The 141,389-nt window shown below is 45.5% G+C and overlaps 8 protein-coding genes across 17 annotated transcripts in view; 3 read left to right on the plus strand and 5 right to left on the minus strand.

Annotated features, from left to right (window-relative positions):
- Positions 1-1,726: 1,726 nt before the first annotated feature.
- LOC143508914 (uncharacterized) lies at positions 1,727-3,517 on the minus strand. The gene is made up of 3 exons (XM_076997505.1): positions 3,211-3,517; positions 2,884-3,135; positions 1,727-2,688 (listed from the first exon to the last, which is right to left on the minus strand). Exons 1-3 carry the CDS (start codon positions 3,352-3,354, stop codon positions 2,524-2,526), a joined length of 561 nt encoding a protein of 186 aa, XP_076853620.1. The 5' UTR covers positions 3,355-3,517; the 3' UTR covers positions 1,727-2,523.
- A 16,660-nt stretch (positions 3,518-20,177) lies between these two features.
- On the plus strand, positions 20,178-53,120 carry LOC143508313 (trinucleotide repeat-containing gene 6A protein-like). Of its 5 annotated transcripts, XR_013129317.1 has the most exons (24): positions 20,178-20,372; positions 22,189-22,237; positions 26,175-26,262; positions 32,758-33,060; positions 33,323-33,370; positions 36,575-39,178; positions 40,059-40,268; positions 41,562-41,731; positions 43,325-43,402; positions 43,485-43,536; positions 43,636-43,763; positions 44,450-44,572; positions 44,862-45,008; positions 45,118-45,189; positions 45,368-45,563; positions 45,911-46,048; positions 46,478-46,639; positions 46,863-47,003; positions 47,167-47,271; positions 47,378-47,587; positions 47,858-47,925; positions 48,092-48,231; positions 48,781-49,351; positions 49,712-53,120. XR_013129317.1 is itself a non-coding variant. In XM_076996742.1 (23 exons), exons 5-23 carry the CDS (start codon positions 33,325-33,327, stop codon positions 49,154-49,156), a joined length of 5,166 nt encoding a protein of 1,721 aa, XP_076852857.1. In that variant the 5' UTR covers positions 20,178-20,372; positions 22,189-22,237; positions 26,175-26,262; positions 32,758-33,060; positions 33,323-33,324; the 3' UTR covers positions 49,157-49,569. The 5 variants fall into 5 exon arrangements, 4 of the variants coding, with proteins under 4 accessions (XP_076852857.1, XP_076852861.1, XP_076852858.1 ...); XM_076996742.1 differs by lacking the exon at positions 49,712-53,120 and having other exon boundaries at positions 48,781-49,569; XM_076996743.1 differs by lacking the exons at positions 20,178-20,372; positions 49,712-53,120 and adding an exon at positions 20,898-21,035 and having other exon boundaries at positions 48,781-49,569.
- A 994-nt stretch (positions 53,121-54,114) lies between these two features.
- ndufab1b (NADH:ubiquinone oxidoreductase subunit AB1b) lies at positions 54,115-55,788 on the minus strand. The gene is made up of 5 exons (XM_076996749.1): positions 55,591-55,788; positions 55,184-55,306; positions 54,597-54,684; positions 54,387-54,496; positions 54,115-54,290 (listed from the first exon to the last, which is right to left on the minus strand). Exons 1-4 carry the CDS (start codon positions 55,759-55,761, stop codon positions 54,405-54,407), a joined length of 474 nt encoding a protein of 157 aa, XP_076852864.1. The 5' UTR covers positions 55,762-55,788; the 3' UTR covers positions 54,115-54,290; positions 54,387-54,404.
- Positions 55,789-55,847: 59 nt separating this feature from the next.
- On the plus strand, positions 55,848-58,176 carry rpusd1 (RNA pseudouridine synthase domain containing 1). The gene is made up of 5 exons (XM_076996747.1): positions 55,848-56,648; positions 56,789-56,912; positions 57,016-57,118; positions 57,207-57,308; positions 57,463-58,176. Exons 1-5 carry the CDS (start codon positions 56,467-56,469, stop codon positions 57,843-57,845), a joined length of 894 nt encoding a protein of 297 aa, XP_076852862.1. The 5' UTR covers positions 55,848-56,466; the 3' UTR covers positions 57,846-58,176.
- A 286-nt stretch (positions 58,177-58,462) lies between these two features.
- On the minus strand, positions 58,463-64,444 carry dctn5 (dynactin 5). Its single transcript, XM_076996748.1, has 6 exons — positions 64,286-64,444; positions 60,107-60,175; positions 59,877-59,995; positions 59,398-59,509; positions 59,161-59,263; positions 58,463-59,067 (listed from the first exon to the last, which is right to left on the minus strand). Exons 1-6 carry the CDS (start codon positions 64,331-64,333, stop codon positions 58,970-58,972), a joined length of 549 nt encoding a protein of 182 aa, XP_076852863.1. The 5' UTR covers positions 64,334-64,444; the 3' UTR covers positions 58,463-58,969.
- Positions 64,445-87,913: 23,469 nt separating this feature from the next.
- gng13b (guanine nucleotide binding protein (G protein), gamma 13b) lies at positions 87,914-94,633 on the minus strand. Of its 2 annotated transcripts, none has more exons than XM_076996756.1 (3): positions 94,086-94,633; positions 91,510-91,649; positions 87,914-88,884 (listed from the first exon to the last, which is right to left on the minus strand). In XM_076996756.1, the coding sequence occupies exons 2-3, from the start codon at positions 91,605-91,607 to the stop codon at positions 88,779-88,781; spliced, it is 204 nt and encodes a 67-aa protein (XP_076852871.1). In that variant the 5' UTR covers positions 91,608-91,649; positions 94,086-94,633; the 3' UTR covers positions 87,914-88,778. The 2 variants fall into 2 exon arrangements, with proteins under 2 accessions (XP_076852871.1, XP_076852872.1); XM_076996757.1 differs by lacking the exon at positions 94,086-94,633 and adding an exon at positions 91,903-92,096.
- Positions 94,634-96,378: 1,745 nt separating this feature from the next.
- traf7 (TNF receptor-associated factor 7) lies at positions 96,379-120,274 on the plus strand. 5 transcript variants are annotated; one of them, XM_076996752.1, is made up of 22 exons: positions 96,379-96,502; positions 98,493-98,631; positions 98,732-98,789; positions 99,110-99,198; positions 100,029-100,145; positions 100,325-100,417; positions 101,326-101,359; positions 101,503-101,686; positions 101,820-101,954; positions 102,077-102,294; positions 102,850-102,923; positions 103,120-103,168; positions 103,322-103,449; positions 103,588-103,670; positions 103,768-103,807; positions 103,898-104,014; positions 104,422-104,544; positions 105,145-105,264; positions 105,383-105,514; positions 105,651-105,770; positions 118,190-118,388; positions 118,518-120,274. In XM_076996752.1, the coding sequence occupies exons 2-21, from the start codon at positions 98,530-98,532 to the stop codon at positions 118,343-118,345; spliced, it is 2,172 nt and encodes a 723-aa protein (XP_076852867.1). In that variant the 5' UTR covers positions 96,379-96,502; positions 98,493-98,529; the 3' UTR covers positions 118,346-118,388; positions 118,518-120,274. The 5 variants fall into 5 exon arrangements, with proteins under 5 accessions (XP_076852867.1, XP_076852870.1, XP_076852866.1 ...); XM_076996755.1 differs by lacking the exon at positions 118,518-120,274 and having other exon boundaries at positions 116,625-118,431; XM_076996751.1 differs by lacking the exon at positions 118,518-120,274 and having other exon boundaries at positions 118,190-118,431.
- Positions 120,275-121,497: 1,223 nt separating this feature from the next.
- caskin1 (CASK interacting protein 1) overlaps positions 121,498-141,389 on the minus strand; it is a 74,663-nt gene continuing 54,771 nt past the window's right edge. The window contains 18 exon segments of the mRNA XM_076996750.1: positions 121,498-121,783; positions 122,833-123,334; positions 123,489-123,910; positions 123,912-124,222; positions 124,451-125,628; positions 125,742-125,880; positions 125,980-126,093; positions 126,952-127,062; positions 128,792-128,895; positions 129,368-129,464; positions 130,223-130,341; positions 131,093-131,197; positions 134,113-134,166; positions 135,854-136,081; positions 138,270-138,396; positions 138,835-138,929; positions 139,088-139,196; positions 139,740-139,848. Coding sequence (XP_076852865.1) covers positions 121,687-121,783; positions 122,833-123,334; positions 123,489-123,910; positions 123,912-124,222; positions 124,451-125,628; positions 125,742-125,880; positions 125,980-126,093; positions 126,952-127,062; positions 128,792-128,895; positions 129,368-129,464; positions 130,223-130,341; positions 131,093-131,197; positions 134,113-134,166; positions 135,854-136,081; positions 138,270-138,396; positions 138,835-138,929; positions 139,088-139,196; positions 139,740-139,848 — 4,021 coding nt within the window. The 3' untranslated portion in view covers positions 121,498-121,686.

Here is a 141,389-nt window from a genome sequence, read left to right on the forward strand (position 1 = left end):
ATAGATCAGAGGTTTCTAGAGATCTTCCACTCTTATTAGCAAGTGTTTCTGTCGCCATCTTCCCTGTTCTAAATGCGAGGTTTATTCTGCTCCTTCCCAGAGAGATGGGTGCTGGCCTATGCTATGGTAAACTGTGATGGGCTCTGTTATGGGGTCTGTGCTATGTAATGTTACAGTTGTGTTCTTTGTTAGTCTGGGTTGTTATGCTATGCTAGGCTGTGTTATTATGCTATGCTAGGCTGTGCTGTAATGTGATGTTATAATGAGATGTTTTTTTACTGTTGCCATGCAACACTAAAACGAACTGGTTTTTTTTTTTTACAGTGGGTTGTGCTGGGCTGTGTTTTATTGGAATATACTGGATTTTGCTGAGATGTGTTACAATGGCTTGTGCTGTGGATTGTGTTAGCAAGAGCTATCCGGTACTGTGCCACAGTGGGTTTAGCCCTGCTGTGCTGTGTTATGATGGGTTGTGCTGTGCTGTGTTACAAAGAGCCACTGTACAGAACTTTAATCAGGAAGAGTGCTCAAAACAAAACCCAAATAATTATCATCATGTGTCACAGCATGGGTCTGTACAACCACCGCGTACAGACGACAATCTCCACCACACCAAGGCCAAACAGCAGCATAGCACATGAGCAGCTTGGAGCCAAGCCAACAGGGAGGCTCTCTCCCAAAAACAGAGGCCGAACATGGGGGGCTGAGCCCGTCTGATCACTGATTCTGGCTGGAGTTTGGAATAGGCAGTTGTGAAACCACAAGTGTGACAATGTAAACACACATTGTCGTTTGGCTTAATGAGATCTACTTTGTATACAATTTTACATTTTCCATTTTATACACCTTGGAAATCCTCTCTTGGGTTCCTATGGTGTCAGTTCTATAAAGTAGATGAGCTAGTCCTGGCTCTGGCCCAGAGAGGGAGGCAGTATAAGGCGGTGCTTGCTGTGTAATCTCAGCCTGACTTCTCTTCTCACATTCAATGAAGCTCACTGTGTCTGTGCTCATATCAAGGGCCCCATCTAACGACTTGCATAATTAGCCACAGAAGAGGCGTGTTCATTGTGTGGGCTGCTTGGGCAGGGGCGTGTTGTGTTTCCTACTGTGAGCTTGGATTAGTGGCTGCTACACACTGACCAGTTTAGCTCCCTTTAACTCAGTCTTTTAAAACAGTGTAGTAGCCACAGATCCTTAGAGAAGGTACATAACCCCCCCCCCCCCCCACACACACACACACACACACACACACACACAACCATGCATACACAAACACATTACATTTACATTTACATTTACGGCATTTAGCAATCGCTCTTATCCAGAGCGACTTACAAAAGTGCTAAGTGCAGGGCTCTCAAGTCTCACGCATTGAGCGTGTGACACACGCATTTGACCGTCTTCACACGCTCACACGCCACACTTCCGATTTCACACGGCGAGAAAAAAAATCTAGTTTATTTACCTCCGATCCATATCGATCGCGATATACAAACCCCCACCCCGCTCAACAACTTACGTTCGCCACCCCCCCCCACCCGCTCAACAACTCACGTTCGCCACCCCCCCCCCTCCCCCGCTCAACAATTAATGTTCGCCACCCCCCCCCCCCCCCCCAACTCTCACACTCTGACATGAATCCAAAACTTGAGAGCCCTGGCTAAGTGTTTAGTCAGATTATGCATCTCTATCTAGTATAAACAGGTTTAAGTCCAAACTCCTCAAGCTCAAGCACTGCCATAAACAGTTGCCAGTGCTGATACCTAGAAAGAAGACAACAAAATATAAGATTAGACACAGAGCAATACCTAGCAAGACTGAAATACCTACAAGACTACATTAGCAAGTGTTCCCAGAGATAAAGTGCAATTACGATTTATACCAATGCTTCAGTAGATTAGTGCTTATAAGTGCTTTACAAAGAGATGGGTCTTCAGTCTGCATTTGAAAACCGTGAGAGAGTTCGCTGTTCGGATAGCGGGTGGAAGTTCGTTCCACCATCTGGGAGCCAGGACAGAGAAGCATCTTGTCGCGTGTCTTCCATGAATCTTGAGGGATGGCGGGTCAAGCCGAGCCGTACTTGAAGCGCGAAGGGCTTGAGGTGCGGATCGACTCTTGACCATTGCCATAAGGTATGAAGGAGCTGGTCCATTTTTGGCTTTGTAGGCAAGCATCAGAATTTTAAACTGTATGCGAGCAGCCACGGGAAGCCAGTGAAGGGAGCGCAGCAGTGGAGTGACATGAGTGAACTTGGGTAGATTGAAGACAAGCCTTGCTGCTGCATTCTGGATCAGTTGCAAGGGCCTGATGGCCTGCAGAGGAAGACCAGCCAGGAGAGAGTTGCAGTAGTCGAGCCTTGAAATGACAAGAGACTGGACAAGCACCTGGGAGGCCTCCTGAGAGAGGAAGGGTCGGATACGTCGGATGTTGTAGAGAAAGTATCTGCATGACCGAGTCAGGTTCGTAATATGGGCAGAAAATGACAACTGGTCATCCAGAGTCACCCCAAGGTTTCTTGCATCTTTAGACGGAACAATCAGAGTTCTCGAATGAGATGGCAAGATCCTGCTGAGGACCTGTAGCTCCAGGGATGAACAGCAGCTCAGTCTTGCTGGGATTGAGCTTTAGATGATGAGCTGCCATCCATGAAGAGATGTCACTCAGACATGCCGAGATACGGCTGCAAACCTGAGTATCAGATGGTGGGAAGGAAAGCATTAGTTGAGTGTCATCAGCATAGCAGTGGTACGAGAAACCATGAGAGGTAATTACATCACCAAGAGAACGGGTGTAGAGTGAAAAGAGGAGAGGACCTAGCACTGAGCCTTGAGGGACACCAGTAAGGAGCCTGCAAGGAGCAGATGTAGACCCTCTCCATGTTACCTGGTAAGAACGTCTCTCTAGATAGGACTCAAACCACTTCCATGCAGAGCCCGCAATTCCCAGGTCAGCGAGGACAGATAAGAGGATCTTGTGGTTCACTGTGTCGAAAGCTGCAGAGAGGTCCAGAAGGATCAGAACCGATGACAATTTGGATGCTCTTGCAGTCTGGAGCTTCTCAGTCATCGCTATGAGGGCCATTTCTGTTGAGTGTGCTGGTTTGAAGCCCGACTGGTTGGGGTCCTGGAGCAGGTTCTGAGTGAGAAAGAGAGACAGTTGTTTGTATACAGCACGCTCAAGAATTTTTGATAGGTAAGAAAGGAGTGATACCGGTCGGTAGTTGCAGACATCTGAGCTGTCCAGGGTGGGCTTCTTCAGAATTGGGACCACTCTGGCAGTCTTGAATGCAGCTGGGACCTGGCCTGATGACAAGGAGCTGTTCATGATGAACGTGATGTAGGGTAACAGATCCATGGAGACTGTCTGGAAGAGTGTGGATGGAATGGGATCCAGTGGGCAGGTTGTTGGGTTGCTGGATTTAAGTAGCTGTAGGACCTCATCTGTGGAAAGAGGAGAAAAACATGTTAAGGAATTAATGGCAAGAGGATGAGTATTGGTGAAGGAAGTAGAGAAAGAGGAAAATGACTGACGGATTTTGTTAACCCTCTCCTCAAAGAAGGTGACAAAATCCTCCGGGGTAAGTGAAGAGGGTGGTGGGGGAGAGGGGGGTTTGAGAAGAGAGGAAAAGATCCTAAAGAGCCTGTGTGGATCCGACGCTGATTCTTCCAGTTTTCTAACACATACAAAATCACACACAAATCTTCACACACACAAACACCAACATGTGCACACACACTCACAAAAACACGTACAAATACCCACATGTGTACACACACACATGCACATGCATACAGACACAACAGCATCTGTGACACAATATGCATACAGACACAATTTGCATGAGTGGCAGGACTGAGTGAGCATTGTGTATTGATGTCCATTTGCAGGTATCGATCTGTCTCTGTGTGAAGCCCCTGGGCCCTCGGGCGAAGCAGGCATACTGATGTTGGAGAGAAATCAGGAGAAGCTGCTGAATCACGGGTTCAGGGTAGCTGAGGTTGGCACCTGCCAATCAGGAGCCGAGGATCTGCCATCAGAGTCTGAGGTGATCCCCTATTGGCCGGAGCTGTTAGCCAATAATTAAAATACTCAGTTTTACTAAAAGAAGACTTTATTAGAAGACTACATTAGAAGACTTAATAAACAAGTTAATATCTAGTTTAGCAAATTGAATGAATGACTAATATGAATGTCTAATAGCATATTATGTCTAATATGCTAAATAGTTACAGAATCCCACACAGGTCTGTCTTATAGATTGTTACGGGAAAGACCATCAGTTATTCACCTTATATTTCTGATATTACAATGTGATCATACATAATGTGTTGCCATGGCTATATTAGCATTCTGTACTGAAGTTACAGCATCTGAATACATATATGGTTGTGTATGTATGTTTATGGGACAGTATGTTTATTTTTACATACCAGGACTGCATATATGTGGTCTGGGTAACAGGACTGTACATGTTTGGAGGCCCATGGTGCAGGAGTGCACATATTTGAAACCTGTGTGTGTTCTGAGGTCTTAGTAGCACCACAAACCCTCAAACATAAATTGGGTTTCATTGTGTGCGTTTGAGTGCATCTGTGTGTCTAGAATGAATGTGTTGTGCTCATCTATCATATACTGGGATGTTCAATCACTCATACCCCAGGTCTCAGCACGCGCGCACACACACACACACACACACACACACACACACACACACACACACACACACACACACACACACACACAGAGGGGAGAACGGTGAGGAAGTGGGTCATTAACAGAATGATCTGGTTGTGTCCATAAACAAAGCGTGGTCATTACTCTGAAGCAGGGGCGTTCATAATGAGCCTGTGCCTGCCCAACCAGACAGGAGGCAGAGAAGAATGCTTCAGGGCATCTGTTATGGCCCCCATGGGCTTTGCGGGGCGAACAGGCAGGTTGCTATGGTAATTATGTAACAATATGTTTTCATTCATTCATAATTAACTCTAATGTGGGCCTTCTGTAATTGATGTGATGGTTGAGAACAGAGTGTGTGAGCTGAGAGAATGCCTTGTAGCCTTGTTAATAAGCTCTGACACTACACACGTCACTGTACATAGGCAGGCATGTGTATTTACTCCACAGTCAGCAGTGGAGACCTCCGAGGAGCCATGATGGCCGTGAGGGTGTTAATGTAGTCAGATGTTAGCGTAGTGAGACATTGGTGTTTTCATGTTCCACATATATTCTTGATGAGAGTCTGACCTGCAAGAGGGAGGGGCTGACTGGCTGGAGGGAAGGGTTGACCTGCAAGAGGGAGGGGCTGGCCTGCAAGAGGGAGGGGCTGGACTGCAAGAGGGAGGGGATCTGGCCTGCAGGAAGGAGGGGCTGGCACAGGTCTACCACTGCTTACAAGAGCACACAGAGAAATCAGCCCAGAATGGGGCCATTTCTACCCTGGAACACACACACACATTCACACACATATTCACATACAAGCAAATGCACAAACACACACACACACACACACACAAATATGCACACATGATATCTGTCAGGTTGTCAGGTATGCATTTGGTAGTTGGGTATTTGTCAGGTGAGTATTAAATTGGCCCATAGAGGCTATGAGTAGAGAGGTAGTAGGTGAAGTGTGTGTGTATGATATGAGTAGAGAGGAAGTAGGTGAAGTATGTGTGTGTATGATATGAGTAGAGAGGCAGTAGGTGAAGTATGTGTGGGTATGATATGAGTAGAGAGGAAGTAGGTGAAGTGTGTGTGTATGATATGAGTAGAGAGGCAGTAGGTGAAGTATGTGTGTGTATGATATGAGTAGAGAGGAAGTAGGTGAAGCGTGTGTGTATGATATGAGTAGAGAGGCAGTAGGTGAAGAGTGTGTGTGTATGATATGAGTAGAGAGGCAGTAGGTGAAGTGTGTGTGTATGGTATGAGTAGAGAGGCAGTAGGTGAAGTATGTGTGTGTATGATATGAGTAGAGAGGCAGTAGGTGAAGTATGTGTGTGTATGATATGAGTAGAGAGGAAGTAGGTGAAGTGTGTGTGTATGATATGAGTAGAGAGGCAGTAGGTGAAGTATGTGTGTGTATGATATGAGTAGAGAGGCAGTAGGTGAAGTGTGTGTATGATATGAGTAGAGAGGCAGTAGGTGAAGTATGTGTGTGTATGATATGAGTAGAGAGGAAGTAGGTGAAGCGTGTGTGTATGATATGAGTAGAGAGGAAGTAGGTGAAGTGTGTGTGTATGGTATGAGTAGAGAGGCAGTAGGTGAAGTGTGTGTGTATGATATGAGTAGAGAGGCAGTAAGTGAAGTGTGTGTGTATGGTATGAGTAGAGAGGCAGTAGGTGAAGTGTGTGTGTATGATATGAGTAGAGAGGCAGTAAGTGAAGTGTGTGTGTATGGTATGAGTAGAGAGGCAGTAAGTGAAGTGTGTGTATGGTATGAGTAGAGAGGCACTAGGTGAAGTGTGTGTGTGTTTGGTATGAGTATAGAGGCAGTAGGTGAAGCATGTGTGTATGATGTGAGTAGACAGGTAGTAGGTGAAGTGTGTGTGAATGATATGAGTAGAGAGGAAGTAGGTGAAGCGTGTGTGTATGATATGAGTACAGAGGCAATAGGTGAAGTATGTGTGTGTATGGTATGAGTAGAGAGGCAGTAGGTGAAGTATGTGTGTATGGTATGAGTAGAGAGGAAGTAGGTGAAGTGTGTGTGTATGATATGAGTACAGAGGCAGTAGGTGAAGTGTGTGTGTGTATGATATGAGTAGAGAGGCAGTAGGTGAAGTGTGTGTGTATGATATGAGTAGAGAGGCAGTAGGTGAAGTATGTGTGTGTATGATATGAGTAGAGAGGAAGTAGGTGAAGCGTGTGTGTATGATATGAGTAGAGAGGCAGTAGGTGAAGATTGTGTGTGTATGATATGAGTAGAGAGGCAGTAAGTGAAGTGTGTGTATGGTATGAGTAGAGAGGCAGTAGGTGAAGTGTGTGTGTATGATATGAGTAGAGAGGGAGTAAGTGAAGTGTGTGTGTATGGTATGAGTAGAGAGGCAGTAAGTGAAGTGTGTGTGTATGGTATGAGTAGAGAGGCACTAGGTGAAGTGTGTGTGTGTTTGGTATGAGTATAGAGGCAGTAGGTGAAGCATGTGTGTATGATGTGAGTAGACAGGTAGTAGGTGAAGTGTGTGTGAATGATATGAGTAGAGAGGAAGTAGGTGAAGCGTGTGTGTATGATATGAGTACAGAGGCAGTAGGTGAAGTATGTGTGTGTATGGTATGAGTAGAGAGGCAGTAGGTGAAGTATGTGTGTGTATGGTATGAGTAGAGAGGAAGTAGGTGAAGCGTGTGTGTATGATATGAGTACAGAGGCAGTAGGTGAAGTATGTGTGTGTATGGTATGAGTAGAGAGGCAGTAGGTGAAGTATGTGTGTATGGTATGAGTAGAGAGGAAGTAGGTGAAGTGTGTGTGTATGATATGAGTAGAGAGGCAGTAGGTGAAGTATGTGTGTGTATGATATGAGTAGAGAGGCAGTAGGTGAAGTGTGTGTGTATGATATGAGTAGAGAGGCAGTAGGTGAAGTATGTGTGTGTATGATATGAGTAGAGAGGAAGTAGGTGAAGCGTGTGTGTATGATATGAGTAGAGAGGCAGTAGGTGAAGAGTGTGTGTGTATGATATGAGTAGAGAGGCAGTAAGTGAAGTGTGTGTGTATGGTATGAGTAGAGAGGCAGTAGGTGAAGTGTGTGTGTATGATATGAGTAGAGAGGGAGTAAGTGAAGTGTGTGTGTATGGTATGAGTAGAGAGGCAGTAAGTGAAGTGTGTGTGTATGGTATGAGTAGAGAGGCACTAGGTGAAGTGTGTGTGTGTTTGGTATGAGTATAGAGGCAGTAGGTGAAGCATGTGTGTATGATGTGAGTAGACAGGTAGTAGGTGAAGTGTGTGTGAATGATATGAGTAGAGAGGAAGTAGGTGAAGCGTGTGTGTATGATATGAGTACAGAGGCAGTAGGTGAAGTATGTGTGTGTATGGTATGAGTAGAGAGGCAGTAGGTGAAGTATGTGTGTGTATGGTATGAGTAGAGAGGAAGTAGGTGAAGCGTGTGTGTATGATATGAGTACAGAGGCAGTAGGTGAAGTATGTGTGTGTATGGTATGAGTAGAGAGGCAGTAGGTGAAGTATGTGTGTATGGTATGAGTAGAGAGGAAGTAGGTGAAGTGTGTGTGTATGATATGAGTAGAGAGGCAGTAGGTGAAGTATGTGTGTGTATGATATGAGTAGAGAGGAAGTAGGTGAAGCGTGTGTGTATGATATGAGTAGAGAGGCAGTAGGTGAAGAGTGTGTGTGTATGATATGAGTAGAGAGGCAGTAAGTGAAGTGTGTGTGTATGGTATGAGTAGAGAGGCAGTAGGTGAAGTGTGTGTATGATATGAGTAGAGAGGGAGTAAGTGAAGTGTGTGTGTATGGTATGAGTAGAGAGGCAGTAAGTGAAGTGTGTGTGTATGGTATGAGTAGAGAGGCACTAGGTGAAGTGTGTGTGTGTTTGGTATGAGTATAGAGGCAGTAGGTGAAGCATGTGTGTATGATGTGAGTAGACAGGTAGTAGGTGAAGTGTGTGTGAATGATATGAGTAGAGAGGAAGTAGGTGAAGCGTGTGTGTATGATATGAGTACAGAGGCAGTAGGTGAAGTATGTGTGTGTATGGTATGAGTAGAGAGGCAGTAGATGAAGTATGTGTGTGTATGGTATGAGTAGAGAGGCAGTAGGTGAAGTGTGTGTATGATATGAGTAGAGAGGCAGTAGGTGAAGTGTGTGTGTATGATATGAGTAGAGAGGCAGTAGGTGAAGTGTGTGTATGATATGAGTAGAGAGGCAGTAGGTGAAGTATGTGTGTGTATGGTATGAGTAGAGAGGCAGTAGGTGAAGTATGTGTGTGTATGGTATGAGTAGAGAGGCAGTAGGTGAAGTGTGTGTATGGTATGAGTAGAGAGGTAGTAGGTGAAGTGTGTGTGTATGATATGAGTAGAGAGGTAGTAGGTGAAGTATGTGTGTGTATGATATGAGTAGAGAGGTAGTAGGTGAAGTGTGTGTGTATGATATGAGTAGAGAGGCAGTAGGTGAAGTATGTGTGTGTATGGTATGAATACAGAGGCAGTAGGTGAAGCGTGTGTTTATGATATGAGTAGACAGGTAGTAGGTGAAGTGGGCATGTATGGTATGAGTAGGTTTGAGGGCAGTTAGCCATTTCAGCACTGTGCGCAGTCTTGTCAGGCGATTGAGGTTTTCAAACTGTGTGGAACCTCTTAATTCCCCAGCGAGAGTGTACCTTCTGTCAGGCATCATATAAACAGTCCAACTCCTCTGAATTCTGTTATGGGTGCTATTGTGGTGCAAAATGCACTTTAAAACAGATAAGAAAAAACACTTTTGAAAAATCTGTTGTCTAGCATGGAGTCACATGTGAGACATTAAATGGTCATTGTCAAATTCAGAGCCTCTGCCCGATGGCTTACGGACTTCACGTAGGCTGTGCTTGTGGAAGAATGTGGACCTTGGAGCTGTTATGGGATGGTGTCTGTGGGCAAGAAGGGCGTGAGTGTAACATCACTCCTCATGAATAAGTGAATAATGTTGCTCCCTGGCCTTCTCACAGATGCTGCCATGGAAACATGCCCGCTGCTCCTGGCGCAGACGAACAGCCAGACTCGGGGCAATCTAACGCTACTTTTTCCACGATGGGCTCAAGGCTCATTGCAGAGGGAACGACGTAGATGGACGGTGTTTTCCATTGGCCTAGATGTTGCCAAGACAACGGCCCAGCAGTAGCTAGGCTATTGCCGCCAAGCCGTGTGCCATGATGTCATGGTGTCTCAGGACATACAGAGAAGAAGCGATGTGTGAACAGGACCATAGTAGTCCTGAAACCTTTACAGCCCACTTTCCCAAAACGAAACTTCAATTAGCCCCTTGTAGCAAAACCAACTCAAAATCAACTTCAAGCGTCGTGCCTCTATGGTGTATATTTTTTTCTTTGTTGAAAGTTTTGTTTTGCATGAAACTAAATGAATACATGGAAAAGACGTGGGCGGACCTGAGAGGATGTGGTGGTGCTGTGAGTCCAGGCCCAGCTGCACAGATCAGGCCTCCTGCACACCAGCGTACCTCGTCACTGCAGGTGGAGGAGCTCATATTACCTCAGACCTTCTGATTGCTCCGCTGCAGGAGGCACCAGAAGGGTGGAGCTTGTGAAAGGCCCCCATCACCTGTTCCCTCCAATACTGCATAAGGATGAGGTAAGACTGGGAGTAGCTTGGGAAAAGAATGTAATTAAGGTTTTAACGAGGCATTTGTTTCTGTAGTACCACCAATGTATATGTGTGTGTGTGTGTGTGTGTGTGTGTGTGTGTGTGTGTGTGTGTGTGTTCTCTATGGTGCCCACTGATTAGTCCTAATGATTCTGCCATTTCGGCTCCAGGCCTCCAGTTTCTAGGAGACATTATAGGTCTACTCAGAGTGCTCAGTGGGTAAATCACTTCCAGTGTGGTAGGACGTAATCTTGTTATTTTAGTGCAGGGTAAGAATGTCATTTGACAGTGAAACTGCCTGTTTCTCTGTGCATATGACTCTCTGTGAATAAACTCTTGAATCTTGTTGTTTTTCTTTCTGGTGAGATGCTGATGCAGGGACATATTGTAGTTGTAATTGTATTGTAGAGTGAGTGGTTACCACTTTTTTCTGGGTTGAGTGTTTTTTGCTGATATGTGGGGTGAGTGTGTCATTGCTGATATGTGGGGAGAGTGTGTTATTCCTGATACCCGGGATGAGTGTGTTGTTGCCGATATGGGGTGATGTGTGGGGTGAGATGTGGGGTGAGTGTGTTATTCCTGATATGTGGGGTGAGATGTGGGGTGAGTGTGTTATTCCTAATATGTGGGGTGAGATGTGGTGTGAGTGTGTTATTCCTGATATGTGGGGTGAGATGTGGGGTGAGTGTGTTATTCCTGATATGTGGGGTGAGATGTGGGGTGAGTGTGTTATTCCTAATATGTGGGGTGAGATGTGGTGTGAGTGTGTTATTCCTAATATGTGGGGTGAGATGTGGTGTGAGTGTGTTATTCCTGATATGTGGGGTGATGTGTGGGGTGAGTGTGTTATTCCTGATATGTGGGGTGAGATGTGGTGTGAGTGTGTTATTCCTGATATGTGGGGTGAGATGTGGGGTGAGTGTGTTATTCCTGATATGTGGGGTGATGTGTGGGGTGAGTGTGTTATTCCTGATATGTGGGGTGAGATGTGGTGTGAGTGTGTTATTCCTGATATGTGGGGTGAGATGTGGGGTGAGTGTGTTATTCCTGATATGTGGGGTGAGATGTGGTGTGAGTGTGTTATTCCTAATATGTGGGGTGAGATGTGGGGTGAGTGTGTTATTCCTGATATGTGGGGTGAGATGTGGTGTGAGTGTGTTATTCCTGATATGTGGGGTGAGATGTGGGGTGAGTGTGTTATTCCTGATATGTGGGGTGAGATGTGGTGTGAGTGTGTTATTCCTGATATGTGGGGTGAGATGTGGGGTGAGTGTGTTATTCCTGATATGTGGGGTGAGATGTGGTGTGAGTGTGTTATTCCTGATATGTGGGGTGAGCTGTGGGGTGAGTGTGTTATTCCTGATATGTGGGGTGAGATGTGGGGTGAGTGTGTTATTCCTGATATGTGGGGTGATGTGTGGGGTGAGATGTGGGGTGAGTGTGTTATTCCTGATATGTGGGGTGAGATGTGGTGTGAGTGTGTTATTCCTGATATGTGGGGGGAGATGTGGGGTGAGTGTGTTATTCCTGATATGTGGGGTGAGATGTGGGGTGAGTGTGTTATTCCTGATATGTGGGGTGAGATGTGGGGTGAGTGTGTTATTCCTGATATGTGGGGTGATGTGTGGGGTGAGATGTGGGGTGAGTGTGTTATTCCTGATATGTGGGGTGAGATGTGGTGTGAGTGTGTTATTCCTGATATGTGGGGTGAGATGTGGTGTGAGTGTGTTATTCCTGATATGTGGGGTGAGATGTGGGGTGAGTGTGTTATTCCTGATATGTGGGGTGAGATGTGGGGTGAGTGTGTTATTCCTGATATGTGGGGTGATGTGTGGGGTGAGATGTGGGGTGAGTGTGTTATTCCTGATATGTGGGGTGAGTGTGTTATTCCTGATATGTGGGGTGAGATGTGGGGTGAGTGTGTTATTCCTGATATGTGGGGTGAGATGTGGGGTGAGTGTGTTATTCCTGATATGTGGGGTGAGATGTGGGGTGAGTGTGTTATTCCTGATATGTGGGGTGAGATGTGGGGTGAGTGTGTTATTCCTGATATGTGGGGTGAGATGTGGTGTGAGTGTGTTATTCCTGATATGTGGGGTGATGTGTGGGGTGAGTGTGTTATTCCTGATATGTGGGGTGAGATGTGGGGTAAGTGTGTTATTCCTGATATGTGGGGTGAGATGTGGGGTGAGTGTGTTATTCCTGATATGTGGGGTGAGTGTGTTATTCCTGATATGTGGGGTGAGATGTGGGGTGAGTGTGTTATTCCTGATATGTGGGGTGAGATGTGGGGTGAGTGTGTTATTCCTGATATGTGGGGTGAGATGTGGGGTGAGTGTGTTATTCCTGATATGTGGGGTGATGTGTGGGGTGAGTGTGTTATTCCTGATATGTGGGGTGAGATGTGGGGTAAGTGTGTTATTCCTGATATGTGGGGTGAGATGTGGGGTGAGTGTGTTATTCCTGATATGTGGGGTGAGATGTGGTGTGAGTGTGTTATTCCTGATATGTGGGGTGATGTGTGGGGTGAGTGTGTTATTCCTGATATGTGGGGTGAGATGTGGGGTAAGTGTGTTATTCCTGATATGTGGGGTGAGATGTGGGGTGAGTGTGTTATTCCTGATATGTGGGGTGATGTGTGGGGTGAGTGTGTTATTCCTGATATGTGGGGTGAGATGTGGGGTGATATGTGGGGTGAGATGTGGGGTGATATGTGGGGTGATATGTGGGGTGAGATGTGGGGTGATATGTGGGGTGAGATGTGGTGTGAGTGTGTTATTCCTGATATGTGGGGTGAGATGTGGGGTGAGTGTGTTATTCCTGATATGTGGGGTGATGTGTGGGGTGAGTGTGTTATTCCTGATATGTGGGGTGAGATGTGGTGTGAGTGTGTTATTCCTGATATGTGGGGTGAGATGTGGGGTGAGTGTGTTATTCCTGATATGTGGGGTGAGATGTGGTGTGAGTGTGTTATTCCTAATATGTGGGGTGAGATGTGGGGTGAGTGTGTTATTCCTGATATGTGGGGTGAGATGTGGTGTGAGTGTGTTATTCCTGATATGTGGGGTGAGATGTGGGGTGAGTGTGTTATTCCTGATATGTGGGGTGAGATGTGGTGTGAGTGTGTTATTCCTGATATGTGGGGTGAGATGTGGGGTGAGTGTGTTATTCCTGATATGTGGGGTGAGATGTGGTGTGAGTGTGTTATTCCTGATATGTGGGGTGAGCTGTGGGGTGAGTGTGTTATTCCTGATATGTGGGGTGAGATGTGGGGTGAGTGTGTTATTCCTGATATGTGGGGTGATGTGTGGGGTGAGATGTGGGGTGAGTGTGTTATTCCTGATATGTGGGGTGAGATGTGGTGTGAGTGTGTTATTCCTGATATGTGGGGGGAGATGTGGGGTGAGTGTGTTATTCCTGATATGTGGGGTGAGATGTGGGGTGAGTGTGTTATTCCTGATATGTGGGGTGAGATGTGGGGTGAGTGTGTTATTCCTGATATGTGGGGTGATGTGTGGGGTGAGATGTGGGGTGAGTGTGTTATTCCTGATATGTGGGGTGAGATGTGGTGTGAGTGTGTTATTCCTGATATGTGGGGTGAGATGTGGTGTGAGTGTGTTATTCCTGATATGTGGGGTGAGATGTGGGGTGAGTGTGTTATTCCTGATATGTGGGGTGAGATGTGGGGTGAGTGTGTTATTCCTGATATGTGGGGTGATGTGTGGGGTGAGATGTGGGGTGAGTGTGTTATTCCTGATATGTGGGGTGAGTGTGTTATTCCTGATATGTGGGGTGAGATGTGGGGTGAGTGTGTTATTCCTGATATGTGGGGTGAGATGTGGGGTGAGTGTGTTATTCCTGATATGTGGGGTGAGATGTGGGGTGAGTGTGTTATTCCTGATATGTGGGGTGAGATGTGGGGTGAGTGTGTTATTCCTGATATGTGGGGTGAGATGTGGTGTGAGTGTGTTATTCCTGATATGTGGGGTGATGTGTGGGGTGAGTGTGTTATTCCTGATATGTGGGGTGAGATGTGGGGTAAGTGTGTTATTCCTGATATGTGGGGTGAGATGTGGGGTGAGTGTGTTATTCCTGATATGTGGGGTGAGTGTGTTATTCCTGATATGTGGGGTGAGATGTGGGGTGAGTGTGTTATTCCTGATATGTGGGGTGAGATGTGGGGTGAGTGTGTTATTCCTGATATGTGGGGTGAGATGTGGGGTGAGTGTGTTATTCCTGATATGTGGGGTGATGTGTGGGGTGAGTGTGTTATTCCTGATATGTGGGGTGAGATGTGGGGTAAGTGTGTTATTCCTGATATGTGGGGTGAGATGTGGGGTGAGTGTGTTATTCCTGATATGTGGGGTGAGATGTGGTGTGAGTGTGTTATTCCTGATATGTGGGGTGATGTGTGGGGTGAGTGTGTTATTCCTGATATGTGGGGTGAGATGTGGGGTAAGTGTGTTATTCCTGATATGTGGGGTGAGATGTGGGGTGAGTGTGTTATTCCTGATATGTGGGGTGATGTGTGGGGTGAGTGTGTTATTCCTGATATGTGGGGTGAGATGTGGGGTGATATGTGGGGTGAGATGTGGGGTGATATGTGGGGTGAGATGTGGGGTGATATGTGGGGTGAGATGTGGGGTGAGTGTGTTATTCCTGATATGTGGGGTGAGATGTGGTGTGAGTGTGTTATTCCTGATATGTGGGGTGATGTGTGGGGTGAGTGTGTTATTCCTGATATGTGGGGTGAGATGTGGGGTAAGTGTGTTATTCCTGATATGTGGGGTGAGATGTGGGGTGAGTGTGTTATTCCTGATATGTGGGGTGATGTGTGGGGTGAGTGTGTTATTCCTGATATGTGGGGTGATATGTGGGGTGAGATGTGGGGTGAGATGTGGGGTGAGATGTGGGGTGATATGTGGGGTGAGTAGCTTATGCATGAGCAGCAACTTCCAACTGTCTTCTGAAATATGATGCAGGGTCTTCTGTTACCAAGACAACAGGCATCACATTGGCTGAAACAACTGCACTGTTGTTTTGTAGTAATGAAACACTGGCAAATTGCCAATCCAGCATCCGCACACACAGCATCATATTTACCTACACAAACACAGATACTCACACATAAACACATGCAGCACTTCTACACAATATTTTCTAATACAAAATTCAGAAATGGGCTATGTGTGTATTTACATAGAAGTGTGTTGGTGTATGAGTCATGCAGTAATGTTTTGCTATGAGTTGTGTGTGTGAGTGCGTGCGTGCGTGTGTGTGTGTGCACGCATGGGCTTCCTGCACTGTGGGATCAGACTCTGCTCACTGAGCAGAAAAAAACATGGCTGGCTTTTATGTCCTGGTCCTGCTGTTCTGACTTACCCAGTCCGGTCTGAACATCTCATATTTCTGTGGTGCTACTCCTATAATGTTGACTTCCTCCTTCTTAATACTCAATGTGAATATTGATGTTTTTTAAAAAGTAATCACTTCTGAGTTTTTAATCAGTCTCCACGGTCATCACTACAGTGAAAAGACTTGCTGGTTGTTGGTGGAATCCCAGCAATGTTAGTGACAATCCAGCCAATTACCATGTGAATAGAGCCCTGGCCCCACAGCAGGTGAAACTGCGTCTCCTAGCTAGGCCGGGGCTAACAGAGGCCTGCTGTGAGGCTCACACTCTTTTGCCACGGTGAATGCAAAGTGCTGGACTGGCTCTTGTGCAGAATGTAAAGACCTGAACTGATTCCTGCCACTTTCAGCTAGGGTGGGGGTGGCATAGGGGGAACAGAGGGGCTGTCTTACTTAGACACACATGCTCTGGTGTGTTTGAACACTATAAGATCTATGGGAGATGCATCATATTGATACAGATGCATGATCGAGCCTTTGTACATTTCTGATTGGATTCCACAACATCCTGGTCCTGTCCAGCCATATCTAGGTTCAAGTTGTCCACTGAGCTGAGTGGGAAAGGACCAAAAGTGTCTGTCCACACACACACACACACACACACACACACACACACACACACACACACACACACACACATATACACACACACACACACACACACACACACACACACACACACACACACACACACATACACACACACACACATACACACACACACATACACACACACACACACACACACACACACACACACATACACACACATACAGTACATATGTACACATGCTAAATGAAAATACCATACTACAGAAAAAGTTCACGTCGAAATTCACATAATGTGTTAATTCAGCATTAAGGTTTTGCTGTGTGTATGTATATATAACTCAAAGGCAAACCAAAGATGGTGATAGAGGACTTTGGTGGTATCTTTTCAGATGTGTCTCAGGATTTTGAGATCGTTTTCAGTATTTGGTACAGACTGAATATATGATCTGTAACGTCATGTTCATTGAATCTCTTTAGTGTACTGAAATGCAATATATGCCTGAAATCCACATCATCCTGCATAGTGCAGCTTTATTGACCTTTGACCATGACCTTGGTTATGATCGTTGTTTTTTTTTGTTCAGAACAGGGTTTTTTTCTCATGTTGGTAGCTAGGACACAGCCTCTGCCCTGAGGGTCTCCCAGTGGAAGGGGACTAGGTTACAAAAGCACAGCTGTAGGTGGGCTGCTCAAAGTTTACGCTTACCACAGTGAGCAGTGGAATGACTTCACACTTCAGCTTTATGCCGTGTGACCAGGCTGAGGGGCTCCCCCTCCCCCCTCATCCCTCCTGCAGAGAGGGAACAATGCCTGGAGACGAGGAGTCCTCCATACTGCTACTAAACCAATTCAAGTGCACCAATGAGGCAGTTTTGTATTGTGAAACTGTTTAGCGTAAGCTATGAAGGTTACTGATATGAAAGAAACTCTGTTGCATTTAAGAGTCTGGATTTGATCCAAGAAATTCTTTTAGTTTTAGTCCATGTCTTTAAAGGAGACAGTGTCTTTTCGTGTGTGCTTTCATGTGTGTTTCAGGAAGTGCTTTCTCTATGAAATGTCTCCCACTGGATCCCTGAAATTTCTCCCATCTCTCCAAAATGTCTCTTACTGGCTCTTTGAAATGTCTGCCATCTCTCTGAAATGTCTCCTATCTCTCTGAAATGTCTCTCACTGGCTCTCTGAAATGTCTTCCATCTTTCTGAAGCATCTCCCACTTCATTGGCTTTCTGAAATGTCTCCCATCTAAAACATGTCTAGCATAAGGCATGAGAGTGGACACATGACCGTGATCCACATGTCGTGCTGAAGAGGACTGGTATAAATCTGAAAAAGTGAGGTACATCTGTTCTGGCCAGATTTCAGGAGTGAGTTTTATTTTAGATAGAGTCATGGGATGAGCATGTTAGCACATGTTTCTGTTTCTATTGTTTCTGTAGTATAGTGTGCTTTTTCCTTTGCCTGGCATCTAAGTCCTATCAAGCGTTTGTGTCTGAACGTGAACAGAAGGCAATGGGAAGCCGGAACGGTCTGTGACTCAGGAGGGTCTCGGAGATGATGGAGCACAGGTGTGTGTTGCGTTGTGTAAACGACAAAGCCCGTGTCTGGGAGAGGATGATGAAACCCCGATAGATAGATGGAGATGGAGTGTGTGCGAAGGCTGCGCTGGCGGACGGTGACCCGCGCAGACGCTCAGACAGGTAATTGGTGGGATGCGGTGTGTAATTCAGCCTCAACAAATCCATTTCACAGCTGCCATCCAAGCTGAGCGCAGGAGGTGGGGGAGGCCTGCGAGACAGACTGAGATTGAATACGACGACGGGGGTCGTGTGAGAACTGGAAACAGACGAGGATGCAGACGAGAATTGCGCTCGGTAAGAGGGTGAGGAAGCTGAAGGTGTCGCAAAAATAAAGACTAAAAAAGCTCGTGTCGAAGCAAGCGGACGTGAACGTGTGAAGGGTGAAGAGTGGCCCACTCCTCTGCCAGCAATCGTGAATATTCATGTGATGTTTCTGTGCTATTAGTGACATGTAGCTAGAATTCACAGACTGGTTAATGTGCAAAATCCACTGAATTTCCTTTTGCACCAGTTTAAATTCCGTGTAAAATATCCTGATCGTTTAGAGATTCCCCTCACTCTGAGGTGAAGTCTATATAGTGCTATTGATAATGTTATTGATTGTGCATTATTAGGTGTGAGGGAAGTGAGTTTTCAGCTGGTATTTGTCATGCAAAGCCGTTCCCCTCCTCCTGCTCTGGTTGTCAGAGCACAATGGAGCAGTGCGTTTTCCCAGGCCCCGCACTCTCGCTCCGGGCCTGTCGCCCGCGCCAAACTGACCCCTGTCCTGCTCAAACGCTCGCGCTCACTCACACACAGCTGGCCCCAATCCTCTGCCAATCATCAATATTCATGCCTCATGCAAAATTCATTCTCACCTCCACTCTACTGCTCTGGAGCTAGGTCTACTGTTACAGTCTTGTATTGGAATGAACAAGCAGAAGGAGTTGCAGAAACGTCGTTAATACCTTTAATAACTGCAATAATAATTGTAAATGCACACAATGTTAAAACCAGAACTTTGATGTGATTTGAAAATGCCCAAATCAGGTAAAAAAAATTACAGTTGGTCTTACAGTTGGTGATGAAGCTTACAAAGCTTACATGTATGTATACACAAAAGTCATATTTCTTTAAATCCCAGTACTCTGTGCAAGATTTTTTTTACTTTGTCATCATATTGCAAAAATGATTGATAGTACACTGACATTATATACACAACTTCAAGAAGCTGAAAGCATGGGGGATAAATGGTTTGTGCCTGTGTAGACTGCATGTCTAATGAAGCAGAATGGCCATATTCAAAAAGACACCACAGCTGTCTGTGCACGGCTGCTCTCGGCTGTGGCACATTGCTTTGTCTACAAAGTGAAAACGTTGGCAGATTCCTGACCAGAGGTTTGGACGTAGTTGACATTATAACTGGTTTGTTTATGTTTAGGAGGGGAGCTCTTCCCTGCTGGTGCGTGGCACTTTTGCGTGGGCTGGAGAACGGCATTACAGCAGTAAATGTGGCTTAATGATAGAAAGAGACATTTAGAAATAAATGGCATTTCAAGTTAGAAGCTTCACCCCTTTTTTCCTTCCATTATTTTTAGCCCTCTCAACACAATAAGGTTTTTCCCTTAAACATTATAAGCAGCTGGCTTTACCCTTTCTGGGTGTAGATTTTGTGTGTTTATCTGCACGTTTCTTTTTTATCACAGCAGACTCATAGAGTTTTGGCAGCTTTGCTTGAACGAATCTCACAAATTTGCATTTCTTTCTGGAAACAAAGCTGTTTCAATCTGTATCTCAGATAATTTATGTTGCTCTTTTTGTGCTACATTTATTTCTTTTTATATAGCACCTTCTTCATTGCTATTGAACGAATAACAAAAGACCCCATAGGAGCTGGCTCTGAAAACGCCCTGTTCAGCTGCTGGATTATGACACCAGGGCTCAAGTCACTCCAAATAAATGTTAGAAAAACTGATCATTGATTCATTTTTATTTCAGTTTCAGAAGGTAATATTAGGTAAGTTGTCTATTATCTCCATACATTGCCAAAAAATGCGATGCAATTATATATATATATATATATATATATATATATATATATATATATATATATATATATATAGCAATCCACATAAACATATAAACCCTTTTATACAATTATCAAAATTATCAGGATCCCACTCAAATAAGGTAGGTAATAGGTCATTCGCAGGATGAATAGGATGGGCCAAAATACAAAATTATGTACGTTTGTTTATTTTTCGGGGGGTGGCTAAAACGTAACCGGGGTTGTCTGAGGACCCCTCCGTACCGGGTTCTAGTGCATTCCCCTCATTGTGGCGCCCATTTTACAGCGCAATGTTCGCCAGCGGAGGAAGTGGTCTTTGAACGCCGCTCGTCCTCTTCCTGCCCAGTGATAGGGGACGCCTGTAAGCGAGAGAAGAAAATGGCGACCGTGCAGGACAAACGTTTCCCCTCCTAGATTCCGCAGAAGCGTAAAATTCAGATAGCCTTATCATCCGCTTTCATTTCCTCTCTACTGCACTTTAAACTTCAAGAGGTAGGTTTGCGTTGCGGTTTCAAGTTTCGTTTATTGCGTCGTGCAATTTGTTGATATCTTTGTTAATACTGCACCACTGACACCGTGATCGTGGAGCATAGCACTTAGGTCGGGTGTTTGCCGATCTTTATCGCTTGTATGGTAAATAGAAAGCTGTGATGATGTGTTTTTAAGTGTGTATGTATGCACTTTAAAAGAAATAACGTTCAGGTTGCTCAATAAAATCAGTAGCTATTTGTGGAATATTTTGTAACTACCTAGTTTTGAAGTAAGCAACGAATCTGTCGACGCTTTTTTTTAGTTGGCTAGCTAACATGGCTTACCAACCTGCACGCGCAAGATAGAGGCTCGGCGTTTTAGCTCGCGCAACAATCGAACGTTTGATGTCACGCATGTTTAACGTAAACGGCTGGACACGCGAGTCCCCCTCGCGCGTCGAACCAACCCGTCCGTTCGATTACGGGGGATTATGGGTAAAAAATGTTGTCGACGTCCGTTGATAAATATGTGTATTTTCCTCAGACGCTAGCTAGCTAGCAAGAAGGCTAATTCGACCGCTAGCTGGGCTATACTGGTTTAAAGTGGATTGTTAGCATGTTATGCTAGTTTTATATCGAACTAACCTACGACGTAGTGACTTTTGAGCATGTTGTGGATTAAAATGTAAGAACAGTAGATTATGAAAGACTGATTTTGTCTTGTCAACCAGCTAATTGACTCTTGGTAGTACAGCTACCATTAGCTAACTCGTCGACTGATTAAACATTTAAGCTACCGTCATGTTACTCATTAACCTGCGGCAGTGTTTACATTGCGCTACGGCCTCGTTTTAACACAACCCCCCAGCTATACCACACGGCTCGAACGCTGTTAACTGCGTGAAAACGTTTATTCGTCAACGTGTTTCCACAGTCCGTCCGGGTAGCGACCCGGTTAGCTGGCGGGGTGAAAAAATACGAGGTCTGTGGAGGAGGTGCCGACCGCGTAACAGGCTCATCCAAACGGCCGCTAACGCGGTGTAGCTCGGGCTGCTGTAACAGCCTGAATAAACCCGTGACTCCCAAAGCTTTTTAGTATAGAAACGTAAATAATTGTTTTGTGTTTTGAAAAGTCTGTTGAAAACGTGTGGGACGTGAGTGGTGATGTGTTGCTGGTTAGCCAGCTAGCCCTCTGTAGAAGAGCGCAGACGTGCGGTGGGGGAGGTGTGTGTGTGCTCCGTGTCCGAGGTGCTGGTTTCTCCTTGTTGACGTCCTGATTCTCAAACTATCTGGGACATGTTTAACGAATTACACGTTTTATTTGCCCTTACAGTCGACGTCTACGATGGGGTTTATGGTTTTCAGCCGAGTTGTTGTTGTTTTTTTTACAGCTTTATGCATATTTTCTGCTGGTCCGAGTCTAGATGAAGACTGTGAGCAAGCCGAAGCTATTGTAGAGCCGTGTGGGTGGTGGTTTTACAGTCAGTGGTACCACAGGCTGTTGGGATTGTCGCGCTAGTTGTATTGGGCTACGGGAACATGTCCAGCTCCGCACTCACACTGGGTAGCGCTGAATATACTATTAGCACATTTGTGCTAGTTCTACGATGTGTTGTGTTTTCATCGCACACTGATCCGGGTCGCTGAGTTTGTATTTACACAGGAGTACTGCGTGGGCTTAAGGCGAGAATGCGCCCAGAAACGCATAAACTTTGTGGTGGTTCAGACTTAGTCGGCCGCCATAATTAAAACTACCTTTTAAAAATAATTTATTTTAAAAGATGACATGCAACGTTTTGTATTAGTCCTTAATGTTTGTTTGTTTTTTCCCTGTTCAGAGAATTGGATGCTATTGCCACCAAAGACACTGACGGAAAAGCGACACAGGTTAGTCTCAACATAACCCATTGGTGTGTATGAGAGGGAGCGCACTAAACGTTTCACTTTTTTCTCTATTTCTTTGGAGGTTGTTTGTTTTTGTTTTTTTGCTTTTCCCCATTCATGCCTGTGCTTGGTGACACTTCTGAGGCTGTCTGAGGACAAAGTCTGCTGGTCTAAGCACTCGCAGTCCCATTTCAATTAAAGGGCTTCAGAGTGCTGAGTAAGCTTTGCTGTTTTAAAACCTTAAACAAAAGGGGGTTGTATTGTATGGCTCTCTTTATACATTGAATTTAACAGCATTAAAAATCAGACTGCTGTAAATGTCAGATTTTTAAAAAGGCATTTGCTGCTCTTACCTGTTACCCTGTTACTGTGTGTGTTTAATTATACTGTGGTTCCACAGGCTGTTTCTTGCATGCCCTTTAATTGGCCATAATCTCTGTGCGGAACAGTTTCCTAAAAGTGAAAACATTTGCTTCAAGAAGTGCATCATGATACAACGTCTCATCGGAGGTGGCATGTAGTCTTTGTTTTGTTTACCAGAGTACCTGCTGATCTCAAACACCACACACAGCATTGGTTTTTACATCTACATCTACATCATTTGGCAGACGCCCTTATCCAGAGCGACTTACATTTTTTATTTTTTATTTTTTTTACTACAAGTGAGCAATTGAGGGTTAGGGCCTTGCTCAGGGGCACCTCAGTCATGGCCTGCAGGTCTGGGAATCGAACCTGCAACCCTCCGGTCACAAGACCAGTTCCCTAACCGCCAGGCCATGACTGCTGTTTTTACATATTACATATTATACAATCCCTAAAGCATAATTTGCATGTTAACTGGCTGTAGCATTGCTCAGCATCTTAATTTCTTGCTTTAATGTGCCTGATCTAAAGTAGTAGGCCTAAAAATCTCGGTGAGCTTAATCAGGGAAATGCTTTATGATGTATATCTGGTCTTATTTCCTTCTATGCCCTTTGTTAGCTAGTTATCTTTAGTCAGACGTGAAAGCTAATTACAGTCTCTAAGATCACACTTAGGCCCCCCAACCACAGTAGGTGTGCTTCACTTTGAGTCTGTCCTTCCACTGGCTTCATGTGGTGTTTAACTTTGAATACTGGAGTAGAATAGAAAGCACCTGCCTTTGAGCCCACGTGAAAGGGAAATGGCAACACACCAAGAATCTTTGTAGTAATAAACCTGTGCTTGCCAGTAACATTAATTAGCTACTAAATGGCTTTTAAATAAGGGATGTTCACACTATGTAGCCCAAGGCAGGTAATATAACCCATATTCTGTGCTGGGATCAGGTCTTGTGTTTATTAGCTAACTGTTAAACCATATCAAAGTAACCCATTATCTGACTTAAATTTTTTTAATATAATTAATCTGGTGTAGCTTCTATAGTTATGAACAATCTCATCTGTAATTGTTTTGCAAAGAAGGTTGTTGTAGCATATATATTTTTATTTGGAAAATATGCCTTGTGCATCCTTTTATTAAAAATATACCTATTGTGCTGGAGTCTATGAATGGCGTTCCAATCTGAGTTCAGGACACGTGGAGTGCTAGCCTACCCAAAGCATCCTACATCTCGCATTCAGTTAGAGTGCTGCAGAGTTCAGTACCGTTATATTTTCAGTCTGCAGTTCTTTGCTGTCCTTAGCCCGAATCTAAGATGGATGAAGTAGATCCACATGTCATGCAACCAATTGTTACACCCCGTTGAGTTTTCCTTCCTTCACGGGGCTTCATGTCGGCTTTCATCAGCAAAAAAAACAAAACTCCTCACATTCACTGCCTTGCCAAAATAATCCAGCTGGTTTATGAGCAGTGTCCTGAAGCTCTGGACTCTAAAGAAACATGGCCTTTCACTGAAGGTAGAGGTACAAGGAAATGGCTGAACATAATATGAAAGAATTATTACTGTTATTGCTCATATTGCCTAAAAAACATCCTTGAAAACCTTTGAATTCTACACTTGGTTATCATATACTTTTAACATGGTGCTTAATCATGGGTAGTCAAGGAAGACGTCTACATAGATATGAACATTGTCGCTCCAAAGCTGTTACCGCCCCCTCCCGTTTACACACACCACAGACTCCAGTGTGTCCCAGAGGAAGGCTGCGTGGTGCGAGCAGTGGAACGCAGTGCCGCAGTTGTTTCATGAGGAGTGTGTAGCTCTCGCGCACAGTCTGGCATCCTCGTACCCGACCTGCTGCTGGTCACACCGAGGAAGGATCTGAAAATCATGTTACTCTTTAAACACCAAAGTTATGTAGTTCCGAACTGTGGTTTGGCTGCTGGCTGGGTCACGTGTGTTGGATGGGGTGCTATGCGTGTGGGTACTCTGTTTCCATAGCCACCTCTCCGCTGCTCTGTGGTTTCTGCATCAGCTCCACTCCACCGCTCTGTGGTTCGAGCATCTGCCTCCCTCTGCACCGCTCTGTGTGCAGCGTCTGAACCTCCATTATTAAAACCCTTGTATGGTTTAGGTGCAGCTAAAGGGTTTCTTTTAAACAACTGTAGCCTAAAGAAAAAAACCGAATGTGCAGTATGCAAGCATTTCAGTACGGCATAATGAAAAGTCGATGCTGATTTATATTGATCAGGCTTAGTGAGAGATCTAGCTAAATATTTCCAATAAATACAAAAATTCACCCGAGCCTTTATTATAAAGAACATGTAAACGTCGGCTGTAGCGGCTTCTTGCGTTATTTCTGGTACGGCTGTAACCCTCTGTGGATGAAATCCAAGTAAAAGAGGGCACAAATGACCTCAATAAAGACAAATATATGTGGACACTTTAGACACAATCTCAAGAAAAGTTGCCTTTTGTGTGACGGCCCCCAGCTTGGGAAGGCAAGCACTAATGTGTTCTTCCCCTGGTCTATAAGTCAGCTCGACGCATTTGCTCTAACTGGGACTGGATGTCTGTGATGGACCAGCTTTGCTTTCATATGCACACAGATGTAAACAAAGCCTCAAGACCCTGGCACATTCACTGGGCTTGTGAGAGCGCTTGTGTGTCTTTAAACATTTCAAACTAGGCAGAGAACTGGGGTTACGGGGGTAGAACGTTTAAATCGAAGAGTTTGTGCACACCCCCCCCATTGTATACCAATCCCTTATAGCCAGTCTTTTCATCACTTTAAAATTGAATGGCAAATTGAATTGAATCGACAATTTTGTTTAATCATTTCTCAGTCAAAATGCTCAGGTAGATATTAAATTCAGTGTTCACATCCTCTGTGTGCCAGTAGAGACAAATTTGTATAGTCATATGAAAAGGCTTAGCAGCCTTTTCTGTCAAAATGCAAATGTATGCAGAGCATCAGTGGCAGCTGATTATTGGTCAGTTTTAGTTTAGAGGTCAGCACCTGTCATTTTCTCATCGATATTTCTGAGGTGTTTATGTCTCCTCAGCGCTGAAGTTTCCAGTCGGGAGTCTACAGTATTCACTAACTAACCTTTACTTAACGTCTTAAACGGTTCCAACTCTGGCTTTAGTTTAAGCAGTTGAAGAGCTGCCAGCACAACTGTGTTCACTCCCGGTGAGACATTCCCTATCTGATCTGTGTTGGAGGTGACCTCATAAATTTTGTCCCACGGCTGTCACATCTTTAAAGATCAAAAAGTATAGTCTTCATATCTTGCTGTCCTGCGCGGAGACACCGATGGTAGTCCCAGATGATGAAGGGTAGAAAGTGGCTGTTTAAGTGCTGCACGGGCTGTCCACACTAACCTCATTTCCCAGTGTAATCCTTTAAGGAGATTAGCTCAAGATTTCTCTCCCTTCACACCTCTGTTATTGTTTTATTTTACGGCGCTAAAAACAAACTCGCTGCTAATGAAACTGGCCTTTTTTTTTTTTTTTTTTGACTTGGAAGCCATTTTGTGAAGCCTGTGTCTTAACTACATTTTTTTTAATATTTCCAGGGAAATCGCAAGAGGCTAATGGGTATTTGATGGCAGGAGAAACCGTCTACAGCTGAAGGACGATAAGGAAGAGGAGGCTGGAGTAAAGGTGTGTGTGTGTGTGTGTGTGTGTGTGTGTGTCCTCTCCCATGCTGTACACAGACATGCACTGTTGTTGTGTGAAGCACAAGTGTTGAGGGACGCAAGGGTTAAAAGGCCATTACTGTCCCATCACCTTGGACACCAGTCACACGCGAGCAAATGTTGGACTCGATATGTCCTATTTGGAGTGGTGTGGATGGGTTGTAGTAATAATGGTGTTTGCATGTAGCATTTCTGTTTTCTAGACTTATACCTTACTTACTCGTGCTGGACTTGATCCACCTGTCCATCTTTGACCCTCTTTTTTTTTTAAACATATTAATATAGTTTGTCATTGGATTTGAAGGTTATCAGATTTAAAGTCATTCATATCAGTCTATGGCTTGTATGTTATTTATGTTGATATGTAGGTTAAACGCTGTCAGTTCTATTGTCATAGGAGTGATCTTGGATCAGTAGTGACATGGAGACTTAAGGGTAAAGTTTCCAGTGACCGTGACTGCCCCATGTGCCACATGCCCCTCCTGTTTGACCTCGGCTGACATTTAACTTCTCTTGAGTCTCGTACGAGACTGATCTGATGTGTATTACCGAGTACAGAGTTGTCTTTTTCTGCTTTCTGTTCTGTGTGTGCAGTTGTCCACATGTTGAGTAAGTTGCTCTGAGGTTGGGCTCAATATGAGCCTCTTCTGGAAAATGTTTGTTTTGGCATGTTTGGTCCTTCTGGGCTACTCCTTTCCTTTTGAAGAACAAAGAGAAATTCGAACCATTCGTCCTTTACAGCGCTGCCTTTTGTTTTAGGATGACCTCATCATCTGGAAATGAGAAGGATTCTGTAAATGATTAGTTGAGTCTGTGAAATTGTCTGCTAAACATCAGCTTGTTGACCGAATCGCTTGGCTGTTGCTAAGCGATTGGTGATGTCGATACAGGAGCTCGAGGGACAGGGGAGACTCTGAGCTCAGAGCTGGAACGGAAAAAATGTCAGACTCCTACATCTAACAAAAACTACATTTGTCTTGGCCTGCTGTGGGCATTAATATCTGCAGTCTACAGAACATATGGGACTGCTTTAAGAATGTGAACATGCCAAGACCTGCTTACGTTGAGTGGAGCTCCAGACAAATTGAGGCCCCTGTTGTTGAGTTCTTCAGAAGTCTTTCTCTACAGCTTTATTAACACTTGGCCATTGCCTGCATATCTCCACTTGGACAGAGAATCACTGTGGTAAAGAAATACAGTTTCACACAGACAGGCTGGTTAGAATTTCCCTAGCACGGCCCTATGCCATCTGTGTCAATTTAGGTTAATGTTAAAAAATTGGTATGCAAGAAAATCCTCCATTTTGTGTTTTTTGTGCACGTCTCCCGCGTCCTGTTGTGGCGTTTGCTGCTGTTTGTCCTGTATTGTGTAGCCATGCAGTTGTACTGCAGTCCTGTGGTTTCTTGCGAGTGCGTGTTCCGACATGACTGCTTGACTTCTTTGAGTTCGCCATTCCCCAGTGTGTCTGAACAAGACATTTAGGAGCCGCAGACATCTCATGCATAGCTGTAATATTTGTGCCTTTTGTTTACTCTAACGGATGACGCTAAGCTGTATCCAGTGTTTGCGAGCAGCAGGCTCCGCCTTTTTCCTCCGAAGGCCCCTCCTCCGCCTTAAAGCTGTTGGTGCTCTCTGGGGCGCCTGCTGGAAGCAGTAGCTACTGCTCATGTCGTAAAATGACACCGTGCTCCTCCGTTTTTTTCCTGCGAATTGAGCAGAGCGGGGGACGACAGGGCTGGAAGTGCTCAGAAGGATACAGTACTGGAAAAGGGGGAGTCGTAGGGCAAAGGGACTCGCGCCCGTCCTGCTTTACTTGAAGGTAGACGTGTTTTACTTGGCTAGACTCTGGTTACAGCAACGATAGTGCTGTTTAGCATGGCTTCCGTGCCTCCAGCTTTTCCACCTTAAGAGTTGATGCCTTTGTGAGGGCTTCTTAAACGTCTCCGTCGAATGTTGCTGGTCGCCCGTGAAGAAGCAAAGGGTGCCATTTAAACGAGTGTTTATAAATAGCACTGTGTACTAAGGACTCCCCAGACAGTGGACGTGTTGTTGAAAGGTCAGGATCAGGCAGAGGAATTTGCATGCTTGCTTACCTCGCCCCTCCCCCTTCGCCGGTTTAATATTAAGCTGCAACTTGTGAGGTCATTCTGTATGGGGAAATCCCTGTATCCATGACAAAAACAGCTATGATGCTGGATTTAAAAAAATATTTATTTTGTCACATCAGATGGACCTGAACACGTGACTCCTTGTTTCCAAGCCCGTTGCGACCTTTAGAACATGTATATAACCCTCTGATAATGTTTCCTTAAAAAACAAACAAACAAGGACGTGCATACATACGTCCATCTGAACTATCTCCTTTGGCTCGGTGGGTTTAAGCCATGGGTTGATGTTTTCTCTGCGCGTGAGGCTTGGAATAGCTTGGAAAAATGTTGAGCTATTTGTTTCGTCATTACATGCACTAGAACAGCATTACCACATGACTGCAGTTACATGTCATGTAGTAGCACTGCTGTATGCACCTGCTGTAAGACTTTAAATTTGTTTTCTGTGCCTGTAACTCTAGGCAAAGTCTTATCCAATATCCTTCAGTTAGTTTTTGTAATTCATTGAGTATATGGATAATGTATACAAAATTCTATATTGCTGAAATTAGAATGTTTACATAAGTGTGTGTGTGTGTGTGTGTGTGTGTGTGTGTTTGTCTCTAGTGTACTTGGGTATTTAGTTATTCATGGACAAAAGATAAGCTTTTGCAGCCTCATATGCTCTGCTTAGTGACGGATGTGATCTCTACCAGAATCAAATCAAATCCATCTGCAAGCTGAGGGAGCTAGCTGTCAGTTAGTGTGGTTTTAGTGTGCGTCGCCTCTGTCTGGTCCTCAGACTTACTGAAGAGGTCTTGGAAGACAATCTCATTACCAGAAACTGCAGAACAGATTCTGTTTAAAACACATGGATGTACATTAGCAAAACTAGCTTTCAGAATGCTATCATGGAGTGTGAATGATCAATAAAGTTCCACTTTGAGGCAAAGACAAACTAGGACAAACTATTTGATTTTAACACGGCCCATGACATTTGGATCAAGCTCTTCCCAACTTCGTGGTGAGCCATTACAACCCACTAGGAAAAGTGAAATTTCGGCCAAACGACCAGTTGCTCAATTTTCTTAAAGTGCTGACTACAGCCAGGAAAGCACATCTCGAATAGAGCATATAACCCTTACCTTTAGCTTATTTTTTCTTCAAGTTCTGGCCTCTTTTTGATGAAGTTCTACTGGGAAAGGCGTGATTTCAATTACCTGCAGTAAAACTCGGTTGTATGCATGTTTTTCCTTTTTACCAAGACTTTGAGATACATGCGTGCACCTCAGGAACAGCCGTGTGAACCACTAAAGGTGGCCAGTGATGCTACATTTTGGTAAAAAAATGTACTGCAGCTGAGCCAACAGGCTGCTCACTGAATACTGTCAACAGAGCATCTGACTTTGTTTGCATACATACATGGACATGGCCACAATCGTTATATTCTGTTCTTCTGATGTGGAATATCTAATGCTCAAGGGCAGACTGTTTCACATGCCCAGAGAATGTACATTTGTTGTCATGGCAGTATATTTGTCGCCACAGGCTAATGGTAATCTTATGCTTAGACATGCAGATGATGCCAGTAGTAAACATCAGAATACACACCCTGATTGAACGTTAGTCCTTGCTGCTGACTTCAACCAAAGCAACCTTACATTTTCCCCAAATTCTTCCAATGTCCACGCACAACCGGCGGCATAATACATCTAGGATAAATGTCTGTATTAACGTAAAGGACCTGAGCTCAAAGGGCCATACCCCACCTTGAACGGTCAGCTGGGTCTCGTCCCAGCACACAAAGCCATTGCTCAGCTGACCATGACGTGAAGTTTAGCCTGAGGACTTGCAGGACTGTGCTGAACATACAGAATGGAATACCTTTGCCCTTGAAACGGGCCAAGAGGTATACACTTCAGACATTACTACATGGACAGTGTCACTGTTGGCAAAAGGATGTGTAGGCAAATGAGAAACCATGGACAACGGTGAAGTCAAATGGCTGCTCGAGGCAAGAGACAACCTTTTGAATCAGGAGACACCACAATGTCCAGTGTCACCAGAGCAAACTTTAACATGGGTATCTGGTGTGCAGAACTACAAAAACTACAAACGGCATAGAAAAGGACTTTCCAACAGTAACTCCCAACTCACTAGGTGTGAAGTGTGCCCAGTGATATTAGCAGTGCCCAGGTCCACCAGACCTGTGCTGACCATCTAGCAGAGGTGTTCGCACAGTTTCAGCATCTCTGTTCTTATGCACAGTCTGCATGCCTCAAATTCACCAATATGGCCATTCACAAAAAATGTACAACCGACAACTTGGCCCAATGACACTAGGCCTGTCACTCTTGGCCTTGTCATTTAAAATGCTTTTGAATGATGGGTACTCTCCCACATCAAAGAGACCCTCCCAATTGATGTAGTCCAACACCACTTTGTCTACTGAGCAAACCGATTGACTGAGAATATTTGTGGCTATCCATATAGCTTCATCCCTCCTGGAAGGACACATCTGTGCTCTTCATTGACTGCAGCTCAGCATTTAATACCATCATATTGAACAAGCAGATAGACATAATGTACACACCAGGGCTAACTCCCTCCATATACTACTGCACACTGACCATCCTCATTATCCACACGTTGACTGGTGTATGCACACACCCTCACCCTGAGCCCCAGCGCCCCCCAGGCCTTTATACTGGGCCCTTTATATGCTCCTCACACGTGACCACCAGCCCATTCACAGTTCTAACACTCTTCGTGAGTTTGTGGGTGATATGACGGTCAGTGGGATTATAGCAGACAACAACAAAGCTGCATGCATGGGGGACGTTCGGGACCTGATGGTCATAATATATTACACACCCTGGACACTGTGTTGAAGCTCCTCCCATCGGGGGAGGATTATAATCTAGTTATTGTTATTAGTGAGCCTTAAATGCACCATTTGAGTTTAATGCAATTGCAGTTTGTTGTGATTGCACAATAATTTGTGAAAACTTGGTTATGTTTCTCTTCATTTTACATTTTAAAATATTAATTCAATACACATTTTGTGCGTTTTGCTCAATGTCCGGCCTGGACTGTCAAATGCACATGATTTCCAGCTTAGGGTGATGAGGACTACGACGTGAGAGAATTTTGAATCGTCTTTAGAAGATTTCACACTCCGATATATGCTCCTTAATGTACATTATTAATATACAAATGAAGGTATCAGTCCAGACAGTCGAGGTGATTAGTCCACTTGCAAGGGAAAATACCATGAAAAAAGTCAAATATTTAGTAATAGCAAGAGCTCCGAAATATTGACAGGAATGTTAATCTGTGATGCTCGTTAAACTTGTGTGCACAATGCCCAGCTGCTAACAAAATTCTCATGCCCTTTCAGAAAACCTAGCACCTCCCCATCACTCAGCAGTGGGAAAACTGGTTTTAAGGTCATAACCACACGGAGTTCTTCAGAAGTCTTTCTCTAAAGTTTTATTAACACTTGGCCATTGCATGCATATCTCTAAATGAGATAAAAGTACCTTAAATAACCAAGCTTGTTGCCATCTTCAAATTATGTACCCCATTAAAATTCATTTGAGGAGGCTTTATGAACATGTTGATTTGGTCTTTCTTCAGGCTGCGATGGCTGACTGTTTTGATTATACTTGTTAAATATTTCATCCCATCCGGCAGCAACAAAAACTGCAGACTGAATTTTTGCAGACTGAATCCAGATGGTTTCAGAATTTGTGACACAGGTTTTGATATTTTTGTTCCAGGATACTAAATATCGTACGCATGCATAGTGAGGAAAAATACTGCCAAGGAACTTTCAGCACCTCTGTGTTAGCTGGCTGTTGCTGGGCTTTGAATAGAGATGTTAATATATAGAAGTATATTTGTATTTCTGTTAGTGTAATAAGATACTTATTTATGAATAAGTAATGTTTTTATGTAATATTTAATTGCTGTCACTTAGCTAAACCATGTCCTGATGGATCAAATATAAACACGTATCCAAATTCAGCATACACAGTACTATGAGGTATTTTAGGTAGTTCCTTTTTCATTTTAAAATGTTTTGTTAATTTTTTGTTTTTGTTTTGTTAAAATTTAACTCTACTTTTACTTCTAATTATTAAACTAACAATACGTCTGAGGGTTGGTTTTTTTGCTACTCTATGCACCATTGTAAACCATGTTTATAAGTCCGTGGCAGTAAAAGCAATTGACATCTCGCAGGGGTTTGTTTGTTTGTTTGATTGATTGATAAAGAACCAGACTGTCCCCTCCTCTGCTCATAATGAGGCCTTCAGGTCCACAGGCTTTATGTCTAATGCCATGTCTCTTTGTGTCTTTTCCCACTGCAGTGCCAGAACATATTGAGTCCAGTTTCTGCCAGCCTCAGTCTGCCAATCAGAACAGCAGCACATCCATTGTTCCCTTCGCCATCAGCAATGCCAACAGGGCCTGTGCCAGTGGCCAGCCCCAAGCCCTGCCTCGCCACCCTCCTCACTAGTGCCCGCCGCACCTCCCCCAGCTGCTGAAACGTGGCCACTGTTTCACGCTCCTCGCTGTCATACTGGGAACTCAAGTGCAGCTTACAGCCAGCCAGCCAGGGAAGCTAATAGCTGAGGGGCTTGTCCTGATCTGCACCAAAGCCAACCTCTCAGGTACGTCTCCTCGTCCTCCTCCATACGGCCGCCGAACTCCTGCCTCGCCGTTCCACCCGTCAGCCGGTTATCAGCCTTACCATAACACAATGCATTGGATGAATGAGCCTTGTCCAACAGGGTCGAATGTTTCTGATAATTGGTTGCCTGTTGTGGAAACTGAACCGTTTGCCGTTGAAGGTAGAGGGGACGTCTCGCTGATGCTTGTAGCACTTTCTGATGCTTCGTGTCGGTCTCATGATTTTGCTCTTTTGTTTCATAGGCATGGCTCCCATTCGGGACTCGGTCAGCCACTCCCCTAACCAAACAGGTGACCCTTTTTTGTTGTGGTGGTAGATTTTCATTTTATTAGTCACTCACAGTCTGCTTTGTGCTGGTAGTGTTCTGTTTGTGTTGGTGGCACTCTGTGTTGTCATGGCAGTCCTTTTTGTGCATTTATCATCAATTGATCGACATATCGATCATGCCCCAAGAATACCATTCGGACTCCAGTACTGTGAAATGTTTCTAATTCTTGAAGTGTCTCCTTGACTCACATATTCCATCATTGTATAACTGTGCTTGTATAACAGTGTGATTTATGTCTGTGCTGTTGGAGAAAATGAAGCCTTGTGCTCAGTTTGCTTACAGCAGTCAGAAGCCACTGTTGCGTTCATTAGTGTCAGATTTGTCATTATAGTTATAATGCTGCTGAATGGGACAATATAGACCAAAGTGGCAGTGTTGCAAACTACTTTTATGTTTGTAATGAAAGCAGACACAACACTGATCTGGAATGCCTAGCACTGGTCCTAATGCTCATAGAGTAATAAATACTCGCTAGTAGGTAGTGCTGGGCAGTATGACCAAAATTCTATATCACGGTATTTTTCGAAATTATATCTGTTTCACGGTATTTGACAGTTTTTTCCCCCCATGCATGGTGTTAACTGCATTGATTATGAAAATAATTACTGCAGTAGAGTGGTTAAGAATACCATATTCCACTGTTAGAAAAATGTCTCCACCTAAGTATTACATGTAATACAGATTTGCATGGCCCCACATGATCAGTTTTCAAATGGTAGCACTAAAGTAGTGAAGGAATCATATAGCATGACAGTTGCGTTAAAAATGCAAAACCTTTTATTTAAAACATTCTTCCGACAGCATCAAAACTGTAGGTTTATACAACTTATGTGAACCAGCTACACGTAATATTAAAAATTACACACCAGTTTGTTAATAACAATTAAGAGGTATTTGGACATAAAGTAGACAGGGCTGTTTGTCAATGGTTGTATTATACTGAAAAGTCCCAAATATCTTACATTTGATTAAATAACATAATATTTAAACAAATAAATAATAACAGTGGTCGAATACTGGGGAGACGGTACCGTCTCTTTTAATGTGATAAAAAGCGAATTATTTCAAATAATTTTGACCATATGTGTATTTGTATAAATATGTAACTTAATTAAGCTGAAAGTGCTGGAAATATTGAAAATGGACTTTGAAAGTATCATACAAGTGCTTGAATTCCACCTTGTAAAGGTGTATGAACCCTGCAAACATAACTTGGCGCAAAACACAGAGCTGCAGAGCGGAACGCACGAAGCTGCAAAAATCGAGAGGTGCACGAGCTCGCAACGCGGAGCCACCGCGATTGCGTCATTTTTTACTGCGCGGACCCTCGCGCCAGTCACGACGCGTCAATTATAAGCAGCTTTATGGGTGGTGCAGCAGATTTATCTTGTTACCACCAGTCGCGACAATTTTTGCTCGACAGCATTTGCAGTAAGTGACTGGTCCACGTCCGACCTTTAAAACCCGATGTACTTCCTGGCAACAGACACGGCTCCGTTCTTTGGCAAAAGTTCCTTTTGGGGCATCAGCTTTTACTTTAATGTTTGGAATAATTTGTGGTTCAGAACGTCCCTCGTTTTCAGCAAGCTAGATTTGCGCTCTATTGCATGTGTGCTTAGCGTCGTAGCAATAAAAAGCTTTCATTGAGATACAATTAACGACTGTGCTGCATTCCGGACATGTGAAGGCTATTTAAACCGGTGTGGCCGGTTTATGAAAAATTCGTATGATAACAAAAATAAACGCCGGTTTTCGGTGCGAACCGGTATACCGCCCAGCACTACTAGTAGGTTTAGTATTACAGTCTTTGCAGTGTAAGCATTTCAAAGGCCTATTTTAGAAGAGTAAGACATGATATTCTGCCCTGGTGTACTTTCTTTTTTGTTTGTTTGTTTTTAGGCATCTCCTGTTAGTGAAGCAGTACTAAGTACATCAAATTGATTTTATTCCTTAGTTTGTATGGCCCCTTGAGCTTTGTTGCATATAGTTTTCTGTATGCTGTGGCTTGACTGCAGCTTGCTTTGTCATACCTCACTACATCATCTTTGTGGCAGCCTACTGTTGAAGAGCCCATGATAAATGAGTGCTACCATCCTTCCATCTGCCTGTCTGCTGTCTAGCCAAGACGCAGATCACATCAGAACATGTCAGCAGCTGTTAAGATCACCTCTTCACTGCTCTGCCCCACTACATATGCATATGTGAACCTGTAGGCATAAGCCTGCTTGAAGCATACCTCTTGAGGTTAATGACTCACTGCTGTGCTGCCTCTGATTAATATTTAAACCTGAGCATTATCTGTGTATTCTCAAACAGTTTGTCACCTTCCAGTGTAACTTCCATTCTGTCGCCATCAAGAAACTTTCTGATTAAGGCCTCAGTCGAGCTGTCTGGCTTTCTGTATTTGTTGCTAACACAGCTTGGGAGAGAGACCTCAGACTTGGCAAGAGTACAGCTCTTGAGGGAGTTTGGCAGCCATCTTTGAGCATTGGAAGGCAAGCACAAACCAGCAGAAATGATTGAGAATAACTTGGAGCGAGGAAATAAGTGGAAGGCCGGAGATTTACTTATTTATTTACTTTAACCAAGAATAGTGGTGTGAGGGGACACCGCTGGGTTCAGAGAGGGTCTGATCTACGCACACGCCCTCGAGCTCGCCGTGTCCTTTCTCACTGATCCACTGGCATGCTGCAGGGACATGCTGCTGCTGCTACAAAATGGAGGCAGCTGTGACTGTGTTTCAGCCAGACGCGGACTAGACGCGCTCGCTGGGACGCACACCACGGCCTCCTGTGGCACCAGTGACTGTTAATCCACAAAACCAGCTTAACTATTAGACTTTTTCTTGGGTCATTTGAAACGGGACTCTGTCAAACCTTTCCTCATGGGTCATGCTATTCATATTTTGTGTCTCCTTTTCTTTTTACAAGAATATCTAAATATTTTGAAATATTTGGAAAAAATATGCATATGGACTATAGTACAAATTCCTCTTTTTTTGTAATTACATTTTTATTCAGATGCAATTCAGCATTATTTGCAATATTAGAACATTTTTAATTATTTATTATTATTAAATAAAGGGAGGGGGGATAAGAGGTAAAAATGCTGAGCTATCTAGTTTGTTTTTGCAAGTAGATTATACTTGGTGTCATTGTGTTTGCAGGTTTGGATCACGCTGGTCTGGACCCTCAGTATGAGAGTTCACCCTGGAGCTCTGGCTCTCCTTGCACTGACTCGAACAGCAACTGGGGCAAAGTCATCGTAGACGGCTGTGATAAGGGATCCTGGCCCTCCATCTCTGGTAGCGACCCAGAGTTAGCCTCAGAATGTATGGACGCTGACTCTGCCTCCAGCTCTGGGTCTGAGAAAAACCTCACCATGATGGCGTCTGGGATCGCCGGTGGTGACAGCAGTGGCAGTAGACAAGGCAACGGTCAAGGTTCTCATTTTATGGTTGCGAATGGCAGCAATAATGTGGCTAATGGGAGTGTTAAGGGTCCTTGGGGTGTATCCAATGGCTCGATGCTAAGCACATGTCAGATCTCCGGGGATAACCCTGGCGGCAAGCCGGCAGAAGGTAGTCATGGAAAAATAAATGCATGGGGTAACCAAGGTCCCTCAATCAATGGAGGAATAAATTCAAGCACTTTGAACCCAAATGCCAACCATGGTGCCTGGCCCGTTCTACAGAACAGTGGGCCCAACCCCCATGGGTCTGTGGGCAGTGGGAATGGGGGCACCAACACTCAAAGAAGCACCGTAGGTCAAACACCCAGCATGCCGAGTGTTAACCCTAAGATGTCCTGGGGAAGCCAGCAGGAAAATGTTGCAGAGTCCGAAGCGAATGGTACAAACAAGGTTCTAAGTGGGCAGCCTCAAAACCTTAACACTGAATTTAATGGACCAAATAACACTACTAACACGATGACCTCTAGTTTACCAAACTCTACAGGTTCAGTGCAGATGAACGAACCGCCCCCAGGGCACCGAGCCTGGTCTGTGGGCACAGGGAGCTCCCCTCAGCTCCTGACTTCTCCAGTCTCCAACGGCACTTCCGTTTCTCAGCATGGCAACAGCGAGGGAATGAACGGCGGCGGGTCTTATGGTACCGTGTGGGCCGCGGTGCCCGGCACAAATTACTCTGGAGACAAATGTCCTGTCCCGAAAGGCCAAGCTGTGGCCGACACTGTGAATGCAACTCTAATGCAGTCTGGAGCCGTCGGCTCCTCTGTCAGCACTGCTTCTTTCAAGAATAATAATAATAATAATGGGATGGGCAGTCGTGGAGGAGGCTGGGACTCTGGTCCTGCTCCCCCTCAGAGTATGACCTGGGGAGCGGGGAGCGGTGTGGGCCCGGCTGGGGCCCCTCGTCCCTGGGGTAGTGCCTCCTCTTCATCCTCATCCTCCTCATCGTCTTCAAACACTGGCACTAAGGTCCCAAACGGGGAGTGGAGCGCATTGCCCAGTAACAGTCAGCATTCCAACGACGCAACGAACGGGAGCAGGAAGGGAACAAACGGCTGGAAGTCTTTGGAGGACGATGCTCTCGGGATCGGGAGCGCTGGCCAGTCGTCCCAGGGCAGCACGTGGAACAAATCAACGGGCAGCGAAGGGAGCGGGGAGAGTTCAGCTGGTCGTAGCGACAGAGACGGGCAGCGCGGTGGCACCCGCAAGAGGGGCAGCCAGCAGGGTCTGATACAAGCAGCTCTCTCCAGAACAGATATGGACCCACGGGTGCTCTCCAACACTGGATGGGGTCAGGTCCCTGTCCGCCAGAACACTGCCTGGGACATGTCGACCTCCGAGAAGAAAGCAGGAAATGGGTCACAAAGTTGGGGTAATCCTGCTCCCCAGAAGTCCAATTCAGGTGGCTGGAGTGATGGACCCAGCACCAATAGTAGTGATTCTTCTGTGTCTGGATGGAGTGACCAGAAGCCTTCCTCCGGGTGGGGGGATGGCAAGGCCCAATCAGGGCCGAATGGGTGGGAGGATAATTCTGTCGGAATGAACAAGGGCAATCCCTCGTGGGGCAATGTCAAAGATGACAAGTCCTCCACGTGGAATAATGCGCAGAAGACCAAGCAGGGATGGGGCGGCTCCTCTACTACAGAGGGGTGGGGGGGCGAAGGCCCAAGGGGAAACCACTGGGGTGAACCGCAGAAGGCCAGCTCGGGCGGGTGGGACAACGACAGTGACCGCTCCGGCTCAGGCTGGAATGAGCCATGCCGTGGGAACACGGGCAACAACATGGGCAATACCTGGGGAGGCAGGGCAGAGGCCAGCACACCTGAACAAGGGGGCCCATCCTCAGGGTGGGGAGAGTCTGCGAAGGCCAACAATCAGAATCAAGGCTGGGGTGAGCCAGTTAAACTAAGCCACTCCAACCAAGCCTGGGCCGACACCATGAAACCCAGCAACCCTTCAGAGTGGGACAAGTCCCAGGACAACAACATGGGTACCTTCAGAGCGGGAAATGGCTCGGGGAGCACAAACAAGCCCTCTGGGTGGCTGGGAGGACCGATGCCTGCCACTCTTAAAGAGGTGGAACCTACCGGCTGGGAAGAGCCCTCCCCGGAGTCCATCAGGCGCAGGATGGATATCGATGACGGAACGGCTGCGTGGGGAGACCCCAGCAAATACAACTACAGTAACGTAAACATGTGGAACAGAAACACCTCGTCAGAGCAGGACGGGCCGTGTCGCCCTCAACAAGCTCCCCCCCCAGCCCCGAGCTCCATAGGGCAGAAGGAGAAAAGCTGCAGCTCAGGTGGGTGGCCTCTCTCATTTTCTCTCTGCCGCCTTTTAGTGCACTCTCAGTGACTCACGGGCTGTATTTATTTACAGCAGTGTAGTCATGCCTTTGGAATTTCTCTGCTCTCCTCCCTTTTGCATGATCTTTGTTGCACTGCTGTATTTGCTTGGACCAAACATAGGTTCTTGTCTGCTTTGAAATGATGGCACACATCAAATTGGTAAAGACCTGCCGAAAAGTGTGTGTATCCGCGTGTGGGAGAAAACGGGTAGCTTTGTAGGCGTGCACTGAAATGCAACCATCTGCCGTGCGGCGCTGGATCAGAGAGGTTGATGAGGTGTTACTGCTACTTTCAGATTTGGCTGTGGATGAGCTGTGCTTGGGGGAAAACAGGATAGAGTTACATCGTAACTGAAGGTGCAGTCATATGCTAGCAACTTGAGCAGCAGAAAACACATGAACGGAGCTATTTCTGTAGGTGGAATTCAGGGCATCTGTTGGACAGTGAAAGTGCAAAAAAAAAAATCCCAGTGGTCAGATGTAAGATGATCGATCGGAGAACTTCAAAGTAAACAAAACTTACATAAGCATGTTTATATGGCCCAGTTAAGGTTTTAATGTTATACCCATGTACGTTCTGCTCTGAGATCATTTAAAAATGCAGGTTGTTTACAGGCACTTTTATCTTTTCAATGCATCGTGCATTTTGGTTAATTTGTAACTTTTTTTTTTACACTTTTAAAAGTGCTTTTACCCATGGTCTATTTAGAAAGCCTTCTCTGACAATTTATTGCAATACAGATAGCTTATCTTAAGTGAAACCGCATGTCATTGGACTCCAACTGCCCGTGCGCTTGCAGTCTTTTCCCGACCCGTCTGCGTTGTGTGTTTGCAGGGTGGAGGGAGCCATATGGCGGGCAACAGAAAATGGAGAGCTCGACGTGGGGCGAGCCTGCTGCTCCACCGGTCACGGTGGATAATGGCACCTCGGCTTGGGGGAAGCCCGTGGACACGGGCCCCAGCTGGGAGGAGGCACGCAGGGAGAGCAATGCTTGCGGCGGCTGGGCTGCCACAAACATGGGCCCGCCGTCCCAACACAAGACTGGTGAGTGACCCTCCCCTGGCAGGCTGCACGAGAGAGAGGCGGCATTCGTTTTTTGGATTCTTATCTAATACACTCTTATCTATGAGTCAGTCCCTCTTTCTTGTGGCTGCTGTTGTGGTGTGTTCAACCGCATGCAACTGCTCACGTAATAAACCGTGTCTAAAAATAGCATGTCCTGTAATAAACTAAAAAAATTATACAAAATGTGAACAAAATTTAGTTGCTCACTATTTAAACATTTAAATGTACATAGTGTGTACTTTAGGTGCTAACATGTTTCCAGTTTTTGTTTGGTTTTTTTTAAGCCATTAGAAGTATGACTTGTAATCTGAACAGTGTTACTGATATTTGACTGTTTGATTGATATTTGACGGTCAGTCAGTGTGTATGAATCAAACTGGTACCCTTGCGTCTTGCAGCCATTTCAAAGTACTTCCTAACTACACTGAACTCGTTTTGCAGACTGGAAATGTGAGACTGTGAAATGGCGGCACCAAGTGTTTAGAAATGGTGCCTGGACGGGATCCAAATGAAGTGATATTGTGGGGAATGCTGTGTGCAGATCCAGTGTTCTCCCCTGCTTCAGACACGGGGCTTAATTCTCTTGTGGTGTTGGCATCCCTGCTTAGAGTAGAGAGTGTAGCTTATATGGGTGAGCTGATGGAGGGACTCTCAAGACAGTGGTTTGCTTTAGGAGGTTTCAGAACAACCAGTCACCTTGATATTGAGAAGCCAGATCACCTTCATAGGTGTTACTACTAAACAGCTGAGTCCTCTCTTGGCTGCCTGTTTTCAAATTGCAATGGCACATTCACCGTGTCATTTGTGTATTAATGGTGGTAAATACCAAAATCTAAACACACACTCGTATTACAGTCTGTGTAGTCATAGAACGTTTAGAGCATCTGGTCAGGAAGCTTGAAACAATAACACTGTTGGATGATGACACGTTTTGCAGCCTTCTGTGTTGTAGATGAACAAATGGCATTGTACCGTCTTGCTTCACACACTTGACAAGCATTTGAATTATCAGTCAAGTCACTAGAAGCTGTTTATGTGGATAATTTATATACTTAAAATTTTGGTGATCAGCAAGTCAGAAGATCTTAATCTGTCTAGTATTCTTGTGTACTCACAATATTGACGCGCTCGGATCTTATGTCCGTTTGAAATGAATCGTTACAGAAGAACAGATTTTTAAAAAGAGCAGGTGTTGGGACGGTTAGGCTTGCTGCACCTTTGCATAGAGTGGTCATGGAGTGGTCAGCCCTCTTCCCCTTTCCCGTCCTGTAGGAGCCAAGCCTATGCAAGACTGGGGAGGAGAAGACATGTCCGTGCCTGGGGCCTCCAACTGGGGGGGGGAGGAGGAGGAGGAGGTGGAGATTGGCATGTGGAACAATAACACGTCACAGGAGATGAACCAGTCCAGCAACTGGTCCTACATGAAGAAGATGCCTCCTAAGGTAAGCGGGCTTGCCCTTATCTTGTAAGTGACCGACTAGATCAAGCAGCAGAGACTGGATCCACCCTACATGCCCAAAAGCGTGTTGACACTCCTGATAGTTAAGGAGTTTCAGGCCTCGTCCCTACCAACCTGCATACATATTTTAAATTTTTTTTTATTTTGCTCCACTCACTGTTTCAGGTTCTTTATCTGAAAAGACCGCTATGAGGAGCTGCATGAAATGAAATTAAAATCCACTTCAGATGCATTTTCCAGTCTTCTCAGGATGTTGTGAATTAGGCCATTGCTAAAATGTATAAAAACAATCAGATGATCTCAACCACACAACAGTTCTTTCTCCATTCACACTGGCAGTAGAATGGGTCTTACAGAAGACCTCCGACCTGAAACACAACACTAGCAGGACAGATATTCCACAAATGGACAGATATGCCTCAGTCTATTGCTCTTACTGAGACATGGAAGCATATAGTTGAAACTCCAGGTTGTGAAGCAGCAGACAAGCAAACACCCGAATGTCCCGAGACATTTTGGACCGTTTCATTGGGGGTAATGGTACATGTATGTAACGGTCCATTGAACACTATGGTTTGGAGGTCACGTTTCAGTACAGGTTTGGTACATCATGGAGTCCACCAGTCCAAACCCAACTGCCCAAGTCTTGGTCCCTTCATTTATCTTGAACAGACAGTGGTGCAAATGAGGTTTTCCTCTGGTGTCTCATAGTCTTCTCTGACCTAGTGGGCACAGCCTGTAGTGTGTTGAGCAGTAAAATGCAACACTGGTCATACATTATCGCATAGATCATATTTTTATGTATGGCTGAAGCCAAGAAGTTAGTCAGCTACCAAAAAAAGAAAAAGCTCCTCTTAATGTTATGAAAATTAAATAGAATAATGATATTTGTTATGTTCCACTTGGACTATATTTCAACATTTAAAGCCCAGTGTATAAAAACTACACCAAACACACACATGTAAAGGATTGACACATGGGGGGTGCACTCACAGGGAACCATGATCTTTGCCCCATAGCAGACCTGAACGAAGCAGATGGCTCTTTTAGCTCCTGTGTCATGTACATTAGCTGCAGTGTGAATGACCTAGATGGCAGTGAGCTGGAGCCTAGCTTAGCGCGGCATGTTGCTCACTGACTAACAGCGTATGGCCTCGGGTTTAAGGTCGAACAACTAAATTATACTTCCAGTTTTGAGCAACGACTGTTTGGGGAGACGTGGTAAGTTTTCGGGTGGATCTCGGGGGGTTCGGGTGGAACCCCCCCTGAACATGAATGGAAACATCAGTTGAGAGCCTGGTCTCCTTGTGACTGAATGGTCACGCGTTTCCAAAAACTTAAAGGGAGCCTTCCCAGAAGAGTGGAGGTTGGTTAGTCACAGGGGGACTATATGGTGGGGGGCCTACATATTAATGTCAGTGGTTTTGCAATGGGGTGTCCAACAAGCTCATATAAATGTCATGATCCACATGCTTTTGTCTTTGTAGTATGTTTTACAAAAGAGTTAAGGACCATTTTGGTGCATTTTGTTCATTTTTTTTAAAGTAATTTTATTTTTCATTTTTCTCCCCCTCAGCTTAATAAAGCTCCCAGCAAGCCAGATGACGTCTGGATGAGCCAGTTTGTGAAGCAGTTCAACAGTATGAATTTCCCTGTAAGCACATGGTCTTAACATGGTCTCTGATTGGCCTCTGCTCAGCCAGAAGCTGCATATTAAACTCATGGTTGTTTTGCAGAGGGACACTTCTGAAGACTCCCTGAAAAGCAATAAGATGGACATGTCTGGAGGTACGATGAGTTTATTAGCGCCTTTTCGTGTCTAGCTGATTATTTCCCTCTGACCACCAGGTGGCGCTGTTCTTTGCTAAGGTGCGCGTCTCTCCACAGGAATGCCGGTCGACAAGCGCATGGATGTGGACAAACACCTGAGCATTGGAGAGTATGGAAAGGCCTCTGCTTCACGCCATCAGATTCACAAGGACCCCCCCATGGACCGCACACCCTACATGGACAAGGTGAGGGCTCGGCTCAGGGGGGCCCCAGTACGCCACACTCCTGCTTTCTCTTCCCTGCTACTTTATTTTGCTACTCCATTTCGCCCCCTGCTGGCGTGGTGAGGCTTCTACACCGTAATGTGCATTCTTTTGATCTCTGAACCAGCTGCTGTTTTAATCCACAGCATACTGCTGTGCTTGCCTGTTTGGACATACACGGCATTCAGCTTTGCCTTCTAAATGTCCCCCATGTTCAAAAGCTAGAACTCTGCTCTTAACAGATTAGTAGAGCGTCTGTCTTTTTCTGTTTTGATCCTTGGCTGGTTTTCAGTAGCTTGCGCTAACTGGGCCTTTCTCTCCTGTGTGGTGCTGGCTGGGTGTCCTCGGGTGACCTTGCCTTTCCCTTTGCTGTTCCCGTTTCCTGCGCTGTCCGCTTGGCCCGCTTCAGTTCTCGCTGCCCGCGTCCGCGTTCGATAGCTCCGTAGCAGAGGAGCCGCAAAACGCCCTCGGCGGCCCTCTGCCAATCACGAGCGTTCCCTCTCCCCCCGGCCCGGGCCTCGGCCCCGCCCCCGCAGCCAACACTGCTGCCGTCGGGCTGGTGAGTGGCCGCACGATGGCCTCCTTCACGCCGGGGTGCTCCTGGGTAGGCTGCTCCGTCCCCGCGGCCCGCCTCGTGGCCCACGTCTCTGCGTGTTTGTGTGTTACAGAACGTGGGCGTGTACGGTGGTGGTGCACAAGGCCGGAGCGCCCAGCAGCCTCCAGCGCCCTCTCTGAACCCGCCTCTGCCCAACCTCCGCAGCCAAGTGCCTCCCCCGCTGCTCCCCTCTCAGGTACGGGGGACCCCGCCCATGTTTCCTCTCACAGATAGCGCCTCCCCTGCTCGTACGTGGCCTTTTGTTATCATCATCTCGCATCAATCGGGTCGAACATTTCTATCCTGGATTTCCATGGGATCTTGACGTGTTAAGCTTATTTAACAGTTATTAGATTTCATTTTCTTCTCTTTAAAAGATTGAAATAAGATTAGTGCCTGTTAATGACCTGGTCGTACCATGTCCAGTAATCGCTCAGAGACGTTTGAGGCCACGATGATGAATGTGCTGCTGGTATTTCCTGCAGGTCCCCTCATCGCTGTTGAAGTATCCTCCCAGTAGTGGCGGTCTCAACCCCCTGTTTGGCCCTCAGCAGGTGGCCATGCTCAACCAGCTCTCCCAGCTCAACCAGCTTAACCAGCTCAACCAGCTCAATCAGCTCAGCCAGCTGCAGGTATGTCAGGAAACCCGACCCGGACACGTGGCCCTGTACTACAGCACTGCTCTGTGGGCGTGTAGACCACCGTGAGGTTAATTCGATACTCTTTTCCCATGGTCCCCAGCGCCTCCTCCTGCAGCAGAAAGCCCAGAATCAGAGAGGCGTTCCCGGTGCTGGCCGTCAGAGCCAGGAGCAGGTAAGACTCTCGCTCTGTGTGCTGATGTGGTCGCGTACCTCCTGGCTTCATGCAGGCAGTGTCCTCTCCCCGTGTGATGTTCACTCTGTGTGTGCTGATGTGGTCGCGTGCCTCCTGGCTTCATGCAGGCAGTGTCCTCTCCCCGTGTGATGTTCACTCTGTGTGTGCTGATGTGCAGCCTCGAGGCTCGTCTCCCATGATCCAGCCTCCTCGACATCTGGACCCCTCCGTCCTGAAGCAGCAGACGTCACCTCAGCCACCGCTGCTGCACCAGCCTGCCCTGAAGTCCTACATGGACAGCTTCATGTCCACCGGTTCATCTGATCTGCAGAAAGAACAAAACACCCTCAACTCTTTCACTAATTTCCCTTTAGGTGGGTTCGTTACCTTGCCGAGGTCAGGCAAACTGGTGTCTGACAAAGTAGCTGATGTATGACACACACACACACACACACACTCTGTAGGCAGCCGCCACACTATTCTGTTCACCACTCTACACAACCAGCTGATGGCACGGACCTCCTCCAGCACTGGCTGGTAACAGGCGTCTCGTACAGCGTCCCTCTCGTCACCAGAGAGGGAAGAAATGTACACGTGTTCTGTCCTCACTGTAAATCGCTGGTCTTCTGTATCAAAAGCCACGGATATGTTATTGCAATTTTGTTCTTTTGGGTTTTTATTAATTCATAGATTTTTACCATTTTAATCTCTCCCTCTGTAGGCTTGAATCCAAACTTGAATGTAAACGGCCTTGACATTGGTGGTGTTGGATTGAAGGAGCCGCAGTCCCGTCTGAAGAAGTGGACCGCCATGGACCTTTCCGTTAACTCGCCACTCGATCAAAACCCCAGCAAACCTGGTGGGTGGGGAAGCCGTGCTGGGACCTGCCATCACAGAGCTAGTGTGCTATAGAGCATGTCAGACTTGCCGTGTTTAAAATCTCAGTGGTACATTGATTATGGAAAATATGATGCCAGCTACCCACAGTTCACAGCGAGTTGTGGTTTAGAGATGACTAATGCGTTATGTAGTGTAGACCAGTGCATCGCAAATCTGTCCAAGTTCTAGAGATGACATGATTATATATACAAATGTGAATCGGCAAGGTCTAGAGAACATAGACTGTCATTACAGAGATTCGATTTTTCAACTTCTAGGGGTGCTTTTTAAGGCAGCACCTCGGTTTGTTTCAGTGTAATGTAGTGTTTACAAGCACAAATATTAGTCTCTGATGTGCACTTGTGGTTAGCTAATGTGTGTGGTGATGTGGTGGTGTTCAAATGTGCAGGTGCTATATCCTCTTCCCTGAGGCTTGAAGATCCCCCCTTTGGACCATATGACTTCCTGAACCCCAGCAACAGCCCGCTCAGCCCCCCAGGCTCAGTGGGTGATGGCTGGCCCACCCGTGCCAAATCACCTCATGGACCCACCAACGTCAACTGGCCACCAGGTTTGTGTGCTCACCTTCCTCAGCATGTGAAGCTCTGATTTGTCTCGTGGTTGTAATTGAAATCTGCGTTTAGCTCTCCTGCGTTTGTAATGGCACATAATTATGATGCAATTTATATATGATTTAAGTAAAACGTCATCAAGAATTTCCACATTCTGGTGATCTGATCTGGGATTTGGCTGACGTCTGTGCGTGGGGGGGGGGGGGGTGCGTGTGTGTACAGAGTTCCGTCCTGGTGAGCCGTGGAAAGGCTATCCAAACATCGACCCTGAAACTGACCCATTCGTCACTCCTGGCAGTGTGATTAATAATCTCTCCATCAATACAGTCCGGGATGTTGATCACCTCAGGGAAAGGAGCAATGGTGAGCGCTTAGGCTGAGGGTTCATTTTATGGATTTGTGTGTTTGCTTTTGCTTGTAGCTTTGGTATGTTTCATTCCCAGTGCGTGTGTGGAGCTGTGCTGAGTCAGTAGCAGCAAGTGTGTGACTGTTTGTGTGTGTGTGACTGTGTGTGTGTTTTGTGCAGGGCAATCCTCATCACTAAACACCACGCTGCCTTCAAATAGTGCCTGGACATCCGTACGTGCCTCCAACCACAGCAGCTCCCTCAGTACAGCACAAAGCACTTCAGGTCTGAACCTTCCACACACACACCTGTTACACACGCGCTCGGGTATCGCTGCTCGCCCTGCTGCTCGCCCCGCCCTGACCCAACGCTGCCCTGTCTGTTCCTACAGCCAGAAACAGTGACTCTAAATGGACTCCTGGAGCGGTCTCCAACACGTCTTTGGCTCACGAACTCTGGAAGGTCCCGCTCCCTTCTAAAGGAGTGTCTGCTCCATCCCGCCCCCCTCCGGGCCTCACGGGCCAGAAGCAGGTGTCGGCGTGGGACAGTGGCTCTGTGAGGCTGGCGGGCTGGGGCGCCTCGGAGTCCAGACTCACACCTGGTCAGTGCTGCACACGCGTAGTAAACAATAGTAAGAACATCGTTAAAAGTACACTTGACGTCCATAATGGATGTCCTGTCCATTTTTATTTATGTGGTGTGAATTTTACAGATCCTGAGCAAGCGTTTGAGTTTGTCACTGCAGTGACGTTTGAAATGTGTTAAATGCAGTCTTTGGCCACTAGAGAGCGCTGTGTGCCCCTGCCCTTGTGTGGAGGTCAAGTAACCTGCCCCGTGCCAGAACTCTAACGCTGGGCTCCATCTCTTTCAGGCTCCAGCTGGGGCGAGAGCAGCTCAGGGAGAACCAACTGGCTTGTTCTGAAAAATCTCACTCCTCAGGTAAGGACGGGCCACAGCTGTATGTTTTAGGGGAGGGTGTGATCTGTGAAGTGGGGACGGTGCTGTGGGTGTGGCGTGTCCGGCGTTCTGAGGAGGACGTTGTGTAGCGAGTGTGTTGTTCTGAGGAGGACGTTGTGTAGTGAGTGTGTTGTCCTGCGTGACGCAGATCGACGGCTCCACCCTGAGAACCCTGTGCATGCAGCACGGTCCACTGATCACATTCCACCTGAACCTACCCCACGGGAACGCTGTCGTCTGCTACAGCTCCAGAGAGGAGGCGGCAAAGGCCCAGAAGTCACTGCACATGTAAGTCCCCGTGCGACACGGTCGTGCACGCTACTCTCCTGAGCTCTGCTGTAGGCTGGGGGAGAGGACCTGAAAGACACCCGTGCTGCTGAAGGTGTTTTTGTAGCTTATCTCAAGCCCTGACCCATGAGCTGCTTGGGGTGTGAAGATGTAATGGAAACCTGAAGTGGATTATTGTGGCTTGGCTTGAGATTTGTTTTGAAGCAGTGTGTTCTGGTCCTGAAGAAATGTGAGCTTTTGTTGAGACAGTGCTCCCTTCTCTTCTTGGGAGTGTGCTATAACTGCATTTATTTATTTATGTTTTTATTTTACCTGCTACTATACTAAAGCCTTAAACTTGGTTCTTTACTCAAGGACCTCATGTTCGAGAGCATTAAAGTTGACAGTGGCCGACACTTGATGGTGCCTGAGATGTGCTGACATGTGTCTTGAGCTGTGCTTGCATACGAGTGTTTTGGTGTGTGTGGGAGAGCATGTCGTGTGTGAGCGGAGGCGAGCGTGTCTGGGCCTGCCGTGATGCTCAAGTCCTCCTCTCCTTCTCTTCCCCAGGTGTGTTTTAGGGAACACTACTATTCTTGCTGATTTTGCTAGCGAAGAGGAAATCAACCGTTTCTTTGCACAAGGCCAGTCCATGACTGCCTCTCCTAGCTGGCAGTCGCTGGCGTCTTCTCAGAACCGGATCGACTCCATCGACGCTCCCCACGCCTTCCACAGCCGCGCCGACCCCGGCCACTGGACGCCTGGCGGCCTGAGCGGAGTGGCGGGCGGAGACCTGCATGGCTCCTCTCTCTGGGGGGCGCCAAACTACTCCAGCAGCCTGTGGGGCAACCCCAGCAGTTCAGATGGGGGGAGGATCAGCAGCCCCTCCCCCATCAGCTCCTTCCTCCCTGTGGCTCACCTGACAGGAAGTGGAGACTCCATGTAGTACATCCATCACCTTCAGACTTAAGAAATAATAAAAAGAAACAAAAAAAGAAAGGGGGGTGGGGGGTATAGAAAAATCTGTGACCTCAGCGTGGAAATGTTAATCATAATCATATGACTATATATTATATATGGAAAAAAAAAATCTAATGGCACTAGTTGGACTTTCTTCACGTACAAAAAAAATAATAATAAGGTGAGGTCACCCTGTGGAAATAAGTTACATTTTTTTTTTCTGCACATATGTCCACTTTGTTTTGCCCAAAACATATCAGTTTGAATACTTGAATCATGCAGGCCAATACTATAATGTGAAAGGATGTATTTAAATTTCCAGGTAGTGCTCTTCAAACCGGGAAAAAAAAAAAAGAAAAACCACCTCAGTCGAGCTTGTTTATTCATCGTTTATTTGAATTCCAGTTTTTTGTCTTTCTTTGGGGTGGGGGTGGGGGGTAAGGGCTGATGTTTGCATTTGTTTGCTGACAATGTTGGAATTTGAGCTTTTTTTTTTTTTTTTTTTTAGCCTTTGCACTGAATGTGTTTTTTTTTCTCTCAGTATAATCTGCAATATGGCGGGAGCTGGCAGCCCCAGTCTGGATGTTTACTCAAGGACGTGCTTCGAGTGTATGCTCTACTATGCCTTCACGTACGCCTCTACCTTATTGTGGTATTGTGGAGATCAAGATCAAGATTATAGATGCTGACCTAGGATTATCTGATATTACAGAAATAAGTATTGCACCAATTTTGTGTTTTAAAACTAAAGAATTGAGCGTTCTGCAGTGTGAGACTGTAGCCACAGCTGTGACGTGTGCACCTGTGCTGAGAGCCGGGGGGGGGGGCGGGCAGCACTTTCAGGAAGGCTTTCCATGTTGTGTTGGGGGTGCCTGTGGGGCCTCTTGTTTACAGACTTTGAGGGGGAAAGCAATGGTCATTCTTCCTTCATTTTAAATGAAAACAAAAAAAACCAAAAAAAGAACAAAAACATAAATACTCTTTAAAAAAAAAAAAATAATAATTAAAAAAAAACAACAACAAAAAAAAAACAACCTCTTGTGGATGAAGACGAAGTGGTCTATCTCTGGGAATACTGATCAGTGTTTGGCCATGTCATTGGTTATTTTATCTATTCCTCTTGTCTGCTAAATAACCAGCATGGTTCTCAGGAAATATAGCCAGTTTTCCCCCCAATAGAAACTCCTTGTTGTAGGAAAATCCAACTTTTAGCACTGAGACTCCCTATAGCTCTGTTCGATTATCTCTGCCAAATAACTGCTTTAAGCTGGAGACATTCTACACACTGCTTTCAGTTATGCTGTCTTTTAATGAGTGGCTTTGGTTTGCTGAATCATATCATCCTCTTTCCATTGAGGGGCTCAGTGGTTTGCTCTTTGTGACTGTCGATGTAACTGTTCAAAAGGAAAAGTAGAACTCTGTAACTATGCATACTGTAGCCTCCTGGTCGGCTTACGGAATTGCTTTTTCTTTGTCCGAAATGTTTTACATGTTTTCAATAATTGCAAATACCTTATTTGAATTTTACATTGCCAGAGATGGTGTTAAACAAATCTTGTTTGGTTATTTTAACAGTGCAAAAGTCGTCCACATTTCATTGCCTTGATTCAAATTGTGTCCGAAGATGCAACAAGTCAAGTGGCTTTTAACTGTTTACAAATAGAATATGATTGTAATGTGTACAGTTTGGTTGTTAATCTGAAGTTCATTACAGGATTTGTTTTGGCTGCTCATGTCGTCATTTGTTTTTTGGTTGGTTTGTTTGTTTTTCTTATTACTTTTTTTTTCTTCCCCCTTTTCGTCTGTCTTTTCTCAGAGCTGGTTTGTCATTGAAAATGGCTTAGCCTCTGTACCTAGGCCCACCACTGGCCACAGCAGAGGTGAATGTAATCTATTGCTGGTAGTTTAATTACACACGTATAAATAATGTACCTAGACTTACAAGCTATTTACATTGTTTAGTTGAGATGCACAATTTAAGAGAAGCTTCAGAGAGACAGAGTGATGTCAGCATTAGGCTCAATCATGGACCTTCACTTGTTTAAGCTTTTTCTTCATTTTTAAGAAGTAAAACTTGCTCTGTGTTTAACTTATATATATTTAACAACTCAGAATGGTCGTGCAAACCCATGAGTATTAGCCTGCCTTTATGGTTGTGTGCCAGTATTGAACCATTTTAATTAACCGCTTTACCAAATAAACTTAAATCAGATTTCTGTACTTAGTTCCAGATGGTTTTTATCAGTTAGTTTGACACCCGTTTGTTAGTTTGACCGAGCGGAAGCGAGCAGGTCTTCTTTCAGAAAGGCAGAAACACCCTCAATGGACAAGACTGGGATTTGCACAGGATGTGTACATTCAACTGATCCAATTGATGAGGTCATCCTGGGGTTGTTTCCACGGTGCTGCTGCAATGAACCAGATGGTTTTAACTGAGGGCATGGATTTATGTCTTTGATTGTCCATTGGGGTGGGTTTGTGTGTGAGTGAATGATGTGTTGGTCCAGATCCTCGTGTGTGTGTGTGTGTGTGTGTGAGAGAGAGAGAGCAGGGCAGTAGTGAACATGAGGAATGCAGGTCCTTAGCTTTTAACCATGTATCTGGTGTGTTCTTCCTCCTCAGTTTGGGTGAGTGCGCTGGATTCCCTATACTTCATGGCTTCGTGTACTTGAGTGAATTTGAAAGCATAGGGAAAAGCCATTGCCACTGTAGTTTATTTCCACTTTTATTTCTTTTATGTTTTATTTTGACTTGGTTTGTTTGGGGTTTTTTTGTCCTCTTAGTTATTTTATGTATGTATAGCTGTTTGGTGGGGGACAGAACTTTGTAATAATTCATTGTCATGCCAAATTAGGAGGGGGAGGAAAGGGATTTGTTTTGTAAAAGCTGGACAATGTATATGCTTAATGTCACTCAAATGGATGAGCAATGTACAATCCCCATTTTTATGGTCAGGTAAAAGTGGAGGGGAGTGAAGTTGGCCTGACATTCTACTTTTGTACTGAGAAATGTTTGTTCTTTTCTGATTTATCCTGTGAGCAAATAGACCCATGTCTTTTAAATGGTTCCTACTGTTGAATAATGTGCTAAGGCAATTGACTTAAACTGTGAGTATTGCTGTCATGTCATTATATACCCTAAAAAGCTTTAGAAAAACCAGCACAAAGAGTCAGAAGAATGAGAGTTTAAATCTTCCACCATGGGGAAATTCTAAGAAAGTCTATGCAGTGAAGGGTGACGCTTCCATGTCTGTTTGCTTAATAGAATCCTAACCACGCTAGTGATGGGATTTAAATTTACGATTCCTGAAACACGTGCCATGACTGAAGTCGATATATATATCTACATATTCTATTTTTCTTCCTCTTCTCCAAGAGCGGGCCAGTTGTAGCAGATGGAGCATTACACAGTGACCTTTCACAACACTCCTCAGACACTGGGCTGTGGAAGGCAAATTCTCAAGTGTACCATTTTCTAGAGAGCTGTCAGTTTGTGGGACATTATGTCCTATATGCACACTGCTTTGGTAGACTGTTTGAACAATGGTTGGAAATCAATGTCAATAACGCAACTTAAATGAGCAGGAAGATCTTTTCAGTGTCTTCCTGGGGTCATCTTAGAATTTTAACTTGGGGAACTGCACTTTTTGAAGGACAATCCTTATTTGTAATGGTAATAATAATTGACAATATTTAGTCTAATAATAGAAGGTAGATACTGGTGTAGTGATGAATGTTTCCTCTAATGCTGTTTTATTTTCCTCTTTGTTGCTTGGTTTTCAATGATCGTACCCTTAAGTACATACGGAATAAGACGTAGAATAGATTTTAGGTCTTTTGTTGGCTGTATTGTAGACTGATAACTGTTTGTAACGTTCTGATCTTAATATCGGAAAACAAAGCTGTATAACTTGGGTACAACCCACAATAAAAGTCTAACAGTGATACAAATTCGTGTTTAGGTCCTTGAAATTTGCTAAGGTTTCTAAGAAATTGGAGGTTAGTGTTGTCTTTAAGAAACCGAATCATGCCAGTTTGATTCAGGTTGTTTGGCCACCCAAATTGGACAGTGAGTGAGTGAGGAGCTGCTCACCACCTGCTGTGTGTTTTACCCAGAAAGGAGGCAGCAGAAGCAATAGTTGATTCTAAATGTGCTGCTCACATTTGAAGTCTCTTGGCCAAAAACAGCCTGTGATGCATTAAGATACAAGGGATGCACAGTGATGACAGATGAGGGAATTGGAGGTGTGGAGTGCAATGATCATATGATAAATGGATTCAAAAAGATTTAATAAATGGAATGACTCCATAAGCAAACCAACAATGCCCTTCAGGCTGGTGGTCGGGTAAGCACAGATCTAGATGTAAGGGTTGACCAGAGCAAAGGGGGAAAAAACACTAATGGACGCTCATACTTCAGAGATTTTAAAGCCTGGACGGCCAAGATGGCACAAGCCACTCATCGCTGTGCAGCTGCGTACGTACCAATCATGTAATTATGGCACATGCCTTTGTGGTGCTTCTGAGTAACATTTAATTCACATCAAACGTGCTATGAAACGCATTTAATTGACATTAGATGTAAATGTCTGGGTGTAGTGTATTCCCGTTTTTTTTTGCAATTTGCCCCAGATCACAATTTATCGATTTAAAAATAGTTTTTCCATTCAACTTTAGTATAGTTGGCTTGTAATTTGCACAACCTCTTCCTAGAGTGTTTCTAGATTTCGAATATCCTTGTAAAGATGGGTTTATATACATTTTAGCCACTAGAGGGCATGGATGTTAATATCTCAATAACGGATCTCCAACAAGTTGCTTCGTTTCCACTGATGATCGGCATAACTATATCCAATACATCATAGCCATAAATCTAAAGGTAATATATTTGACAACAGTGTTCACCTTCAGTGGAACTGTTTAGACAAAGGCCAGTACTTTACTGTACAGTACAAGTCTGTTTATTTTCAAACTCAAACAAATTTGTAGCGATGTTTTTATTAAATACAACATTACACAATACAAGGCGATAGACACCTACAGCAAGGACCAGGCGTTGAGTGTGTGGGGAGGGACCGTCCTGGACCATCCGCTCTTCTCCATGAAACGTCACTTTGGACTCTGACGGCAAAAGGAAGGTACAGAACCAACCACTGAACTAGGACCACACAAACCCATGAATATGGAGACTGCAGCCATGTTGGGAAGTGATCTTACTCGGACAGCGAGTCCTGGTCACTCATACACGTCCTTCTTGTCTGCAATGTACTGTACCACCTCAGCGGGAGTCATCAGCTTCTCTGCCTCTGCGTCTGGAATCTCAAAACCTGTGGAAGAGATGAAGTTAAACACAAGCCAAAAGGCAAAGAAAAAAAAATGACTTTCACACCTGTGGCTGACTGCATCATCTCAGATTTTAATACTGACCAAATTCATCTTCCATGGCCATAATAATCTCCACCTGGTCCAAGCTGTCCAGCCCCAAATCTTTCATAAAGTGAGACGATGTCTGAAGCTGTGGAGTAAAGAAGCTGTAGTTAGACCTCGTCCTGCCATGAGCGCTGTACAGACGCCACAAAACCAACACAACATGTAACAACAAACATCAGCCTGAAAAGCTGCTTGCTCCCAGTTACATCTGGGATGCTTGGCATGTAACCAGCTCTCTGTCTGTAACGATCCCTTCACATGTAGCGGTCTACAGTCTAAACAGTCATCGCAATTCTCTGACCAAGGCGAGCAGATCGCACATGCTCCCTAGGGGTGTTTTAGTGGTACAGAAGGTAAAGGGATCACAGTGCCTCTCCATCACATTAGCATGCTCTGCTCTCTGTCCTTGTGCAGCAGTATTTCAGTGCAACACAGCTGACTCCCAACCACTGAAATGAGTGTACAAGAAAACACATCTCGTCCAAACATGGAACAGCGGTGCCAATGCACACTGTGAAAAATGACATTTTCTCGTCTTTTGACGCCACTCTTCACCATGATATTCGCAGTGCATGGGTGCTTACCGCCTCCGGACTGATCTTGTCGTACAGCTTCAGGACGTACATCACACGGTCTTCGATGCTCTGCAGAGTAAGTGGTGGTAGATCTCCATAGCGCCGACAGTGCCCGAGCGACGGGCTGGAGATCTAGACGCAAGCAAAAAAGCGCGTTTGCGAGCTGTCTGGAGCGGAACCGAGGGGACTATTTCACTACTGCTCGGCTCTTCGGTCAGGAGGCTAGCTAGATTTAAACAATCTTACATCAGATGTTACATCAAAACAGAACATTTTGAACCCGATAGTCCCATAAAACGAAACATTTCCCCGAACCTGTGTTGTTAAATCAACCGCGGAGCAAAGACACTGGTAGGTCACGGCGCCACTAGGCCGCGGCTGGCGGGGCGGACAGCGGTCATTAAACACATGCTCACCCGTACGAGGTTCGTCCACCTTGTGGGTCGCTCGCACGAGACGAAAGAGAGGGACCGTTTATTCGAAACGAGGGGCGCGCAGGTGGATCTGGCGGCCGCGGTACCGTGACACAACCTTGCGGAGGAAGCGGCGAGAGCGCGGACGCGCTGTGCGAGCGCACGGGACGCCATGTCTGTGGGACTGTTTTTCCCAGAAACCACCGCGAAAATAACTCCGGGTGCTGGGGACGACGCAGACTTTACTGCGCATGCGGGCCGTACTCTCTCGGTGACAGTTTAACTTCTCGAGTGTTTTCGGTTCGTGTTCCTATAAATTAGTAGCCAAAACAGTTAAAGCATTTAGTGATCATTTTAAATAATTGAATAACAATAATTTTTAAAAACAAGAATACGTGCTCGTATTTTGAAAATTAGTCTCACTTCAGCCGGAAGTAGCTTATGTGGTGAGAGTTCAGAAGTGAGCTTTCGGGGTTATGATGTTGAAAACTGCTTAATAACGTAAACCTATAATTTTATTAGATTGTCTTCAGCATCTTCGATCAGTAACACCTCCGATGTTGGAGACGGCCGCTATATTTCGTAACGTAATTAAAAAGAAACAAACAAAGACGAATGTTTACAGTTTACAGTTGTTTTGTTGTTGCGTTGCGGATACGGAGGCTCAGCCCAGCTACTACACCCCGAATGAAGATGCTCTTTAGTACCCTGTGCGTGGTTTTAAAGACCAGCTAACAGCCAACATTGGAAAACACAGAATGTAATGTGTAGACGAGAGTGTGTTATTCCCTTAAACTTCAAGCATTAAGAAGTAATAGCAAATTAATAAGCACATTAATAATAGTCTGCTGGGAATAGCTCGACGTGCAGGTCGAGACCATGGAGCAGGCCAGTGTGGAGAACCTGTGTGTCCTCTACCACAGTGCGGACTACATAGTGGTCAACAAACACTGGGACATCCGCATAGACAGCAAGATGTGGTACGAGACGCAGACAGTGCAGCTGCAGCTGAAACATCACTTCCCTGAGCTGGCAGACCCAGGAACCTACTATGGCTTCAGGTATTTGCAGCTGCAACCTTTCAAACTAGATGCATCTCCTTTGCAAAATGTTTCCTAGGAATGAATAAACTTGTGCTCGTATATAATTAAACTTCTCGTACATTTATATTTTGTTTGGCTGCATTGTTTGTTTGTATAAGATTCTGCCACCAGTTGGATTTCTCTACCAGCGGCGCCCTGTGTGTAGCGCTGAATAAAGCGGCTGCTGGGAGAGCCTACCGCTGCTTCCGGGACAGACTGGTGTCTAAGGCCTACCTCGCCCTGGTACTGACACACAACTCACTGTTCAAGCCTGCCTTTATTTCTTATCATGTTTTGGTGGGGGGGGCACGACATATTTCTCATATGCACTCTGCTTCATCTCGAGGTACGAGGCACCGTGGCAGAAGAGAAAATGACGCTTGACTTTGCCATAGGAAAGAATAAGACTGAGGGCCACACTCACATGATGTGTATTGAAGGAACAGAAGGTTCGTCTCCCTTTCGGATTCTTCATTTGTCGCTTGGAAATTTTACCAACACAATGGCATTGTACATGTTCTTCTCTTTTTGTGACAGGATGTGACAACCCCAAGCCCAGCCAAACGGTGTTAACTGTGCTGGAATACGGATCATACGATGGTGATCCAGTCACTAAAGTGCTTCTTGAGCCTCGGACAGGCAAGATTCTCAAAACACAGCAGGATATGTATTAAAAAAAACATTAGTCTGTATTCAAGAATGTCTTATTACACTTTATTCAAGCTTTCATATTAACACCTTTGTCCCTTTGGTGGGAGCATCAGTGCATTTAAATCTTGTTTTCTTGTGGCAGGCCGAACCCATCAGTTGCGTGTGCACTGCAGCTCGGTGGGACACCCCATTGTGGGAGACTACACCTACAGCCTGCGTACAGACAGTGGGCCGTATCGCATGATGTTACATTCCTACCTCCTCCGTATACCCCTGGAGGAAGAACTCATCCAGGTCACTGCGCCCGACCCCTTTCTGCCTGGCTTGGATTCCAAGTGGACCCCACAGCAATGTGTCCAAACTTTAGAGTGCTTAGTAGCGGATATTTTAACAAGGACGCCCACAGAGGAAACGGGGGGCATGGAAAGGAGGGGTGGTCCAGAGGAGAGTAAGACCTCCCCAGAGGAGAGAGAGAAGCAGAGGGAACAGTGTGAGCAGTGGCTCTGGGAGTGGCCTCTGGACTGAGTAGCAGAAACCTGTTTCTACCACAGCTACACTGACTCAACACACCTGGACTGAAGCTCTTATTCTGCTGGTGCAGCCTGGCCAGGGAGGGGCATTTGCCCTATTGTGTCGACGTCTCCTGCGGGTCAGGTGCAGGGGGGGTTATGGCCAGCTGCATCACTCAAAGCTGCGCAGCTCAGACTACATTGTTGTTTTGCACACAGACAGCATATGGATGGCAATTATGTGCCTCTATCTGTGTAGCATACACTCCTCTCACATCCCTTTACTATAAAAGGTGTAGGTACTATTCCTTGGTCTGCTCCCAGGGCCTAAAACGCTCACCCATCAACCATTTTTGCCACAAACTATAATTTTTGTTAACAACAAGCAAGTATATAATTCATTGACCGATTTCAGACTTATTTGACTTTATTGAAACCTCTGATATCACTAATGGGTTTTTGGTACGTCTTCCCGATGGTTGGATAATTTATCTATGCAACTGCCAGTGTTTAGGTTAAATCTGGCCTGATTTTCTGAATTTCATAAAGCAAGAGCAGCTAGACATACTTTCCCCATTTCATCAATCATGTATATGTTTAAAAACAGACACATACACAGTAGGCAATTCTGTAAAAAAAAAATGTATTAGCAACAGTTACAATCTGTGACTATGTATTTGAACAGAGAAACCATTTAGTGTTGCAGAAACAGCTAAATATTACAATAAATAGAGGCCTTCAGAAACAACAGAGCTACTCTCAGGAAGCTGTTGGCATTTTTTTGTGTCTTGTGACATATTTAGCCTGGTGACAGTGGCTGTGGGAAGCGGTGACGCGGCCACACAGGAATCTGCCCAGCAACCGCACGAAGCCAATGCAGGAGAAACACCACACAGGACACAAGACAACATGCCTGTGCATCCGCACTCAAAACGCACCGCACGGAGAATGCTTAAAATGACTAAGAAAAGCTGTGTTGATAGCCTGGGCTACGTGTTACGAACATGCACTCGTATGAGGAAGGACTGCAGTAGGGACGTCCTTCATACTGCGGGGGAGTATGAGGCGTACGGCAGTCTATAGTAACAGGTGAACAGCCCCAGCATCCAGTCTGATCTGAGGAGCAGTGCATCTGTAGTCTCAGATCTGACTCAGGGGGAGGAATTTCTGGTAGTAACTCTTGGTCACGTCAATCATCAGCTCTTGTGTGCACTCTGGGAGCTCTCCTGAAAACAATCCTAAACAGACAAACACAGAATCAACAATGAATTCATGTGTTTTGCATAAATCTGTAGCAAGTCTGTAAAAGAATAATATGTAAAAGGGATCACCTGGACATCCAGAGAATACTGTAAAGGGTGGAACAACCGTCTCAGGGGGCAGGACGGTGTTATCTAGAATCTTACAGCAATCCTTCAGAACACACCGCCGACCCTAAAACACACACACCCTGTGATATAAACACTCATTTTTCTGATATAATGAAACAATATGGGTACATCTTTAAGTCCAGCGTCTGAATTTATGATCTGAAAAGATAAGACAAAGTTTTTGGAGTGATTACATACGATGACGCAGTTTTTCCCAATGTGAACATATGATCCTATCTGTGCTGCATTGACCACACAGTCCTCCTCTATGAACACGTGATCTCCAATGTGCAAAGGGAAAAAAGCCACACTGTAGGGAAAGAAGACAACATCCAACCAGAAGTGAACAATTTAATACATTTGCTATGAAAATTAACACCTGATACAGAGCCGGAGTGGCTAATCGGGAGATTCGGGAGGATTCCCGATGGGCCGGCTCATGTCAATCTCTAGTTTGGGCCGATTGGGAGGAAAAAATAATTTTGGTCCGGATTTGGGTATGAAACTCCCGGGCTGAAAAAGTGTCCCACTCCGGCCCTGACCTGAAACATGTATTAGATTCTGAAATTGGCCAAACTGAACAGTTCATCCAGCCATTAGTGTGATACATTAATTAGCAGGACGAGATATTCAGATAGCGTTACAGATTTATGTATAATAACATAACAGGCACTCACCCTTTGCTGAACTTTTTAAACGGTGGACGAATTACACTTCGACTTTTGATGACACAGTGTCTGCCCACTCGGACGTTGGCGAGATCTCCTCTAATAATGCAGTCATTCATCACTATGGTCTGGAGGAGATATTAAAATAAGGTTACATGTACAGCACCACTACGGCCAGAGACATGATGACAACCTAATACTACTGGATTTCACACAGAACAACAGTGGTCATGTCTTACTTTCCCATTGAGTACAATGTTCTGACTCCCACAGAGAACCGACTGTCTGCTGACTTTGTTGCCTGATGCCTGTGGGATAAATGAGAGTCATATATTTCTCCTCACACAGTTTCGGTATGTAACTATATAAATATGATGAACCGTCGACCAGCTCCACGTCTACATACTGGCGTCCATGGTAACTAAACCTAGGCCTGTGGATGCTAGCTAAGAAGCTAATGGCTAACACATAAACAACAGTATTTTACTACCGTTAAAGACACTAACACTGCGTGCCCAGGTGGCTACATGCAGCTGCAGTTGTGCTAACTGGTCAAATGCACGACTAATTTAATTTAATCTCCTCCTTAATCCGGGACCGTGTTAAACCCGAGTCTTCTATGTTTTCATCCTGTTGTTACTGATAACGCTTCACTCGAGTAGTCTCTACTTTCTCGTTTGCTGTTTGTTTTCTTTGTACTTCGTCCTGCTGAGTGTTTACAGTGGTTGCTATGCAAATGCTAAGCGCTATTGTTTATGCTTGCTGTTTCGCCGCTTAACTCTTTAACCCGAGTCTTCTATGTTTTTATCCTGTTGTTACTGATCACGCTTCACTCGACGGATACGATGCTTTTCTACACCCCTTACGAACTTCTGCAGCTCAATCGTAGGATTGTCCGCCTCCCTACGTCCATTGCTACTACTTGTGCTGCCCTGGGTATAGTTCGCCGTAAACGTTACATTCACCGTGGCACCTCTTCCTCTAAACCTAAGGTCCATTATTCATCTGTACCTAGACCTGGATGCATTCCCACTATCTGGACTTCTAATCGGCTCTCATCTCGTCATTCCCAGTTAACTCAGTCCAAATCTGGTGCTCGGCCCTCAGAACATCATCCATCTGTTACTCCACGCTCCATTGACCTCTCTGTGGTGCGGCGTCGGTGTAACCCTGTTAGATCGTCGTATCTGCGGGTGGTGTGTCCCAACACCAACACCATCTCGGTGGGCTTGCACCGACCTTGCCCGTGGGCCAGGCTTGTTGTTGACCGCGGTGGGCAGCGCGTGCTCCGGCAGCTTGCTCGCGCCCAAACATCATCTTCCGTCAAAGGGGATTTAGCGGTTTCACTTGAAATATGTCTGATCAACGCGCGCTCTGTGGCGAATAAGGCTCACATTTTAAATGACCTTTTCCTAAGCAAAAACCTTGACTTTTTATTTCTGACTGAAACTTGGCAGCGAAATCTGGAGTTTATCCACTTAAATGAGCTGTGCCCAGCAGACTGCTCTTTTATTGGGACTCCACGTCAGTCTGGTCGTGGTGGTGGGCTTGCTGTGGTTTGGAAAAACCGGTATTTCTCCCAGCTAGTGAGCTCTGACCACGTCTCCACTTTTGAACTGCAACTGATGAAAGTTGGTAAGATCAATCCGTTTTACTGCATTTTAGTCTACCGTCCTCCTGGTCCAGCAGGTCAGTTCTTATGTGAATTTACTGATTTTCTGACATCTATTATAAAGATGGACAAAGTTTTATTGCTGGGTGATTTTAACTTACATATTGATAATAACCTGGATAGTGCTGCTATGGAATTTCTTAATATTGTTGAATCCTTCAATTTTAAACAGTTTATTACTGGTGCCACTCATACAGGTGGGCATACTTTAGACCTTGTGTTTTCTTTGGGTTTACACGTTGATCACGTGTGTTGTGAAGATTTTTTGATTAGTGATCACAAATGTATTTTCTTTAATCTCTCTGGAAATACTGACCCTCTCTGTACAAAAAGAACGACGCTCACTCGTTCCATCAGTCAAGAATCAGTAAACCAGTTTTCGGCTAACTTCTGCTGTGATTTAAATCCAAACTGTAGCAACGTCGAGTCTTTAATGCAGTCTTTTAATGAAGAGTGTTCCCTGTTACTGGACAAGGTGGCTCCTCTAAAGACTAGGTCTAGGCCTATCATTAACAAAACTCCATGGATGACTGATGAAGTTCGTTCTTTAAGACAGAAGTGTCGTAGATCTGAGAGACTTTGGAAAGCTACGGGTTTGGAAGTACATCGTCTGTACCTAAAGGAGCTTCGCATCTCTTTTAATGATCTAGTAAAGGATGCTAGGTCCTCCTTTTTTGTGAATCAAATTTTACTCTCCAAAAGAAACCCAAAGATTTTATTTAATACCATAAACAATATTGTAGCTCCTCCTCCTGTAGCGCTGCCATGTCTTTCAGTCAATGACTGTAATAGGTTTCATGTGTTTTTTGTGGAGAAGGTCATGGACATTAGGTCCAGCATTAAGCCAGTGGCAGGTGTTTCCTCTTCTAGCCGCCCACCTTCTCTTACTGTTTTGGATTCCTTTCAGCCTATCAGCTTAGATGATCTGCTGGATGTAATTGTGAGGCTAAAGCCATCAAGTAGCTCCGTGGATGTGATACCCTCTTCATTATTGTTGAAGGTCTTACCTACCGTTGGCCCTGCTATATTGGCCATTGTAAATTCCTCACTGTTAACAGGTTGCTTTCCATCTTATTTTAAACACGCCACTGTTCAGCCTCTTTTAAAGAAATCAAATTTAGACCCGGCTGTGCTTAAGAACTATAGGCCTATATCTAAGCTTCCTTTCTTATCCAAAATTTTAGAGAAGGTGGTGGCAAACCAACTGATTACAGTTTTAGAAAATCACAATTGCTACGACTCTTTACAATCTGGGTTTCGGAAGAGGCATTCTACAGAGACTGCTCTCCTGAGGGTCTCAAATGATCTTTTAATGTCTGCTGATGTTGGTGACTGCTCTGTGTTGGTGCTGCTGGATCTCAGTTCTGCGTTTGATACCATTGATCATGAAATACTGATAAATAGGTTACGTGACTGGGTGGGCATATCTGGAACAGCACTTGATTGGTTTATTTCTTATCTCACTGGGAGAAGTTTCTCAGTTACGATGGGAGATTACACGTCTGAGGCAACCCCATTAACCTGTGGGGTTCCACAGGGTTCAGTTTTAGGGCCTTTGTTGTTTTCTTTGTATATGTTACCTTTGGGGCAGATTTTAAATAGTTTTAATATTTCCTATCATTTATTTGCTGATGATATTCAGCTTTATTTCTCTTTTAAACCAAGTGAGGTTCATAGTTTGTCTAGGCTATTAGATTGTCTTCAATCAATCAGAGAATGGACCTCAAATAACTTCCTACAGCTAAATGACAACAAGACTGAGGTATTGATCATTGCTCCTGATAGGCTTAGTCAAACGATTAAGCAAAATCTTGGGCTTCTTTCCTCTGCTGTCCACACTAGCCTCCGAAATCTGGGAGTTATCTTCGATCAGTCTTTAGCATTTGATTCTCATGTTAAACAGCTGTCAAGATCCTGTTTCTTCCACTTGAGAAATATCAGTAAACTGAGATCTATGGTTTCAACAGCAGATCTAGAGATGCTGATCCATGCGTTTATTTCATCTCGCATAGACTACTGTAATGCCTTGTTTTCATCTCTCAGTGTATCAGCTCGTGGACGTTTACAGATAATTCAAAACGCTGCAGCGAGGTTACTGACCAAGTCAAGCAGACGGTCTCACATAACACCCATTTTAAAATCCTTACACTGGCTTCCTGTAGAATTCAGGATCCAGTTCAAGATTTTAACTTTAACATACAGAGCACTACACAACACAGCTCCTGTGTATGTCGCTGACCTGCTCCACCCCTACACTTCATCACGATTACTCAGGTCAAACAACCTGAGTTTACTGTCTGTGCCACGCTCATGTCTAAAGACTCGTGGAGACCGAGCATTTAAGGTGGTTGCTCCAAAACTGTGGAACACACTTCCTCCACATTTAAGATCAGCTGACACTGTAGATACTTTTAAAAAACAGCTAAAGACTTTCCTTTTTACGCAGGCGTTTAGTTAGTGGTGGAGGTTGCAGCCGTTGACCTTGTACACTGTATTTTATTTCTGTTTTATAGTGTGTGTTTTTGTGTCTTTGATTTATTTTATTTTATTTTCCGTTGTAAAGCACTTTGTGGCTTGTGCCTGTGAAAAGTGCTATATAAATGTATTTTACTTACTTACTTACAAACGGTCAGTCTCTGACACCATTAGTTAGCATAAGCGGCTAGCGAGTTAGCTAACGGCCAAACGCAATATAACACAGTATGATCTTTGGTAATCTGCAGCAGGCGACCGCGAACTCACGTACCGTCTCGATGTATTCAGCCTTGTTGTATAAAATTTCACACAGTTCCATTTTCGGTCAAATATGATGCGAATTAAGTTGGTGTTGCTAGCCCAGATTAAGAAGATTTGCTGCCCCGTTTCCGCGTCTGGTGGAAGCGCAGGCAGCGCAGGCAGCGCACAGAGCGTGTCGATAGATCACGTGTTACTGACCTTGTATTCTTCAAATTGATCTTCCTATAATAAATATTAACATGGAATACATGTAGATTTATACTTTGTATACATGTAGATGTAACTTTCTCATTTATAATTTCTGTTACTTAATATTATAAACGTTTCATAAATCAATGTCTAAATAACAAGAGTTTGTTCTGTTTTAGATGATTGGATTATTAGAAGATATATAAAATCAAATATTGTTATTATTATTGTTTACAGAATGAAGAATTTTAGCATAAAATATGTATGACACGTATCGATCGCGGAAACAATGATTTAAAGTCCTTGTCATCTTTGAATATATTAATGCCAACACTAGATGGCGCCATGACATTTCTGCACGCTTTACCTTTTCAAGGTAAAAGTACAATTTTACCACGGCACAGTAATATCAGAGCCACATATAGCTATATGGCTCTGAGTAATATCTACAATCTTAACATTCTCGCTGGAGAAAATGTTAGCAAAAAGAAGAGTAATAAGTGTATATAAATGCATAACATTTACATACAATAGCGTTAAGAAAAACAAAGATAAAAAAATAAATAAGCAGAAAACGTGACATTATTTAGTGATTGGCGTGTGTGGCGTGTTGTGAGGTGATTTTCAGTAATAGATGCTGTTTATCCAAAAATAATTTCGAACTGTTTTAGATGGTTTTGGAAGAATGCAGTAGGTTATTTATGTAAGGACCAGGTTTTAAGTGCTTCATGTTGCAATGTATTTCTTTTACTAGATTTTAGACACAACCAAACAGATAATGTAAAAATGTCATGCAGAGTTTGTTTTGCTATGTTTCTGTTTTTCTGATTGTTTTCTCATGTTGCTTGATTATTTAAAAATGCTTCATCTCAAGTCACAGTTCAGCATTTTCATTCAGCGTGCAAACCTCATTTTTGTTTTAATGAGGTTTGCTTTGACTGCTTTGGTGTAGGCCCTACATTTGTTTTGTTTTACTTCCTGGTCACTGGTTCTCAGTTGTTAGTAATCTGTTATGGTAAGTTTAATTATCTCTGCTGAATTGAATCTATTTGTGACTTCAGTGATTTCTCTTAATTAGATCTGTTTCTGAGTTTAGTGATCACTGCTGAATTGGACCTGTGAGTGTAGGGATGTCTGTTGAATTGAATCTGTTCTTGAGTTTAGTGATCTCTTCTGAATAGAATCTGTTCATGTGTTGAGAGATCTTTGCTGAATTGTACTTGTTCATGAGTTTAAGTATCTCTGTTTACCGTGATTCAGTTTGTACGTTTAGTGATTGTTGAATTGACAACATTGGTTTATTCTGACACACTGCTCATAGTTCAGGATTGGTTTGGGTTTAGTTTGCATGAGTCCTCTGAGTTTTGTTAACTGCTGAATTCTTGTCTTGGCAGATAATAGTGACTGTGGTCTGATAGTGAATGTACTGATGGTGAAGGTGTCTTTGTCAGTAATGGCATTGCCAGTGCTTTCTAGTCTAGACGTAGCTCCTTTCTGTGTGAAGGTTAGAGAAGAACCTGCTGATCTAGTAGAAGGATGTAGTGGGAGGCGTGTAAGCTGCACAGATAGAGCTCACTGTCATGCTTAATAATACCCTTTAAAAATTTTAACCAAATGCGGGTGAGTCTGTGTATCTTTCTGTGTCTGTTCTGGCTTCTTTCAGGCTCTGCTGGGCCTGTGGGTTCTGTAATATGATGGCCTGCCACTGTAGCAGAATGGGCAGGAAGTTGACCTGGTGTTCTGGTCCCTGGCTAGGCAGGTGTCCTGCACCCCCACCATCACCTGTGTGCTCTCACAGAACACTGGCACTCTGTGATTTATGTCAGACTGCTGTGATACATTAGTGCCACTCACGTGGAAGTGGCCCTCATTTGTAAGATCACGGTGTCATAGATTAACTGATGGTTGATCTGTTCTTGCACTGAAGGAATATCTATTGATTTTTTTTCTTAGCGTCCTTTCAAGAGCGGGATTCGTTGCATTAAATATTAAACATTTTCCAGCGTTTCATTGTTAGTGGAAGTGGTTGAAGAAGGCAGGATGCATTCAGATGTCATTTAGCTCCGTTGTGTGGTGATCACTAATGCTCTTCTGTCCAAAGCATTCTCAGTCCTCGCAGTCCTCTCTGTTCTGACTGTCAGCTCTGACACCTGCTGACAGGGTACTGGAAACCCACTGGATTTTTTCTAGCTTGCCCAGTACAACCTGTCCATCAGATTCTTCACTAGGGTGAGGATATTAAGACACCGTGTCCTTTGGCTGGTGGGACAAACTTTTGTCTAGAAAACAGCAAACTGATTTCATGATGAAAGTCCTGACAAATGGTTTACTTATTCTGACCTCCATCTTATGGCCCAAAGGGTTAATTTGGGCGGTAGAATGAGGGTGAACTGATATTGTGTGTGTGTGTGGGGGGGGTTGGTTTCTTTACTTCAGCCATGCTGCTGCTTTAAAGCATCTCACCTTCAACCCGAGACCTCTACTGAGAGTCAAATCAGCACTCATCTCCCCTTGTTCTTGTTCCTCCTTCTCTCATTCCTCCACCTCCTGTTCCTCCTCCTCTCATTTCTCTTTCTCTTGTTCCTCCTCATCACGTTCCACCTCCTCCTGTTCCTCCTCCTCTCGTTCCTCCTCCTCTCATTACTCCTCCTCTCATACCTCCTCCTTTCATTCCTCCTCCTCTTGTTCCTCCTCTTCTGCGCCTCCACAGGATACAATGCTGCATGCTGCTTCATCCCAGCTGCTTATTAAAGTGGATTAGCATAAACATATTAGGAGTAACGTCAGCTTTGCAACTTGCAGTGTCACAGTGCATGCCTGTTCTGATCCGTAGTGTCAGAGTAAAGGCCTGTTTTGATCCGTAGTGTCAGAGTAAAGGCCTGTTTTGGTCTATAGTGTCAGAGTAAAGGCCTGTTTTGATCCGTAGTGTCAGAGTAAAGGCCTGATTTGGTCTATAGTGTCAGAGTAAAGGCCTGTTCTGATCCATAGTGTCAGAGTAAAGGCCTGTTTTGGTCTATAGTGTCAGAGTAAAGGCCTGTTTTGGTCTATAGTGTCAGAGTAAAGGCCTGTTTTGGTCTATAGTGTCAGAGTAAAGGCCTGTTCTGATCCATAGTGTCAGAGTAAAGGCCTGTTTTGGTCTATAGTGTCAGAGTAAAGGCCTGTTTTGGTCTATAGTGTCAGAGTAAAGGCCTGTTCTGATCCGTAGTGTCAGAGTAAAGGCCTGTTTTGATCCATAGTGTCAGAGTAAAGGCCTGTTTTGATCCGTAGTGTCAGAGTAAAGGCCTGATTTGGTCTATAGTGTCACAGTGCATGCCTGTTCTGATCCGTAGTGTCAGAGTAAAGGCCTGTTTTGATCTGTAGTGTCAGAGTAAAGGCCTGTTTTGATCCGTAGTGTCAGAGTAAAGGCCTGATTTGGTCTATAGTGTCAGAGTAAAGGCCTGTTCTGATCCATAGTGTCAGAGTAAAGGCCTGTTTTGGTCTATAGTGTCAGAGTAAAGGCCTGTTTTGGTCTATAGTGTCAGAGTAAAGGCCTGTTTTGGTCTATAGTGTCAGAGTAAAGGCCTGTTCTGATCCGTAGTGTCAGAGTAAAGGCCTGTTTTGATCCATAGTGTCAGAGTAAAGGCCGGTTCTGATCCATAGTGTCAGAGTAAAGGCCTGTTTTGGTCTATAGTGTCAGAGTAAAGGCCTGTTCTGGTCTATAGTGTCAGAGTAAAGGCCTGTTCTGATCCATAGTGTCAGAGTAAAGGCCTGTTCTGATCCGTAGTGTCAGAGTGCACGTCCGTTACAATTCATAATGTCAGAGTGCATATCTGTTATAATTTATATTGTCAGAGTGCATGTGTGATATGATTCATAGTGTCAGAGTGCACGTCTGTTATAATTAGTGTCAGAGTGCACGTCTGTTATGAGCCATAGTATCAGAGAGCATCGTCTGTTCATCCAGATTGAATTCCACTCCCACGACTGTGTTAAGGTGTCACGTCGGGAGAACAGGACGTGTTTGCAAATCCCTATAGATGTGTGATGAGCTAAATGCAGTTCCTGGCTGCCACGCCTGTGTCTCCTGCACCCGTGCTGAGTGTGAGGGACCGAGTAATTAGGTTTCTGTCACTGAAGTGTTCTTAGTGTTCCCCTGACCTCTGCTTCACCTGCACGACCCCTGACCTCTGTTCACCTGCACGGCACATCCTGCTACCCACTAACCCATATACACAAGCCTCCAGGCATTATCATAACTCGTTATATATATATATATATATATATATATATATATATATATATATATATATATATATATATATATATATATATATATGAAGAGTTTGCCCATTTGTAAATGTTAGCAAAAGTTTTTTGTGTGTGACATAAGGGAGGGAGAGAGATTGTGTGTGTGCGTGCGTGTGTGTGTGTGTGTGTGTGTGCGTGTGCAAGTGTAAATCCCATGGCAGGCTGCTGCTTGCTTGCCTCCGCACTGCTGGGGTGGGATTAGTGGTGTAGAATGGCACCTCTTTCCACCCCCTGCTTGCCTTGCGTCGTGCAGGTCTACAGCGCCACTCTCTGGATCTGCCCACACACTTAACGCTGAGGCTGTGAGGAGGTCCAGCTCGTGTGCAGGGCTACATGTGTGGGGTGGGTGGGGTGCGGTGGTTATCATGACGCTCAGCTGAAGCTCAGGGAAGAGCTGCACATCTTGAGGACCTTATATAACACGCCCAGCCCCCATTTGTTTGGGGGTTGGACGTGTGAGCCGAGCACCGGCCTGTCAGAACGATCCATTCTCCCCCGACCGTGTCTGAGAAGTCTGAGGGTGTCTGCCGCTCACACCGAGCCTGCTCGAGATGCCGGAGGCCGAGGCAGCTCCCCTCTCTGCTCCTCCACGTCTCTGAGAGCGAACGCAACCCTCTCTGAAGATCCCACAGAGAGCCGAGTCATTCCATTTCTTCCCGTTAGCGGTTGGCAGCTGGTACGCTGCACGTTTTCATTAATCCTTTGCCCTGTGCATCCCTCACCACGTCAGTTCATCTCCCCCACCCGTAGGTGAGACGGGTGGACGTGCTGGAGGTGGCAGGCACCTCCACAGGCTTGTGAGTGCGGAGAGACAGTAGGTCCTCCTCAGCGTCCTCCAGCAGTGTGGGTCCTGTCCTCTCTCTCACTCCCCAAGCAGAGCTGGCCTGGTTTTGGGGCCTCTAGGGGAGGGGCCTTCCTCTCCCCATCTGAGTCCCACACACAGCACGCTGCCTTATTTGGCCCTGACGCTGCATCGACTTGCTACCGAACCCCCCTGAGATTGCAGCTCTTTTACATAAATTCACAGTTTAAACAACAGGGGCCTTACACTCGTCTGAAAATAACTGCCCTTCTATCATGTGAGTAGGAGTGAGTCTCCTGGTCTACTGTAACACAATACCTCACTCGAGAAGCTCTGCATTGATTTTGGGAGATTTTATGTAAGTTATGAAAGTGCTTCCATTACACAAAAGTGATACAGAATATGTGACCGTACTGACTCCGTACAGGCGAAGATACTGGAATCTATAACCTCTCTATTTCCCATCTTCTAAACTCAGCTCTCAGGCACCTCTTCCAGTACTGGTTACGATATCAGGAACACCGTGGTGCTCCATAGACTTCAGGAAATGTGCAGCATTTGCAGTTCCAACGGGAGCAGGACAGGGTTGACCAGCCAATCAGGAGTGACTCTGGGACGGGCAGAGGTCTGAACACTTGTGTCTTTGGCACCCATAAGGCAGGTCTGCCCCCTGGAGGAAACTCCCCTGCCGGGTTAGGATGACGTGTCCTGCAGTCCGGACCGTTCCCGGTACCTGCCTCCTCCCGCAAGCCTCTGGGCCACGGGGTCAGGTCAGGGAGGAAGGACGCTGAGATGCCCAGACGGCCACACAAGAAGAAGAGAATGTCCTGACCAGAGTCAGCTGCTGGGCTGGAACAACCCTCTCATTGATGATTTGATTGCACCTGGAGGAGGGAGAACCCCCTGGAGTTTCTTGGTGGGCTGGGCTTGCTGGGACACTGCTGACCAATGCCTGCTGACCGCCCCCTGTGCACACTCCATCCCTGTAGACCTGCCATCCTCCACCCATGCCACAGCACCCCCCCCCCCACCCCCTCTCTCTTACACAGGGCTTATTTGGGTCTTGAACTGCAGGATAAATTTGAGTTAGCAGTTTCCATAGAGATCATTGAGGAAGATCCTGCTGAAGCCAAGAAGGAAAAAAAAGGAAGTGTGAGCATCTTCCCAGCCTGCGTGGGCGTTGTGACGGCACAGAGCAGCCTCCTGGCCCGGCACCAGCGGGACAGAGAGCAGATCCCCTAGCAAACTGTTCTGCAGCGGGACTCAGTAGGTCCATGTTAGTGAAACAGTACTGACCAAAGTGGCCTGTCAGTCAGTAGCTGGAATCATTCAGGACAAACGATTAGGTGTGCTGGGTATAGAAGCAGGGGACGCATAACGCTCAGCAAAACTTGGAAAAAGCTTCAAAACATCATGGACAAGACAGTGTTGTTAAGGCATATATTTGTGTGAACATCTGTGATTGGTGTCATGTTAGGATATTTCTTACTTATATCATTTCTTATATCATTACTATTTGGATCTTGTGTATTTTCACACTGGTTAAAAATGGATTAGACTTATATTTTTAAAACTAAATTTCTTTAGTCAACGCATATAACAGAATTTTTGCTCACAACCATAGCGTGTCTCTTTGAATGCTTCAAACAGACAGCGATGATATTCATCAGCCTATAATCCGTATGTGTATAATGTAAAATACGTCTAAATATATTTAAGCTGAATGAGTTCTGTAATGACATCATGCACTTATTCATGAGAAATATCCAACCTGTTTAATCTCCTGACGGTTGAGCACTTCTGTTAGGAGATGAACAAACAGCTCATGTGTACATGTGTCACCGTGTGTTATATTTAGTGTTAAATCTAAATGTGGCTGACGGCAGTGTGATCTAAATGCCATACTGGAAAAGAACAACACCGCACACACTTTCCTGGAATCCTGCAGTTACCACTCTGATGTAACACTGTGTCACACAGCTCAACAGTGTGTGTGTGTGTGTGTGTGTGTGTGTGTGTGTGTGTGTGTGTGTGTGTGTGTGTGTGTGTGTGTGTGCATGCTATTATTATTCCACTATATCTAAAACGGAACCCACAGACGGTTGGGGGAGGCGGGGCGGCTTTTAATTTCAGATTTCCCACTGAAAGGATTTTCTATTAATACAAAGACATTAAGATATTAATGTACTACGGTGTAATTACTGATGATAGCGTTTATATTTTATTACTAAAATTTCTTTTTTACCTTTTATACGTAATTATATTTGGGTCAGCTTCATTTTATAATTATATTAATTATGTTTTAATTATATTCATATTCTTATTCCTTCACCCCGATAAAAAAGTGTGCGTCTGCAGGAGGGAGTGAGTTGCGTGTCCTTGCACAGAGCTTCCCACACGATTAGGAATCTTCTGCTCTGAAGGACTTTGAGGAGCTGCGGAGGCCGGCTCAAGCAGATGGGCCTGCGCTGGTCCGGCTGTGCCAGACAGCAGAGGCTCCTCGGTGGAGGGAGTCCAGGCGCAGGAAGGAGGTCTGGCCTTTAGGGCACCTTACAGCAGGCGGCCTGGTGAGTACCCAGCAGCTTCAGGGCATCTCCGCCTGTCCCTTCATTTTTGGAGTGGCAAACTAAGCTGCTTGAATCAACAGGCTAAGAGAGTGCAACACCGCCATATTATAGGTTAATCCCTCCTGCTGTCTCAGACTGCAATGTTAGATTTGTCACGTGGAGTCTATTGGTGTGGCCTTTCATGACAGTTTGTGTGTGTGTGTGTGTGTGTGTGTGTGTGTGTGTGTGTGTGTGTGTGTGTGTGTGTGTGTGTGTGTGTGTGTGTGATCACTTCACCAAATGCACATGTGTGTGTGTGATCACTTGATCAAATGCGCATGCGTGTGTGTGTGTGTGTGTGTGTGTGTGTGTGTGTGTGTGTGTGTGTGTGTGTGTGTGTATGTGTGTGTGTGTGTGTGTGTGAGAGAGAGAGAGGGAGAGAGAGAGAGAGAGCTCTTGGTCAGGCAGGTGTTTGTGCATGTGTTTGTGCTTGCATGTTACTGTAGTGCTGCACTAACACAACAGCAAATAGCAAATTCCCTCCAAGGTTAAGGCTCTGGTGGTGGTTCAGGCACACTGTGGTGTATTTACAGTCAATGATAGTGAAGCTGTAGTTTACTTACAGTCTGTAATAGGTAGGCTGTAGTGTATTTACCGTCAGTGTTTGTGAGTCTGTAGTGTATTTACAGTCAGTGATGGTGAGACTGTAGTGAATTTACAGTCAGTGATGGTGAGACTGTAGTGTATAGTGTGCTTACAATTAGTGATGGTGAGATTGTAGTGTATTTACAGTCAAGTTGTGGCATGTAGGGGTGCAGTGTGCTCAAGCGCCCCCAAGTGGATCGTAGAGGATTTGCATGTTCACAACTATAAAGTTCCCCACAACACCCCCACTTGAAAATGTTCCTACATCTGTAACTTACAGCTTGCTGTACGTGAGGCTGTAGGGTATTTATGAACCAAGGGTGAGGATGTAGTGTTTACAGTGTCTGTAATGTGGTTATAGTTAGTGATGATAAGGCTGTCGAATATTTACAGGGTCATAGAATAAGGTTGTAGAATATATATTTTCGGCATATACATCATGCTGATGTTGTAGTGTGTTTACAGTATCTGATGCTGATGTTGTAGTGTGTTTACAGTATCTGATGCTGATGTTGTAGTGTGTTTACAGTGTCTGATGCTGATGTTGTAGTGTGTATACAGTGTCTGATGGTGAGGCTGTAGTGTGTTTACAGTGTCTGATGGTGAGGATGTAGTGTTTTTAAAGTGTCTGATGGTGAGGCTGTAGTGTGTATACAGTGTCTGATGGTGAGGCTGTAGTGTGTTTACAGTATCTGATGGTGAGGCTGTAGTGTGTATACAGTGTCTGATGGTGAGACTGTAGTGTGTTTACAGTATCTGATGGTGAGGCTGTAGTATGTATACAGTGTCTGATGGTGAGGCTGTAGTGTGTATACAGTGTCTGATGGTGAGGCTGTAGTGTGTATACAGTGTCTGATGGTGAGGATGTAGTGTTTTTAAAGTGTCTGATGGTGAGGCTGTAGTGTGTTTACAGTGTCTGATGGTGAGGCTGTAGTGTGTATACAGTGTCTGATGGTGGGGATGTAGTGTTTTTAAAGTGTCTGATGGTGAGGCTGTAGTGTGTTTACAGTGTCTGATGGTGAGGCTGTAGTGTGTATACAGTGTCTGATGGTGAGGCTGTAGTGTGTTTACAGTGTCTGATGGTGAGGCTGTAGTGTGTATACAGTGTCTGATGGTGAGGATGTAGTGTTTTTAAAGTGTCTGATGGTGAGGCTGTAGTGTGTTTACAGTGTCTGATGGTGAGGCTGTAGTGTGTATACAGTGTCTGACGGTGAGGCTGTAGTGTGTATACAGTGTCTGATGGTGAGGCTGTAGTGTGTTTACAGTGTCTGATGGTGAGGATGTAGTGTTTTTAAAGTGTCTGATGGTGAGGCTGTAGTGTGTATACAGTGTCTGATGGTGAGGCTGTAGTGTGTTTACAGTATCTGATGGTGAGGCTGTAGTGTGTATACAGTGTCTGATGGTGAGACTGTAGTGTGTTTACAGTATCTGATGGTGAGGCTGTAGTATGTATACAGTGTCTGATGGTGAGGCTGTAGTGTGTATACAGTGTCTGATGGTGAGGCTGTAGTGTGTATACAGTGTCTGATGGTGAGGATGTAGTGTTTTTAAAGTGTCTGATGGTGAGGCTGTAGTGTGTTTACAGTGTCTGATGGTGAGGCTGTAGTGTGTATACAGTGTCTGATGGTGGGGATGTAGTGTTTTTAAAGTGTCTGATGGTGAGGCTGTAGTGTGTTTACAGTGTCTGATGGTGAGGCTGTAGTGTGTATACAGTGTCTGATGGTGAGGCTGTAGTGTGTATACAGTGTCTGATGGTGAGGATGTAGTGTTTTTAAAGTGTCTGATGGTGAGGCTGTAGTGTGTTTACAGTGTCTGATGGTGAGGCTGTAGTGTGTATACAGTGTCTGACGGTGAGGCTGTAGTGTGTATACAGTGTCTGATGGTGAGGCTGTAGTGTGTTTACAGTGTCTGATGGTGAGGCTGTAGTGTGTATACAGTGTCTGATGGTGGGGATGTAGTGTTTTTAAAGTGTCTGATGGTGAGGCTGTAGTGTGTTTACAGTGTCTGATGATGAGGCTGTAGTGTGTATACAGTGTCTGATGGTGAGGCTGTAGTGTGTATACAGTGTCTGATGGTGAGGCTGTAGTGTGTTTACAGTGTCTGATGGTGAGGCTGTAGTGTGTATACAGTGTCTGATGGTGAGGATGTAGTGTTTTTAAAGTGTCTGATGGTGAGGCTGTAGTGTGTTTACAGTGTGTGATGGTGAGGCTGTAGTGCACATGTGTCAAAGTCAAGGCCCGCGGGCCAGATCCGGCCCGCAAATTGATTATCTATGGCCCCCTGGATGATATTTAATTACTATTAGAACCGTCCCGCAGGCCACAGCCGCCCGATGGTGTTTTGCACGCACAAACACTACATTCCCCACAATGCAACGGTAGCCCGCGAAGTCACTGCAGTGCAAACAAGCGGCGAGGGTCTGCGCGGCGAAAATGACGTTTTCGCAGTGGCTCCGCCCGTGCGCGAGGGCGTCGCACGCTGTCGATTCGCAAGGTCGTGCACCTCTCCAATTTTGTAACTGCGCGCACCAGTTAAACTTAATTGAGTTAAATATTTATACATATATTATATAGTCGAAATGATTTGAAATAATTCGCTTTTTTATTCACATTATTTAATGGTTGTTTATTTTAAAAACGCCCAATCTTAACGTCTTCACGTTCTCTCATGTTTCGTCCTGGAATTACAAGAGGCTCGTATTTGTTAACGTAATACAAGAGAACTGTTCAGTCAGACAGATATTTGTTGTGAAACGAAGTTGTTTATTACTTTATTCATTTAATGTACAGGACATGTTTTCTTTGAAGGAAGTTTGTTTTTATCTGTTTGCTTGTTGAAAAATGTTTTCACTTGAAATTACTGACAGATCCATAAGAAAAATTTGCTTTATTAATTTAAGCATTAAATAATATACATTGTGTTAGGTCTTGGTTCAATAGGCATGTGCAATCATTTCAATATGTTTTAATAAACATTGAACCAGTCCGGCCCTCGGCTTGTAGCAAATTTGGTTTTTTGGCCCTCGGTGTATTTGACTTTGACATCCCTGCTGTAGTGTGTATACAGTGTTTGATGGTGAGGCTGTAGTGTGTTTACAGTGTCTGATGGTGAGGCTGTAGTGTGTTTACAGTGTTTGATGGTGAGGCTGTAGTGTGTTTACAGTATATGATGGTGAGGCTGTAGTGTGTATACAGTGTCTGATGGTGAGGCTGTAGTGTGTATACAGTGTCTGATAGTGAGGCTGTAGTGTGTTTACAGTGTCTGATGGTGAGGCTGTAGTGTGTTTACAGTGTCTGATGGTGAGGCTGTAGTGTGTATACAGTGTCTGATGGTGAGGCTGTAGTGTGTTTACAGTGTCTGATGGTGAGGCTGTAGTGTGTATACAGTGTTTGATGGTGAGGCTGTAGTGTGTTTACAGTGTCTGATGGTGAGGCTGTAGTGTGTTTTCAGTGTTTGATGGTGAGGCTGTAGTGTGTATACAGTGGCTGATGTGTCTGTTTTTTGTGTTTGCCTGCTGCCTCCATTTAAATAGGCACGATGTCTGTGGTGCTAGGACAAGTGAACCCTATTTGTTAAATGACAGCTAAATCTCCTCTGGTGATTTTGGTAGCAGAAGGAGTCTGCTGCTGTTGGGCAGAAGATGTCCTAAATGTGTGTTCATGTGGGCTAATGCTTTAAGACATAGACATTAAAGATTTACCAGGCGGGCGATGTTTTATTGAGAAGCCTTCTCTGGGCAGGAGAGTGAAGAACAGGCCATAGTGCCTCGGAGCAAACGCAGACCCATTTGTCTCGTGTAGAAACAAAAGTTTCTGACTTATTTACAGCGGCAAAACAGTGTAGCCCACAGATATGTGGGCATCTCTGTAGAAAACATGATTTCACATCCCTTTTTAAGTCAGTAGCCTGTTTTCCCTCAAAACCTCTGATGGGCGGTTGTTCGTGGTTTAAAATTAACCAAGCACAGATCAAAGTATTTACAGCGTGGCGTTTTAGCAGAAAGTGCAGCGCGCGCGCGGTGACTCATGCGCGAGCGGGTTTGTAGGAGTGGTATTCTGAAGCTCGAGGCCACCGGCACGGCAGGCGGCCAGTTCCGCCGTGGCGCTCCGACACCAGCCCGGGCGGAGCGCGTGGGGACGGCGGGAGCCGCTCTCGTCCGCCCAACGCTGAGAAAGTGTCAGGACGTGCAGCTCGTGTGTAAACAGCGGCCCGCACCCCCACGCCGGGGCGCGCAGAGACCCGGCTATTTCTGCACTGCCTCGCAATGAATTGTTAATGCCCATGAATTGGCTGACTGTGCCTCGCCGTGCTTGTGCTGGGTAATGAGGCCTAAGGGATGGAGAGAGATGGGAGCAGAAAAGTGGCGTCATCTACGGAGGGAGGGGGGGGGGGGGGTAGAAAGAGGTGGTGAGTGAGAGGAGGAGAGTGAGAGAGAAATGGAAATGTAAGCATTTTGTACAGTTGTATTTTGTACAGTCATGCCAATAAAGCCATTTTGACTTGAAAAGGAGGGAGTAATACATAGAGAGAAAGAGAGATAGACACAGAGAGAGAGAGAGAGAGAGAGATAGACACACAGAGAGAGAGAGAGAGAGAGAGAGAGAGAGATAGACACAGAGAGAGAGAGAGAGAAAGAGAGATAGACAGAGAGAGAGAAAGAGAGATAGACACACAGAGAGAGAGAGAGAGACACAGAGAGAGAGAGAGAGATAGACACAGAGAGAGAGAGAGATAGACAGAGAGAGAGAGAGAGAGATAGACAGAGAGAGAGAGAGAGTGGTACTGCTGACATTCTGAGGTCCATGTGAAGCGTGCAGACCCAGGAAGACGAGGTGTTTGGGCCCGGGGAGCGAGGGGCTGGGCAGCTGCTCCTGCACACTGATGCAGTCACAGACACTGCAGACAGCGCAGCTCCCCAAAGCTGCCATGAGCGATGAATATTTCATACCCGCCAAGTTCTGCTGGGGCCTCCCTGTTAGCAAGCATGCGTCTTCTCCTGCTGCCATTAATAATCCATCACAGTTCATGTGCTCAGTTTTAAACACATCTTGGTTGAAAGGAAAATCGTTGACAAGATCGTAGTGCATTTTGGCACTTCATATCTCTCTCTCTGTCTCTCTCTCTCATTCTCTCTCTCTCTCTCTCTCTCTCTCTCTCTCTCTCTCTCTCTCTCTCTCTCTCTCTCAATTCAATTCAATTCAATTCAATATAGCTTTATTAGCATGACTGTATAGGGTACAGTGTTGCCAAAGCATTACAGCAATGTTAACAATGACAATAACTGACAAAGAACAAATAACAATAATAAAATAAGATAAAATATGATAACATTTAGGGAAAGTTATCATTTCAATTATTTACATTCACATTCTGAAGCTGAAGGGGGGGGGGGGGTTGTTTCCCACTGTCTCTCAGGCTGTGACATGTACTTACATATTTAGCAGCGAGGGGGGCGCTGTGTCCCCCTCCTAGAAAGATTTTTAATTATTTAATTCTCTCTCTCTCTCTCTCTCTCTCTCTCTCTCTCTCTCTCTCTCTCTTTCTCCTACTGAGTTCACTGTAAATGTTCAAATAAAACACAAAGGATTTAGGATCAGTGCTGATGTGCAAATGTTAAAAAATGCCTCATGAAAATCACTTGAGGATTTAAAGAACGGCATCAACCTGTTGTTTGCCCGTCTGTAGTATTGATGTCCTTACACATACTCACATATTCCTCACACACACATTGCCCTCACACACACACACTCACACCCTCATATATTCAAACTCATACCACCTTCTTACACACCCTCACAACAACCTCACACATTCACACCACCTTCATACACAGTCACACAATCCTCACACATATGTCAGCGCACACACACACACATGCTGTCCTCACACAAACACAAGCATGCATGCACACACACCGTCTTAAAACACACTTCTTAGTGCCCTTTCACACACCCTATGTACACACATACACACACACACACACACACACACACACACACACACACACACATATGTACATGCAACCTCCTTACTTCCATGTTAAACAGCACACACACCCTGCACTCACACACACCCTGCGCTCACACACACCCTGCGCTCACACACACCCTGCCCTCACACACACCCTGCCCTCACACACACCCAGCTCACACACACCCTGTGCTCACACACATCCTGCCCTCACACACACCCTGCCCTCACACACACTCTGCGCTCACACACACCCTGCCCTCACACACACACTGTGCTCAGACACACCCAGTGCTCACACACACCCAGCGCTCACACAAACCCTGCCCTCACACGCACCCTTCCCTCACACACACCCTACCCTCACACACACCCTACCCTCACAGACACCCAGCGCTCACACACACCCAGCGCTCACACACACCCAGCGCTCACACACACGCAGCGCTCACACACACCCTGCGCTCACAAACCCTGCCCTCACACACACCCTGCCCTCACACACACCCTGCCCTCACACACACCCTTCCCTCACACACACCCTGCCCTCACACACACTCTGTGCTCAGACACACCCAGCGCTCACACACACCCTGCCCTCACACACACCCAACTGCCACTACTTATATCCAGTATGATGGCCTTGTTCATTTCAAACACACCAAATTGAGCTCATCTGGCAGAGGGCCCTACGTCTGTCGTGTGTGTGTGTTCCTAGATGGGAGAAAACACCCAGAGTACTCTACTGAACAGACACTTGTCTCCTCCTGTGAGACTTCATGGCATGTTTAGACTTTTCTTGCATAAATTCCACTCTTGATGATGTACTCAAGGTGTGAAATGTGCTGTACTCTCTCTCTAACACATACACACACACACACACACTAACACACAGTCACATATACACACAAACAAGCATATACTAACACACACACATATGCATGCTTTCTCATAACATGCTCTGCTAACAAAGCACTAGAGATTAGAGATCTGACAGCATGGGGCTTTAATCTTCTAAAGAGGGACCTCTGGGCCACAGCACACACACACACGCACATGCGCGTGCACACATACACACACACACACACACACACACACACACACACACACACACACACAAAGCTACCTGTCAGAGTAAGGGTGGAGGGCAGCCGTGATTACTCTCAACCTGTGTACATGTGAGAGTCTGGGTGGTGCTATACGGTGCTGGGTGGTGCTATACGGTGCTGGGTGGTGCTCGTTGGTGGGCTACACACTTAATCGCTCTCTGTGCGATTCGCTGTCATTGCTGGAGAGGTAGTAGGAGCTCCCCCTGATGTAGCTCCTCCATGATGAGGAGTGAGTCTCCCTGTGGAGGCCTCTACACAGCAGGCTGTGCTAACTCGGCAGCCCTGCTGTAGTTAAGCCAGCGCACTAATAACCCCACGGAGGAATACGGCCAGACCCACGAGGACCTGCTTGTTTCTGTTTACCTCAGAAAATTCCGGTTTACACGCAAACTGACAGAGGAACAAGGAGAGCTCATTTCTACTTGCTGCTTCCTGATAGTATGTACTTGATAGTATGTACTTCACAAGGGTCATGCTAAATAGTATGGCCTAAGTGCGTTTTATTAAGCTCCTTAGATATTTTGAATCTTAGCCACAGTTATGTGAAAATCTTACCAGTGGGACACTATGCAGGGAATTCATACTGAACCTGGGACTCTCTGCCTCGTTTTGCTGGTCCGGTCCGGTCCACAGCGCTGAGATCATGCTCAAACTCACCCCATCGGTGGTTCTCTGTTTTTGCTAAAAACTAGGTCAAAGGTCAAGGTCCCAACTCGACTCTCAATCAAATTGCACTCAGCCAGCTCCAATTAGGCCAGAGTGCAGCGGTGCGAGGGTTTGGGAGGGAGGCGGAGGCGGGCGGCTCCGACCCGCCGGCCCTGTCCTGGTTTGAGAGAATGAAGCGTGGCCTGGCCTGGCCTCCCTCTCCTGGAGCATCAGCAGGTGAGCTGGGACCGCTCCTCTGTGGCCACACACTCTGACAGAACTAGATCAGCAGAGTGTGTGTGGATGGCGTGTGAAGAGTGTTGTGCGAACGTTGTGTGTATGGAGAGTGTGTACAAAGTATATGGACGGTGTGTGAAGAGTGCATCAAAAGTGTGTGATGTGAGTGTGTAGTGAGTCTATGGAGTGTCTGGCAAGTGTATGGAGAGTTTATGTAGTGTGTGTGTGTGTGTGTGTGTGTGTGTGTGTGTGTGTGTGGATTAGTGTAGAAAGTGTAGTCAGTTAGTGAGTGATACGTTATATAGGCAGGCAGATCTAATATTTATAAATCCAGACTTGGTAAAATGGCACAAGCATGTAATCACAATACTTCCATGAGGAATCAAATACATACGCAGCAGTGATACGAAACAGTCAAAAACATGCACCACCTTTAATATGCACTACCTTTTATCCTTTCATGAATATTTTATTCATATTACCAAGCCAAATAAAAAAATATGTAAACCAAAAAAAGATTTGTCATGTGCCCTTGAGCATCAATTACAGCTTGACAACGACATCTCTTACTGTTCACAAGTCATGCTGTCCCTCTCTTCCTGAAGGGCCCTCAGGTCACTGAGGTTCTGGGGTACAGAGTTACGAGCCTCTACCTGACGACTCAGCTGATCTCATAGGTTTTTCCTATGTTCTCTGCCATTTCCTAATGATGTGACCTCGATGAGCTGGGGCACTGTCATCCATGAAGATGAAATTAGGCCTTTCTTGTTCATGCAGAGGCACAATGGATTAATGATGTTATACAAGTAGTGTGGGCTTATCACTGTACCATTCACAAAGTGTACGGCAGTTCTGAATTGACGAGACACACCTGTCCATACTGTAACACCCCCCCCACCACCACCACCCCGAAAGTTGTGATACAGTGGCTGATACATAGCGCTCTTCTTGACGTCTCCGATGTCTCCAATATTGACTTTCATCAGTGAACATCACTGAAGTCCAATGGTTCCTCGTTCAGAATAAATGCTCCCTGGCCCATGCAAGATGATGACACTTGTGCCTGGTGGTGTGGTCAGGTGACCTTGCACATCTAGCACACAGACCACTCTGATGTAAACGGTTTCAAATGGTCTGAAATGACACTTGGGCACAATGACACATTCATCATTCATCTGTAGGGCATATTTCACAATGAAAGACAATGACGTCCACTTCTGTGCCTTTCTGTGACTCTTCCAGTCTCTCTGTATCTCTGCTGCAACCTGCTGATAACACTCTGACACTCTAAGCTCAGTGAAACGTCCGTATGAGAACATCCTGGTTGAAGCCTGGCAATGGTGCGGTACCGATGATCAATTGTTAGGTGTCCTCTTGGTCTCACGATGGCAAAATGTGAACAATGATGATGAGGACTGTTTAAATACCAGTTCTAATTGAACCAGGAAATCTATCGGTTGATTCTTGGATCAAACACCTGTTGTGATTTTTGTCATGTTAGAGAACAGTAAGCTATGCAAAAGGTACTGAAGCACTGAACAATTGGACATGTGCACAAGTTCAAAAGGTCAAATTTGTGACGCGGGAGGCGGCAGACGGACGAGACACAGAATCCTTCTTTAAATCCAACGTCACGTTTATTATTACGTATATAGCGCTTTGTTTAGCGCACAGAAAACATGCACACACAACGTGCAGACTCAAACATTAGACAACGACGAGCACAAGACACTGCGCGAACGCACATTAAATAGACAGACCACATCAACCCCACGTGATGACGAGACGAGCCACAGGTGAGACGGATAATGACAAGACGCACCCACACACATGGAGGTACACAGACGCAGACGAATAGACGCAGACAACATTAACACACGCCCCAAAGGAAGGGTTCGGGGACCGTAGCGTGACAGACGCCCCCACCAAGGGCACTACCCGTCCCGGGGTGCCAACAGGACTGAGTGCCCCGAACCCACATCGATGGGCGGATCTGAAGCGCCCAGTCCTGCGTCTGGGAGATGACCGCCCTCGGCGGAGAGTCCGCCACGCACAGTCTAGAACACCCTCCCTGGGAAGACGGGGGAAAACACGTTAGACACATTTAACGGGACATTCACAAACACACACACAGGTACACTTACACATAGTGGAACGAAAGGGAAAAACGGGTTAGGCACACAAATGGGAAGACTTACGATCACTGGCATACACAAACATGAAACAGGCGCCAGACTACGCGCCAGGAGTAGAGCGACAAGGGGAGAAAGATCGGGAGCTGCCGGTGCTGCAGCGGACGGTCCTCCTCCGGTCCTTGCTGCGGACCCTCTGCTGGGTGCAGCGCGACCGGCGGACTTGCCGGGTGCTGCGCGACCGGCGGACGTGCCGGGTGCTGCGCGACCGGCGGACGTGCCGGGTGCTGCGCGACCGGTGGACGTGCCGAGTGCTGCGCGACCGGTGGACGTGCCGGGTGCTGCGTGACCGGCGAACGTGCCGGGTGCTGTGCGACCGGCGAACGTGCCGGGTGCTGCGCGACCGGTAGACGCCCCGAGCGGACCGCCTGGGAGATCCCCTGCGGTCTCCATCTCCTCCTCCTCTTCTCCTTGGTCCCACTCCATGGACTGCTCCGGGCTGCCACCCCAGGAGCAGTCCATCCTCTCTCCTCCGTAACGATCGGAGGATGGGACCGTCTCTGGTGTCCACCTCCCCTTTACAGTCCCAGCTGAACACTCAGAGGGAGGCGGACTGCCTTCCTCCTCCGACTCGAACTCCTCCACCTCCTCATCGTAGCCCACGGCGGGGGAGGAGCGTTCTGACGGAGGGTAAACATCGTCTTCCTCCTCCTCTTCCTCACCGTTGCCCACGGCAGGTGCGTTGCACTCGAACGGAGGGTAATCGTCGTCCTCCTCCTCCTCTTCCTCGCCGTAGCCCACGGCAGGAGCGGAGCACTCGGACGGTGGGTAGTCCTCCTCGTTCCCCTCTCCCCCACCATAATCCACTGTGGGGGCGTAGCAAACGGAGGGAGGGTAATCCTCCTCCTCGCCGTAGTCCACGGTGGAGGCGGAACAAACCGAGGGAGCCTGATCGTCCTCTTCCTCCTCGCCCTCCGATTCCTCCCCCTCGAACTCGCTCTCAGGGGTCTTCTCTGTGGAGCAGAGTTCGAGGGAGCCGACCCTCAGGGGCGAGAGGTCTCTGGTGGGAGAGGGGTGTCGCTCCCTCCACATCCGCACCGCGGTCTGGTGGAAATACTCCGCCAGTTCCCCAGTGCTGGCCTCCCGAGCCCGGAGCAGCATGATGCTGCATAAAGGGTCCTGCTCCATAAGGTCGGGAGTTACGGTGGTCGCACGGTGTTGGGCAGGAGTATGTCGCCGCTTGCTGGGGCGCTGGCCCCTCTTTGGCCGGGTGGCGTAGCCTGGCATATTTGTGGTGTCTCAGACGGCTCGTCGTTCTGTGACGCGGGAGGCGGCAGACGGACGAGACACAGAATCCTTCTTTAAATCCAACGTCACGTTTATTATTACGTATATAGCGCTTTGTTTAGCGCACAGAAAACATGCACACACAACGTGCAGACTCAAACATTAGACAACGACGAGCACAAGACACTGCGCGAACGCACATTAAATAGACAGACCACATCAACCCCACGTGATGACGAGACGAGCCACAGGTGAGACGGATAATGACAAGACGCACCCACACACATGGAGGTACACAGACGCAGACGAATAGACGCAGACAACATTAACACACGCCCCAAAGGAAGGGTTCGGGGACCGTAGCGTGACAAAATTAAGTTCCTGAAATTATTATATATATATATATATATATATATATATATATATATATATATATATATATATATATATATATATATATATAATTCTATTCCCCAAAATAGAATAGAATTCCAAAATAAATGGCACTACTCAGCATATTTACTTTAAGAATATTAATTTTAATAGTGTGGCGACTTTGTTATTTCAGCAGCAGTAAAGACCCATGTTGTGCAGGGCTCTGTTGTTCACCGCCTCTCCTGACCTGACACAGATGCTCTGCTCTCGGCTGCTCTGGCCTGACCACCATGTGCATCGGAGCTGCGGGACCTGCCGATCAGCTGGTGTGGGGCAGGGGAGGGGTGTGGGGGCATTTAGTTAATGGAGTTCTCAGGGAGGGAAGCGTTTGAGGCGGCTCGTGAACTTAATCCAGATCTGAGCATTAAAGCAGTTTAATGGGAGAGATTTTGGAGCAAACGGAAGCACACAGATGGAAGTGTGTGTGGAACGTGCTGGGGCTGGCCATCTGGACAGGTGCAGTGTGATATTCACACAGTGGAAGCCCTGTCGGAAATATCCAAAACGGTTACCTCAAGCCACGCTCTCACTGAACAGTGTCAGCTGTGGAAATACTGTGGGACTTTTGACTTTACATGGAAGATGTGACATGCACAGGGGATTGTGAGGATTATGGGACGGCACAAAGACTGAAGGCCTGAGAAAGCGGGGGTCATGCACTGACTCCACCGGCCTGACCTCCTCCCTTGTGACGACCTTCCAGTGTGGCTGGGGACAGAGAACACTGAGGGTTGAGAGTCGTTTGTGTGCGCTGGGACTCTTCCTGTCACTCTGAGTCTTTTTTGGGAGTCTCCACAGAGAACAACATGCTCAGAGCTGCAAGTGTCGTTTCAAGTCAGAACCTTTCAGTCTTCATCCATAAAGAGCAAATTAACCCTTCTAAATTTAGATCACTCTTATCTAGCCATAGCACCCAGATCCACAGTCTGCATGAACCAGCTGCAGGCTTCCAGGCACGTCACCACTGCCCGTGTATGTGCTTTATGGCTGATGGGGCACAATTTGTCTATAGTTTAATGATGTGTCCTGTATTATTATTATTATTATTATTATTAGTAGTAGTAGTAGTAGTAGTAGTAGTAGTAGTAGTAGTACAAGAGAACCCCTCAATCCAGAGAACCCTATTGATAACAGCTTTGTTGGTCTGCAGAATTCCCTTGATTCAGAGAACCATCTTGGTCCAGACATATGTAAACAACTCTAGGCAGTGAAACCTTGTACATTTTTATAAATGCAGTCTTGGCCAAGTGTGTGAATGAGTGAGTGAACTCAGAGAAAGTAGAATGTTGTCTAAAAGGTTCCAAACAGCACAGAGATCAGTCATGGATATGTAGCTGGGAATTTCTATGGCGATGGGGGACCAGATTACCAATCCTAATTTAAGAGAGTGAATGGAATGGCATCAGAGTCCTGGATTATCATTATCGACTCCATTAGTCTCATGGATCACTGGAGTCTTACTGTCATCCTGTCCTGGGGGGCTGGCGTGGAGATATGATGAGTTGGGATGGGGGAGAAGGGACTAAGGCAGGGAGAGGAGGGGCCAGAGCGGGGAGAGGAGGGGCCAGAGTGGGGAGAGGAGGGGCCAGAGCGGGGGACGGGGGCTGGGGTGGGATCTAGGAATATGCAGTGAAAGACGAGCAGAGGAAGATGAGCCTGTTTTAGTGGTAGTGATTTGGTGATGGGGCTGTCTCTTCACAGCTTCACCACTACTGTATTATTCAGAAGAGAATGAAGCTGCTCGTTCTCTGGAGAGGAAGGAGGGGCATGAAGATGAAAGGATGACAGTGTGTGTCTCACAGTTCGAGTTATACAGATCCAGGATGAAGATGTCTGACTGACACACACCCCCAGCAGCCTTTTGTCTCATACACCCTCAATGCTGCCATCAGTCTGATATACACCCCCCAATTGCTCTCTGTCTGATGCACAACCCCTGCATTTCAGGATTGGCAGTTGTCTGGAGGTATAATATGCACTTTAGTGTCTTTTTCACTCTAGCCAGGACTTTGGTTTGATGGTCTTCTTAACACTTGTTTTGTCAATAGAACATGTTTTTATAGAGATGACAGAGCACTTCTGTAAGTCACTATCGACCAGCACTTCTGCCAAAAGGTGTAAACATGAACATAAATGTTGCTGTCTGCACTAGTGAGACAAAACAGAGCACAGGACATGACAACTTTACGCAAACTATCTTGCCATAATTCCATCTTTACACACATAAGTATGCTGCCTTTACACATCATATAAGTGTGATGTCTTTAGACATCATATAAGTGTGCTGCAATTACACATCATATAAGTGTGCTGTCTTTACACATCATATAAGTGTGCTGTCTTTAGACATCATATAAGTGTGCTGTCTTTACACATCATATACGTGTGCTGTCTTTACACATCATATAAGTGTGCTGTCTTTAGACATCATATAAGTGTGCTGTCTTTAGACATCATATAAGTGTGCTGTCTTTACACATCATATAAGTGTGCTGTCTTTACACATCATATAAGTGTGCTGTCTTTAGACATCATATAAGTGTGCTGTCTTTACACATCATATACGTGTGCTGTCTTTACACATCATATAAGTGTGCTGTCTTTACACATCATATAAGTGTGCTGTCTTTACACATCATATACGTGTGCTGTCTTTACACATCATATAAGTGTGCTGCCTTTACACATCATATAAGTGTGGTGTCTTTACACATCATATAAGTGTGCTGTCTTTACACATCATATACGTGTGCTGCCTTTAGACATCATATAAGTGTGCTGCCTTTACACATCATATAAGTGTGCTGTCTTTACACATCATATAAGTGTACCAGTAAGTGGTGTGTAGGAAATCTCCCCCATTACACACACATAAATAATAAACAACAAGTGCAAACAAATGACATCCAGGCTGTCTAAAAATCTTCTACTTTATTCAAGATAAATGTTTTTGTAAAACATTTAATAAAAAAATGCCATTACTTATTGCTTAGTTAATAATCTATTAGTTATGCATAATTCTTCAAAGCACTCTCAAATGGAATATACTGCAAGATAGTTAAAGATTTCTAATAGTGTGTGTGTATATATATATATATATATATATATATATATATATATATATATATATATATATATATATATATATCACAAAGTCAGATGTAATAAATTCCCCAAAGCCTTGCCTTGCTGGAACACAGCAGCTATGGCCGTGAGCCTGGGTGTGTGTGGTCTCTCCACTTGGGGATCTCTGGCCAGCCCCACACAGTGTCACCTCATGGCTCTCGGACCCCTGACAAAATCTCTTACATTCTTTTTAAGGAAACTGTGTACAAGGCAGTATTTGATGTTAAACTGATGCATGTTTTTTTGTTTTTTTGTTTGTTTGTTTTTTCTGTTTTGCTCATCTAGATCAGGAAAGGTGCAGACAAAGAGCAGAGCCCATCAGAGCTTCAGAAGTAATCACTGCCAAAAGGACCAGCACTCGCTAAATAACCATGAATAAATAAATAAATGAATAAATTATCATAAATTAGCCAATAAATTAAACAGACTAATCTGTACAAGAATGTTATTGTGCGATCTTTAAATAGTGCGGCGACCGGCCACGTGGATGAGTGGTCTGCTCAGAGCAGTGGAGGCAGGCTTCTCCACTGGCTTCTCTAGTTCCTGAATGAATCGTCTCCCGGATATTCTACCATGTCTTCTTTTCTGTACTGCTGCCAGGGGTCCTTCTGACCCTCTCTGGCGGTGAGACGTTCACACTATAAGCTTGAATTCATCATCAAATAAGGGCAAGCCGCAGCAACAACACCGAAATATGAGATTAAAGAAATTCCACTAGCTGCATATTAAGATATATTGACATTTATAGTTATAATAACAGTAATGCATGGCAAGGCTTTAAATCTTGCAAGTGACTGTAGGATGCTAATGAGTCAGTGAGAGAGAGAAAGGGAAAGAGAGAGAGAAAGAAAGAAGGAATGTGTGTGTGTGTGTGTGTGTGTGTGTGTGTGTGTGTGTGTGTGTGTGTGAGTGTGTGTGTGTGTGTGTGTGAGTGTGTGTGTGTGTGTGTGTGTGTGTGTGTGTGCATGGATAATGGGCTGTCGTACATTCATTGTGAAAGCGAAATAGGGGGCAGGACTTCAGGTGTGTTCAGTTCGGGGAGTGGAGTCGCAGAGACACCCGCTGCCCCCAGGGGGAGCCACCTCCTGCCCTCTTAAAGAATGACACACTTGCCCTTCTCCACCCATGGGTTGTTCTTCATCAGCTCTGGGTTCAGGAAGGGATCCTGGGGCACACACTCATCAATCCATTTTACCAGGCTGAAAAAGAAGATGATGGTACTTGAACTTCTAGTGCTGCTAACATATGAACAACTCACTGATACAATTCAGCATTTACAAACATGAGTTTTTCCGAACAATAAATCCTCTTTTTATTCTGAAGCAATTTTTTTAATGTTTAAACAGTTATGATATCATCCCAAATCAAGCAGCCCAGCTGGTGTGAAACCCTGCTAAGCTAATGTTCACTCTGCTGTTCCAAACAGTAAGGCAGCGTGCCGACTCTCTGGCAATGGGGGATGTTGTTTGAAACTCATACTGACTCATCAGGTCTGTAATTTCTAAGCAAAGAAACTGGATGGATCTATTCAGATTAAAATAGACATAACAGAGGAGGAGTTCCTAGGATAATGACAGTTTAGCTGTAGTGAATCACAAAGTTTTGAAGTAAAGTCCGCTTTTTAGTGTAGAATTTAAAAATGTCACCATTTATTGTGCTTATTAAAGAAACTCCTAGAAAATGTTTGCCCAGCTGTGGCCTGGCATGGGTGTTACTGTATTGCCATACAAAAAGATGATACAAAATAATGGAGGTGTTTGTAGGCATTTTGTACTCCACATTTCCAGCTCCTAACACACCCAACACACAGGTAATCAGCACTGAATATCAGCCACATTCGTGTGGGAGTTGGGAGAGAGCAAGAGTGTGCACCAGCTGGGAGTCCCCAGGGGCCTGGCTGGGAAACACTGCCTTAAGGCTCATTAAGAAAATGTGTCGTTTATTTAAAAAAAGAAGTATTTTTGTTACCGACAGTTCACATGTTTGAGAATTGCAGTTCTCAAATACACATGACTGGTTATGGGGGCAACTAAAGCCAAACAACCTCCAAACTCAAATTCAAACTATATATATATATACACATACATACATACATACATATACACACACACACACACACACATATATACATATGTTCCGTCCTCAACCTCCCCAGCCAATCAGCAGTGGAGTCCGAGCTTGCTTCCGTTTGAGTGTTACCCAGGGGATTACATTTCTGGTGTGTGTGCAGACAAACCGCTACTTCCTCAGATCAAAGGGAATGTCCATGTTTTATGTCTCTCGCCAGAACACACACTCTCTTGTGTGAATTAACTGGAAAGAGAGAGTTGCTGCAGGAGAGGGTTCTAGTCTGAGAGTGAAAAACAGATTTTTGCTGAGTGTAACCAGCTTAAAAGTGCAACAATCTGTATGAGGCGACTCGGCACTGGGTCAGTACTGACTGCTCTTCACATGGGCAAGAACACACAGCCAATTCCCACAGCCAATTCCCACATCCAGACGGCTTTTATTGAGCTATTTATTGTAAACTATTTTAAGCTCAGACATTCTGTACTAGTTGTTTTATTGTTTTGTTTGAGGGGGGGGGGGGGGGGGGCGGTGTTCATTTTCTTGTTATTTTCCCTTTGCTGTTTATGGCTGTTCATCTCATGAAATCCCCGATCCCTCTGACCAGTGGTGTAGTCCACACATGGTGCCTCCACACGCCTCATAGTGTACTCACTGGATTCCCTCCAAGAAGGCCCAGAATCTGTACTCCATACACAACATAACTGCTTATTCTGCATTTTGTTGCAGCAGCAGATTAAAGGTCGTCGACAGCATTGAAAAGATGAGCAGTTTGAATGACATCATACCTGCAATGCTGAGGTCACATAAATGACAAATAAGGGTGGAAATTCTATCTGATTATGGTCCATGGACGCAACATCCATCCAATCAGTCATGGAGAGATGAAAAGGCGATCTGTGCTCAGCAGGGTAATGTGACTGGAAGGCTGAACTGGGGAACTAAGCCGTGAGCAGCAGCTACTCTTGTTGCCGTTGATGTGCAAACTCAGCACAAATTAGCAGCCTACACGTCTTCATCACCGCAAGAGCACTGGAACCTCCGGTATAACACGACGTCTCTGCCGTGGTGGGTACTGAAACGCCAGTATGACCCAGCCTGGTGAAATTCAGTTTTTACAGTGAGAAATGACCATGGAGAATATATTCAGGAGCAGAGATATAGGACTGTGGAAGGGAGATGTTCCTGTAATGTGTCACAGTAGGAGGTGAATGTGACAGAGGAGCTGTGGAATGGGGAATAAATCACCCAACTGATATTCTGCTACCGGTGCGCACGAGACGGACAGTCATGTGACCGAAGCTACTCCTGACCCGCTATGTACACGTGGGACAATATTCTGGACAGTCACGTGACTGAATCTGCTCACACGCCAATCTGGGAAACTGCACCAGGTGCAGTGCGTTGTATCTGTGGCTTCTGGAATAAAAAGAGGGCTTTTATCCTGCCACCCCACCCCCATATCCCCCAGCAATGCTTCCAGTAGAGCTATGAGCACAAAGTGAGCCACACTCAGCCAACCAGAGAGGCTTTTAGCATAAAGACAAAATGCATGATCGATTGCCCATGGTTTCCAGTGGAGCCTGGCGCACATGATCCAGACGTTGCAATACAGATGCAGAGAGTGTGAATAGCCGCCACCTTATGAATGTCTTTTAAGGCCAAAAATCTACAGCAGTCACCTGTAATGAGGAACGGGAGGAGAGATCAGTGTGGTGTGTGGGGTGGCGTGTGGCACGTAAGGGAGGCACACTTACTCTGTCACTGTTTTAGAGGACTTCTCTCTCTTAAAGGCCAGCTGATACTTCAGACTCTCCACTTCCTTCTTCATCTGGGGCAGGTCCATCTCGTCCATGGCTGCTACGCTGAGTGAACTAGATCACACGAAACCTGGAAGCTGGAACAATAAAAAAAAGCAAAGCGTTTGCATTCCTCAAAAAAATCTTGCCCATGCTGTGAGCCGGTGGAATGAGCGTCTACTTTCGGCCCTGCGCTGTACTATATAGCCAGTGGTCTGGATTCTGGGTCTGTGATATTCTGCCATTCGCAGTGGCACAGAGCCAGCCAGGGAAACACACACAGTGGCTCGTGATAGAGGAGACGGTCCATTATTAGAGTGTGTGCGTTTGACCCTAAACAAACCCGCACACCTCTGCATGCAAGTGTTCCCCTGCTTTTGTGCTGTTCTCCAGGCTCACAGGAAAAGCTTTAAAAGCGCTCCACTAGTTGCCAGGTTGACGTCTCCGTCTGCCTGGGATCTGATTTCACTCTCGGAAGCTGCCCAGCCAGCCTGCAGAGCTGCCGTCACTAGACTTGGGTTTGTTCCTTCCTTTACTTACCTAAAAAGAACCAAAAAAAAAAAAAAACCCAAAAAAGCAATGGCCCGATGTGTATGTCAATAAATTGAAGATGAAGATTCAAAGATTAATAATACTTAAAATAAATTGCATGCAATAAAATAATGATTATGCAAAATTAATTAATATTTCAAAAGATTCAATATTTCAAAATAAATAATTTGCTTTGTGTGCATATATATATATATATATATATATATATATATATATATATATATATATATATATATATATATACACATACATTGCCTCATACATATATAAGTGAGGACCTATAGTATAAATATAATAGTACTTTAATTAAACTGACTCACCCAATTGATCGATAAATATGCTGAATTGATTTATTATACAATAAGCACTTGCTTAAATTAACCAGAACTGGGTTGACAAGCCTAAGGTTAAATTTTAGTGGCTATTCTGTTTTGGTCTGGAAACCTCAGTATTGCACCCAGCACTAAGTGGACTCCCAGTGTACACTCAGGTCTGAGTTCACACTCGGCACTAAGTGTACTCCCAGTGTACACTCAGGTCTGAGTTCACACTCGGCACTAAGTGGACTCCCAGTGTACACTCAGGTCTGAGTTCACACTCGGCACTAAGTGTACTCCCAGTGTACACTCAGGTCTGAGTTCACACTCGGCACTAAGTGTACTCCCAGTGTACACTCAGGTCTGAGTTCACACTCGGCACTAAGTGTACTCCCAGTGTACACTCAGGTCTGAGTTCACACTCTGCACTAAGTGTACTCCCAGTGTACACTCAGGTCTGAGTTCACATTCGGCACTAAGTGTACTCCCAGTGTACACTCAGGTCTGAGTTCACACTCGGCACTAAGTGTACTCCCAGTGTACACTCAGGTCTGAGTTCACACTCGGCACTAAGTGTACTCCCAGTGTACACTCAGGTCTGAGTTCACACTCAGCACTAAGTGTACTCCCAGTGTACACTCAGGTCTGAGTTCACACTCGGCACTAAGTGTACTCCCAGTGTACACTCAGGTCTGAGTTCACACTCGGCAGTAAGATTGAGTCCCAATCAGTCACTTCTGACTTTATTCACTGATACATCATTCATGTCTATGACTGCACACAGATTTATGTTAAGTATGTTTTGTTGGTTAGACGTTTATAATGGGATTAGGGTGTAGTTTAATGGATGATGACTAGAAAAAAATAGTTTTTTGATGACTAGAAAAAACTTCCCTGACCAAGTCTTACATGTAGGTCGTCCGTTGATGTAGGTCGCTACCAGTGCAGTCAGAAACAGGGATCACACCCTTCTTTTCAACTTCTGAGTACTAAATCAGAACAATCTGAGTATGGAAACGGAACATTTTGTGCCAAATCACTATGTAATACAAACGCCCGGACTATATGGGGAAGACCGCACTGCATAAACATACGACTGCAATAAGCACAATCATTTCATCTGCTAACATCACATTGCAAGATGAAATATGACGTGAAATATGTGATGAAAGTATGGGGAAGAGTCGTGGCCCTGTCATGGAGCCTATTCGGTTTTGGCATCACACTGGAACCGCTACATAATAAACCGATTCGGTTTTTTTTTTTTTCGTTAGCGGCCACATTTAAACTACCCAGACAGGAAAATAACCTGTGTTAAACCGCCCGTGTACATGGAGATGTCAGATGTCACTGAATACTGCAGTTCTGGTACCAAGCTAAAGCACTGATGTGAGTCAGTCACACCAGAAAAGGGTCGGGCGAGGTAAGCGAAGGAAGAGAAATCGAAGTTTTACGTAATGGTATCATATCATTTCGAGGCACAGTGGTGGTGAAGGTGCGATTAAAACAATTAAATAATAAGAAAAAAATAGCCTAACATTCTAATCACCATTTTGCGGTAAAGTCGCGAGTTGTATGTAAATAATAGCCCGCGTATAAAAAACATTACATTACAATTAGGCCTATTTCTTACATTTTACGTCTTACCCCGATGATGTATCCTACCTTTGGCTGTGAACTGTGGTTGTTCAATCGTCCCTTAGTTTGACAAAGGACGCGTAAACACACGCGCGATCTGCAAATCCAAGTATGCACAAAATACAGTAGATCCTTAGCAGACACCAAAAGAACTAAACAATCATAAGCAGGACAGTCTAGGAGCGCTAGTCCTCCTCGCTGGTGTGTAGGCAAGTGCGAGCAAACGGATGCAGTGGCGGCGAAATGATGCTAGAAGTTGAGATTATGGCAGTGTGCCTGCAGCCTTGTGAAACGCGAGGACGTTGCTCAGATGCTGCTGGTCCAATGTTAGAGCGAATTAGAGAGCAAGCGATCAGGGTGGATGCGCGCCGCACTTGACAGGGCTGTTGTAATGGTTTCCACGAAGGAGGCAATAGCTGGGGTTCAAACGATCGAGTCCCCTGTTGTTCTCTTCAGGGTTTCGCTATGTTTAGATTCTCCATTAGCTCGCGGGTCCACGTCCTTGCTCAAGAAGGCTTCACTATTTTTCTTCCCTAATATGGCGAAATTCTTTTCTAACAGCACACTGTGTAATTTCGAGAGGTTAAAGTTTGCCACTGCAGCAGAAGGACCGGGCAACTTAGATTATTATCAAAGTTAGTGGCTCTGCTGTACAAACTTGTAGCATTCGAATGAAATGCAAAAATGTGAAATATTTAATATGTGAGATAACCTGGATTCAAATCAGGAGAAACTGTAAGAGCAATGTAACTCTCTGTCAGTAGCGTGAAATGTAGGGTGTGTATATATAGGGTTTGGTTTGGTTGGATAGGCAATGTTTTCTTTAGTGTGTAATATTGCACAGAATATTGCATGTGTACATAGACCACAGTGAAGAAGAATCTTGATGGTCATCAGCTTTAGTGCATGTCAAACTCATTTGCTCTTGGGGTCGAGCACTCGATGGGCCTCCCAGCGGTCCAGTGGCTTCCACATCATGGAGAGTAGCAGTAATGGATGCCTTTGTGTCGCTTTCCCGTCAGAAGCTCCAGGTGCTTGATATACAGCAACATCTCACATGTCCTGAACCGATGGGTGTCCACGGGAAGCTCAGAGTAAATGCTTCAGGTGCTTAACTCAAATGGTAAAGGCGGAGGCCTCCTGGCTTCACTAATGGAGCCTGCCTCTAAACGGATGCCCAACGCAGTTCCCCCCATTCATGATACTGCAGCACTCACATTCCCCTTAAGTACACTCACCGCTCTCTCGCAGGCTAATGGAATGAAGGCACATCAGACTCCACATTGTACTGAAAACAGAGTGATCCTGTCAAGAGCTCAGCTCCATCCAGCCACAAACTATGGAATAACTATGACACGGTGGATAAGTTATATATGAAACCTGCTTTACAGAGTATGGTGTTAAATAATTTAAGGACATACATAATATGCTTACAGACTGGAGTTTAGCAAATGTATTTCCTAATCATCTGTCTTACAGCTTTGTGGAGTTGCTTGGCTGTGTGTTGCATGCCAGGTCATATCCTGGACACTTGAACTAACAATGGTGCTGTTTGCAGGTCAGTGACCAGCAAGGAACAGTTATCACTGGGACTCTAATCGCAGACCAGTGTTCTGCTGTCCCGCAGCCCCTACCACAAGGCCATCCAGCAGTTTCTTATAGAGTGGATTTATTATTCATGTTCATTCTGTCAGGTTACTCATATATGAAGACAAATGGGGATTAACAAGACAATAGGCTACAGAAATTCACTGAGTAGTTGTCATGAGTAGGCTATAATGCATTTATAACGACACGTGCCAAATTTCAGATTAAAAGATTATTTAAATTCAAATTAACCACAGGAATTCATCACGTGATCTCAATAGTACAATTAAGAATCATATAGCCCATTACATTTGCATAAAAAAGACTGGGAAAAAATACTGATATGAAAATATGATTTGATCAAACAGCACCCTCCTCCGTCGGAACAATATTCTACTGTGTGGGAAGACATATGTATTGGTCTTCGCACTGCTTAATGTGTATTTGCGAATAATTACCATCGAATTTATTAACAGCTAAAATTTGTTGTTCGTTCATAATAATATCGCATAAACAACGCATGTTCATTTCACATTTCAGCTGAAATCGTGCCATTATACACATACCCAGACACGACGGCAAGACGTGAGAAAATCTTGCCAGCAGTATATAAAAAACTCGGAAATATCCGGCAGATTTTTACTTTAAGAGCACAAACCCAGAATACCCAATGGTGAATATGAAGAAATAGCCATGCAACATAGACCATGGGAATTTGTAGTCTGTTATTCGCCTTTTAACGTGAATATCTTTGTAATATTAAGACATTGTTTACTACAACTCCCAGAAGTCTGTCTGCTGGTTGAGGGTGTGCGCGTTACAGGAAGATGAAACGTTTCACTGCAGTTAGCCTACAGGTAAGAATCTTTCATAGTTTTGCGAAATAATGTGTGAGTATCGAGTTTAAGTGTTGGAATTGGCGCATTCATGCTACAAGTAGTTTTTTGTTTTTGTTTTTTTTTTGCTTTGCGAAAGGCACATATCTAAGTTGTCAGGCTAGCCAAATGTATTTGTAAAAGCTACTTTCTCGCGTTAGCTAAGCTAGCTGGAATCTCTGTGTACATGTTGTTAGCTTAGCTTAGCTTAGCTTAGACTAGCTTAGCCTAGCCTTCCACGGCAGGAATGTGGACTACGAGGTACGGCATGGTGACCGCCTGAAGACGTTTTTTAAACGACTTTATCGCGTCGCTGTCGGTTTAACGGATGACGGAGGACCGCAAAACTCGCTTATTCACACTGATATGCCACTGGGCTCGGGTGACTTTAACATGTAAGTTGACTAAAGCTAGCTGGTTTGCTGGGCTGTCGTATCTGGGGTTAGCCAACTGGCTGGCTGACGGTATGTCGCATTTCCTCAGTTTTCTTGTTATTTTTTTTTAGGTATTGCCGTTTTATATCGGTGTGAAATAATGTGGGCTGAACCGTACGTGAGTAGGTAGCCAGTATTTCGTTGTCTTTTAGTTTAGGTGTCTGACTAGATAGCTGGAGTTCCTTAGCTGGGTTGGCTAACTATCATTAATTTTCCTTGAAAATAATTTGTCTTCACAATTTAAGAGTCTTCATATTTGTACATTTATATATATATATATATATATATATATATATATATATATATATATATATATATATATTCTGTAGTGAACATATGCAATGAAAATGAAGAACTAGAGCACTAGAAACTAGGATAGCTGAGCTGACCAGCTGTCAAGATTTTCGGGCGGGCCTTCTGACTCCCTAATCGTTGCCCTAAACTCTTTACACTAGAACATTGTAGTGAGACCACTGACGTGTTGCCCTAAACTCTTTACACTAGAACATTGTAGTGAGACCACTGACGTGTTGCCCTAAACTCTTCACACTAGAACATGGTAGTGAGACCACTGACGTGTTGCCATAAACTCTTCACACTAGTACATGGTAGTGAGACAACTGAAGTGTCTGGAATAGGCTGAGAGCTTTCAGTGTGTAACATGGCACTAGTAATGTAGTGTGGAAAATTCTGTGCATTTTAAGTTTTTTTTTGGGGGGGGGGGGGGGGGGGGCGAAAAAACCACACAAAGCAAAAGAAAATTGCTTAAATATTCCATTTTGCAATTTTATTTGTATTTGTAACTAAAGCGTTAAATACAAATATCCAGGTATTAGGCTATTCCTGTTTATAGAGCAGAGGAATTAGGAGTTCTAGCGCTATGCAGGTGTTGTATTACATCATGAACTGTAATTAAATAAAATTGTGTTTTAGACACAACAGTGTTGTAACACACTGAGGTACTTTTTGGCTGTGTTTATATATCCTGTATTGTACAGTAGTACTTAATTTTACTGTATGTCAGTAACTCTAGCACCCCTTGGGAAGGAAGGGCAGAATCTAAGGCAGAAGTCCACTAGTTCTATCTTTAACTCTGAAGTCAGTGAATCAGGCCCTAAAGTATGTTGAAACCATTAACATATCTACTTAAGCCTTACATGGAGTGCGTCCTCTTAATTGGATATTTTCTAGAGGTTTTGGTTGCATTTGGTGGCTTGACTTCTTGGCAATTAATTTTTTTGTTGCAAAGTCATTTGTGTGAGTGTGATTGCTGCTAATGTAATCACCCCTTCGGGTTTAATGTTGGTGATGTCAGCATTTGACGTTTGGCAGTGAAGTGTTGTTTTTTTTTGTGTTGAAACGTCTGTCTGGGTCCTGCAATCATAGCACACGGGATTTTTCAGAGTTGGATTTTATGTTCTCACTCCTCCACGTCTGTGAGACATTCAGAACAACTTTTTCAGTTGTCGATTGTGCTGTAGGGCTTGTGTGGCCTTTGACCCTCGTTGACGTGGTGTGTAATGCTGTTCCCCTCGCAGGCTGCCAAGCCCCTTCACTCGGTTGCTTTGATGGATTATGATCTCTAGTAAAGCAGCAAAGCGTCACATCCGTTCCTCAGGAGGAAGTTCCACCCCTGCCAACGCCGCCAGGATCAGCTCACCTGACCTCAGCAACGGGGTGAGACCGCAGAACGCACTCTCCCAATCTCCGTCCTTAGGAGACTCCTCATTCATTCACCAGTTTGTACGTGTAACTGGTGGTGTGTTGCTTCACACAGGCCAGAATGGACGGCACTTTTGGTCCCACGTTTCCATCAGTTGTACCAGTTAGCAAAGGTGAGGAGTCCAAACGCCACTCAGTTAAAACAGAATGATGGTTCCCTTAGAAACCAGTTCTGCAGCCCTAAGTCAACCTAGTCAAGATGGATTTTAATAAATTAATCTGCATATTCATTTGAAAGCCATGAACAGGATGTACACTGCAGTTCAGATAACTAACATGTAAACATTGAACCATATAGACAAAAGTTCCTTGTAGTCTCTAGAATGATGTGATAATATGGACACTGATTAGCCTCTTGGCTCTTGGGCTGCTTGCTGTGTAATCAAACTGATTAATTGCTGTATTGAATGAAATTTGAAACTTGAAATTTCAGCAGAGACTTCCAGTAACTACAAACAGCACCGTAGGACACCGTCGTCTTCCAGCACTCTGACCTACTCACCACGCGACGATGATGACATGGTAACCACAACTCCTCCCACTGCATGCTGCTTCATTGTGTGGCCATCGTCCAAAACGCGGGCAGGACGTTTCCAGTACTGCTGTTCCATATGGCAGTGTGTTCCCCACACGCCGTCCAGCTGATGAAGGGCTTTGCTCCCTTTCTCTTTCTCCCTTTACTGCCGAACTCCGTCTCTTTCTAAGAGAATAGCGAGGTGGCCTCTCCTGTCATGCCAGATGCACTAGCCAGCCTAGCACGGTACGGTGGAACACGGCAGTCCGTATCTACAGAACATGACTTCAGTTTAGCCAGAACTGCTGCACCAATGAACAGAACAAACTGGATTCATTCCAGAACATTGCAGCACGAGGCAAGACTCGTATCGCCAGACCCACGTCCTGTCTGTCTTTCTCACCCCAGTGGCACCTCTGGAATCAAATTCTGTGTGTAGGGAGCGCAGAATTGGAGGACAAGTCGCTCTTCTGTGTAGAGTGACAATATATTAGTTTGCCAGAATGTTATCGAAATATGCCCATGGCCTCGATAATTTAGGGACAAACTATGATTCATGAAAATGGGACCTAATCCAGTAATAGCAGCTTATTTAATAATGTATACCTGCCTACTGAATATCGTGATTTTTTGGAGAGCGATGACAAACAACAGTGTTTACTGCTGTTTATGCTGGTAAAGTGCCACTGCTGACAGGGCTAAATACCTAGCTGAGTGCTACTGCACAGATCGGAGGATGCATTGTTCAGCAGTGGGATTCAGTAAAGATTGTGTGTGTGTGTGTGTGTGTGTGTGTGTGTGTGTGTGTGTGTGTGTGTGTGTGTGTGTGTGTATGTAGCCCCCCATCAGTACACCACGGCGGTCCGACTCGGCCATCTCTGTACGCTCTCTCCACTCTGAGTCCAACATGTCCCTGCGTTCAACCTTCTCCTTGCACGAGGAGGAAGAAGACACAGTATGTACCATCAGCACTGCAACCACCACCTTCATCATCACTTCCATGTCACACACACACACACACACACACACACACACACACACACACACACACACACACACACACACACCTCTGCCAGTGACAGCCCTGCTGGGTATAAGTAGAGGAGTCATCTTATGTCTGTGTCTGTGTGGCAGGGGCCACAGGTGTTTGCGGAGCAGCCCTCAGTGAAGCTGTGTTGCCAGCTGTGCTGCAGTGTGTTCAAGGACCCTGTCATCACCACCTGTGGGGTGAGTCCCCTCCTCCTCTCTCTCCTCCCCTCCCCTCTCTCCTCCCCCCTCCCCTCTCTCCCCCCCTCCCCTCTCTCCCCCCCCTCCCCTCTCTCCTCCCCTCCCCTCTCTCCTCCCCTCCCCTCCCCTCTCTCCTCCCCTCCCCTCTCTCCTCCCCTCCCCTCTCTCCCCTCCTCCCCTCTCTCCTCTCCTCCCCTCCCCTCTCTCCTCCCCTCCCCTCTCTCCTCCCCTCCCCTCTCTCCTCCCCTCCCCTCCCCTCTCTCCCCTCCTCCCCTCTCTCCTCCCCTCCCCTCTCTCCTCCCCTCTCTCCTCCCCTCCCCTCCCCTCTCTCCCCTCCTCCCCTCTCTCCTCTCCTCCCCTCCCCTCTCTCCTCCCCTCCCCTCTCTCCCCTCCTCCCCTCTCTCCTCCCCTCCCCTCTCTCCTCCCCTCTCTCCTCCCCTCCCCTCCCCTCTCTCCCCTCCTCCCCTCTCTCCTCCCCTCCCCTCTCTCCCCTCCTCCCCTCCCCCTCTCTCCTCCCCTCCCCCTCTCTCCTCCCCTCCCCCTCTCTCCCCTCCTCCCCTCTCTCCTCCCCTCCCCTCTCTCCTCCCCTCTCTCCTCCCCTCCCCTCCCCTCTCTCCCCTCCTCCCCTCTCTCCTCCCCTCCCCTCTCTCCTCTCCCCTGTCTTCATCCGGACTCTTACACACTGGGTTCGCTGGGTGCTGATTTGCTGTCAGTCTGGGATTTGAGCACTGTCTTTCATTTGTCTGTCGCAACACAACTGTAAACACATTATGTTTAAATTGTATCTATATAACTAGATTTGTTTGTTTAATTTACAGCTATAGAAACTCGGTAGTTATTAAAAATGTATTTGTTTACATTGAAGTCTAAGAGAATGTTGTAATGGTTGTGTGTTTCTCACTCTCCAGCACACGTTCTGTAGGCGATGTGCCTTAACCTCGGGTAAGTGTACAGAACCCCCATGTACCCGCAGTTCCCCCAGTATAGTACCTCACACACAGACTACAGGCCACCTAGAGGCCTCTCTTCATCCTGCTTGTGCAGTTTCAGTCAGCCTTCTCCTGTCTGTCTGTCTGTCTGTCCAGAGAAATGCCCTGTGGACAACAACACGCTGACTGTGGTGGTGAATAACATTGCTGTGGCGGAACAGATTGGGGAGCTCTTCATCCACTGTAAATATGGCTGCCGTCCCACAGCCACCAGCAAGCCATGCACCTTTGAGGTTGACCCGCTGGGTTGTCCTTTCACTGTCAAGCTCAGCACACGCAAGTGAGACCACACACCAACATCCCCAAGACACCCCCCCCCCCCCCAATCTCCCCACAGCACAGCACCAGCACATGTGAGCTTTGACCCCACCCCAGGGTACAAGAGGGTAGCTGTGTATGCATGTGTGTTTCAGGGACCATGAGGTGAGCTGTGACTACAGACCGGTTCGCTGCCCCAACAACCCCAACTGCCCCCCTCTGCTCACGATGAACCTGGAGGCCCATTTGAAGGAGTGTGAACACATCAAATGCCCCCATTCCAAATACGGGTGTGTGTGTGTGTGTGTCGGGGACGGAGAGAATCACAAACGCTCAATATTTATAAAGATTTGATAATTTGGTAAAACTTGCACAATGTTAACAGTTGAGCTATTTTTAAATTGTTTACCAGATGCACCTTCATTGGGAACCAAGATACCTATGAGACCCACCTGGACGTGTGTAAGTTCGAGGGGCTGAAGGAGTTCCTGCAGCAGACAGACGATCGCTTCCACGAGATGCAGGTGACGCTGGCCCAGAAGGACCAGGACATCTCCTTCCTTCGCTCCATGCTGGGCAAATTGTCTGAGAAGCTGGACCAGCTGGAGAAAAATCTTGAGCTAAAGTTTGGTGAGCCTGACTGATAACTTTACATACTAGGTTTTGTACATAGAATGCTTCACAACACAAGGGAATAAAAACACAAAAAAGGAAAAGCACAAAGTATGCTATAGAATATTCTAGAAATCAGATATTATGATGATAATGAGGTGTAAACCAACATGTGTCTAAGATGAGTCATGATCATCACTATTTTGCCCAACATTTGATTACATGATTATTTTCTGAAAATTTTCAGTCCATCAATAACAAAAATAATTTATTGCATTTTATAGTTTTAAATGAACAGAATCTTAAATTTTATGCCTGTTTTTCTTCAAATGTATCTGTTTTTTATATTTGGGCTCAAAATAAGACATTCATCTTTTATACTAAATATGAACAAATTTACACCATGAATAAATATTGTAAAATGTTTTTAGCAAAATTGGTAGTGTTGCTACACAGTGGAGACTCAAGCCTGAGTGAGAATGTGCGTGCGTGCGTGTGTGCACGTTCTGCGGCATACACACCGTCCCCGTGTGTGGCCCGTCTTTAAGCTGTAGCTGCTCTGCTGTTGTCCAGATGTCCTGGACGAGAATCAGAGCAAGCTGAGTGAGGACCTGATGGAGTTCCGCAGAGATGCCTCCATGCTCAACGTAAGCTGCCATGTGGCCTTCGCTTTAGCACTGCACTGCTGGAACGCTAGGCTTTGCCGTTTGTGTTTATTTACCATCACGCATCACATTCAGGAATCACTCAGAGTTCTGTAGGAATCAGACTAAAGAATTATGACTATGGTGACTCTGTGGTGGGTTCTTCTGTGGTTCCTAATGGTTCTCTGTCTGTGTTCAGGATGAGCTCTCCCACATCAACGCCAGGCTCAACATGGGTATCCTGGGATGTGAGTGTCTCTGGCCTGCCGCTCTGGGGATGCTCTGTTAGCTGTGTGTGTGTGTGTGTGAGGGAGAGAGAGCGCGAGCGAGTGAATGTGTGAACTTACCGTGATTTTTATGCATTTACTGTATGTACTTATCGTGGTGTTTGTGTATTACAGCCTATGATCCCCAGCAGATCTTTAAGTGTAAGGGAACATTCGTTGGCCATCAGGGTCCAGTTTGGTGTCTGTGTGTTTACTCCACTGGTGACCTGCTCTTCAGTGGCTCCTCCGACAAAACCATCAAGGTACTCTTTGCACACCCCACCACCCCACCCGCACTACCCCACCGCACGCACTACCCCACCGCACAACCCACTGCACTACCCCACAATTTTGCATTGTTGTGAATTCACACACTGTCATTTCTTTGCTGTGTGTTTAAGGTGTGGGACACCTGTACCACATATAAGTGCCAGAAGACACTGGAGGGTCACGATGGCATTGTGCTGGCACTGTGTATTCAGGGGTGAGCGCACACACACACACACACACACACACACACACAGGGACTCTACGACACTGATTGGAACTTGGGTCTCATGTCATCTGTGTCTCTCCTGCAGGAACAAGCTGTACAGCGGCTCAGCTGACTGCACCATAATTGTAAGCGAATTAAGCTAATAATACCTGAGAATGTACAGGACATACTAGGTTTTCACTGATGGCTAACTGCTTGTGTGTGTGTGTTTCCAGGTCTGGGACATCCAGACATTGCAGAAAGTGAACACAATCCGTGCACACGACAACCCCGTATGCACACTCGTCTCTTCCCACAACATGCTTTTCAGCGGCTCCCTCAAAGCCATTAAGGTGAGTGTCTGCCTCAGAGCCTCAGCGCTGCCCCCTGTCTGCTGGAGGGAGCCGTGGCATCCTGTAGAGACCTGGGAAGGGGCTGAAGGTAGCACGGTGCTACCAAACTGGGTTCTTTTGTTCTGGGTTCTGCTTGTCTGGGCTGGGCTATAGAGAGTCAGCCTGAATTAGTCTCGCTGGATATTGTGGGAGAGATTCATGTTCACTCTCAGCACTGCTGTACTGCTCCTAAGATAACAGTGTTGTCATTACCATGGTGATGGGGGTGGGATCTAGCAGAGGCAGGAAAGGCTTGGTGATCTCACCACCACAGGACTTCCCCAAGGGTTTCTGCCTAGATTGAGACTTCATGGAACATTTGTCTCTCCCTGTGTGTGTGTGTGTGTGTGTGTGCGTGCGCGCACTAGGTGTGGGACATTGTTGGCACAGAACTGAAACTGAAGAAAGAGCTGACTGGTTTGAATCACTGGGTCCGAGCTCTGGTTGCGTCCCAGAACCATTTATACAGCGGATCCTACCAGACCATCAAGGTGAGGTCATATTGACATTAACATGCGAATGGAGTCTTCAATTGTTACATGTCCCAGGAGAGTGGACAATACACCCGCCACTGTCATGCCAGAGGCACTCGGAGACACACAGCGGGGGGACTCCCGCTGCAGATACACCACAGCCTGAGGGAGGGTGACGGGGAGAGTGTGTGTGTGTGTGTGTGTGTGTGTGTGTGTGTGTGTGTGTGTGTGTGTGTGTGTGAAGGAGAGAGAGCAGGGTTACATGTTGAGATGGGGGGGGGATTTAAGTGGAGCTCTCTGCTCCTGCCTGTGACCACTTCACAGTTACCATAGTGATGGCTGGTGACGTCGAGCTGTGAATATGTTCAGTTTTTCCACAGCTGATAGGACCAGGTGTGGCAACCACGCTGAGTGCAAAATGGAGCATCTCATCTGTAAAGCTTCTCTTTCCATAAACAAAAGGCTCTATACAGAATTATGTTGTTTGTATCCTTGACTTAAACATCGCTGTAAATACTGACCTTGGGTGTGGTTCATCACATATTTATAACTCAAGCAAGCGTCCGTTGTGTCTGGTGTATGAGGGACGAGATTGGGATGTCTGTGCTTGTTTTTCAGATCTGGGACATCCGCTCCCTAGAGTGTGTCCATGTCCTCCAAACCTCCGGTGGTAGTGTCTACTCCATCGCCGTCACCAACCATCACATCGTGTGCGGCACCTACGAGAACCTCATCCACGTGAGAGCCCCGCCCACCCAGCTGTAGCTCATTTGTCTTCCTCCTACTGTGCCTGTCGTTTGGAGTTAACTCTGTCTGGTAGTTGATCTGACCTTTGACCTACTTCCTACCTCCCCAGGTCTGGGATATTGAGTCAAAAGAGCAAGTTCGCACACTGACCGGTCACGTGGGTACAGTCTATGCCCTAGCGGTCATCTCCACCCCTGACCAGACCAAAGTGTTCAGTGCCTCCTATGACCGCTCACTCAGGGTAAGGGCTGGGAGCGTGGTGGGTGGGGTTTTAGTAATTGACTTGGCGTGTTGATGTCATCAGTGACATATATCTGTGTGCTGTTCTGATTGGTCCTGACTGACTGTTTTCTGTTTGTTTGTTTTAACCTGTGCAGGTGTGGAGTATGGACAATATGATCTGTACCCAGACTCTGCTACGTCACCAGGGCAGTGTCACAGCGCTGGCCGTCTCCAGGGGGCGCCTCTTCTCTGGGGCTGTGGACAGCACTGTGAAGGTTAGACAACTTCCACCACTCCATCTTTCTAACCTTGAATGCACTTTGAGTTTTCCTTCTTCCAGAACAGTTCTGGGCCTAAATGCTAAATATTGCTCGGGTTTTCAAGTAGTTCAGCACTATAGTGATGAGCAGACCCCCTCCAAATGTTGATCAGTGTGGTGTAAATGTGCTTGTATGAATTGTGGCTAACTGCCCAGTGATTATGCATCACCTCTGAGATGGCATGGAGTACAACTCCCCACAACTCACAATAACGCCTCACTACTCCCCACAACTCACAGTAAACTCACAATAACACCTCACTACTCCCCACAACTCACAGTAAACTCACAATAACACCTCACTACTCCCCACAACTCACAGTAACAACTCACAATAACACCTCACTACTCCCCACAACTCACAGTAACAACTCACAATAACGCCTCACTACTCCCCACAACTCACAGTAACAACTCACAATAACGCCTCACTACTCCCCACAACTCACAATAATAATGCCTCCCTACTCCCCACAAATCACAGTAACAACTCACAATAACGCCTCACGACTCCCCACAAATCACAGTAACAACTCACAATAACGCCTCACGACTCCCCACAACTCACAGTAACAACTCAAAATAACGCCTCACGACTCCCCACAACTCACAGTAAAAACGTACAACAATAACGCCTCACAACTCCCCATAACTCACAGTAACAACTCACAATAACGCCTCACTACTCACAGTAAAAACTCACAATCAAATCAAAGTTTATTTGTATAGCGCTTTTCATAACACATGTTGTCACAAAGCGCTTTATAGGATTTACAAGGTTAACAATACTATGGGTCCAGAACCCTAATGAGCAAGCCAAAGGCGACAGTGGCAAGGAAAAACTCCCTAGATGGTGGGTAATAGGAAGAAACCTTGGGAGAACCAAGACTCAAAAGGGAACCCATCCTCCATTGGGCGGCCTGTTAACACACAAATTACACAAAATACAGACAAATACACAAGTCACACACAAATCACACAATCAGACTAAGTAGAGTAAAAATGAAAGTTCTGGGTTTTGATATTGTCACTGTAAATGTCTGTTGATGAACGCCAGGCTTTCATTCCATGTCGGAGCAGCGATGCTGGTATTGTAGGCTCCGACTGCAATGTTACTCTCCAGGTGAACCTCGGAGAAAAGATACGAGATGTAGTAACTATGTAACAGATTAATCAAAGGCCAAACTAAACAGATGAGTCTTTAATCGAGTTTTAAACATTGAGACTGTGTCTGAGTCCCGAATAGAGGCAGGAAGATTATTCCACAATTGTGGAGCTTTAAAAGAAAAGGCTCTTCCACCTGCTGTGATCTTTTTGATCCTAGGAACAGTTAATAACCCTGCGTCCTGCGAGCGAAGTGTACGCGCTGGGTTATATTGTTCAATAAGTTCACTAAGATAGTCTGGAGCTAAGCCATGCAGCGTTTTATATGTTAATAAAAGTATTTTATAGTCAATACGGAATCTAATTGGCAGCCAGTGTAATGACGATAGTACGGGACTAATGTGATCAAACTTTTTAGTTTTTGTTAAAACTCGTGCTGCTGCGTTCTGAACCAGCTGGAGTTTGTTTATCGATTTACCAGAGCATCCAGCTAGGAGACTGTTGCAATAATCTAAACGAGAGGATATGAATGCATGGATTAGTTTTTCTGCATCACTAATATTTAATATGTTTCTAATTTTGGCAATGTTGCGCAAGTGAAAGAACGCTACCCTAGTTATATTATTAATATGTGTATCGAACAATAACGCCTCCCAACTCCCCACAACTCACAATAACGCCTCACTACTCCCCACAACTCACAGTAAAAACTTACAATAATAACGCCTCACAACTCCCCATAACTCACAGTAACAACTCACAATAACGCCTCACAACTCCCCTTAACTCACCGTAACAACTCACAATAACGCCTCACTACTCCCCCACAACTCACAGTAAAAACTCACAATAACGCCTCACAACTCCCCATAACTCACAGTAACAACCAGGGCCAGAGTGGACCCCTTTTTCAGCCCGGGAGTTTCATGCCCAAATCCGGCCCAAAATAATTTTTCCCTCCTAATCGGCCCAAACTAGAGATTGATATGAGCCGGCCCATCGGGGATCCTCCCGAATCTCCCGATTAGCCACTCCTGCTCTGGTAACAACTCACAATAACGTCTCACTACTCCCCACAACTCACAGTAACAACTCATAATAACGCCTCACTACTCTCCACAACTCACAATAACTCCTCACTACTCCCCACAACTCACAGTAACGCCTCACTACTCGCGACAATTCACATTACAAACTCACAATAATAACGCCTTTACAACTCCTCACAACTCGCAGTAAAAACTCACATTAACGCCTCACAACTCCCCACAACTCACAGTAAAAACTTACAATAATAACGCCTCAACTCCCCACAACAACTCACAGTAACAACACAGTAACAATTCACAAATATAGCCGCAAGCGGCGATTGGCGGGTTCACACAAAAAAAGGCAAAAAAGCCCAAAGGGTCTTTTAGACCAACAAATTGGCCTCTTGGCCTCAATAGGCAAAAAGAAGCCCAATAGGTCCTTTAGACCCAAAAGTGAATAGAAGCTGTTTGAGTGGAAAAAATGCATAAGTAAATCAATGTGACAAAACATTCAATTCAACTGAGGCACTAAAGGCCCAAAAGGATCAAAATAATGTGTATTGGCAAAATGATTCAGATCACAGAACTAAATCACATGCTGAGATCAGCTTTGTGTGTGTTTGTGTGGTGTTTCATGTGAGCAATAGTTTTCAGTCAGTTCTGGTGTTTGGCCACTAGATGGAGCCCAAGTACTACCATACTGATATCTCATTAATCTCAGAAATGAAATAGGATATTTTGGTGAAATAAAAGGTTCATTTCTGGTCAGGCAGTGCACTTTTTGTTATGAGATGCAATTGCAATGTTATAGACCTCATTGATCTGAATCATACAAGCCCCATTACTTGTCTGTATTCTCCATAACAGCATTGCTGCATGAGTTTTTATGATTTCTTAGGTTTTTGGGTGCTGTAGCGCCCCCGACAGGCCAATTTGAAGCAAACTTGGCCTACCTCACAAGGACCTCAGTCTATAAAAGCCTTTCAAATTGGGAGTTGATCACTTACATGGTTTATGAGTTATAGCAATAAAGGTCATTTATGGCATGGCCAGAAGGATATAATGGAAAAATTGACCAATCAGACAAATAAAAATGCAACATTTTTTCCATATTTAGTTAACTACAGTGTCTACAGATTATGCCTATGCCATTTTTGCCATCATTGGATCAAATTCCTAGGACTAGTTCTTAAAGAGCTATTTTCAAACAATTGATGAATGTGACAAAAGTATGCGTTTTTTAATAGGACTTGTAATTGCAAAGTTGTCAGGTCTACTGCAAGGTATAAAAAGAAACAAGTTAAATGTTCCTAAGTGAAAATTTGGAGGAGTTATGCATGATTTTCACAAATAGCGCCACCTAGTGGCCAAATGTTTCAACACTGCACAGTATGACACATAGTCCTGGGATATGCACAGTGATGAGGTTTCATGTTGATTGGCCAATGGTAAGTCTGTCAAATGGCCAATTAATTCAAATAAAAATTAATTGGCTCATGGCGGCCATGTTTTTTGAGTGATGAGGTCATCATTGTGTGCCTTGATACCACTTGGGCCCCTGATGATGCCTGTAAAGTTTGGGCTTGATGTGACTAATGGTTTCTGAGAAACAAATTTCCCCATGTTATAGCGCCCCCTATTGGACAATCGTGGCCAGCTTTGACCTGTGGCCTCTGAGTCATGTGCCCTAACAACTGATAAATTTTCATAAAGATAGGTCAAAGCATTGCTGAGATATAGCTGCTGAAGTCAATTTGGCCACGCCTCAGAGCTATTGATTGACATGTGACAACCAGACTGTATACCAATGTCACAGTTTTGTTGATATTCCTTGATAATGAGATTCTTGTGAATATTTTGACACCAAGATTGTGGTGATCAGATGAAAAACCAGGGACTAGTATAAAAAAGTAGGTTTTGCATATTATGCAAATTAGCAAAAAATCTAAGTAGGCGGAGCTTAATGGTTCTTGAGGCTTTTTTGTTTGTCTGGAGCCAAGGAATGCACCTGAAGTGGAATTTTGTTTCTACGACCTACGGGGTGGGAGATATGGACCAAAACGCAAAATGCTGCGCTATAGCGCCACCATCAGGCCAATGTGGGTCTCTGTACTTTAGCACGGTCCCGCAAACAGACTACACCAGTCTGCCAAGTTTGGTCTCCCTGGGCCTTACGGTTTAGGCTGCAGTATGCGTTTTATGCGGAGAAAAATAATAATAAATATAGCCGCAAGCGGCGATTGGCGGGTTCACACAAAAAAAGGCAAAAAAGCCCAAAGGGTCTTTTAGACCAACAAATTGGCCTCTTGGCCTCAATAGGCAAAAAGAAGCCCAATAGGTCCTTTAGACCCAAAAGTGAATAGAAGCTGTTTGAGTGGAAAAAATGCATAAGTAAATCAATGTGACAAAACATTCAATTCAACTGAGGCACTAAAGGCCCAAAAGGATCAAAATAATGTGTACTGGGAAATTGAGTCAGATCAAAAAGCTAAACCACATGTTGAGATCAGCTTTGGGTGTGTTTGTGTGGTATTTCATGTGAGCAATAGTTTTCAGTCAGTTCTGGAATATGGCCACTAGATGGAGGCCAAGTACTACCATACTGATATCTCATTAATCTCAGTAATGAAATAGGACATTTTGGTGAAATAAAAGGTTAATTTCTGGTCAGGCAGTGCATTTTTTGTTATGAGATGTAATTGCAAAGTTATAGACCTCATTGATCTGAATCATACAAGCCCCATTACTTGTCTGTATTCTGCATAACAAGATTGCTGCGTGAGTTTTTATGATTTCTCAGGTTTTTGGGTACTGTAGCGCCTCCGACAGGCCAATTTGAACCAAACTTGGCCTACCTCACAAGGACCTCAGTCTATAAAAGCCTTTCAAATTGGGAGTTGATCACTTACATGGTTTATGAGTTATAGCAATAAAGGTCATTTATGGCATGGCCAGAAGGATATAATGGAAAAATTGACCAATCAGACAAATAAAAATGCAACATTTTTTCCTTATTTAGTTAACTACAGTGTCTACAGATTATGCCTATGCCATTTTTGCCATCATTGGATCAAATTCCTAGGACTAGTTCTTAAAGAGCTATTTTCAAACAATTGATGAATGTGACAAAAGTATGCATTTTTTAATAGGACTTGTAATTGCAAAGTTGTCAGGTCTACTGCAAGGTATAAAATGAAACAAGTTGCATGTTCCTAAGTGAAAATTTGGAGGAGTTATGTATGATTTTCACAAATAGCGCCACCTAGTGGCCAAATGTTTCAACACTGCACAGTATGACACATAGTCCTGGGATATGTACAGTGATGAGGTTTCATGTTGATTGGCCAATGGTAAGTCTGTCAAATGGCCAATTAATTCAAATAAAAATTAATTGGCTCATGGCGGCCATGTTTTTTGAGTGATGAGGTCATCATTGTGTGCCTTGATACCACTTGGGCCCCTGATGATGCCTGTAAAGTTTGGGCTTGATGTGACTAATGGTTTCTGAGAAACAAATTTCCCCATGTTATAGCGCCCCCTATTGGACAATCGTGGCCAGCTTTGACCTGTGACCTCTGAGTCATGTGCCCTAACAACTGATAAATTTTCATAAAGATAGGTCAAAGCATTGCTGAGATATAGCTGCTGAAGTCAATTTGGCCACGCCTCAGAGCTATTGATTGACATGTGACAACCAGACTGTATACCAATGTCACAGTTTTGTTGATGTTCCTTGATAATGAGATTCTTGTGAATATTTTGACACCAAGATTGTGGTGATCAGATGAAAAACCAGGGACTAGTATGAAAAAGTAGGTTTTGCATATTATGCAAATTAGCAAAAAATCTAAGTAGGCGGAGCTTAATGGTTCTTGAGGCTTTTTTGTTTGTCTGGAGCCAAGGAATGCACCTGAAGTGGAATTTTGTTTCTACGACCTACGGGGTGGGAGATATGGACCAAAACGCAAAATGCTGCGCTATAGCGCCACCATCAGGCCAATGTGGGTCTCTGTACTTTAGCACGGTCCCGCAAAAAGACTACACCAGTCTGCCAAGTTTGGTCTTCCTGGGCCTTACGGTTTAGGCTGCAGTATGCGTTTTATCCGGAGAAAAATAATAATAATAATAAGAAGAAAAAAAAAAAAAAAGAAGAAAAATTCGAGCAATTACAATAGGTTTCCCACACTACGTGTGTGAACCCTAAATATAGCCGCAAGCGGCGATTGGCGGGTTCACACAAAAAAAGGCAAAAAAGCCCAAAGGGTCTTTTAGACCAACAAATTGGCCTCTTGGCCTCAATAGGCAAAAAGAAGCCCAATAGGTCCTTTAGACCCAAAAGTGAATAGAAGCTGTTTGAGTGGAAAAAATGCATAAGTAAATCAATGTGACAAAACATTCAATTCAACTGAGGCACTAAAGGCCCAAAAGGATCAAAATAATGTGTATTGGCAAAATGATTCAGATCACAGAACTAAATCACATGCTGAGATCAGCATTGTGTGCGTTTGTGTGGTGTTTCATGTGAGCAATTGTTTTCAGTCAGTTTCGGTGTTTGGCCACTAGATGGAGCCCAAGTACTATCATACTGATATCTCATTAATCTCAGTAATGCAATGACATTTTGGTGAATTAAAAGGTTCATTTCTGGTCAGGCAGTGCACTTTTTGTTATGAGATGTAATTGCAATGTTATAGACCTCATTGATCTGAATCATACAAGCCCCATTACTTGTCTGTATTCTGCATAACAAGATTGCTGCGTGAGTTTTTATGATTTCTCAGGTTTTTGGGTACTGTAGCGCCTCCGACAGGCCAATTTGAACCAAACTTGGCCTACCTCACAAGGACTTCAGTGTATAAAAGCCTTTCAAAGTGGGAGTTGATCACTTACATGGTTTATGAGTTATAGCAATAAAGGTCATTTATGGCATGGCCAGAAGGATATAATGGAAAAATTGACCAATCAGACAAATAAAAATGCAACATTTTTTCCATATTTAGTTAACTACAGTGTCTACAGATTATGCCTATGCCATTTTTGCCATCATTGGATCAAATTCCTAGGAATAGTTCTTAAAGAGCTATTTTCAAACAATTGATGAATGTGACAAAAGTATGCATTTTTTAATAGGACTTGTAATTGCAAAGTTGTCAGGTCTACTGCAAGGTATAAAAAGAAACAAGTTGCATGTTCCTAAGTGAAAATTTGGAGGAGTTATGCATGATTTTCACAAATAGCGCCACCTAGTGGCCAAATGTTTCAACACTGCACAGTATGACACATAGTCCTGGGATATGCACAGTGATGAGGTTTCATGTTGATTGGCCAATGGTAAGTCTGTCAAATGGCCAATTAATTCAAATAAAAATTAATTGGCTCATGGCGGCCATGTTTTTTGAGTGATGAGGTCATCATTGTGTGCCTTGATACCACTTGGGCCCCTGATGATGCCTGTAAAGTTTGGGCTTGATGTGACTAATGGTTTCTGAGAAACAAATTTCCCCATGTTATAGCGCCCCCTATTGGACAATCGTGGCCAGCTTTGACCTGTGACCTCTGATTCATGTGCCCTAACAACTGATAAATTTTCGTAAAGATAGGTCAAAGCATTGCTGAGATATAGCTGCTGAAGTCAATTTGGCCACGCCTCAGAGCTATTGATTGACATGTGACAACCAGACTGTATACCAATGTCACAGTTTTGTTGATGTTCCTTGATAATGAGATTCTTGTGAATATTTTGACACCAAGATTGTGGTGATCAGATGAAAAACCAGGGACTAGTATGAAAAAGTAGGTTTTGCATATTATGCAAATTAGCAAAAATCTAAGTAGGCGGAGCTTAATGGTTCTTGAGGCTTTTTTGTTTGTCTGGAGCCAAGGAATGCACCTGAAGTGGAATTTTGTTTCTACGACCTACGGGGTGGGAGATATGAACCCAAACGCAAAATGCTGCGCTATAGCGCCACCATGAGGCCAATTTGGGTGTCTGTACTTAAGCACGGTCCCGCAAACAGACTACACCAGTCTGCCAAGTTTGGTCTCCCTGGGCCTTACGGTTTAGGCTGCAGTATGCGTTTTATGCGGAGAAAAATAATAATAATAATAATAATAATAAGAAAGAAGAAAAAACCTAACAATAACAATAGGTTTCCCACACTACGTGTGTGAACCCTAAATATAGCCGCAAGCGGCGATTGGCGGGTTCACACAAAAAAAGGCAAAAAAGCCCAAAGGGTCTTTTAGACAAACAAATTGGCCTCTTGGCCTCAATAGGCAAAAAGAAGCCCAATAGGTCCTTTAGACCCAAAAGTGAATAGAAGCTGTTTGAGTGGAAAAAATGCATAAGTAAATCAATGTGACAAAACATTCAATTCAACTGAGGCACTAAAGGCCCAAAAGGATCAAAATAATGTGTATTGGCAAAATGATTCAGATCACAGAACTAAATCACATAATGAGATCAGCATTGTGTGCGTTTGTGTGGTGTTTCATGTGAGCAATTGTTTTCAGTCAGTTTCGGTGTTTGGCCACTAGATGGAGCCCAAGTACTATCATACTGATATCTCATTAACCTCAGTAATGCAATGACATTTTGGTGAATTAAAAGGTTCATTTCTGGTCAGGCAGTGCACTTTTTGTTATGAGATGTAATGGCAATGTTATAGACCTCATTGATCTGAATCATACAAGCCCCATTACTTGTCTGTATTCTGCATAACAAGATTGCTGCGTGAGTTTTTATGATTTCTCAGGTTTTTGGGTACTGTAGCGCCTCCGACAGGCCAATTTGAACCAAACTTGGCCTACCTCACAAGGACTTCAGTGTATAAAAGCCTTTCAAAGTGGGAGTTGATCACTTACATGGTTTATGAGTTATAGCAATAAAGGTCATTTATGGCATGGCCAGAAGGATATAATGGAAAAATTGACCAATCAGACAAATAAAAATGCAACATTTTTTCCATATTTAGTTAACTACAGTGTCTACAGATTATGCCTATGCCATTTTTGCCATCATTGGATCAAATTCCTAGGAATAGTTCTTAAAGAGCTATTTTCAAACAATTGATGAATGTGACAAAAGTATGCATTTTTTAATAGGACTTGTAATTGCAAAGTTGTCAGGTCTACTGCAAGGTATAAAAAGAAACAAGTTGCATGTTCCTAAGTGAAAATTTGGAGGAGTTATGCATGATTTTCACAAATAGCGCCACCTAGTGGCCAAATGTTTCAACACTGCACAGTATGACACATAGTCCTGGGATATGCACAGTGATGAGGTTTCATGTTGATTGGCCAATGGTAAGTCTGTCAAATGGCCAATTAATTCAAATAAAAATTAATTGGCTCATGGCGGCCATGTTTTTTGAGTGATGAGGTCATCATTGTGTGCCTTGATACCACTTGGGCCCCTGATGACGCCTGTAAAGTTTGGGCTTGATGTGACTAATGGTTTCTGAGAAACAAATTTCCCCATGTTATAGCGCCCCCTATTGGACAATCGTGGCCAGCTTTGACCTGTGACCTCTGAGTCATGTGCCCTAACAACTGATAAATTTTCATAAAGATAGGTCAAAGCATTGCTGAGATATAGCTGCTGAAGTCAATTTGGCCACGCCTCAGAGCTATTGATTGACATGTGACAACCAGACTGTATACCAATGTCAAAGTTTTGTTGATGTTCCTTGATAATGAGATTCTTGTGAATATTTTGACACCAAGATTGTGGTGATCAGATGAAAAACCAGGGACTAGTATGAAAAAGTAGGTTTTGCATATTATGCAAATTAGCAAAAATCTAAGTAGGCGGAGCATAATGGTTCTTGAGGCTTTTTTGTTTGTCTGGAGCCAAGGAATGCACCTGAAGTGGAATTTTGTTTCTACGACCTACGGGGTGGGAGATATGAACCCAAACGCAAAATGCTGCGCTATAGCGCCACCATGAGGCCAATTTGGGTGTCTGTACTTAAGCACGGTCCCGCAAACAGACTACACCAGTCTGCCAAGTTTGGTCTCCCTGGGCCTTACGGTTTAGGCTGCAGTATGCGTTTTATGCGGAGAAAAATAATAATAATAATAAGAAAGAAGAAAAAACCTAACAATAACAATAGGTTTCCCACACTACGTGTGTGAACCCTAATAACACCTCACTACTCCCCACAAATCACAGTAAAAGCTCACAATAATGCCTCACTACTCCCCCACAACTCAATAAAAACTCACAATAACGCCGCACTATTCCCCCACAACTCACAGTAACAACTCACAATAACACTTCACAACTCGTAGTAACAACTCACAATAATGCCTCACAACTCCTCACAACTTGAATTTCCTTTAGGATCAGTTAAGTGTTCTGTTCTCATCTTATCTTATAATTACTCAAACAGCTTACAACTCCACACAACTCGCAGCTCCCCACAATTCACAATAATTCAATTCAAATACATTAACATCACACAACCCCTCAAAACACCTTACAACTTAAACTCCTCATAAGTAACTCTTCATAACTTCCCTGAAGGTCTTCATAACTCCCCACACTGACACTATGCCTTGAAGACTTAAACATTTGTATACAATGGTGAACTGGCCATATTAAAGCAGCTCTTTTCCAGTATGAGGGATCTTGTGTTGGGTAGTGATCTGACTGCACTCTCTGCTCTCCTCAGGTGTGGACCTGCTAAATGCGTGACTGGCGAACAGTGACAGAGACACTCCAGCTCGCAGGCACTTTGGAACAGAGACAGTGGATCACTAATTACTAACCTTTTTCACTCTATAGTGTAGGACTGTTGTGATTCCATCACTTTAGATGGCACTTGGACCAGGGAGCCTCCTCCCTCCTTCCTTCTCTCCTTCTCTTCTTTTCCTGTGACGTGGACACACTCCAGTGCATGAGAGTTTCCGTATCCCGGCTCCGTGCGGGATAGCTTGGACAGCGAGCCTCTGTCTGCATGCCGATTGTGGACACGGATGTACGAGGATTTTTGCACATGACCCGAGACTCTGCTTTCACTCCGCATTTACAGCTGCCATATTGTGGCCGGCCTACAGTCAGCATTTACGGTTTTGTAAATAGGGTCTTTTCTGGGTTGTAATGGGCACGTCCCCAACTAATCATGGACAGGTGCAGACCTCAGCGTGCAGCAGCAGAGGGCGCTGTTGCAATACTGGTTTTACAGAGTCCCGGGTGTGCAGGTCTGCTTTGGACATTATTGCATCCTGCAAATCGGGTTTACAGTGTCTAAGTGGAGCGGTTACTGTGTGTGTGTACTGTGCTCTACTGTTGGGCACACAGACACACTCCAGCGCTTACCTACCGTAGGTGTATTTGTTCTGTACACTTTTCTGTGGTTGCCATGGAAGCCAAAATCTAGGGGTGGCAGAATGTTAAAACCCCCCTCCTAGTTCATGTGCGAGCCTGCTGACCAGATTAACTCACAGTTAGTACTCTGTGTAAGACACTACAGATGAGATGAAGGCACTTGTGGACTCACTGTAGTCAGAGCAGAGGTGCTGTAAGCCAGAGAAGAGGAAAGGACCATGTGGGGTTACTGCAGGACCGTCATTTTGCCCTCACGGAGCTGCCCTAGCAGGGCTGACTGCGCTCCAAAATATATAGACCAGTATTTATGATTTTCTTACGCAAGTGTTCTTTTATGACTGTAGATTCCATTGCCGCCTTTTAAACAAAGTCACTAAAAGTTCCAAATCAATTTTAATGTACTCATTATATCCATGTTTCTGATATTTTCTAATTTTGCACCTGCTTAAGCTGAAGCGTCCCTGTATCTGAGGCTCAGCTGCTTTTTCGGGTGTCGTCGGGGACACGACCATTTGTAGGAAATACATACGCCTGATTTTGCCATTAAACTAATGTATGTTTGTCTACAAAGAAACCTGGGCTGCGTTTAAAGTACATTTTACTGCCGGTGGTACAGCAAGCATTAGCTGTGTTTCAGACGCCCCCTAGTGCCTTGCCTCAGATTTACATGCGACATTCTTTTATACGAAACCTTATTTCATTGGCTTGTTACAGTACATTTTATAGTTATTTTATGAAATGCTAACTTTGTTTAAACCTGCTGTGTCAGACGTCTTCATCTCCAGACTTTGAATCCAAAAACCTTTCCTGAATTTTGTAACCATTAGTATATAAATGGTAATAGAACATGGGCATAAAATAACTGCCCTCGGTGTCTGACTCCTACAGACTGTCCACTTTCCCTTTCAGGTGTGCCCACAGTGTGCCCAGTCAGTGATCTCAGGCTTGTTCAGGATGAGCTGTGTCTTGCCGCGGTGGCCAGTTAAGAGTAGCCAGATAGACATCCTTCACCTGCCACAGGCCAGAGGAGTCGCACCCTCTCACAGGATTCATGCAAATATATAAGAGGGGGGAAAAATGTTTCATTGTAAAATCTTACATTTTGCTGGTGAGCATAAAGTCCACACCCAGTAAATATTTTAATAACTTGTGTACTGTGTTAACTGCTGTTTGTGGGTCTGTCTTTTGGCCAACCTGATTCCGGGGAGATTATGCTTGAAGCCGTCTCTCTGCTCAGGTAGACAGGTGATGAACACCTGCCTCGCACAAGATTCACTGCCACCCAGGATACTCACTGTGAAGAGCTCCACTACCTTTTGCGTATCTGGTCTGAGTTTACAAAGAGCCGGATCAGAACAAGAATGTGTACTGGCTGTGGGTCCTGTTGGCCCGGACTGAACTGCTCTGGATGACTACGGCTTCCTGTCACGGCCTGTTCGTACCCTGTGATGATGCCTCTGTTCCTCTCTGCTGTGTCCAGCCATGCCAGCAGCACGGAAGTAGTGACAAAAAGCTCTGAAGGTTTGTATAGAACATTTATTTAGAGCAGGTGGTTGTTGGTGCAGTCACTGCAAGCCCACCACAGTCCCCAATGTCAGTCACAGCAGGTCTTACACAGGCCAAGAACATCAACACGATATACAGCCCGCACACACACACACACACACACACACACACACACACACACACACGCGCTCACACACAGCTATGCAGGAAATCTCGCCTTTGTTTTTTTGTTTTTCTTTCCATGTCATTGCAAATAGGATGAAAAACAAATTTAATATTTAACCAAATAATTTTGCACACATGGAAAAAAAATACTTTTTTTTCATAACCCGGGTTTCCTTTGTTTTCTGGAAAATAGACACACCCCCCAAATCCCCTAATCATCAGGGTGGAGATGACGGTAAGCGTTTGAAAATGTTACTGAGGAGCCATTTTAGTAAAGGCCATGAAGTTTTACACTGACAAGTTCAGCTCTATACAAAGCAGGAGGATGGAGGGAAGTGTTTGACACTAGAGATGCGAGGCCAGTCCTCTTAGTCTGCACCAGAGTGACCTTCTGACAGCATCTGCTCCTCCAGCCCACCAGGGGGCGCGTTCAAGCCGAGAACAGTGTGGTGTAAGGTGTGTGAGGAAGGACAGGCGATGCCCTGTGCTCTGCATGCTGTCCATACAAACCAGCTGAAAACAAAGGACGAAAACGAATGCAAGGCATTTACATTGTTAAAAAAACGTAATATGCATAATATACAACTTACATCAAACTACATGACAGTTAAAAAGGTGTCAAATAAAACTTGCATTAAAAGTAGGGCAGAAAATAAAACCCTTAATGTTTTTTATTTAAACTCATATTTAAAAATATACAGTTCCACTTAAAAGCCCCCTTTATGATCCACATACATCATTAAATAACCTTTCTGGAAACATCTATTATAATCTATGTTTATAACTTAAATATTACAAAGATACTCTTGCGACAGCTTTTTCAGATATGCGGTCATTATCCCCCCCCCCCACGTGTCTTCCCTGGGCTTTCACTTGGATACTGTAGCGTTTGTTAGAATTTGAGGCTGCAGATTGTCATGGCAACATGAGAGATAATGTAGTGTAATAACAACGTCAACGCTGTTGCGAGGCCCAGCGGGGGGGAGTGGGATGCATCCGCTGCCGCTCAGTGCTAATGACTATGAAAGCCTGCCTCAGAGCGCCCCCTGCTGGCCCATCGAGTGTACACTCATTCTGCCTCATACCTCCAGGTGCCCAAAATAGGATGGAGTGGTCTAATGTTTTACCTGTGAACCCTCTCACACCTGTAACCAGCTCAGCCCTCTTTGATGCTAAATTGCTCACAGGCAGGCAGACGTTTTGGTCCAAAAATAAAACTCGTGCGTTAAGAGAAACCAGTGAGAAGTGCACACAGCCCACCCTGTGGAGAACATCCTACAGCCACCACAGAACATTCAGCCCTTACAGGAGAGGGAAAGGAAACGGTGAAAAGACGCAGCAGTTCCTGGCCGAAGAACAATACCATCACGGTAGGCGCAGATACCCCAGCAGAACCAGTGCGCCTTCATCTCCACTCTGCCCTGAAGGGCTCCATTCACTGCTGCCAAGAACACGCAACACACTTTTGGTTTGATTCAGCTCTTAATCTTGCGTCACTTCGTTACACGTCTGAGCATCCTTTTCAACTCTGAAGTCCTGTATTTAGAGTTCAGCTCATCTGAGGAAGGACAAACCCACATGCACTGCCAGCTAGACAACTCCTCTATTTCAGTTTTAACTCTGACACAGCACTGACCAAAACTCACTCACTGAACCTTTAACACAACACAGCTGTTCCGAGGCCTGCTGAGGGTGTTTGTCTGGGTTGAAGTTACTGCTGCCTTCTTGTATTCGGACCCAAATCTCAATCACCCTCTCCCTGCAAGAACTGGTACCCTCACGACCCAAGTCACCCGGAGCTTGTGTGCACGTGTGTGTTATTGCCATTGAGGTCACCTGTCGTGTTAAGGCACACGGAACAGGAAGGGAGGGGGGGGGGGGGGTACAGGGAGCTGGGGGTGAGATGGCGTAAGTATGAACCAGGCAGAATGATGCGGCAGTGAATTAAAAGGTCATAGAGAAGTCTAGGGAGACCAAGGCAAGCAGACAGAGCAGGTACTCCAACCACTACAGCCACCACAGCCACGACACAGCCCTCTACACAGCATAGCAACTACACATCTCACCGCTAGCTTAGGGACTTTCTTAAACTCTGTTTTGGTCATAGAAAAATCAGTATATCTGTCATCGAAGTCCATAGAGTTCTGAACATAACACTGTATTGTACCATTTACCATCAAATAAAAACAAAAAATATTTATATATATTTGTATATATTTATATATATATTACTGTACTAATGCATGACTCTCACTGAGTTTTTTTTTATAGTTACAAACTTTCCTCATGCTTATAATATACACATACCATACTATTATTTCATATACAGTAATTATTGGCATTGTGTTCATTACTGACAATAGCTTGGGATGTCCAAGGACTCCCAAGAACAGAACAGAAACAGACAGTTGAGTTCCATGTGATGAAACACACCCTCTCAGATCTCCTCACACCCCTACAGCCCGGGATGGTGTCTGGTTTTTTTTTTTTTTTTTTGGCCTGTCCTGAGGTACTTCTCCTGGGGGGGGGGGGGGGGGGGGGGGGGGGGGGGTTGTGCAAACCAACTTTGTGGAGGGGGAGAGAGACAAAGAGAGGAGGACAGGAGGAGGGATGACAGGGCAGGCAGTAAGTGGGGGAGGGCATGGAGGGGTTTTGGGGGGGCCTTCGGAGGGTCGGTTGGTCGTTGTGCCCTTTGTGTGCTCTCCTGGTGCTCTGAGGTGGATCTACAGAGCTCTTCACTCCAGCATAGCATCCAGCTGATCGGCCAGGTCGTCGAACATGCTGCCTATGTCATCCAGGATACTCACTGTGCTCTTATTCTCCGTGATTGAGCTGCTGAAACACACACACACACACACACACACACAGGTTTACTACTCCCACAGTCCTGCTGCCATATTCAGTAAAATGAGTGCTTGTAAGCTGTTAATTATGGGGCTTTGTCTTGTGGATCTCCTACAGTGAGTTCAGGCTTTATTATGGCTGAACAATATTGATATTGCAATACATTCCAAATTTTTTTTAACATCCTAATTGTTGAAACTACAGCTGCAAATATTGCCATTTTGTATGGAGTCCAAATTTCGGTACAGCTTGTACAAACATAATAGTCCAAAAAAGGACATTTTGTCTTACAGCAACATTAAAGTTCTTGGTGTCCATGCTGTGGTCACCCAATTCTTTCACTTTCAACTTATGTTCTCTGTATCACTATACCGACTTTTCCAGATGGTTTCTTCTTTTTATTAACAATGCTTATTCATCAAAGCTGCATGTGTATATGTGTGCACATCTTGCTCACCCTAAATGACTTGCGGACTCGCCCAAGTCAGATTCATATAGATTCATGATGACTGAATGAGCCATGATCTGAGCAGACTTGATGCCAGCATAGACTCTTTTACATATCATTTGCAAAGGGCATACCCTGAAACACCATCATTTAAATAATATTTGCATTATTATTATTTTGTGTTTTAATGAGATTAGTGACGATATAGACAAGAACAGTGATTATCTAAACTATGATCCAAGGAGTTCCCAGGTTTTTATCACTCAAATTTACACACTCTCCGACCAGATAGGAGTTTGTTATAAATACAAATTTCACCACCATTCTTTCTTCACTGATTTTCAACTTTGTATAATAGTTTTGATGATTAAGGGCCATTGATGCAATACTTGAGTTGTATGGCTAGAATGGCTAGAGTTTCTTTATAAATATGTAAACCATATTAATGGGAACCTTACTAATAATAGTTGGCTAAACTGAACAAAGGTATTATCAGTTAGCAATGAATCTGGCAGTGATTCAGTTAGTGAATCAGTGATTCAGTTAGTGAATCAGTTGGCTTGTGTTTTCACAGGGCCGGTTCACTCACTCTCTGTGCCTGTCCTCTTTGATCTTCTCCTCCACGGCCTGCAAGGCGGCAGCCAAAGATGCACTTGTCTCCTCGATCTTCTGATGTACTGCGTCCACGTTCACCACCCCCGGGCCCAACCCGGTCCCAGCCCCACTGTCCAGAGACACCCCGCTGATGGAGGAGCGGGGTGGTTTTACAGGCGGAGGCACTGGAGTCTGGGGCGTGTGTGGGGTTTGGGGTGTTCCTGGGGTCTGGGGCGTGTGTGGGGTTTGGGGTGTCCCTGGGGTCTGGGGTGTGGTGGTGGTCTGGGGGCTCTGGGCCGGAGGAGTAGGGGGTTTGACCGCGTTTGTAGCCGGGGGGGTGCTGGTCACCTTGGTGATGGGCTGCTTGGCAGGTGAGGGTAAGGGCGTCTGGTTGGGTGTGGCGTTCATGGACTGCAGGATGTTCTTAGACGGTTTGGGGGCGGTGGGTGGGGGAGCAGGTTTAGGAGAAACGGGCGGAGGCATCTTCTTCCCTTCAACTGCGTGAGACGGGAAGAGAGAGAGGGAGAGAGATGGGAAGAGACACCGACTGAGCAAACTCTGATCCAACAAGAAGAAAGAGGCGCTGAGCTTTTAGCGGATACTCACATAATTGTGTAAAGACTGGGCATGAGAAAGGGCCACACTGTGTACCTGGGCTGCCTGGCCCCGGCCCTGGGAAGGGGGCTTTCTTTGTGATGGCAGCCGGAGGTCCTTGCTTCTTCACATTCTGGGCCAGGACAGGTTTGGGAGATACTGGGGGTTTGGCAGGCTTTCGTGGCGTGTCAGTGAGTGGGCCCCCCAGGTCCGAACTGTCCCTGCGGGGGGCGTTCTCGGCATGCTCCTGGGGCCTGGGCTGCTCTGACACAGTGATGTCGGAGGTCGGGCGTCTCTTGATGGTGCCGGTGCCGTTCTGATAGGGCACGGCCGGCACCTCCTCCGGCTCCTTCTCCCTGCTCTTGGGTCTGCGCTTCACCGTGTTCGACTCGGTCAGGTGGAACTGGGCTTCGTCCGCGTGCTGTTTTGAGCTCCACGCCCTTCTCTTCAGACTGCTCGCATCGTCCGTGTGAGAGCTCTCCTCTTGGGGCGGGGGGGAGGGCGCTGTCTGCCCCTTCCTCACCCTCTCCCCTGCCCTGTCTGGGTCTTTGTTTGATAGTGAGGTTCCCGTCCTCGGCGAAGGGGAGGTTCTCGGCGGAGCCGCTGGCGGATGCGGGCTGCGGTTGGCGGGCCGGGCCCGGCTGTGCCGGCTGCAGCAGCTCGGATGCTGGTGGTCCTCTCCTGGCAGCCGCCACCAGATCGGTGACTGGGCCACTGATGGTCCTGCGACGGTTCACCACCTCTCCATCCAGCCCAATGGCACTGTGCTGTTTCCCACCTGCTGAGCCCACCTGAGGAGAAGAAACACACCTAGAATCTGTCCAAATTCAACACTCATCAAACACCACTCATCAAACACACCCGTATACACTAGCAAAAACATGGCCGTGTGCTTATGAGTATTAAAAAGATAATGGACATCAATGACTTCTTGCCATTTTTATACCTTTGAACTCCTGTTTTAGCCTCACCTTGACCTCACCACATGGAGTGGGTGGGGGTTCTCCTGCCTCTCTTACCTGCAGGTGGTGGCCTGTGGATTTCTGCAGAGCCAGCCCCTTGGCTCCGCCCCCGATGGAGCTCATCTCCAGCATGGCGGCGATGCTCCTCACGGTGCCCACGCTGCCCGTGTCCACTGAGCCTCCCACGTCGCTGGCGCGTCTCTGGGGCTGGTAGCTGACGTCCAGAAGGGGCCCAGAGCTCCCAGCGTCCCGGGGCGGCTCGCTCAAGCTGGTGCTGGAGCTTGAGATTGCCGAGCTGGAGCGCTTGGGTGGAGGCGGTGGGGGCCCTTTCTTCTTCTGCCTGAGAGCGAAGGACTGGCTGCGGTTGACGTTCTTATCCGCCTGGCCCCGCATGGAACTACTCCTGCCCACGCGGTGCTGCACGGTGGCGTACTTCCCGCCCGAGTCCGGAACGTTCAGCTCATCGCGCTCCTGCTCGCCGTCCGACACGGCGTAGCGGTTCAGGCTGTGCGCCCGTTTCTTCGGCCCTCCCTGCTCGCCGTCGCCGTCTGGTGGCAGGCAAAGAAGCGGCACAGAGACGGACGGCGCCGACCGCGGTGGCTCTGTGCTCTCAGGAGCGGCCGGCGGGGGCTGCGCTCTCTGTGTAGGGGACTGGGGCAGGGAACGAGGGGACAGGGGCCTCTCCGCCTGCTGGAGCAGCTGAGCGCCGGGTTTAGGCTTCGCCTGAGGGGACGCCACCGGCTGGGAGGACAGGGGCTTGGTCTTGGGGGTCTGGGGTGGAGTGTAAGGTGGCCCCGCACCTTGTGGGTAGGTCTGCCGGGGTTTGGGCTGGACCGAGGAGACGCTCCCTCTCTGGCCCGCCTGGCTGCTCTGACGCATGGGACGTGCCTCCTTCCTCGGCGGGCCAGTGGGCTCCTCGCCGTCGCGGCTTTTGTTGACGCTGTTCTCGTGCGGGTTGCGTGTGCGCTGCTGTGGCACGGGACCCCCGTTGGCGCGGGCGTCAGGCCCGTCCTGCGTGACCGTCGGGCGGGTCAGTGTGGACTGCGGCTCCCCGCTCGGCTCGCTGTCCTGGAAGGTGGACACCTTGGGAGACTCTGTGCCGTCTGGGGGCGGACTCTCTGTGGTCCCCGCCTCCTGATTGGCCACAGGCTTCTTGCGTGTGGTGTTTCGATTATCAGAGCCTTTCTGGATATCTGCCAGCTTCTTAACAGCCAACATGAGTTTCTTCTGGTGGCCTGGGCAGATTTAAACACAACACGGAAATTAGGATCAAGGACAGAAAGCAGTGGTGTATGTGTTGTGAGAGACTCAGTGGAAGAACAGGCATGCAGAACATCCTTTCTGGTACCGAGCTTGATGATGCCAATCTCTTGCAGGTCCTCCCACGTGATGTCAGTGATGAACTCGATGTTTTCATAGCCATTTTGGACCAGAACTTGGTAGTACTGACTTAACCCAATCATGGACAACCACTCACCAAGATTAGCCTGTGAAAAGAAAAAAAAAAAACATGCGCACATACCATAAGACTTGTTGGTTGTGTGTTTGCTTGCGTGTTGTGAGTTGTGTGTTTTTGCGGTACTAACAGGTTTGTGGTCAGGTATCCACTCTGGGTGGCCAGGTGTACCAGCCAGTTTGTTAATCTCCGTGGTCATCTTCTTACGGTGGCCTGGTTTGGTCACCCCAATTGCCGTCAGGTCCTGAAAAAGGTGAACAATCGCAACCTTCCATCACACCAGTCCCAATACACACAGTTACACAGTTCACAATAACTAATGAAAACATACTGCACATAAGACAGTTATTATAGGTTGTGAATGTATTTTGAAGGGATGGAAGCCAATGTGAAAACCCACAAATCAATGGGAAAATCAACAGAACAAGACAGTGAATGGGGAAAGAAGCCTTTTCAGAGGACCCCTAAACACCCCCAGCCAGGACACGCCCACATGTATAACACACGGGTTATACATAGTACAACACTCAATCTGGTGACAGTACAGTCTTTATACTCTTGGTAATTCTGTTATCTCTACAGTGCTTCAGGGATAAGTAGTGTAGTGTAATTAAACTACCACAATCTATGGTGTTATTTATATAAAAAGAACATTGATTTCACAAGGAAAACAGTTTTAAAAAATCTTACTTTGCTCTAATCAAAACCTTTTCTATAAACACATTTATCCCACAGCTGAAACAAGTACATACCTTCAACAAACTGAGAATGACAACACTGGCCATTACAACATTGCTGAAGAACCCGTTTCATTTACACACATTCTGACTGAGAACAACCAAAGAGGACACCATATGGCTTGAGCCATCCAACCACCAGGACTCTACCAGCACCAACTGGGAGGATATTCACTTCACCCACGCACACTCTGGGCAGTGTGGCCAATCACACTCCCGACTTCCATGGTTCCTGTGTGAGGCCTGATATCAGCAGCTCTGCTGGCTGTGTCAGGGCTGGAATGGGTGTACTCTGGGAGTGGAGGGGGTGGACGTCTGCTTTTCAGGGCGTGGTCAGGAGTACTGGGGAGAGGGGCAGCTCTTACCTCTGGGGTCATTCGGCTAATGGTGGCAATGTCAAAGCCAGCGTTGATGAAGTTTGGTGTGTAGACTTGCAGCTGAAACTCACTCAGCCATTCGCTAACGGCCTCTGAGCTCTAGAAGAGAAGATATGAGGCGAGCTGTCATTGTCTCAGTCTCGTTAGTGGTAGTGCAGGGGAGGAGCCAGCCAACGAGATACCTCATCAGAGCCACAAACGCACTGCTCCCTGCAAATACACACTGCTCCATGAGACTGACCCGCAAACGCACTGTTCCCTGCAAACACACACTGCTCCATGAGACCAACCTGCAAACATGCACTGCTTCTTAAAACCGACCCATGAACACACAAGCCAGCCATACAAATACACACTTTTCACTACTACAGACCCACAAAGACACTTTTGACAGACCTATAAACACACACAGTTCCATAAGACAGAACCACAAACATATAATTTTCACTAAAACAGACCCAAAAACATTCAGCCCTATTTTGACGCAATTTTGTTGTAGCTGACGAATTTTCAGCATCTGGCCCAATTATGAGCATCTCATGGAGATAATGTTGGTTGATTATGAATGTCCCATGGTGATAATCTTACACTGTAATTAGTTTTTTCTTGCCTAGTCCTTGACATTGACATATGACATGTAAATGTTTTGATTTCTGTAATAGGGAAAGTGAAACCACCTTATTTGAGTAATATCTTTCTATCTTCATTTATTAGAGTATACAGTTCCCAAAACCCAATTATATTTTCCTCCATGAGACCTATTTACATACAGCAAAGGTGGAATAAAACATTTAATTTAACATAAAAAAATAAGACATTCCCACATACTCATCACTAAGACTCACAAAAATAAGACAGACAAACCGACACGCACTCTTCCCTGAGACAGACCTACAAACACCATCAGAGTTCACCAAACAGACTGAACCAGAATGAACTGGTAGACTCTAGCTAGGACTGGTGACTTCTGCAGAGGAATTGTAACGTCCTTGACTGTCACCAAGACGCACACCCTTATGTCCCCTCCCTCACTATCACATGCCATCAGGAGGAAAAATGGTGGAACCAGTCACTGGTGTGACATCACTGACATGCTCACAGCGCCCAGCCCGGGGGAGTGGACAGTAGCTGAGGCATCCGAAGTTGGCTGAGCTGAAGAACAGATGGTCACAAGAGTTGAACGTCATGTGGGTCGATCAGTGATCGCCAGGGTTTCTCTCAAATGAACCGCCCAGCTAGTTTCTGCCATGCTACACGCCAGTGGAGACCATTTGATATACGGCTATATCGGCTGGAATGGTGCACCTCTCAGAAATCATATTTTAACTTCCTGCAACTCAAATACGCCCTACATAACCCATATCAGCCATATAACTCAATCCAACATAATCCATAACAAAGCCATACAAGCCTTGGTATCTGGGTTCCATCTGAAAAGAAACTAAACAGAAATCCCAGCAAATTAGACCAAAAATATGGAATGGACTCCTAAACGCAGTAAAAAAAAAGAGATGAAGAACAAGAGTGAATGTTTCCATGGGGATGGAGGAGCAGAGAAGACCAGGCAGGTAGATCAGGGGAGAAGAGAAGGGGAGGGGCCAGGAGGGAAGGGGCGGAGCCAAGTGGTAGGCCACTTACCGTGTCCATACTGCAGCCTAGAGCCTGTAGTAGGGATGAGACCAGCTAGGAGTGGAGGAGCTGTAACAGCATCCTACATCCTACACCCACAGGTGCTGTGTGTGCAGGTGCACACACACACACACACACATGCGTACGTGTGTGTGAGAACGAGCGAAAGCAGGACTAAACAAAGCAGGGGTCTCCTTACCTTTCCCTCGGAGGCCACATCCCCTTTCCTCTGTGGCCCCCCCTCTGAATATGGCTGCTCGTGTAGGGGACAGCTCGACACACTCTGACTACGAGCAGCAGGTACTGAAGGAAACAAACACATATACACACACACACACACACATTTTTTCAGGATACAACCAATCCCCTTTCTGGTTTCTTGATCAACTGGCCTCCCTAGCCAATCCCGTCCTCCGTCTTCATCTCCCATGACCACCATTGGTGCCACCTGGTGCAGGTTGATCAGCCAAAGCTCCTTTACTAACCACTAATCCCCTGCAGTACCTCACAGGAAGGCGGCCACACAATATGTTGTAGGTTAACCGTTGTCCTGGTATTTGCAAATGAGTCATTTTGAGTAAACATCCCTTTTCTTTGTTAGCGTGTGCTAAGTACATGCTAAGCAATATGAGATGTAAGCAAGTAACGGAGAACACTGTGTTACACAGAACACAAGGAACACTGAACATAGAACAAGGATTGGCCTACAGGTGTAACTGTGTAACTGCAACAGGATTTAGTCCGCATGAGTGTGGCCTGCCAGGCTAACACTAACCCTTGGTGGAGGTGACGGACGAATGCTCCAGGGACTTGGACTGCTCCAGGAGGTGTTCTTTAGCCTTCGCTGACTGAGACAGCACTGTAGCCAGAAGCTGCAGGAGCACCACACACCAGCACTTCAGTCATTAAGGGTTAAGTGTTAGCATTAAGCATTGGGTGTTAGTGCTACTCCAAACACACACACACACACACACACACACACACTGCAGAACCTCATACATGAGCAAGGCTGCCCAAATTCTCACTCCAGAGGTGTATAGAGGATGGATATTATAAAGAACAGAGCTTAATGGAGTTTATGGAACATTTACAAAAGGTGTATATAGGTGTGTGTAGACAGAGAACAGAAAATGAATATAGTGTGTACAGAGAGGGAATAGAGAGTGAATATAGTGTACAGAGAGAATAGAGAGTGAATATAGTGTACAGAGAGAATAGAGAGTGAATATAGTGTGTACAGAGGGAATAGAGAGTGAATATAGTGTGTACAGAGGGAATAGAGAGTGAATATAGTGTGTACAGAGGGAATAGAGAGTGAATATAGTGTGTACAGAGGGAATAGAGAGTGAATATGGTGTGTACAGAGAGGGAATAGAGAGTGAATATAGTGTGGTCAGAGGGAATAGAGAGTGAATATAGTGTGGTCAGAGGGAATAGAGAGTGAATATAGTGTGTACAGAGGGAATAGAGAGTGAATATAGTGTGGTCAGAGGGAATAGAGAGTGAATATAGTGTGTACAGAGGGAATAGAGAGTGAATATAGTGTGTACAGAGGGAATAGAGAGTGAATATAGTGTGGTCAGAGGGAATAGAGAGTGAATATGGAGTGTAAAGAGTACTGAAGTCTCACCTTCACTCCTTCTGCCTGAGCATGGAGAATGTGTGAGCTGCTCCCAGCACTCTGCCCACTGCCTGACGAGCGTACACTCACCATACTGCCTGAGCTACTCACACTACTCCGGTCCCCACCTGGTGCACACACACACACACACACACACACACACCCACAGTCAGTCAGTCAGTCTGGGCTGGTCTTCCCTCAGCCCGAACTGACACTCCACTGCGATGCACTGATGCCGTGGATGTGTGGACAGACAGTGGCCGCTCTGAAGGAGGGCCTTCAGCCTCTGATAGAGTGAACACACTCTGCTTAAGACACAGGCACCTGAATGACTGGAGTGTGAAGGAACCTGCAGGTGATCACGCAAACGGTGTGACGGACCAGAGGACAGTGATGGACTGAGACACACGACAGAGTGAAGGAGGAGTTGTGGAGAACAGAGGTCTGATGACCACACAGCACCCAGGAGCCTAATCTCTTCCACACAGCACCCAAGAGCCTAATCTCTCCGACACAGCGTTCACAAGCTGTACTGACCACTGACAGCCAGCTTTCTGCACAGAGCCTTACACACACATTTGTGTGTGCACGTGTGAGTTTGCGTTTGTGTGTATATACTTGTATGTGTGTGTATATGTGTGCGTGTGTGTGTGTCTGTGTGTATGGCTGAGTGCAGCTGAGGAGTGTGTATATGTATGTGTGTGTGTGTGTGTGTGTGTGTGTGTGGCTGAGTGCAGCTGAGGAGCATCTGAGACCAGGCCGAGAGCAGCAGCCTGGAGAAGAGGGCAGTACAGACCAGGGCGAGTGTGGGATGACAGAGAGGAGGGAGGAGGAGAGGAGAGCAGGAGGAGAGAGGAGGGAGGGAGGCCCTGCTGTTACCTGCCACAGGCTTGCGCAGGACCCAGATCTCCTCACTGCTGCCCCCCTGTGGCCCGCCGGAGGGAGTCGGCGAGCCGTGAGGGCTGGACTCTGAGCCACGGGAACCTTCAACACAGAAAGCAGCATTAAGCCCGCCGCCTGCTCCACCCTGCTCCAGCCTGCACTGCCCTCCAGTGGTCAGGAGCATAACACACACACGGTCAGGAGGCACAAGTCCACCCATGCCTGAACTACAGGCCTTACATCACCTACCTATAGTTTTCTCTTCCAAAGCTGACCTCTCTCTCTCTCTCTCTCTCTCTCACACACACACACACACACACACGCACGCACACATACACACTTCCATACTTCACAGAAGGCAATCATGCATACATAATATATTTCTAACACAAATATATGTGAACATTTATATATACGTTAGTACATCAGTAGACCATGTATATTTTTGTATATACATAAATAAATGCCTAGAGGCACACACATACAAACAAATATAAGTGCATATATAATATATACAGAGATATATATTTATATATGTTAACAAGTAAACAAAAAAACAAAAAACAACAACAAAAAAAGGACACTTAACGTCATTGATGCGAAGCACCAAAGTCGTTTCAATACTAACAGTGCCCCCTTATGGAGAAACTGAGCTTTACACTAAAAGTGACTGAGTGAGTGAGTGAGTCAGGGAGGGAGAGAGGGAGTTACAAGCCAAGTCCATGAGGTGCTTCACATCTAAAAACAGGAGAAACTGCAATGCAGTACAAGAGCAAAGTTATTAGAGATCATTAACAATGTAGAGAAATGCAGAAATGGTCTACAGGCCAGAATAAACAGCAGTTTGTTCATTATTTAATGTCTTGTTAATGATTGTTAATAATAATAATTTGTTTTACACCCATTAATAAATGCTATAATTTGAGTCATTATATTTATGATTAGTAAGAATTGGCAGACCTGGGCTCTGAAACTATACCAATTGTCAATTGTCAATTATTTTCAATTGCATTGAGTGTGCATGCAGTATATAGAAGGCTTTAATCATGAATGTGTTTGGAGGGAGGGGCATAAGACAAAGATGTGGATGAGGGGCGTGGCTTTGAAAGCAGGGGGTGCACTCCTTGCACCAATTGCACCAATGGATGCAAAGAAGCACTCAAACGGTAGACCACTACATGACACTACAGTGGTTAGAAGATGAACACACTCCCTTTTGGAAATGTTGTGCAAGGTTGTTGGGCGAGGTTCTCTAAACTTCACAGCACATCTGTTCACAAAAAACAACACAGCACACCACACGGAGGAAAGGGATCACTTCAATATAACAAATAGCATTTTATTGACAAAACAGAAATGTGCTCATTTCATTTACATCCTCCTCAGTCAGTACTTGATAGATTTTGAATTGAGTTCAGGGCTTTCATAACATATTCATCTTGTAGATCTTAAATTCATGGTAGAAGACGAGGGAGATGGACCTGTGGTGGGATTTACTCCTCGATGGTTTCATCTCATTGTTGGTTTTATTGTCATTTTTATTGTAAGGCTGTCTTTTCAATTTGGAGAATAAAACAGAGGGCTGATTTCAGCTGAGGTGGAACTTTCCCAAAAATGCCTGCTGTGGATTTGTGACATTTTGGTGAGCTTTTTCCTTCACAATATCTCTTCTGAAGGGATTTCAGGATCTCGAAATTGAATAGTAACTGTACATCTTTGGACTTCTCCTGACTGTTTATGTATTGTATATATTGACTTTTGGTACTGAACATTATTTGGTAAACACACATAGATGATGTGTTTGTTGCTTGTGTGGTATACCATTTCAGTCTGCTATATCTGTGGTCTTGGCAATTGATGTTATTTTGATTAGATCACATCACAACCAGGGCTTAATTTGAGCCGGATCCTGCCGGAACAGGATCCGGGAACTCTGAACTCACTGATCACAACACAACATGCACCTTGTTTCTAGTAAGCCATCCATGGTCACTTTGACTCCTGGGGTCAGTGTCCTGTTGGAATTTGACTGATTTACAGCCCATTCCAGAATCTCCATGTACTCGGCTCCATCCATCCTCCCCTCGGTCTGGATGAGCTCCCCAGTCCCTACAGACGACAAACATCCCCACAACAGCGTGTCTCCACCACTGTGCTTCCCGGTCACATTCAGCAGCTTTGGTGTCATGTACAGTGGCTATGATGTCATGTAAAGTGGCTATGATGTCATGTAAAGTGGCTTTGGTGGCATGTACAGCAGCTATAATGTCATGTAAAGTGGCTTTGGTGTCATGTACAGCGGCTATGATGTCATGTAAAGTGGCTTTGATGTCATGTACAGCGGCTATGATGTCATGTAAAGTGGCTTTGATGTCATGTACAGCGGCTTCGATGTCATGTACAGCAGCTTTGGTATTGCTGTCTAATCCACACATTTTCCTCTGTTATCTATAAAAACACCAACGACATTCAACATCGCCACCTGGGTCCTGGTGGTCCTGACCCACTGTTCTTCTCGCAGTCTTGGAGTTTTGATGGACATCAGACTGATGGCACATCTCTCTTCTGAATGATGCACCTGATGTGCACCTTACCATAGCGTTGTCACGCGGTTGATCTGTATAGTTCTGATGTACCTTTACACTGCATTGTCATGGAAGAGTCGTGTACGTTTCCACAGCTTGATCGTGGAGGTGTTCAGAGACGTCATGTGAACCCATACTGCCTTTGTACGAATCAATAATCACAAGCTGAACGGACACAGTAAACTCCAAACGGTGTTGACGAGTGATTATATTATATTCTTACTACAGTAGAACCCCGGAACTCGATGCTAATTAGTTCCGGAAGGAAGCCATGCAGTCGAGTTACAAATCAATTTTCCCCATCAAAAATAACTGAAAATGGATTAATCCATTCTCAACCATTAAGATGAATTCCAATGCTAAGTCCGTCACATGAATGCCTTTTTCATACTTCTCTATGATCGTCTTTTTCAACTCTGTTGTTTTTCTTACCATTTTCCTCTTCTGCTTTTCTGCTGTGTCTTTCTTGTGACCCGTGGTTTTTGTCTAAAACAAAAAACACAAAAAACAACAAAAACACAGCAAAGGCTTGGAGTACAGCCTCAAAATGGTTTAAAACCCTTTGAAAAACAACGTCAACTAGCGGCATGTGACCGAAGCACGAACTGTATTTTGTTTACAAAAGTCACGCGAGTCCGGTTGGATTCCGAAAATTTTTTGGGGCTTTTTCCCGCAAAATTTTGCGTGGAACTCGTGAATATATCAGGTACTGAGGTGGTCGAGTTCCGGGTCGAGTACTAAGATTCTTTGAAATATGTAATAGTAAAATAGGTGAATATTTATCAAACCAAATATTAAACCTGTACATTAATCATATAAGGTTTTTGTTAGTTTTTTTTTTTTTTTTTAGCTTTTTGCTTTCAAATAATTGAGTGTTGGAAACAGATAAACTAAATCAATAAATTAAGTTTACCTTATAGGTCATCTAAATGTGAAAATAGTTCAAAGGTTCAAAGGAGTGTATTCATTTTGATCCACTGTTTAAAGTTCATTTTAGTGGTTCAAATTGTAGCATTTATACCTATATAGCAAATATACAAATATTAACAATAACGAACAAACTATTAGTTCATGATTAAGTCTCCCTTCATAATGGTGTGATATTATGAAGTGTTACCCCAAATTATTTATATTTACAGCATTTGGCAGACACCCTTATCCAGAGCGACTTACATTTTTATCTCATTTTTTAAATACAAGTGAGCAATTGAGGGTTAAGGGCCTTACTCAGGGGCACCTCAGTCATAGCCTCAGGTCTGGGAATCGAACCCACGACCCTCCGGTCACAAGATCAGTTCCCTAACCACCAGGCCATGACTGCCCTATTTCAAATTACATCATATAATAAGATTGATGCCAAATCACAGTTACTCTCTGTAACAGGTACAGATGTCCCCCCTGAAAATAGTTTGCACTGCTGCTTTGGTTAGTTCATATGTGGTGAAAACAGCTCAAACGCAAAACGCTTCAGTTTCTTACTTCACTGCCCCACTTATCCCCCCCACCCACCCCCACCCCCACCCCACTCCCCAAAAGTCTGTGTATCGAAGCAACACAAAATACCTCACAGCTTTTATTCTGAGTCTGTAGAGGTGTTAATCATAGGTGAGAGGAGGGGCTAGAGGAGGAGGAGGGGCTGGGAGCATCCAATGGAGAAGAAAGATGCAGGAACAGGACAAAGACAGGTGAGGGTACACAAACAGAGGGACACTGGAGCAGTTGTGATTGAGAGGAGAGAAGAGGCCATGCTCCCCCTACTGGTCAACTGTGGCAGTGCGCTAAGAGCAGGCTTAACTGGGTGAATCTCACATTAGTAGAGAGACAGCAGGAGAGGATCATGAGAGTTTGTAAGGTCAGGCGTGATCAGAAACAACATGGCAGCTTGAAAAGACCTGCTAATACCCTTCCTGGCCCAAACACAGTCAACAGAAATCAAAGAGGCATACACTAAATAATAATCAGAAAACTTAAAGAAATGTCAGAACTGAACTTTACTGAATTTTTGTTCAGTTTTCAGAAGATTGTTATCCAATTTTAAACATTCCTTTTTGAGAATAAAATAAAGAAATAATAACTGGAATAATAATAATAATAATAATAATAATAATAATAATAAAACAGTATTAGTACTAGTAGTGGGAGGAGAAGGCAGTGGAGAGTCAGGTGCCTGTACCTGATTGGCTGAGTGGTTGAGCTGTGGTGCTTTGCGACCTGTTATAGCCAAAGGAAGTAAAAAGGGGCGGATGGGCATGTGTCGCGGGTGGAGGAAGAGGCAGGATATGAATCTCATGATACGAGTCGCCGTTCACCATGGCGACGGCGGGGGCCAGGCCCCCCCTCGCTGGTGCGCACAGCGGGATGGTTTGATACTGTTGGCTACAAGCGACTGTACTCCATGAACCTGGATACGAGAACACGAGAGTGACAGGCCACAGCCACGGCGGCACACAAAACAAATACACATAAGAGAGGGAGAACGGATTAACAGAACAACAAAAAGAATTCAAATGACAAATCAACAACAACAACAACAATAACAACAAAATTTTAAAACAGTAAATCATAAAAGGAGACAAAGGAGTGTTGGAAAGTAGTGAGCTTCTGCAGTGCTGGTGCTGGGCAGGTGAAACGAAGGCGCTACTCACACGGCGTGTTACAAACATATACATATGCACAGAAATATCTGAAATGGGAAATGGAACAGCTCAGAAATGATATGGAATGGACGTAGGGTGACAACAAGTGTGTGTGAAAGGCAGGTTGTGTGTGTGTGTGTGTCTTGTGGAGACTCAGAAGACAAACGTGTGATCTCTTGCTATGATTGCAGTGCACACACAGCTGTGAGTGTGTGTACACAGTCTTGGGCTTGTCATCTGCCCACCTTTGTAAATCAGCACAGCTGAGAGACTGCTGTGATGAGCGGAGTGGGAAAAGCTTCGCCGTGATAATGAGGATGATGACGGTGGCTCGGTGAAACGGGAGACACACCGAATATGAAAAAGACGGACACGACACGCAGTTCAGACCACAGCCATCTCCTCTGAGCACATCAAACTCTTTAATGACCAGAGTGGTTCAGACCACAGCTCTCTCCTCTGAGCAGAGCAGCGCACACTCTACTGGTTGGTGAGTGGGGACACAATTAGTCTCCACTAGGAATGGAGACCTCTCTGCTTTTCTTGTCTTCTCTTCTCCAGGGAGATTTAGGACACATGTTCTTTTATTTGTAAAGAACGACCAAAGAGGAAAAGGCGATCTGCCCATTTAAGCAAGTGTTTAAAGTCCTGTAAGTACATAAACTTGTAGAAGTGGTTATGTATACAATCCCCCTGTTCTCATTTTTGAAACCAAAATATGGTCACCCTAGACATTACAAAAGTGCATAAAATCCAACACATAAAAGTGAAATTCACTAACTTTGTGAGCTATATTACTAACACCACACCACAGTGTGAACACAGTGACGAGATCATGGCACGCTTCCCCCTGTGGTCCAGACAGATGGTAATATCTGGAGCTGTTCACGTGATTGGATGGTAATATCTGGAGCTGTTCACGTGATTGGATGGTAATATCTGGGGGGCTGTTCACGTGATTGGATGGTAATATCTGGGGGGCTGTTCACGTGATTGGATGGTAATATCTGGGGGCTGTTCACGTGATTGGATGGTAATATCTGGAGCTGTTCACGTGATTGGATGGTAATATCTGGAGCTGTTCACGTGATTGGATGGTAATATCTGGAGCTGTTCACGTGATTGGATGGTAATATCTGGGGGGCTGTTCACGTGATTGGATGGTAATATCTGGAGCTGTTCACGTGATTGGATGGTAATATCTGGGGGCTGTTCACGTGATTGGATGGTAATAGCTGGGGGGCTGTTCACGTGATTGGATGGTAATAGAAGGGGGCTGTTCACATGATTGGTTGGTAATATCTGGGGGGCTGTTCACGTGATTGGATGGTAATATTTGGGGGGCTGTTCACGTGATTGGATGGTAATATCTGGGGGGCTGTTCACGTGATTGGATGGTAATATTTGGGGTGCTGTTCACATGATTGGATTCCAGCTACTCTGACCCGCCCAGGCTGCTGATGTCATTTTAATAGAGAATTCTGTCCAGTGGTGAGGATATGAATCTTAGGGGAAGAAAACTCCATTGACCCAACAGGGGGGCTCATACATGTAATACTGCTCTTTACAGTGAGAGTAGCTGGACTAGGGGAGACAGACACAGTCTTTATATCCATTTACTGCACTGGAGGAGCAAACTAACAAATGTACAGTGACATGATGCAGACAGGCCTCTTGTCAAACTCAATGCACAATCAGTACAGCTAGTGTTCAGCTGGTGAGAGAAAACCAGGGAACAACCAGAGCCCAAGACAAACCCCGCCCTCCCTCAGACAAACCCCGCCCTCGCTCACACAAACTCCGCCCTCACCCAGAGAGCCAGCAGGAGCCTCTCCCGTCTCATTCCCACATGAAGCTGCTGCAGTATCGGGCTGAGGGACCAGAGACTGTGGACTGGGCTCTGCTAGTTCTGTAGGATTAAACATCCAGCAGGGGGCAGCGGGGAGCTCATACCTGCTGCACCGGGCCTCTTGCAGATCACCTCCACTATGCTGGATGGGAAATAGCCCACTCTGTCATTTCCGGTGCGGTTGTCATGGATACAGCCCTTCCACCTGCCATCAGAGTGTTGCTCCAGCACCTGGAGGATGAGGACATGGAAGATCTGACGTTAATGCAGGACACCGTGCCACACATCACTGTCTGGTTATGTCATGACAGTGATGAGAGCATGTGGATCAGTCCTACCTACACTCTCTGTTTATTCATAGTTTAAAATTGTACTGATATTAATGATGCAGGAGTGAAGGTTGCACAAGATACACGATGAGCTCGGCTGAAGCGAAGTGGATTCCTTAGATATCAAACAATTAAGACAAAATGAGCTGCACTGATTGGAGATTAAATGGGCAACAGCGCCCTCTACAGGACACTAAACAAACTGTGTCAATTACAAGATCACCTGTTTTCCTGAGGGGCAGTTCATGTTTAATTATGTCCAACTTTTGAACTGACTGCCTGATTTTGACTGCATAAAGTGTCTACAAGGCGCCGGTGTCTGCGAGGGGGGCAGCTGTACCGTGATGACATCTCCCGCCTTGATGTTCAGGCTCGTCAGATCATAGTTGTTGCAGTAGTCTTTCAGGGCCCTGACCTGCAGAGCCGCCGACGCATCTGCACACACACACACACACACACACACACACACACACACACACACACACACACACACACACACACACACACATACTCTCTCTTACACACTCATTTTTTTGGGGTGCTATGTTTAGGCGCTATGCTTTAGTACGAGGATAGGGGGCGCCCTTTCTTACCTCTCAGCATCTGTTTGATCTCCCTGCTGGCCTGCGTGGCGGTGAACTGGTAGACGATGTCTAGAGCCGTCTGACTGTACGTATTCCTCACCGTCGCATTGATGCCACTCTGGATGTCAATAAGTCAAAGGTTAAAGGGCATATTCTGCCATACCAAAGGCTTCCATACAGAGACAATTTTATGTGTATGATGCTGTTAGTCAGCTAATGTTTTTGCTATTAGGTATTGTTATGAGGTAATGCTAAGAGTTGAGAAAACTCAAGTAGGAAACGTTTACACACAACTGAGTAATGAGTCGATCACTGTAGAGTCAGAAGCCAGGCTTTATAAACTCCCGTGTGAGGTCTTCCTCATGTCTGTCTAGGCTTCATAACCTCCTGCGTGAGGTGTCTTTTGGCTTTATAAACTCCTGTGTCAGTTCTCTCATATCTTTTAGCACTTGTTCACTTTCCTAGCACTCAGTCTTGACTTGGGTGACTGACTCTGACACATGACAGAAGAACACTTGTATGCCTTTGTGATCTATTGTGGGCGGCTCAAGCCTGTCCAAGTGTTTCAGATCAACCCTGAAATGAGGCGGCGGCCCTTTCTCAGAACATCACACTCTCCTCGTCTCTCCAAAGCTCCAGTCTGAGGTGCAGTGACACTCACATCCAGCAGGAGGCGCACCACATCTGTCTTGCCACACAGTGCGGCCTCGTGAAGGGCAGTGCCTGCCTTGGTCTGCCTGTTGATGTCGATGCCCGCCTGGATCAGGAGTCTGCGGAGAAGAGCTGCTCGTGAACCCACCAGTTCTGATAACCACGGTCATCTTGGCTGTGCTTTGAGCAACACATCCCCGTCTGAAGCGGAGCTACAGTCCGGCACCTGTGCGTGTGCCCCCCCCCCCCCCCCACTGTCCTCCAGACACCACCTAATCCCACCAGAGCTGTCACTGACTCGCAGGGAGAATCCCGCCTGCCTCAGCCGCTCTGACTCGACTCTAGAGTTACCTGCTGTAATGACACGTCAGCGTCACGTTAATGTACAGTTAGTATAAACGTGTGTGTGTGTGTAGTGATTTGAAATGCCATTTCTCATTGATCACTGTCTGACATTATATGTACACACACACACACACACACACACACACACACACACACACAATCTGACAAGTCCCTTCTCCTGGACTCCTTCCTGCCTCCAGTTCTCTTTGCTAATGAACATGTGTCTTTGCTAATCATGGTTAGTGCTGAGCGCCGAGCTCTTAGGGTCCCAGTGCTCAAATAGAGCAGGCATAATCAGGGTCACTACTGAACTCTCTACTGTATTTGCGCTATAAAGCAGCGATTGCAAGCCAGACTCCCGGTAGCTGCTTCTGAGAGCATTGCTGATATAATTACAAGGGTTTTTGTGGCTATAAACTGTAGTGGGCTACAGACTATTTCAAGCTGTCTCCAGTGGAGAGGGAGTGGGCGGAGCCGTGTGGGGTGGGGGACCCACGGGTTGGTTAGAGCAGCTACCAAGGACGTTGACGGGCAGGTCTGGGGTTGACATGCAGACTGCATCGCATAATCACAAACAAACCGGCTAATTAATGCTCCCTGTCAGCAGGCAGAGACAGGACTGTCCATCACACAGAGGAGGGAGGGGTCTGAGGGCACCACCACCGAACACCACCACCTCACCGAGCCTCCACAGACTAGTGGAGACAGCTGCCTTGGTTTAATGCTATTGATTTTCATTGTCTGTTCTTCTCCCAGTGTTCCTGCTGCTGGAAGGACTGGAGCCTTCTCCTCCCCAGGGCACATGACACTGGAGCTGTATGCACACCCAACCCCGCAAGGCAGGCCAGTGTGGGCGGGGCGGAGTGGGCGGGGTCCCGGACTTCATCTTATTCCTCAAATATCATAGCAGCATATCTACCATGTCACTGGTGGCCATGTGCAGTGTGTGGATGTTTTTGCAAGACATGTTGGTTATGGTGGATGTGTGTGTGTGTGGACCAACACAACTCACACACACACACATTACCAGTTCAACCTACAAATCCAACATGTACAAGACATGGAGTTCCCCAGCCAACACATCCACCATAACCAACACAACTCACACACACATTACCAACCAACAGACAACCAACACAACCAACACATCCACCATAACCAACACACCTCACACACACATTACCAACCAACAGACAACCAACACATACAACATAACCAACACACCTCACACACACATTACCAACCAACACATCCACCATAATCAACACACCTCACACGCACATTACCAACCAACAGACAACCAACACAACCAACA

This window comes from Brachyhypopomus gauderio, chromosome 2, assembly GCF_052324685.1.
Source record: "Brachyhypopomus gauderio isolate BG-103 chromosome 2, BGAUD_0.2, whole genome shotgun sequence".
NCBI classification, from domain to species: Eukaryota; Metazoa; Chordata; class Actinopteri; order Gymnotiformes; family Hypopomidae; genus Brachyhypopomus; species Brachyhypopomus gauderio.

What these genes read in the sequence shown, in the direction of transcription:
- LOC143508313 (XM_076996742.1), top strand. Translation starts at nt 33,325, where the DNA reads ATGGCTCCCATTCGGGACTCGGTCAGCCACTCCCCTAACCAAACAG. An exon ending in CCACTCCCCTAACCAAACAG is followed by an intron (nt 33,371 to 36,574) that starts GTGACCCTTTTT and finishes TTGTGTTTGCAG; the next exon opens with GTTTGGATCACGCTGGTCTG. An exon ending in CCCCGCTGCTCCCCTCTCAG is followed by an intron (nt 44,573 to 44,861) that starts GTACGGGGGACC and finishes TATTTCCTGCAG; the next exon opens with GTCCCCTCATCGCTGTTGAA.
- dctn5 (XM_076996748.1), bottom strand. Translation starts at nt 64,333, where the DNA reads ATGGAACTGTGTGAAATTTTATACAACAAGGCTGAATACATCGAGACG. An exon ending in TTGGGAAAAACTGCGTCATC is followed by an intron (nt 59,264 to 59,397) that starts GTATGTAATCAC and finishes TGTGTGTTTTAG; the next exon opens with GGTCGGCGGTGTGTTCTGAA. An exon ending in AGTATTCTCTGGATGTCCAG is followed by an intron (nt 59,068 to 59,160) that starts GTGATCCCTTTT and finishes TTGTCTGTTTAG; the next exon opens with GATTGTTTTCAGGAGAGCTC.
- gng13b (XM_076996756.1), bottom strand. Translation starts at nt 91,607, where the DNA reads ATGGACGAGATGGACCTGCCCCAGATGAAGAAGGAAGTGGAGAGTCTG. An exon ending in TCCTCTAAAACAGTGACAGA is followed by an intron (nt 88,885 to 91,509) that starts GTAAGTGTGCCT and finishes CTTCTTTTTCAG; the next exon opens with CCTGGTAAAATGGATTGATG.
- rpusd1 (XM_076996747.1), top strand. Translation starts at nt 56,467, where the DNA reads ATGGAGCAGGCCAGTGTGGAGAACCTGTGTGTCCTCTACCACAGTGCG. An exon ending in CTAAGGCCTACCTCGCCCTG is followed by an intron (nt 56,913 to 57,015) that starts GTACTGACACAC and finishes CTTCATCTCGAG; the next exon opens with GTACGAGGCACCGTGGCAGA. An exon ending in GTGTATTGAAGGAACAGAAG is followed by an intron (nt 57,119 to 57,206) that starts GTTCGTCTCCCT and finishes TTTTTGTGACAG; the next exon opens with GATGTGACAACCCCAAGCCC.
- LOC143508914 (XM_076997505.1), bottom strand. Translation starts at nt 3,354, where the DNA reads ATGGATCTGTTACCCTACATCACGTTCATCATGAACAGCTCCTTGTCA. An exon ending in ATGTCTGCAACTACCGACCG is followed by an intron (nt 3,136 to 3,210) that starts GTATCACTCCTT and finishes TTTCTCACTCAG; the next exon opens with AACCTGCTCCAGGACCCCAA. An exon ending in TAGAGAGACGTTCTTACCAG is followed by an intron (nt 2,689 to 2,883) that starts GTAACATGGAGA and finishes TCTGATACTCAG; the next exon opens with GTTTGCAGCCGTATCTCGGC.
- traf7 (XM_076996752.1), top strand. Translation starts at nt 98,530, where the DNA reads ATGATCTCTAGTAAAGCAGCAAAGCGTCACATCCGTTCCTCAGGAGGA. An exon ending in CACCTGACCTCAGCAACGGG is followed by an intron (nt 98,632 to 98,731) that starts GTGAGACCGCAG and finishes TGCTTCACACAG; the next exon opens with GCCAGAATGGACGGCACTTT. An exon ending in GCGATGTGCCTTAACCTCGG is followed by an intron (nt 101,360 to 101,502) that starts GTAAGTGTACAG and finishes CTGTCTGTCCAG; the next exon opens with AGAAATGCCCTGTGGACAAC.
- ndufab1b (XM_076996749.1), bottom strand. Translation starts at nt 55,761, where the DNA reads ATGGCGTCCCGTGCGCTCGCACAGCGCGTCCGCGCTCTCGCCGCTTCC. An exon ending in GGTGGACGAACCTCGTACGG is followed by an intron (nt 55,307 to 55,590) that starts GTGAGCATGTGT and finishes GCTTGCGTCTAG; the next exon opens with ATCTCCAGCCCGTCGCTCGG. An exon ending in ACAAGATCAGTCCGGAGGCG is followed by an intron (nt 54,685 to 55,183) that starts GTAAGCACCCAT and finishes TTTACTCCACAG; the next exon opens with CTTCAGACATCGTCTCACTT.